The sequence below is a fragment of the Bubalus kerabau genome, chromosome 2 (genome assembly GCF_029407905.1).
Source record: "Bubalus kerabau isolate K-KA32 ecotype Philippines breed swamp buffalo chromosome 2, PCC_UOA_SB_1v2, whole genome shotgun sequence".
Taxonomy (NCBI): Eukaryota; Metazoa; Chordata; class Mammalia; order Artiodactyla; family Bovidae; genus Bubalus; species Bubalus kerabau.
In genome coordinates this window covers 45,488,203-45,631,033 of record NC_073625.1, presented here as the reverse complement: position 1 = coordinate 45,631,033, position 142,831 = coordinate 45,488,203, and the positions used below count along the sequence as shown (strand labels likewise).

The window sequence follows — 142,831 nt, the reverse complement described above, 5'->3', positions numbered from 1 at the left end:
GGTTCCAGTTTCATTCACCTCATTAGAACTGATTCAAATGCATTCTTTTTAATGGCTGAGTAATACTCCATTGTGTATATGTATCACAGCTTTCTTTTAATTAATTAATTTATTTATTTTAATTGGAAGCTAAGTACTTTACAATATTGTAGTGTTTTTTGCCATTCATTGACATGAATCAGTCATGGGTGTACCTGTTTTCCCCATCCTGAATCCCCCTCCCATCTCCCTCCCCATCCTATCCCTCAGGGTCATCCCACTGCACCAGCCCTGAGCACCCTGTCTCATACATCGAACCTGGACTGGTGATCTGTTTCACATATGGTAATATACATGTTTCAATGCTATTCTCTCAAATCATCCCACCCTTGCCTTCTCCCACAGAGTCCAAAAGTCTGTTCTTTACATCTGTGTCTCTTTTGTTGTCTCACATATAGGGTCATTGTTACCATCTTTCTAAATTCCATATATATGTGTTAGTACTCTGTATTGGTGTTTTTCTTTCTGACTTACTTCACTCTGTATAATAGGCTCCAGTTTCATCTACCTCATTAGAACTGATTCAAATGCATTCTTTTTAATAACTGAGTAATATTCCATTGTGTATATGTACCACAGCTGTCTTATCCATTCATCTGCCAATGGACATCTAGGTTGCTTCCATGTCCTGGCTGTTATAAACAGTGCTGCGATGAACATCGGGGCACACATGTCTCTTTCAAGTCTGGTTTCCTCGCTGTGTATGCCCAGCAGTGGGATTGCTGAGTAATATGGCAGTTCTATTTCCAGTTTTTTAAGGAATCTCCACACTGTTCTCCATAGTGGCTGTACTAGTTTCCATTCCCACCAACAGTGTAAGAAAGTTTCCTTTTCTCCACACCCTCTTCAGCATTTATTGTTTGTAGATTTTTGGATAGCAGCCATTCTGAGCGCTGTTAGAAGGTACCTCATTGTGGTTTTGATTTGCATTTGTCTGGTGTTGGAGAAGACTCTTGAGAGGCCCTTGGATGGCAATGAAATCCAACCAGTCCATTCTAAAGGAGATTGGTCCTGGGTGTTTTTATTATTTTTTTTTAACTTTACAATATTGTATTGGTTTTCCCATACATCAACATGCATCCGCCACAGGTGTACATGTGTTCCCCCTCCTGAACCCCCCTCCCACTTCCCTTCCCATACCATCCCTCTGGGTCATCCCAGTGCACCAGCCCCAAGCTTCCTGTATCCTGCATTGAACCTGGACTGGCGATTCATTTCTTATATGATATTATACATATTTTAATGCCATTCTCCCAAATCATCCCCCCTCTCCCTCTCCCTCTCCCTCTCCCTCTCCCACAGAGTCCAAAGACTTTTCTATACTGCCAGGGTCCTGCCCCGGCTGATCCAGGGTATTTGAAGGAGAGACGGCATAGGTGACCTATTTATTTAAATATTCATCAAAGATATAAAGAGTAATAGAATGAGGATAGCTCAGTGAAGAAATTCAGTGGAGAAAAGAGGCTGAATAATTCAGCCAGAAGGTGAGAGAAAGAACGACATGGGGAGACCAAGTTTTGGTGAACAAGGCTCACACTTTATTTTTCAAAGTAGTTTTTATACCTTAAGTTATGCATAGAGGATAATGGGGTAAGGGGTAGAGTCATGCAGTAAGCCAGGCTTTCTTCCTGCAAACTTATCATATGCAAAAGTTTAGGTGATTTGCATCATCTTCTGGCCTGGAAGCCTGTTAACATTTTAAGACCCTTTCTTCAGAAAACTTATTTTTCTCTAAAGGTGATTAGGCAGGCGTCACCCTCCAAAAGCATTAAAGTTGCATTCCTATAGGGCAAAGGTGTGGTGGGCTACAACAAAAAAGAATTAACTCAAGGGTCCAAGGTTACAAACATTAAAACTACTACTTACACCAATTATATTAATCAATACACTGCCAGGGACACAACAGGTAAGGGATATGGAGACTTAGCAGCAAACATTGGCCCAACAAGTGAAAAACCCTTCACCAATACAATTTCTAATCAATCTTTTAACTGCTCAAAGGAATCTGTATTTAGACAGTTTAGAACATCTCATGCCTCTCACAGTTGGGAGGCTCTGAACAATCACATGTGGCCGGAAAAACCTATTCAGGCAGGCTAGAGGATTTCCAAAGGAGTTTGTAGGTTGAAACACTGTCACACCCAGGAATTATTAACTGAAGCTGTAAGCTAACTCTTTTTTCAGAGATAGGTAGTGGGGGACAGCCCCCTGTAAAGTCAGAGGTGTAGGTGAAAGCACAAAGCAGAAAGTAGGCAGACTCTGGTTTTGGGGGTAGATGCTCGAGAATTTCCAGGGGGACTCCTGAGGCTCGATCCCGCGTTTGTGTATGCCGAGCCTCCTTCCTCATGACCTTTGCCACGGGTGGAGTTCCTCACGCTGCCTCCCGGCAGTGATAGAATTCCAGTTGAGCTATTCCAGATCCTGAAAGATTATGCTGTGGAAAGTGCTGCACTCAATATGCAATATGCACTCAATATGCAATATGCCGGCTCCCAGCACTATACATCTGTGTCTCTTTTACTGTCTCGCATACAGGGTTGTCGTTACCATCTTTCTAAATTCCATATATATGCGTTAGTATTTTTCTGGGCTCCAAAATCACTGCAGATGGTGACTGCAGCCATGAAATTAAAAGACGCTTACTCCTTGGAAGGAAAGTTATGAGCAAACTATATAGCATATTCAAAAGCAGAGACATTACTTTGCCAACAAAGGTTCGTCTAGTCAAGGCTATGGTTTTTCCTGTGGTCATGTATGGATGTGAGAGTTGAACTGTGAAGAAGGCTGAGAACTGAAGAATTGGTGCTTTTGAACGGTGGTGTTGGAGAAGACTCTTGAGAGTCCCTTGTACTGCAAGGAGATCCAACCAGTCCATTCTAAAGGAGATCAGCCCTGGGATTTCTTTGGAAGGAATGATGCTAAAGCTGAAACTCCAGTAGTTTGGCCACCGCATGCGAAGAGTTGACTCATTGGAGAAGACTCTGATTCTGGGAGGGATTGGGGGCAGGAGGAGAAGGGGACGACAGAGGATGAGATGGCTGGATGGCATCACTGACTCTATGGACGTGAGTGTGAGTGAACTCTGGGAGTTGGTGATGGACAGGGAGGCCTGGCGTGCTGCAATTCATGGGGTCGCAAAGAGTCAGACACAACTGAGCAACTGATCTGATCTGATCTGATACTGTATTGGTGTTTTTCTTTCTGGCTTACTTGACTCTGTATAATAGGCTCCAGTTTCACCCACCTCATTAGAACTGATTCAAATGTATTCTTTTTAATGGGTGAGTAATACTCCATTGTGTATATGTACCATAGCTTTCTTAACCATTCATCTGCCGATGGACATCTAGGTTGCTTTGCTGTGAAGCCATCTGGACCTGGGCTTTTATTTGCTGGAAGATTTCTGATTACACTTTCAATTTCCGTACTTGTGATGGGTCTGTTAAGATTTTCTATTTCTTCCTGGTTCAGTTTCGGAAAGTTGTACTTTTCTAAGAATTTGTCCATTTCTTCCATGTTGTCCATTTTATTGGCATATAATTGCTGATAGTAGTCTCTTATGATCCTTTGAATGTGTATGTTGTCTGTTGTGATTTCTCTGTTTTCATTTCTAATATTATTGATTTGATTTTTCTCCCTTTGTTTCTAGATGATTTTGGATAATGGTTTGTCAATTTTATTTATCCTTTCAAAGAACCAGCTTTTGGCTTTGTTGATTTTTGCTATGGTCTCCTTTGTTTCTTTTGCATTTATTTCTGCCATAATTTTTTAAGATTTCTTTCCTTCTACTAACCCTGGGGTTCTTCATTTCTTCCTTTTCTAGTTGCTTTAGGTGTAGGGTTCGGTTATTTATTTGACTTTTTTCTTGTTTCTTGAGGTATGCCTGTATTGCTATGAACTTTCCCCTTAGCACTGCTTTTACAGTGTCCCATAGGTTTTGGGTTGTTGTGTTTTCATTTTCATTCATTGCTATGCATATTTTGATTTCTTTTTTTAATTTCTTCTGTGATTTGTTGGTTATTCAGCAGCGTGTTGTTCAGCCTCCATAGGTTGGAATTTTTAATAGTTTTTCTCCTGTAATTAAGATCTAATATTACTCCATTGTGGTCAGAAAAGATGCTTGGAATGATTTCAATTTTTTCGACTTTACCAAGGCTAGGCTTATGGCCCAGGATGTGATCTATCCTGGAGAAGTTTCCATGTGAGCTTGAGAAACAGGTGAAATTCATTGTTTTGGGGTGAAATGTCCTATAGATATCAATTAGGTCTAACTGGTCTATTGTATCATTTAAAGTTTGTGTTTCTTTGTTAATTTTCTGTTTAGTTGATATATCCATAGGTGTGAGTGGGGTATTAAAGTCTCCCACTATTATTGTGTTATTGTTAATTTCCCCGTTCATACTTGTTAGCATTTGTCTTACATATTGCAGTGCTCCTATGTTGGGTGCATATATATTTATAATTGTTATATCCTCTTCTTGGATTGATCCTTTGATCATTATATAGTGTCCTTCTTTGTCTCTTTTCACAGACTTTATTTTAAAGTCTATTTTATCTTATATGAGTATTGCTACTCCTGCTTTCTTTTGACCTCTATCTGCATGGAATATCTTTTTCCAACCCTTCACTTTCAGTCTGTATGTGTCCCATGTTTTGAGGTGTAGGGGTCTTGTTTTTGTATCCATTCAGCCAGTCTTTGTCTTTTGGTTGGGGCATTCAACCGATTTACGTTTAAGGTAATTATTGATAAGTATGATCCCATTGCCATTTACTTTACTGTTTGGGTTCGAGTTTATACATCGTTTTTGTGTCTCCTGTCTAGAGAATATCCTTTAGCATTTGTTGAAGAGCTCATTTGGTGGTGTTGAATTCTCTCAGTTTTTGCTTGTCTGTAAAACTTTTGATTTCTCCTTCATATTTGAATGAGATCCTTGCTGGATACAGTAATCTGGGCTGTAGGTTATTTTCTTTCATCACTTTAAGTATGTCTTGCCATTCCCTCCTGGCTTGAAGAGTTTCTATTGAAAGATCAGCTGTTATCCTTAAGGGAATTTCCTTGTGTGTTATTTGTTGTTTTCCCCTTGCTGCTTTTAATATTTGTTCTTTGTGTTTGATCTTTGTTAATTTGATTAATATGTGTCTTGGGGTGTTTTGCCTTGGGTTTATCCTGTTTGGGACTCTCTGGGTTTCTTGGACTTGGGTGATTATTTCCCTCCCCATTTTAGGGAAGTTTTCAACTACTATCTCCTCAAGTATTTTCTCATGGTCTTTCTTTTTGTCTTCTTCTTCTGGGACTCCTATGATTCGAATGTTGTGGCTTTTAATATTGTCCTGGAGGTCTTTGAGATTATCCTCATTTCTTTTAATTCGTTTTTCTTTTTTCCTCTCTGATTCATTCATTTCTACCATTCTATCTTCTATTTCACTAATCCTATCTTCTGCCTCTGTTATTCTACTATTTGTTGCCTCCAGAGTGTTTTTTATCTCATTTATGGCATTATTCATTATTTATGGACACCTTTGTATTTCTTCTAGGTCCTTATTAAACCTTTCTTGCATTTTCTCAATCCTTGCCTCCAGGCTATTTATCTGTGATTCCATTTTTATTTCAAGATTTTGGATCATTTTCACTATCATTATTTGGAATTCTTTATTAGGTAGATCCCCTATCTCTTCCTCTTTTGTTTGGTTTGATGGGCATTTATCCTGTTCCTTTACCTGCTGGGTATTCCTCTGTCTCTTCATCTTGTTTATATTGCTGAGTTTGGGGTGTCCTTTCTGTATTCTGGCAGTTTGTGGAGTTCTCTTTATTATGGAGTTTCCTCACTGTGGGTGGGGTTGTATCCGTGGCTTGTCAAGGTTTCTTGGTTAGGGAAGCCTGTGTTGGTGTTCTGGTGGGTGGAGCTGGATTTCTTCTCTCTATAGTGCAGTGAAGTGTCTAGTAATGAGTTATGAGGTGTCAATGGATTTGGAGTAACTTTGGGCACCCTGTATATTGAAGCTCAGGGCTGTGTTCCTGTGTTGCTGGAGAATTTACGTGGTATATCTTGCTCTGGAACTTGTTGGCCCTTGGGTGGTGCTTGGTTTCAGTGTAGGTATGGAGGTGTTTGATGAGCTCCTATCACTTAATGTTCCTATCACTTAATGTTCCCAGGAGTCAGATGTTCTATAATGTTCTCAGGATTTGGACTTAAGCCTCCTGCTTCTGGTTTTCAGTCTTATTTTTACAGTAGTCTCAAGACTTCTCCTTCTATACAACACCATTGATAAAACATCTAGGTTTAAGATGAAAAGTTTCTCCACAGTGAGGGACTCCCAGAGAGGTTCACAGAGTTACATGGAGAAGAAAAGAGGGAAGAGGGAGTTAGAGGTGACCCGAATGAGATGAGGTGGAATCAAAAGAGGAGAGAGCAAGCTAGCCAGTAATCACTTCCTTATGTGAGCTCCATGAATCCCATGGACGGAGGAGCCTGGTGGGCTGCAGTCCATGGGGACGCGAAGGGTTGGCTACAACTGAGTGACTTCACTTTCACTTTTCACTTTCATGTATTGGAGAAGGAAATGGCAACCCACTCCAGTGTTCTTGCCTGGAGAATCCCAGGGACGGCGGAGCCTGGTGGGCTGCTGTCTATGGGGTAGCATAGAATCGAACACGACTGAAGCGACTTAGCAGCAGCAGTAGCATGTGTGCTCCACAGTCTGGACCGTTCAGAAATGCTCATGGAATTATACAGAGAAGAGAAGAGGGAGGAAGGAGACAGAGGTGGCCAGGAGGATAAAAGGGTGGAATGAAAAGGAGAGGGACAGATCCAGCCAGTAATCAGTTCCCTGAGTGTCCTCCACCATCTGGAATACTTAGAGATTCAGAGAGTTGGGTGGAGAAGAGAAGGGGAAGGGAGGAGACAGAGGGGACCTAGTGGAGAGAAAGGAGAGTCCAAAGCAGGAGAGAGCAGTCAAGCCAGTAATCTTGCTCCCAAATAAATATAGGTACTGAAGATTGGGTTCTTAAAGGTACAGAATTGATAACAAATACCAAAAAGAAAAAATTAGAATTCTAGAGTAGAGGTTGGATTTTCAAAAATGCAGTATTAAAGAAAAGAAGAAGAAGAAAAAAACAAAGTCACAAAAAACAGTCTTTTATGAGAAGTAATAGTAAGTTATAAAAATGAAAACTAAAGGAGTAATAGAGGACTTAAAATTTTTTAAAAAGTTAAAAAAAGGAAAAGGAAAAAAATAGAAAAAAGAAAGAGAAGAAAAGAAAAAAAAGAAGAAAAAAAAGAGAAAACAATGATCGTAAAAATAGCAAAAATATATCTAGGACTTTCTCTGGTGTTGTTGTGGGCAGTGTGGGGTCAGTTCATTTTCAGATAGTTTCTTGGTCCAGCTTATATTTCTCGAGATCTATAGGCCCCTTCCTATGTAGTAGGTACTAACTACAGGGTTTTAATCTATTGCACCTGTCACTTCCAAGGCCGTTCCCTCGGTTTTAGCTTCTGTTTGCTGGTCTCTTCAGTGTCTGATTTCCACCCTCACACAAGGGGGCGGTGGTGGATGCTTTTTTAGGCTCACTTGTTCAGTCCTACTGTGGGGAGGGAGGGACGCTGCAAACAAATAACACTGGCGTGTACTCGTAGTGTCTCAGCCACACTGGGCCTGCCCCCGCTCACGGCACGTGCACCCTCCCTGCCCACACAGCTCAGGCTCTAGGTTGCTCTTCCGGGAACTGTCTGAGGCTGGCCCTGGGCTGCATGCACCTCCCAGGTCTAAGCCGCTCAGGTTCAGGCACTCGGGTAGTCCTCAGAGGCTGGTAGATAATGTCTCTCTGGGGCTGCAATTTCCCCCTTCCGGCTCTGGCTGCCTGTCACCAGAGGGGGATGGTCTGCAGCCAGTTAGTTCTGTTCTGCCCTTTGCTCTGTGCACAGGCCTGGGGGTGTCTTAGGGCTTTTCGCGTGGTAGCTATCCCACAGTCTGGTTTGCTAGCTCTAATTAGTTTGCTCTGATTACCCTTGGGGGCATTCCAGCCTGATCCTTACTCTAAGCAATGCAGCCTGCACCTCCTTGCCCAGCCCCCGCTTGCTAGTGGTGGGTGCAGGCGTCTGCGCTGTTTCTCCACTTGGGGAGTTACCATTGGTCTCGTAATCCATGGGTTTTAATTATTTACTTATTTTTCCTCCCTATTATGTTGCCCTCTGTGCTTCCAAGGCTCAGCACAGACTCAGCAGTGAGAGTGTTTCCTGGTGTTTGGAAACTTCTCTCTTTTTAAGACTCCCTTACTGGGACGGAGCTCTGTCCCTACCTCTTTTGTCTCTTTTTTTTTGTCTTTTATATTTTTCCTATCTCCTTTCAAAGACAATGGGCTGCTTTTCTGGGTGCCTGATGTCCTCTGCTGGCATTCAGAAGTTGTTTTGTGGATTTTACTCAGCGTTTAAATGTTCTTTTGATGAATTTGTCTTCCACCATCTTAGGACCGCCTCCATATCATTTGCCGATGGACATCTAGGTGGCTTCCATGTCCTGGCTATTATAAACAGTGTGGCGATGAACATTGGTGTTCACATGTCTCTTTCAATTCTGGTTTCCTCGGTGTATATGCCTAGCAGTGGGATTGCTGTGTCCTAAGGCAGTTCTATTTCCAGTTTTTTAAGGAATCTCCACACTGTTCTTCATAGTGGCTGTACTAGTTTGCGTTCCCACCAACAGTGTAAGAGGGTTCCCTTTTCTTGACACCCTCTCCAGCATTTATTGCTTGTAGACTTTTAGATAGCAGCCATTCTGACTGGCTTGAAATGGTACCTCATTGTGGTTTTGATTTGCATTTCTCTGATAATGAGTGATGTTGAGCATCTTTTCATGTGTTTGTTAGCCATCTGTATGTCTTCTTTGGAGAAATGTCTATTTAGTTCTTTGGCCCATTTTTTGATTGAGTCGTTTATTTTCCTGGACTTGAGCTGCAGGAGTGCATGTATATTTTTGAGATTAATTGTTTGTCAGATGCTTCATTTGCTATTGTTTTCTCCCATGCTTATAAAATACATATAGCTCTGTCTATACTATATGTGTGTATTTATGTTCGAGCATGTGTTTATATTTTATTTTATTTATTTATTTATTATTAAAAAAATTTAAATTAATATCTCAGGTATACATGTGTTCCCCATCCTGAACCCTCCTCCCACCTCCCTCCCCATACCATCTGTCTGGGTCATCCTAGTGCATCAGCCCCAAGCATCCAGTATCATGCATCAAACCTGGACTGGTGACTCATTTCATATATGACGTTATACATATTTGAATGCCATTCTCCCAAATCAACCCATCCTCTCCCTCTCACAGAGTCCAAAAGACTGTTCTATACATCAGTGTCTCTTTTGCTGTCTCGTATACAGGGTTATTGTTACCATCTTTCTAAATTCCATATATATGCGTTAGTATACTGTATTGGTGTTTTTCTTTCTGGCTTACTTCACTCTGTGTAATAGGCTCCAGTTTCATCCACCTCATTAGTACTGATTCAAAGGTATTCTTTTTAATGGCTGAGTAATACTCCATTGTGTATATGTACCACAGCTTTCTTATCCATTCATCTGGTGATGGACATCGAGGTTGCTTCCATGTCCTAGCTATTATAAACAGTGCTGCGATGAACATTGGGGTACACATGTCTCTTTCCCTTCTGGTTTCCTCAGTGTGTATGGGCATAGCTTTTCATCCAAGGAGCAAGCATCTTTTAATTTCATGGCAGCAGTCACCATCTGCAGTGATTTTGAAGCCCCAAGAAAGAAGTCTGTCACTGTTTCCATTGTTTCCCCATCTATTTGCCATGAAGTGATGGGACCAGATGCCATGATCTTATTTTTCTGAATGTTTTGTTGTCAGTCAACTTTTTCACTCTCCTCTTTCACTTTCATCAAGAGGTTCTTTAGTTCTTCAATTTCTGCCATCATGATGGTGTCATCTGTGTATCTGAGGTTATTGATATTTCTTCTAGCTATCTTGATTCCAGCTAGTGCTTCATCCAGCCCGGCACTTTGCATGATGTATTCTGCATATAAGTAAAATAAGCAGGGTGACAATTTATATCCTTGATGTACTCCTTTCCTGATTTGGAACCAGTCTATTGTTCCATATCCAGTTCTAACTGTTGCTTCTTGTCCTGTATACAGATTTCTCCAGAGGCGGGTCAGATGGTCTGGTATTCCCATCTCTGGTTCCTCTGCCTTTTCTAAATCCAGCTTGAACATCTGAAGTTCATGGTTCACTCTTGAAGCCTGGCTTGGAAAATTTTGAGCATTACTTTGCTAGCATGTGAGATGTTTGCCATTATATGGTAGTTTGAACATTCTTTGGCATTGTCTTTCTTTGGGATTGGAAGGAAAACTGACCTTTTCCAGTCCTGTGGCCACTGATGAGTTTTCCAGATTTGCTGGCATATTGAGTGCAGCACTTTCACAACATCATCTTTGAGGATTTGAAATAGTTCAACTGCAATTCCATCACCTCCACTAGCTTTGGTCATAGTGATACTTCTTAAGGCCTACTTGACTTCACATTCCAGGATGTTTGGCTCTAGGTGAGTGATAACACCATCCTGGTTATCTAGATCATAAAGATCTTTTTTGTAGAGTTCTGTGTATTCTTGCCACCTCATCTTAATATCTTCTGCTTCTCTTAGGCCCATACCATTTCGTCCTTTACGGTGTCCATCTTTGCATGAAATGTTCCCATGGTATCTCTAATTTTCTTCAAGAGATCTCTAGCCTTTCCCATTCTATTCTTTCCTCTATTTCTTTGCATTCATCACTGAGAAAGGCTTTCTTATCTCTCTTTGCTATTCTTGGAGCTCTGCATTCAAATGGGTATATCTTTCCATTTCTCCTTTGCCTTTTGCTTCTCTACTTTCCTCAGGTATTTGGAAGCCTTCCTCAGACAACCATTTTGCCTTTTTGCTTTTCTTATTCTTGGGGATGGTCTTGATAACTGCCTCTTGTACAATGTCATGAATCTCCATCCATAGTTCTTCAGGCACTCTGTTTATCAGATCTAATACCTTTAATCTATTTGTCACTTCCACTGTCTAATCATAAGAGTAAATACTACATGAAACTAATTTCAGAGCCGGAAAACTAATTTCACAACAGAACACTTTACCTTGGTTTTAAACTCTAAGACTTCATTGTTTTATGTAGGCCCTAAATCAATGCCAGGTTTGTTGGGAAACCTTTAAAGCAAAAACATACAATAAAAATGAGTGATAAAATAGACTTTAAAACAAAGGCTGTGAAAAGAGACAAAGACGGTCACTACATAATGATCAAAGGATCAATCCAAGAAGAAGATATAACAATTATAAATATATATGCACCCAACATTGGAGCACGACAATATGTAAGACAAATGCTAACAAGTATGAAGGGGGAAATTAACAATAAAACAATAATAGTGGGAGACTTTAATACCCCACTCACACCTATGGATAGATCAACTAAACAGAAAATTAACAAGGAAACACAAAATTTAAATGATACAATAGACCAGTTAGACCTAATTAATATCTATAGGACATTTCACCCCAAAACAATGACTTTCACTTTTTTCTCAAGTGCACACAGAACCTTCTCCAGGACAGATCACATCCTGGGCCATAAATCTAGCCTTGGTAAATTCAAAAAAATTGAAATCACTCCAAGCATCTTTTCTGACCACAAAGCAGTAAGATTATATCTCAGTTACAGGAGAAAAACTATTAAAAATTCCAACATATGGAGGCTGAACAACACGCTGCTGAATAACCAACAAATCACAGAAGAAATCAAAAAAGAAATCAAAATTTGCATAGAAACAAATGAAAATGAAAACACAACAACCCAAAACCTGTGGGACACTGTAAAAGCAGTCCTAAGGGGAAAGTTCATAGCAATACAGGCATACCTCAAGAAACAAGAAAAAAGTCAAATAAATAACCTAACTCTACACCTAAAGCAACTAGAAAAGGAAGAAATTAAGAAACCCAGTGTTAGTAGAAGGAAAGAAATCTTAAAAATTAGGGCAGAAATAAATGCAAAAGAAACAAAAGAGACCGTAGCAAAAAATCAACAAAGCCAAAAGCTGGTTCTTTGAAAGGATAAATAAAATTGACAAACCATTAGCCAGACTTATCAAGAAACAAAGGGAGAAAAATCAAATCAATAAAATTAGAAATGAAATTGGAGAGATCACAACAGACAGCACAGAAATACAAAGGATCATAAGAGACTACTATCAGCAATTATATGCCAATAAAATGGACAACGTGGAAGAAATGGACAAATTCTTAGAAAAGTACAACTTTCCAAAACTGGACCAGGAAGAAATAGAAAATCTTAACAGACCCATCACAAGCACATAAATTGAAACTGTAATCAGAAATCTTCCAGCAAACAAAAGCCCAGGTCCAGACGGCTTCACAGCTGAATTCTACCAAAAATTTAGAGAAGAGCTAACACCTATCCTACTGAAACTCTTCCAGAAAATTGCAGAGGCAAGTAAACTTCCAAACTCATTCTATGAGGCCACCATCACCCTAACACCAAAACCTGACAAAGATCCCACAAAAAAAAGAAAACTACAGGCCAATAGCATGGATGAACATAGATGTGAGGATCCTTAACAAAGTTCTAGCAATCAGAATCCAACAACACATTAAAAAGATCATACACCATGACCAAGTGGGCTTTATCCCAGGGATGTAAGGATTCTTCAATATCCACAAATCAATCAATGTAATACACCACATTAACAAATTGAAAAATAAAAACCATATGATTATCTCAATAGATCCAGAGAAAGCCCTTGACAAGATTCAACATCCATTTATGATAAAAAACTCTCCAGAAAGCAGGAATAGAAGGAACATACCTCAACATAATAAAAGCTATATATGACAAACCTACAGCAAACATGATTCTCAATGATGAAAAATTGAAAGCATTTCCCCTAAAGTCAGGAACAAGACAAGGGTGCCCACTTTCACCATTACTATTCAACATAGTTTTGGAAGTTTTGGCCATAGTAACCATCAGAGCAGAAAAAGAAATAAAAAGAATCCAAATTGGAAAAGAAGAAGTAAAACTCTCACTGTTTGAAGATGATATGATCTTCTACATAGAAAACCCTAAAGACTCCACCAGAAAATTACTAGAACTAATCAATGAATATAGTAAAGTTGCAGGATATAAAATCAACACCCAGAAATCCCTTGCATTCCTATACACTAATAATGAGAAAACAGAAAGAGAAATTAAGGAAACAATTCCATTCACCATTGCAACGAAAAGAATAAAATACTTAGGAATATATCTACCTAAAGAAACTAAAGACCTATATATAGAAAACTATAAAACACTGGTGAAAGAAATCAAAGAGGACACTAATAGATGGATATACCATGTTCATGGATTGGAAGAATCAATATAGTAAAAATGAGTATATTACCCAAAACAATTTATAGATTCAATGCAATCCCTATCAAGCTACCAACGGTATTCTTCACAGAGCTAGAAAAATTACTTTCACAATTTGTATGGAAATACAAAAAACCTCGAATAGCCAAAGTAATCTTGAGAAAGAAGAATGGAACTGGAGGAATCAACCTGCCTGACTTCAGGCTCTACTACAAAGCCACAGTCATCAAGACACTATGGTACTGTCACAAAGACAGAAATATAGATCAGTGGAACAAAATAGAAAGCCCAGAGATAAAGCCATGCACCTATGCACACCTTATCTTTGACAAAGGAGGCAAGAATATACAATGGATTAAAGACAATCTCTTTAACAAGTGGTGCTGGGAAAACTGGTCAACCACTTGTAAAAGAATGAAACTAGAGCACTTTCTAACACCATACACAAAAATAAACTCAAAATGGATTAAAGATCTAAATGTAAGATCAGAAACTATAAAACTCCTAGAGGAGAACATAGACAAAACACTCTCTGACATACACCACAGCAGGATTGACCCACCTCCCAGAATATTGGAAACAAAGGCAAAAATTAAAAAATGGGACCTAATTAAACTTAAAAGCTTCTGCACAACAAAGGAAACTATTAGCAAGGTGAAAAGACAGCCTTCAGAATGGGAGAAAATAATAACAAATGAAGCAACTGACAAACAACTAATCTCAAAAATATACAAGCAACTCCTACAGCTCAATTCCAGAAAAATAAATGACCCAATCAAAAAATGGGCCAAAGAACTAAATAGACTTTACTCCAAAGAAAACATACAGATGGCTAACAAACACATGAAAAGATGCTCAACATCACTCATTATCAGAGAAATGCAAATCAAAACCACTATGAGGTACCATTTCACGCCAGTCAGAATGGCTGTGATCCAAAAGTCTACAAGCAATAAATGCTGGAGAGGGTGTTGAGAAAAGGGAACCCTCTTACACTTTTGGTGAGAATGCAAACTAGTACAGCCACTATGGAAAACAGTGTGGAGATTACTTTAAAAACTGGAAATAGAACTGCCTTATGACCCAGCAATCCCAATGCTGGGCATACACACTGAGGAAACCAGAATTGAAAGAGACACGTGTACCCCAATGTTCATCACAGCACTGTTTATAATAGCCAGGACATGGAAGCAACCTAGATGTCCATCACCAGATGGATGGATAAGAAAGCTGTGGTACATATACACAATGGAATATTACTCAGCCATTAAAAATAATACATTTGAATCAGTTCTAATGAGGTGGATGAAACTTGAGCCTATTATACAGCGTGAAATAAGCCAGAAAGAAAAACACCAATACAGTATACTAACGAATACATATGGAATTTAGAAAGATGGAAACAATAACACTGTATACGAGACAGCAAAAGAGACACTGATATATAGAACAGTCTTTTGGACTCTGTGAGAGAGGGAGAGGGTGGGATGATTTGGGAGAATGGCATTAAAACATGTATAATATCACATATGAAATGAGTCGCCAGCCCAGGTTTGATGCACGATACTGGATGCTTGGGGCTGGTGCACTGGGACGACCCAGAGGGATGGTACGGGGAGGGAGGAGGGTTCAGGATGGGAACACGTGTATACCTGTGGCGGATTCATGTTGATATATGGCAAAAACCAATACAATATTATAAAGTTAAAAAATAAAATTAAAAAAATGAGTGAGCTCATGTCCTTGAACAAAAGAAAAAAAAAGTGACAGTTTGTCTCTATATTAAATGAACTTTCTTGACATGAATAAAATTTGGCCTGTTTTAAAACAGCTTTTTTTTTTTATTTTTTAAAGATTTCTTGATGTGCACCACTTTTAAAGTCTTTACTGAATTAGTTCCAATGGTGCTTCTATTTTATGTTTTGGCTGTCTGACCCTGGGTCATGTGAGATCTTAGCTTCTCTGAACCAGTATTGAACCCACACTGCCTACATTGGAAGATGTCTTACTAACCATCTTAACCACTGCATCCCCAGGGAAGTCTCCAAAAAAGTTTTTTGTTACCTATTTCTGCATCCATCTCTCCCAATCTATGAAATATCTAGTTAACACTCATTCTTAGTTTCCATAACAGAGTGACAGCCAATGTATCGGCAGAGCCTAAAAATAATTTTTCACTAAAAGTTCTAATTGCTAAACTGAAAATCCAATTCATGGATTGAAATAATTCTTGTTTGCCCACACTGGAATAAACCTGATGACTTAGAGTGGAAGAATAGGCTTTTCCTTCTCCATTGTCTGTTCAAGGTTTGGAGACGAATCTGAGTCCATCCAAAATGAGAGTCTTGGTAGATCAGCAGGGATACCACTTACTGAGATGGCACCACTTCTCTCCTTTACTCTAAGGGAGTACAGGGAGTTTCCCCACAATGTCGAAACTTAAAATGTACACTTCAAAGAACTAATTTATATCTTTAACTTATATGCTACATGGGTACTTCTCAGTCTCTGCTGAGGGCCATGGGCGTGGACATGGGAGCCAGGAAGGCCAATTGTCAAATCACAGGTCAGCTCATTTTAACCAGGGTCAATTCATTAACCTCCTGAAACCACAGTTGTCTAATTAAGTAAAAGTAGGACACAGCTACTTTACAAAGCTGCTGTGATGACTCTATGAGGTCGCATATGTTAAGCACGTAATGTAGTGTCTAACCCAGAGTAGAACACTCAACAACCATTAGTTTCTCTTCTCCATGTTCCCTTAGTTAAACATATAATTTAAAACATCCATAAAAACCTACCTCCTTGAAGAGTCCTCTTCAGAGCTCTCATCCACTATTAAAGAAAAAAGCAAGATACATTTTAAATCAATGGAAGAAAAATACAGAATATTAAAACCTCAAGACTGAGGCTTTGTTTAAAAGTATTCCTTTCAAACCACACCTGGAGGCCACACTAGAGGAAGGGAACAGTGGTTGTACTATACTCTTAGGCCAATAATGCCTAAGAACCACTCCTCCCCTTTATAGTCATCAAATGAAAAACAAAACAACAAAAAAAGAACTGCTGTTTACAATGACCATAATTGTAACCAAATTTCAGGAGACTGACAGAAAATGATACTACACCATTCATACAATAAGTACTATAAGCTGACAATAGCACACTTAAACAGCACAATATTTCTGGATTTCTATTGCCTGGAGCACTGAACAGAGACTGTAGGTGTCTTGCTGGGACATGACTACCTCTCTGGCTCTTCAGCTCACAATGAAAATGCCCTATCACAGGGAAGCTTGGTCAAAGGCACTGAACCTCAGAGCAAGGTAAAACACTGGAAACAAAAGTCTTCTCTTCATGGTCCTCTTTCCAAAGGCAAGAGAAGTATGAAAGATGTAGTGATTCCAAGTTTAAAAAGGACAATCTCTTGAAAGGCAGGTGGGGGAGGGCAAACGGGTAAAGGAGCTCAATTCAGTGATGAGAATGGGGACTAGACTTGTAGTGGTGAGCATGAAGTAGGGTACACAGAAGCTGAACTTTTTTAAAAAGTTATATATATATATATATATATATATATATATATATATATATTTCCATATGGAACTTTTTTAAAAACTTCTTTAAAACTTTTTTTAAAAAGTTCAGGTTCTCTGTGTGTGTGTATATATATATATATATATATATATATATGGAACTTTTTAAAAAGTTCATCTTCTGTGTGTGTGTATGTGTGTATACTAACATTTTTAAAAAGAATCTCTTGAGATTATCTCCTTCCATTGCTTAGGAGTATCTGGACTACACAGATCGGGATGGTCCAAAGAGTGCTGTGTACTAGTGAGGGATATCATTATATCATTCCCACTATATGGCAAATGTTTATAGAAATCATGCTTTTTCACCTTGGAAGGCATACATCATCACATCCTAAGCTGATGAACAAGGGGAGGGAGGGAAGGATGGAGGGAACCACGGACTCTGGTGCTGTTCGACAACATTTCCCAGGGGTCATCATGATCTGATGCTGGAGGGATGACTCACATGCAGTGACTCCATGGGGAGAGGAGCACTGCAAGCTTGAGCAAGGAGAGCTGGGGTAGTGATTTTTAAATGTTTTCACCCTGTGACATCAGAACAGTGCTTAGTAAATAAAAGACACTTGAAATGTATCTGTTTAGTGAACAAATGAACAAATAAATAAGCATGTTTTCTTTGAAAATTTTCTTTAGAAAAATACAGAAATTAACCAGAGAAAAACTCTATTCTGAGTCTATTGAAGACCAAGACACTGTCATCTCTGTGTCTCCTCTGACTAGTGTAATAAACCATCCTACAGTTCTCTGATAGATGTTTTAGTTGTTCAGTCACCAAATCGTGTCTGACTCTTGTGATCCCATGGACTACAGCTCACCAGGCCCTTCTGTCCATGGGATTTCCCAGGCAAGAGTATGGGAGTGGGTTGCCATTTTCTTCTCCAGGGGATCTTCCCTACACAGGGATCAAGCCATATCTCCTGCATTGGAGGGTAGATTCTTTACTACTGAGCCACCTGGGAAGCCCCTTTGATTAGATAGAGGTCTACTCAGTTAAAGGTATCCTTGGATACCCTGTACAATGTGCTAGATGCCACATCCAGTGGACCTAATGCTGTTTTTGTTAATGCAAAGTATTTTTATGCTTTTATTAGAACCTGCAGAGTCCCAAGTTGTTCTATTTGAATATCTATTATGATAATCTTTTAACTGATGGCAAGAGAACATCTTGTTCTTACAAAACTATACTCTCATGACAATTGTCCAACACACAAAAGAAAATATCTGATCCTAATGAAGTCAACCTATCCCACTCTCTCTGGATCCATAAGGAATGAAGTTGGTAATCTAGACCTGCTTGGTACAATAGGCAAAATAACTGGTTCTCAACCATACATTGCTTTTCTGCCTTCTGTACAATTGGTAGGTATCTTTCAGAAATAATCTCTCACTACTATGCTGCACACTGCCTCAGGTTTGCAGTTATTGTTTATCATTTCTTATCCTACCAGGAAGGGATTATTCAAGTTCCCAGTTTTAATGATGGTAACTATTTTAGTGAGACTAATCACTACACAGTGAAACTTAAAGTGAAAGTGAAGTCGCTCAGTCGTGTCCGACTCTTTGCGACCCCATGGACTGTAGCCTACCAGGCTCCTCTGTCCATGGGATTTTCCAGGCAATAGTACTGGAGTGGATTGCCATTTCCTTCTCCAGGAGATCTTCCTGACCCAGGGATCGAACCCGGGTCTCTTGCATTGTAGACAGAAGCTTTACCATCTGAGCCATCATTCACTAAATGCAAACCATTTCTAAAAATGGAAGTTCAATTTCATAAGATGTCCAATCTGCTGTACTATGACTATAGATGAGATATACATCATACTCACTTAAAAAAATTTTTTTTCTGATTTACACAAAGATCTAATATAGGACTTAAGGGGCCATATTAAAGAGATGGATTTCCTTTCAGACAATACTGTCTTTGATATTAAATCACCTACAATTAACTTCTTAAAGAATTCTTAATACTAGAGTATAAAGAAATTATTAAAAAATAAAATACACATGAAATTTACACTATTTTTTTCATAGTTCTTTCGTTATTGAAACTTCCTCATTCTTATTTTATCTATGGTAGAATCACAGAGAGTGGTATCAGATGATGTACCTGGGTTGCCATTTTCAGGATAAGTTTTAGATCTCTTTTCTTTATATTCAGAAATCAGTTGGTGAAAGCTATGTATTCAAAATGCAATAAATAATATTTTAACACTGATACAAAAAACAACTACCAAATTCTTAGATCATTTCAGACAATGTCAGAGATAATATCAAAACTTCAATTCTCATATACATTTCAAGTTTCTAAGTTCTATAAATTTTTATTTAGCATGTAGTAAAGGAGAAAGTAAAGGTATATTTTAACCCTGCTTATTTAACTTATATGCAGAGTACATTATGAGAAATACTGGGCTGGATGAAGCACAAGGTGGAATCAAGATTGCCAGGAGAAATATCAATAACCTCAGATATGTAGATGACACCACCCTTATGGCAGAAAGTGAAGAAGAACTAAAAAGCCTCTTGATGAAAGTGAAAGAAGATAGTGAAAAAGTTGGCTTAAAGCTCAACATTCAGAAAACGAAGATCATGGCATCCGGTCCCATCACTTCATGGCAAATAGATGGGGAAACAGTGACTGACTTTGTTTTTTGGGGGCTCCAAAATCACTGCAGATGGTGACTGCAGCCAAGAAATTACAAGATGCTTACTCCTTGGAAAGAAAGTTAGACCAACTTAGCATATTAAAAAGCAGAGACATTACTATCTGAACATAGGTCCATCTAGTCAAGGTTATGGTTTTTCCAGTAGTCATGTATGGATGTGAGAGTTGGACTATAAAGAAAGCTGAGCGCAGAATTGATGCTTCTGAACTGCGGTCTTGGAAAAAACACTTGAGAGTCCTTGGACTGCAAGGAGATCCAACCAGTCCATCCTAAAGAAAATCAGTCCTGGGTGGTCATTGGAAGGACTGATGTTGAAGCTGAAACTCCAATATTTTGGCCACCTGATGTGAAGAGCAGACTCATTTGAAAAGACCCTGATGCTGGGAAAGATTGAAGGCAGGAGAAGGGGACAACAGAGGATGAGATGGTTGGATGGCATCACCGACTCAATGGACATGATTTTGGGTAAACTCTGGGAGTTGGTGATGGACAGGGAGGCTTGGCGTGCTGCGGTTCATGGGGTCCCAAAAAGTCGAACACGACTGAGCAACTGAACTGAACTGAAAGGAGAAAGAAAAGGAAGATGAAGTTGTCATGAACTCAGGGCAGTACAGCTCCAATAATTAACTAGATTTAGCTTGGCATCAGAGAAGGTGATGGCACCCCACTCCAGTACTCTTTCCTGGAAAATCCCATAGACAGAGGAGCCTGGTAGCTGCAGTCCATGGGGTCACAGAGTCGGACACGACTGAGCAATTTGACTTTCAGTTTTCATTTTCATGCACTGGAGAAGAAAATGGCAACCCACTCCAGTGTTCTTGCCTGGAGAATCCCAGGGATGGGGGAGCCTGGTGGGAGGCCGTCTATGGAGTCACACAGAGTCGGACACGACTGAAGCGACTTAGCAGCAGCAGCAGCAGGTTGGCATACGAAAAATCTCAAGTTTGCAAATCCTACCTCTATAACCAACTGCTCTTTGTTCCTGGAGGAGTTGTTTCTCTTCAGTTCAAAGTCCTTCCTCTACACAACTGGGATAGTTACTACCTTATTTCAAAAGAGGATTAATAGGATGTAATGAGATAATATACCCCCAAAATGCTTGCAGAAACAAAGAGTGGAATAATTTCATCTTCAACTTTATTGCTGTAACAACTTTGGAATTCCAAGTAAATTCCAATGTATGCTTTTTCATACGTTTAACATTCAAGTGTTGCATGAAAGTGTTATTAATTCTGGTGATTAACTGTACTTTGTGGTTTGTAATTTAGGGAATCTCAGCTTTTAGATAATGTGTACCTAAATTTATTTATAACATATGAATTCACTACATTACAGAACATAATGATCCCCCATTATTGCAGCTAATTACACCAAGAGCAGAAAACTAATCACAATCAAGACCTGGCCTGGACCCCTACTCTTCCTTCTCTACCTACTCAAACTCGGAACCAGCAGATCTTTCTGACAATGATGTTTAATCTCCATGTTCCTCTCCAATTCACTTGGAAGACATATCCCTACTCTTACAGCGGGTACTGGCAAGTTCTAGACAGGGCTTACATCTCTGAATTCCAACTATCTTACTTTAGATTTAAGGATTTCTGTTGAATGGGTTCCTTATGGGGCAGATTCTGAAAACATTTAAGGTGGAGGCAGACAGAAATCCATTGGAAGATTTTCATTATTATAGGAAACAGATCCCAAGAGGGGCCAAGCATAATTAGAGAATCTCAGGCAAGCTGGCACCCACTACTCTGGGAAGGATGACAGGGAACCTGTGACCTAAGAAAAGGTGCCTCCACAGGACAGAAAGCCACCTTGAGGTTCAAGTCTAGATACAAAGGAGAAAGGGAAGTCTGCTCAATCCCTGAAGGAGACTTAACCCTCTCTGACAGCCTAAAATGGTCCCCACTGACATTTGCTAGCAGAAAAGATAAATAAGAGCCTCAAGGGCACCTCATCGTGAAGATCTAGGTTTCCACGTGGGCTCCACATAAAGTCTCTGAGTGAGGGGGGAAGCTAGGCTGCCCAGCTGCCCAAACTGGGTGCTGGAGCTTTGTTTGCAGCAGTGACTGAGAAACAGCATACGTATGAGAACAAAGAAGCTCTTAATCTGAAGTCGACATGTGCATCACCTTAAAGGCTGGGGAACCTGGACCCAGAGGGGTGGCCTGGGAGCAAAGGTCAATCGTCAGCCCACTGCAGGATGAGTTTGTTTGTTTGTTTGTTTTTTCTTTTAAAATGATTTTATTAAAGGTCTTTATAGAGCCACATCCAGACTCCAGATCCAGCTGCCAAGCAGACCCTGTCAAGACCAGCTGTAGCAGCAGTGCTGCAGCAGTAGAATCAATGCAAGGGACAGAATGATGAGAAGGAACTATTTTCTCCCCTCCAAATGACTTGTGGAAGAGGACTGTTTTGCTGATCTTAGGGAATCCTCCAGGTTCTTGGAAAATTCAAGCGGAAGTGCATAGAGAGGCAAGCTAACAAGGGAAAACAGGATTTGCTGCTGAAATAAATATTTCAAGACCCAAAGAACTAGTTAGAAATATCACAACTGTGACACTGTTCATACGCTATACCAAGAGGTCACACTTGGAATGAAATAGCTAATGTCAAGCTTTCTAAGGATCAAGGTCTACATGTCCTAAGATAAAGCACCCTGAGCCCACAGCCAAGAGTCACTAATTGGCCTTTGCTTGGCTTTCAGCTCTTGATGGGGAACATCTCACCACCATTCTCCAAACTGCCTGCACCAAACTGGAACTCTCACTGGTCACGTAGCAAGTAACAGTTAAAATTATTTTTGACTGCAGTTTAGTGAGAACTGGCATTTTAATGTGAACACTTACATATTAAAACCACTAATAACAGCATATTCTTCTGCAGTCCATCCAAAAACATCTTGAGAAAAGATGTTAGCACCTTGCTGAAGAAGAAGTCTGACGACATTTGTTGATTCATACTTGACAGCAAGCATGAGGGCTGTTCTGAAACAACAGAGAGATGATTTCAGCCTCAGGAAATTGAGTTGACTTACTTAAACAGTTAATTTGAGATGCTTTACCAAGTGAATGCCTTGCTCTTTCATGAAGAACTGACCATTTACAGGCTCAAGTGTTCATCTTTGCAAATTGCCTACAAGGCTAAAATGAAGGGACAGAAAAGAAGCCTCCTGTCCCACTGGGATGCCAGGTAGCAGCATTTACTATTTCAAAAGTCCCTGATAGGGACTTCCCTGGTGGGCCAGTGGATAAGACTCCAGGCTCCCAGTGCAGGGGGCCTAGGTTCCATCCCTGGTCAGGGAACTTGATCCCATATGCTGCAACTAAGAGTTCCCACAACTAGGACCCCACATAGCCAAATAAATAAATGTTTTTTAAAAATAATAATAAAGTCCTTGATGGACAAGAAACGATGCTGAGGTCACTTATCTGAGGCAGATGACTATTTAAGGGTTAAATTCCCTATTTCCTCCTTAGTCTGATATATTCGGCTTCAAAGTCAGCTAGAGGTTGGGTTAAGGAAAGGCTACTTGCAGGTTTAAATCAAAAATATTGATAATAATGGGAATAAAAATAGTCATGGTGCCAGTTAATGATGTGGACAAGCATGTGCTATGAGCTATAAATGAAATACTATATATAAAATCTTTCTTACACACAGGCACCTTTGAAAGATGCATTACTATTTGCCTTTTGTATCAGGAAACTTATTTGCTGATGATAACCCTGATTGGTAGGAAACCTAGGAATTGAACCTAGCGTGAACCTAAAGCCCACCATTTTCATCTGTATCATTCACCTCTTACTTGTCTTTGTTAAAGGAACTGTTTATCCAATCAAAGCTATCTTTCTTGCTTCTACCTGCATTAAAAATGAAACTATCAAAATGTACTAAAATGAGAAAGGATAAAAACTGACGAGCCCACAGGATCTGGTGACTGTGAGTAATAATCACCTTTTTGTGGCTGTTCTTATTTAGTCACTATGTTTTATCTGACTCTTTTTTAACCTAGTAACATCAGCATTCTTCAAACAAAGTAATTTAAAACAAATAGTTATCCAAAAGACAAAATCAAGTCTTTTAGTTTTACTATGCATCTTATAAAAATATATACATACAAAGTAGATGTTAAAGAATTCTTTTAAAAGAATTAAGAAACTCGATACTGTCATGAGGTAAACTCAAAAGCAGAATCCATATTTCACAAAGCTAATAAACCTAATTTGAAATACCTCAGCTATTACAAGATCAACCAACCAAACAAAAAGAGGTTGCTTATGACATCAGTCAATATTATAAAGGAATATGAATCCTGCTATACATTCCTGCTTTATATTGTTCATGATTCCCAGTCAGAATAATTGATATCTTACCTAAGTAGATCACAAATGAATCCTCTTATTCATTTAATCTTGATATTACAATCCTAGAACAGCACTAAGGGTTTTAAAAAGAAAGAGAACAACAGTACCTTTTCATCTTATCAACCGCATGTATATTTGCTTCTTTCTTTACTAAAAACTCCACCATTTGCCCTCTCCTTTCACATATCACAAGTAACAGTGGTGTCAGGTCATCCTGTAAAACAGGGAAAACCATTTCTAATGTACACAGTTAACCTATTTTTAAACTGAAATTAAAATTGTGCAATAGATTCTCTGAACTTAAAAATAAAAGTCAGAAAGTAAATGACAGAGAGCCCCTTCCTCATTGCCCTGTGCATCTTCTTTCTCTTTAATATGCTCCTCCTCTGGGCCTTCCCTGGTGGTTCAGAGGCTAAGTGTTAAGCTCCCAATGCTGGGGGTGCGGGTATCATTTAGCTACTGTATCAACTGCATGTTTTAGGGACAATGCTGAGGCAGAAATATATAATACTATGTGTAGCATGCATAACCTATCCAAGGATGACCATGAATAAACTCAAAATGTTTACAGACATTCCAGTGAGAATATTATTCTCTACATGAACATGCAAAGAGAGAAACTTTTTTTTTTTCTTTTTCAAAAAGTCAACTATGGGAACCCTGTTTTACTGCTTTCTCAGAAATGTCTCCTGGAATTTCATCTTACTCATTTTCTCTCCCTTGCTTACTCTTTCCACCGCCCTTCCTTAAGTTAGACATTCTGGCTGAGAGGTCAGCAGTAGCTAGATGCTAACTGCATGCAGAATGAGCACCCTCCCCACCTTATCTTCAAAGACACTTCTTGATGACTCTCACATGATTACCTCCAGACCACCAGAAGGAAGCTTCCAAAATCCTAGAGTTCTGGTGTCTGTCTTGCTTTACTGCTTTTAGTTAAAGATTGCAACATGAAATTACCAATAAATACATGCTCAACATTTTCTCAGGGAGTTGCTCTTCCACCAGCTCTCCCTGTGTTCTCTCTTATAATCTTGTGTGTTTGTGAGAGTTATTCAGTGCAAAACCGTCACAATCAACTTAAAAATTCTAATTTGAAAAATTCAATCCCATTCTTAAGATATTTTTAAAAATATGAAATTAATTATAGATTAATTAGACTGTCTTTAAAAACATTCAAATATTTATCAAAATAAACTATCAATCAAAAATTGGAAACTCAAATGCTTATGGATGGAAAGCTGATGACCTGAGTAAGTGAAAAAGCCAGGTGAGACCAGTAACCCCGAAAACACATGTCCTACACAAAAGGGGTGGCCTCTGCACGCAGACCAAACAGTAGGATGGGCTCAAGGGGTCCAGATTTGGCTCCTGGAGAAGCCTGAACTTCTGCATGAGCCTCCTAAATTTGAAATGTTGACTCAATGTATGGAGGTAAACTAAATATATCCAAGAGCCATGCTTGGTTTACGGCCCATGTTTTGTTTTATGTTTGCTGTTCCCAAACAGGTGGGTATAAAGCAAATATTTGTATGTGAAACCTTTCCTTTCTTTAGTATCATATGTTTCACAAAAAAAGTGGGTCCCAATATGTAATAAATATGGCTATTAAGACTCATAATCAATTAAACATAAATTCTTTAAAAAAGACTCATAATTCACAGTCAAGAATGTTTCCACTGCCTGTTGAAACTACAAACTATCTCTAGAATTCTTCTAGATTGTTAATAAAATGGATCATGAGTTTCCAAGCCTGCTGAAAATAAATGCTTAAAACAATTCCCCTCTGTACTGATACTAACTTCATGGGTTTTAAAGCTGTCATCTGCTTATGCCAGGGATCAGCAATTCTAACAGACACCCTGCAAGAGTCTGTCCTGAAGCTGACACCAAAAAAGGCTCATGAGTTACTATTACTGCAGTCAGGAAAACCCTGTTGGTAACAAACATCTGTTGACCTAATGACCTGGATGATAAGTGAAAGTGAAAAATCCTTAAAGGGTCAGACTCTACAGACGAAGTGACTTCACCATGAGCAAATCGCTAAAGACTCTCGGAGTGTCACTGAATGATGAATGGTTGGAAGGAAAAGGAGTTATCATTCAAGCCCATAGATATTGCCAAAGATACTCCTTTTAATGTCTCAATCACAGGGGCAGAGAAAAAGTCAGGCTACTATTGTTGGAAAGAAGGGAGCTGATGGAAGTAGCTAGCACTGATCAAACTCCAACACTTCAGGAGACTACTTTCTTTTGTGAAGGGTGCATTTAGAAATTACATGTATTCACTCCATAGTTATTCATCAAGGATTTGATCAGAATCTCAAGGGAATAGTTCTAAATACACAAGTCCAAGCATTCCTCAAATTACTCAGTCAAAATCTACAGCAAACAGCCTAGGCTTATATATTTTTAAAATAAGTTTTCCCAAATAATTGTGGCTCACCAGCAGAATATAGTTGAGAATTAGTGCAGCAACCACTCCAGTCTCATCTCTTACTCACACAGCCAATTTCTTCTCTTACATGAAGGTTTGAATAAAAAAGAAAATTGTAAGAGGCAAGAGTCATCAAAACTGCAATTTTTTAAATTTTCCTGGGTAAACAGTGGTAGAACAGGGACTAGTAAACCCAAAAGGCAACCTGATCTCATTATTTATAAACCCCTTCCTTCCCATCAAGACATTCTAGATGGGAGAGCAGAGTCTAGACTCTTATCTAAGTGGATGGATCTGCCAGAATAGGATAATATCAGGTAGTTATTTGTTCTTCTCTCTTAATTCCCACTTAATCACCACTGTAAGTCTGTTTTGATCAGTCTTCTTAAAACTGACACCTAGGCAAGTTTACAATTAACTCACACTCTTTTTCAAAATTACAACTATTATCCCTGAAAACTGAAAAGCATATAAGAAATATATAAACTGAAGGGAATAAAAAGCACAAACCAAAATCTCGGGACTTCTGTGGTGGTCCCGTGGCTGGGTCTCAGTGCTCCCAGAAAAGAGGGCCTGGGTTTGACCCCTGGTCAGGAAACTAGATCCTACATGCTGAAACAAAGCCCAGCTCAGCCAAATAAATAAATATTAAAATAAATAAATGCTCTTCTTGGCATTTCCCAACTGCCAAAATTCCAGCTTGACTTGCACTTTTCACTTGCTTGCTCCTTTTCCTTTTACCCTCTTAAGACTTGGGCAATGAGAGAGTAACTGTGTTTATATAAACCATTTTTCATAAAATGGGAATTTGTGAATAGCAGCAAGATTTCTAATATGTTGTAAAATGCTTTCATTATGTTTGAATTTTAAGACAAAGTCTACTGAGGCAAATTTTGCTTTACTGTGTTATTTTAGAAAGATTAAAAAAAAAAAAAGCTTAAGTGGGGGAAAATATTTGGAAAATGCTTTACCTTTAACAAGTGCAGTGTTATCACGAATACCAGCCATAAAAGCATAAAGGAATGCTTTACTCTCTAATGCTTGAGAAATATCATGATTTAAAGCGAAATCTTAGACAATTTGGTTCCTTCAAAATACTTTCACTCAGGGAAGGCTAGAGCTTCCAAAGAAGGAAAACTGAGCCCACCTGTGAGAGTGGAGGGAGTTCCTGGTGGGGCTGCAGCTACAAGACATCACGTGTGTCCTGGAGAAAGCAGGAAGGGTGGCTTCGCCATCACCAGCTCCACACGCACAGCTGAAACCCCACCGAGCAGCTCCCCAGGACTGAGCGTGGGAGACCCCGAGGTGTACCTCACGAACCAAGCGGTCACCAGCACAAGTGAACACCCTAGCTGGGAGTCAAACATGACCTGACCCTCTTGGCCGGATCTCAGAACCGGGGTCCTGGAGGGCTCAGGCCTTCAGGCCTGCTGCCTCCCAGGCCCACTTGCACTCACCCAGCTCCCCCTTATGGGCACTGGGTCTCCTTCCTCCTCCCACCCACCCCCAGGGGCACCCATTCTTTGAGCCCCTGGAAGCAGCCACTTCTCACATCACTTCACTCCCCCCAGGTCTTCATCATTTGTGGGCTCTGAGTCTACCACCCACTCCTGGGCACGTTCTGACAGGAAATCTTCAGGCGGCTGGCTGGGAGACACAGCTTTGCCCTCTCTGTGGGCTCCAAAATTTTTCCCCTTTCAGTGGCTTTGGAGTTGTTTCCATGGTAACAGGGCTTGATGGACACTATTCATTTTATCTATTTACATAGTTAGAAATAAAACACTTCTACTCTTGCCTGGAAAATCCCATGGATGGAGGAGCCTGGTAGGCTGCAGTCCATGGGGTCGCAAAGAGTCGGACATGACTGAGTGACCTCACTTTCACTTTCCACTTTCATGCATTGGAGAAGGAAATGGCAACCCACTACAGTGTTCTTGCCTGGAGAATCCCAGGGACAGAGGAGCCTGGTGGGCTGCCATCTTTGGGGTGGCACAGAGTATGACAGGACTGAAGCGACTTAGCAGCAGCAGCAGCAGTTTAAAAAAATGCTTTGCAAATATTTTGTAAATAAAGTTAGTTGAGATATACCTTGTTCCTGGCTTCTATATTGGCGTCACAGGAAAGCAGCTTTGCTGCGAGTGATATATTCTGGCAAAAGACAGCGTAATGGACAGCGGTGTTCCCACAGATGTCCATAACATTTGGTTTGGCACCATGCTCCAGCAGAAGAGTCACACGCTCCTCTTCTTGGCATTCTATGGCCTGTCAGTGATGCGCCAAGAAACAGAGCATGAATTCTAGGAATTCAAAGTAAACAGTCCACAAGCTTCACCGGTTTGCTATATCTAAATGAGATGAATTCACTTTTAGTCTCAGTAGTTAAATCACATCCACCTCATGTGGACACGGTTCACTGCCCCATACCTTCATCAGTGCTGTCCTGTTTTCATTGTCACAGAGGTTAAGCAGGCATTTTCTCTCCAGGAGCAGAGTGACCACCACTGAATGGCCATTGGCACAGGCCAATGGAGGGCAGTCCTATGAAAGCAAGAGTTTTCAGGAAACTGTGGTGTTACTGTTTAAAAACAAATAATTGTTCCTGTGATTGAAAACATTCAATAGCAGGCTATTCCTATCTCTCTAAAACAAATATTTCATTTCCTTCTGATAATATATTAGCATTAGCTCTTCTTAACACAGTAATGAAAGAACAATTTACTTGAATAGAGTGACCATGACCTTGAGATTCAGCTCAACCTGGGTTTGAATTTGACTTTCACTCAGTCACTTAGCTGTCGCTCAGCCTCTCTGAGCCTCAATTTCCTCATCAACAAAATGGAGAGAGAGAAGTAGTTCTCTCACAGGACAGCACTGCAATGCTTAAATGAGATCCATGCAAAGAGTTTAGAACTGTTCCTGGCACAGGTAACAGCTGAGTAACTGTTAGGTATATAATCATACATATTATTGCTGCTGCTAAGTCACATCAGTCGTGTCCGACTCTGTGCGACCCCATAGACGGCAGCCCACCAGGCTCCCCCATCCCTGGGATTCTCCAGGTAAGAGTACTGGAGTGGGGTGCCATTGCCTTCTCCGATTTTACAAGGACAACATCTCAATAAAGTCAAAGGATACCATACCTCCTTTGCAGTTACATTTTGAGGATTAGAGACAACACTGTGCTTCAATGATTATAATACCTTCATTTTCTGACATTTTAAAGTCTCTGACATTGGAATGAAATTTATAATTCACAATGTCTGTAAGACTATAATTGGTAGCATTTTTGTTTGCTCATTTCTCATTTTTCCCATAGATCTAATTGCTATAAGGTCTTTTTGTCTAAGGTTGCTTCTTTTTAATTAAAATATAGATGATGCATATTACATATTATTATATATTACAGGTACACAACATAGTGATTCACAATTTTTATAGGTCATACTCCATTTAAAGTTACTATACGATATTTGCTATATTCCCAATGTTGTACAATGCATCCCAGCAGCTGGCAGGTTTTAGTTCCCCCACCAGGTATCGAACCCTGGGCCCACAGCAGTGAGTCTTAACCACTGGATGACCAAGGAACTCTGTAGACTCCCTTGACTTCTGAAAAGGCTGAAAGTTGTCAGAAAATATCAATCCTCAAAAAAAATTCTAAAAAAAATTGAAAGTGAGAAATCATTTTTTTCTGTGCCACATTCCTACTAGTGCCAAAAAGACAAGCCCTGTCTGCTAAGCCGACTTGCCTATAGACAGCTTGATCTACAGAGAGTTTTAAATTTTTTGTGTTGTTAAAATGTTAAATCCACATCCAGATTTCTTTTCTTTTCTGCGTGTGTGTGTGTGTGTGTGTGTGTGTGTGTGTGCACGCGCGCCAAAATCCAGGAAACTCCAGAATTCTTACTTTTGAAATAATTCTTAGGTCCTTGGGGTGGGAGGGAGGCTCACAAGGAAGGAGATATATGTATACTTACAACTGATTTATGATGTTATACAGCAGAAAACAACACAATATTGTAAGGCAATTATTCTCCAATTAAAAAAAATTAAGGTTAAGAAACAGTAGAAATAGAAAAAACAGAAGGTCTCTGTCAGCAGATAAAAAATGTATAAATAGGGATGTGAGTTTTATTCTGGTACTTTTCTCATTGTGCATATTTGAAATGTTTGATCCATACTCTATCTGAAACTTTTTGGTGAGATAAAAATTGAGTTACTTTTCTCTTTTACCAGGTTATTTCTCCACCATCTACACACAGTTTATCATTTATAACAGAAAAGGTCATCATTTTCAAGTTCTAAAGTTTTACATACATTTGGGTTTTTGGGCATTCTGTTCCATTCATTTATCTATCTTTTCAGTTGTTAGTAAGTGAACACTTTGTGGGCACTTATAGCACATTTTGATATCTAGAAGGGCAAATCTTCCTCTACTATACAAAACTTTTAATTTCATCACAACAATTAAAGACAGCATATGTAACCCAAAATCTTTAAAACCATGAAATGTTGATTTGCTTTAAATATAGAAAGACCATACATCTTAAGAAAATGTCTTCCTATTCAAGGACACAGCCAGCTTCCTACTTCAAAGCTGTCTTCTAAGGTCCTTCAGCAAAGAACACATATACCTAAGTGTACACTGATATAAAATGGATATTGAATTATATCTGAAGAATTTTTAATCCAGAAGTTGATTTGGCATGGGAATTATTTTGCTCATTATGCAGTTTTCTGTAATATATAACCTTATGGTACAAAAAATATATACATTAAAAATAAGATATTAACAACATCAGAAATCTGTCCACTGCCATGATCCACAATAGGCGATCCATGAGAAAGTGTTTTCATAAATTACATAAGAAAAAATGTGAGCCAGAAGGTTCAGAAGATTTCTTGAAGGCTATATAACTTGAGAGCTTTTACTCATGAATACATCATGCTAAACCATGCAAATAAAAAGTAGGAGGAAGAAAGGAAAAACAGATGCTATTCACGTTTCATTTCATTTCTGTGATTACCAACATTCAGTTAAATGACTTCAAAACTATCAGTAAAGCTCTATAAGGGGAATTATAAGTGGGCCCAAGACCAGCTAAGGCTTTTTGCTGCCTATAAAGCCTGTGGGGTGCTGGATCCCAGGAAGGTATCCAGGAGCCTTGGAGGGGAAACTCACAGGTGGGATCTCTGCCATGCCCTTCCACCCGGCTTACCTGTTCACCTTGTTCCTGTCGTTCAGGCCATTTTTTCCAAACAACAGGACATGCTGCATTTTGGCTACATTGCCCGCAATGGCAGGTTTGTGGATCTTTCTGAGGTCTTTGTCTCGGATGTAGTACCCATGCTGGAAGTTGATTCCATGACCGCTGTCTCTCACTGGGTTGAGGGAGGAGCCAAAGGGCGACACACCCTTCTTACTCCCGAAGCCAAAAACCTTCTTCATCGCAGAGCCTACAGACTCCAAACACACCTCACCTCTCCCTCGGCTCTTCACAGTCCCCTAAACCCAACATGAACACTACAGGTAAGCCAGAGCTGTCCCACCACAACCTCCCAGCTGGGAAGCTCAACGGTTTGGAATCTTTCATCCCAGAATGATCGTTGCTAAGCAACACCTCTAAACACATTGCCCATGCACACAGAGGCCTGGCGTGCCAGCCCAGTGCTCATATGCAAGAACTGTAAGTTCATTTCCTGAAAGAAACAAACAATATCAATAAACCTTTACCTAAACTAAGAAGGAAAGAGAGGAAACTGAAATATAGAAATGAAAGTGACATTATAACTGTATAACTGTCAAAATAACTATAGTATCCAAAGCAATCTACAGATTCAGTGCAATTTCTATCAAATTACCAATGGCATTTTTCACACAACTAGAACAAAAAAGTTTACAGTGTGTATGGAAACAAAAGACCCCAAAGAGACAAAGCAATCTTGAGAAAGAAAAGCAAGAGCTGCCAGAACCAGGTACCTTGACTGCAGACTACTTTGTAAGCTTCAGTAATCAAAACACAGTACTAGCACAAAAACAGAAATATATTGAATGATCAATGGAACAAGACAGAAAGTCCAGCGAGAAACCTACATACCTGTGGTCAATTAACCTAGGATAAAGGAGGCAAGACTATACAAAGGAGAAAAGATGCACTACACACACACAAACACACACACACAATGAAAATGGAATATTACTTGGCCATAAAAAGAAATAATAATGGCATTTGCAGCAACACAGATGGATCTCGAAATTACAATACTAAGTGAGGTAACTCAGACAGAGAAAAACAAGTATCACATCATTTACATGTGGAATTTAATAAAAATAAACTTATTTACATAACAGAAACCAACTCAAAAGATCTGAAAATCAAATTATGGTTATGAAAGGGGAAACATGAGGGGAAGGACAAATTAGGAGATTGGGGTTAACATATATACACTATTTTCTAGTAGTCATGTATGGATATGAGAGTTGTACAATAAAGAAGGCTGACTGCCAAAGAATTAATGCTTTTAAACTGTGGTGTTGGGAGTAGACTCTCAAGAGTCCTTGGACTGCAAGGAGATTAAACCAGTCAATCCTAAAGGAAATCAATCCTGAATATTCATTGGAAGGACTGATGTTGAGGCTGAAGCTCCAATACTTCAGCCACTTGATGTGAAGAGCTGACTCATCAGAAAAAGACCCTTATGCTGGGAAAGATGGAAGGCAGGAGGAGAAAGGGGACAATAGAAGATGAGAAGGTTGGATAGCATCACCAACTCAATGGGCATGATTTTGAGCTAATCCCAAAAGATAGTGGAGGACAGAGGAGGCTGGCGGGCTGCAGTCCATTGGTTGCAGAGTTGGACACGACTGAGTCACTAAAACTTTCACTTTGAATATGGAAAACTTAACAGTGCTGGTTTTTAAATCACTTAAGTTAGCTGCAGAGAAAATACTTAGTATCAAAAGGACTTAGATACTACTGTTTAAAAGTAGTATTAATACTACTTAAAAGTAGTATTTTTAAAAATACCATATAAATTTTCATCATACACACAAAAATATTTCCGTTTAATAAAGATTTTCTCATCATGCTTAATGAGAAACAACTAAAATGTCATGAAAACAGTCCAGAAGGGACATTTTTACTATTTGTCTTTCAGATCATATATTTTTTCTTCAAAATCTGTACATATTCTTGTGATGTTTTCAAAAGCAGGTCCTGAGACAGATTTGACCCATCTGTAGTTCCTAGAAGAGAAAATCCATCGGACTCAGATTAAAATTCAGCAGCAGCTAGAAAGAAAAAGGATTACATTCTTTATCTAAAATACTTGAGTTAACTCAGTATTAGTTAAAAAAAACTGAGATATTTCTAAGTGCTCTGAAAAATGAAACATATCTATAGATGACAGAAAACAAAATACAAGATTACAATTATATAATCATCCCATGGTCCCACATGTGGCTGAGTATCAGAGCTTCTGGCTTTCTCATTCTTCATCCATTTACTCAATAACTATCTGCTAAGGTGCTGTGACAAACACTGGAATTACAAGATGAAGGTGACCCAGTCACCCTGAGAAATTATAATGCCATAAATTGTAAAAATAGATGAACAGACAATTTCCATATGGAGTCTTAAATACTAAGACAGGTATACAAGTTGGCACAAGGAACACTCAGAAGGGACAGCCGGCTTTATGTCAATACTGCCAGCTTTTTGGTGGAGGTGCTATGGCAGTAGCTACCTGAAGGACAGGAAAAAGTACAAGAGTCAGAGGGGAGAAGCACGTACAAAGACCAGAGGTAAGGAAATGAATCTGTGAGATCCTACACAGTCTGGCTGGTTAGATGCACAGCTAAGCAGCAGAATAAGGTGGCAAAGAGATAAGGCCAACTACTTTGGAAGGACCCACATTGATACAGGTGTTTGGAGCTTTTCCTGAGGGCAAGAGATAAACTAGTGACAAAGTCAATGACACAGAAGTTATAAAGTCACCCACCAAGTGACAGCTATGCAAATATAACTGCTTGAGTCTGGGTGTTCTAGCCTTAACCACTACCAGACACTTGAGACGTTGATGAACTCCATGCTTTCTGAGAATGGTGTCAGGGTGCAGACGGACAGTTCCACAGTTATGGCAGGAGTAGAGAAAGGATACAGTCAGAAATAAATAGAAATACATAGACCTTTTGAGATTTTTTTTTAAACTATGGAACATGATGAATAAATGAGGAAGAAGAATATTTTTCACTATGACTGCTCATGCTTTCACATTTTTCATTAGCCATGTATAAGAAAAAAAATATTTAACATAGCATCTGTTATCCAAACAATGGAAAGAGATGCCACTTGTTGTTTACAGTGCATTTCAGAAATCAAAATCTAAATTTAATTCATACATTTTGGCAACATACCTTCTCTTAGTTCTCTAGTTATACTCCTGTCCAACTCCTGCTGCATCTGAAATAAGTCAAATATTATTTATCTTTAAGTTAAGTAAGAGATATTATCATAGGAATGTTATACAGCTTACTAAATGTGACATTTAAATAATAATTTTAGAGACTAGACCTAACTTGAAGATTACTTAAGTAGAAAAATAATCACATAAATAAAAGAAAATGCATTCCTACTTATTCTGCTTATATATAACAGAGAACATATATATAGAATGCTAATCTGATAAAAAGTACAATAAATATCAGTCTATCGAGTACACATAATTTCAAAGAATTAGAGAATGACCCATGATCTTATGAATGACCCACAAGATTACTATCTTCTCCCCCTAACAGCTCCTGCCCTAAATTCATACTTCTGAGACCTTTATTTTGATTTCTAGGTGAGGATCCTGTTCAAATGGAGGAAGTAATTTGAGTTGAATGTTATTAAGGAGAACACACCTACAATTTTCTTTAAACTTTTCCATTTAACAAAAACACAGAAAGGTGAGAAAATTATACACAAGAGAACAATGTACCAGCAAATTTTTATTCTAAAGGTGTTTAGTGAGAAGGATTAACACATAACTGTTAGTTTCCAAACTATGTCCCATAGAAGGGGAAAGTCCCACAGGGGTCACTGCAGGGTTGAGGAACTGAGAAGTCACAAGTGCAGGACCTCTGGCCACTTCTTTGGCTAAAATGCTTTATACTTATCTCTGTTTTATATAATATGGTTCCACACAATTTTTTTTAAAGAAAGTTTGTTTTCTTTGAAAAAAAAAAAAAACTTTTTTAAAGGTATGAGAGTCATGATTTAGGCAAAGTTCGTAATTCTACAAAAGGAGTAAGAAAGCCAAAGACTTTCTTACTGAGTCCAGAGTCCTATGCCAGCTACTTCCTCAGATTAAGAAAAAACACATAGATTTTTAACTATAATGCAGAGAAAATGAATATGTAAAGCCTTCTTACATAGTTCAATAATGCCTGTGGCATGACATGACATAGTAGCTTTCTAACTAAATCATGCTTTAAAGGCAAGAACAAGAATAAATTATTGTCAAACTCCTATATGTAGCAGTTATTTGATATAGTTAATTTATAAAGCATACATTTTCAAAAACACACACTACAGGGAACTTGAAAGAGAAAAGTTTCAAGGTGAGGACTTATATTCCTACCCTCCTTATGAGAGGTGAGATTAACCTAACTGGTGAGTTTGGGAGAAGGAACTTCTCCCAAAGTGCTTGCTTGGTTCCAAATCTCTACTTCGAAAAGATGTGTGTGCCCAGCGGGCCGTGAACTTGGGTGTGCAGTAGACAGCCTGTGTCTGGGACAGGGGTCAAGCATTTGCTTCTTCCTCTTAGGCCTGCGTGGGGAAGTGTGATTTGAGATGAAGTGTTCGGAGGCCCACTGTGACTGTACAGCTAAAGCACGTCCTCCAGTTTCACAGCTCTCAAGTACTAAGACCCAATGTAGATGCAGTGCTGTGAAAGAAACCTTAATTGCTCTCCTACGATGACAAGAAGCCAAATGAGAAAATAGGTTGAGACTACATTTAACAAGGGCTACTTTTCTGTGCATCACAAATATCAGGAAAACACCATTAAAACTATAAACCTGTGTGCACTGACTGAAATGGATATTTAATCACAATGATTGAACAGTGAAAACTGGTTGCAATTTAAAGACGCCCCATCTTTGCTAACTTAGATACCATGCATCCAGGTGATGTCAAGATAGAGATAAAGTGAGCTTCATTTATAATGTTTAAATGTTTAAATTAACTACAAATCTAGAAATATTCTACAAATGCTCACCAAGATTGTTTTTTTTTTTAATTTTAAATAAAAATGTTATAGGTAAAATAGCCGTTAAAGAAAATGACAAAAATGTCATTTTTTGTAAGAAACGACAAAATTTATGTAAGCAAATGACAAAAAAAAAATGTTAAGCTAAAACTGGTAATTAATGTTTTGGTTTAGTATTGTGAGTTTATTTAATTCATAAAAAGGATTTATCTAGGATTCCTTTAAACAAAAAGCATCCATATGTGGTTAGTGTTTAGATTCCAGTGATTCACTTATGCTTAGAGGCAGAAAAACTTCGTTGGGTACAGCAGAGCTTGGAAATGATTATGAACAATTGCCAACTGAAATCAATTAAAAAAGAAGTGAAACATCTGAAAGAATACTTTTGGATACTAGGCAATAAGATTTCATTCTAAAGTAGAATATAAATGCAGCTTTTCAAGAAATTTAATAATTTAGTAAGTATGTCTTAAAATCAAGAACTCTGGGACAAAAAAAATCATAAAATTTCTGTTTCCTGTATTAGCACAGCGAATTATGACTTTTACTTAGTGTGCATTAAGTCAAATAAACAACTCAGAAGTTAACCAAATTAAAAACAAGGATCATTCATATCAGGAATCTGAAACCCAGTGGAGAAGAGATAATAGAACTAACTTTGGTCAAGTAATTCTCGATGCTGTTATTTGAAGGGCATGGAATTAAAGTAGAAAAACCTACGTTCGCTCTTGGAGTAAGATTTCCATTGAGCACTAAAGGATTATTGAAATTTCCAACACAAGGGGGCTCCAGGACTGGCCTCGTGCTAAGAGTGCCAAGTAAAGATTTGTTCTGCTCTTTCTCCACCTCAAGTTTGATGCTGATCACTGCAAGCCTCTCATGAGTCTTAGGGAAGATGGGAAACATGAACATAGTGATTTGCATTTTTAAAGTTGCCATATAGTAAATGGAATTCCCAATAAACTGTTTGAACACTGAAAACACAGAGCAGATCTCCTGTAAACAATGATAGTTGTAGCCTTGTTCTAAAGAAGTACGCATGTGTCTAGGGCTCTTCAAGTAACAAGTCACAGTTGGGACAGGAGAGAAAGGGCATCAGAGAGAAAGGGAGGTGGCCCTACAGTGACACCTCCTGCCCTCTGGGACACACCTGCCCCCAGGAAACAGTTCAGTAATGAAGAAACACCCCACCCCACAAAGCCACTTTCAAGCATTTGCTTTCACCACCCTTGTATACACGTTTCACTCATGACCTCAGAGAAATTAAGCTTTTGCCTCTGAGGAATCATCTCGAGTCACAATCTAGAGGGGAGGACAAGAAAGTCAATTGGTGATTGAAAAGAGCTAAAACAGCCTCAGGAACAATTACAAGTATTCTCTGCTCTTCCAAGGTTCACTTTATGTTACTTCACTTCTAGGAAAGGCCTATGTCAGCATCTGCTTTTGATAATTAAAAAAAAAAAATTTTTTTTTGAAGAGACTTTTTGATTTCATATAAAAAGGTTCAGCGTACGTTTTACATTGAGAAGCATCGCACTCCCCAAGCAGGGAGACTGGCCCCACTGAGCTCCTTCCCTGGAAGCCAGACCCCACATCCCAGTGTCAAGTCACCACAACCCTGAACCCTATATGGGAGCACCTGTGCTTCACTTGTGCATATTCATTTTAGGCTTCATGTAGCAGAATGTGCCCTTGGGTACCTGCTTCTTTGTTGTATGCTGTTTTGGCTTATGAAAGGCTTCCTAGGAATGCTCTGCTTTCATACAGTGGGGAAACCTGGACTAGGCACTGGAGGTGCCATCTGTCCTTTCCATCCTCCACACCCCACCTCAGTCAGGTCACCATACTATTTCTAGCCACTCTGTGAATTATCCTGTCTTTCACTCCTGTGTTAATTGCCCCCAATTTCACAAGCATGTCTTTATGCAGTGTGCTGCTGCTGCTAAGTCACTTCAGTCATTTCTGACTCTGTGTGGTAAAACTTAAAAGGACACAGTATTAATAGTTTGTCTTAGGCCGCCCTCTAGCAGTGACCATCTAGTTAGCTTTCACTTCCTACTAATCTCATTAACTGCACTCTATAAAAAGTAGGCTTTAGAGACAAATAAATAAACTAAATTTACTTTCTGTGATCCTGTGTTTTGACTTACTTATCTAGTTTACCTTCCAATGACTTTCTAACTTCTAGTTCTACTAGGTAGAGTTGCTTATATTTTTCCAACTCTGCTTTATGAGAAACTTCTTGCAAATTTTTCACCTTGGAGAGTTCAGATTCCAAGTCTTTAATTTTGAGTTCCATCTGACTTCTTATGGAAACATTATTCTTCTCTTGTAACTGCTCTAAGTTCTCCCGAGAGCTGCTTGTATCAAAGGCAAATTTAAAAAGATAATATTTTAAAAATAATCATTAACCTGGAAAATGATATTTTCTCCCTTTACCTTTGAGTCAGTGATTCAGAAAGCAATTTTAAAGGTTAAAAAAAAAAGAGCAGAAGTTTAAAATAATAAGCAAGGTGAAAAGACAGCCTTCAGAATGGGAGAAAATAATAGCAAATGAAGCAACTGACAAACAACTAATCTCAAAAATATACAAGCAACTCCTACAGCTCAATTCCAGAAAAATAAATGACCCAATCAAAAAATGGGCCAAAGAACTAAATAGACATTTCTCCAAAGAAGACATACAGATGGCTAACAAACACATGAAAAGATGCTCAACATCACCCATGATAAGAGAACTGCAAATCAAAACCACTATGAGGTACCATTTCACGCCAGTCAGAATGGCTGCGATTCAAAAGTCTACAAGCAATAAATGCTGGAGAGGATGTCAAGAAAAGGGAACCCTCTTACACTGTTGGTGGGAATGCAAACTAGTACAGCCACTATGGAGAACAGTGTGGAGATTCCTTAAAAAATTGGAAATAGAACTGACTTATGATCCAGCAATCCCACTGCTGGGCATACACACTGAGGAGACCAGAATTGAAAGAGACACGTGTACCCCAATGTTCATCACAGCACTGTTTATAATAGCCAGGACATGGAAGCAACCTCGATGTCCATCACCAGATGAATGGATAAGCAAGCTGTGGTACATATACACAATGGAGTATTACTCAGCCATTAAAAAGAATACATTTGAATCAGTTCTAATGAGGTGGATGAAACTGGAGCCTATTATACAGAGTGAAGTAAGCCAGAAAGAAAAACACCAATACAGTATACTAATGCATATATATGTGCAATTTAGAAAGATGGAAACAATAACCCTGTATATGAGACAGCAAAAGAGATACTGATGTACAGAACAGTCTTTTGGACTCTGTGGGAGAGGGAGAGGGTGGGATGATTTGGGAGAATGGCATTGAAATATGTATAATATCGTATATGAAACGAGTTGCCAGTCCAGGTTTGATGCACGATACTGGATGCTTGGGGCTGGTGCACTGGGACGACCCAGAGGGATGGTATGGGGAGGAAGGAGGGAGGAGGGTTCAGGATGGGGAACACATGTATACCTGTGGCAGATTCATTTTGATATATGGCAAAACCAATATAATATTGTAAAATTAAATAAAATAAAATTTAAAAAAAATAAAATAAAATAATTATCATCAATGTGAAGTGAATTAAATGTGAATTATTAAATTAAAGTGGAATTATTGTTATAGTGGTGCTTATATAATCTGATAATTCAAAGAACAAGAGGATCAACTTAACATTTTAAAAATTGAACAAGACAACTTAAAAATAATTCGAGAGGATGGTACCAGTTCTAAACCACAATATTTTCTTTTCCTCCTAGTAGTCTTGTTTTATACCAATTGGTCTTATAAATGAAAGGATTCTCTAGTAAGAATCATTCTGATAGGTCAATTTGGTGATAACTGTGATGGAAATGGAATATTTAAAGGGAGAAACAAGTGTCCCCTTCCTTCCAAAAAACTACCAAACCAATTGCTCTAAGGGAAGTAGAGGTAACACATAAGCTGTATAGATCCAAAACATAATTTACAATGAGGTGAATTAAAGCACATGACAGATGAACAAATTAACCTGGAAAAATAGGTTGACTTCCTTTAATTTCTCTATGAGATCCTGTCTTGCCCTTTCTTCAATCTCCCGTTTATACTGCTCTACCTGACTGTGTTCTATCATATTCATTTCTATATGACTTCTGAGGTGCACTACTTCTTGCTCCAACTTCTTTTTGTTCTTCTCTAGTTTTTCCCATTTCTTTTGCATTCCTCACATAGATAATAACTCCTCTCAAAGAACTTGATTTTTTGCATCCAGATGCAGACATTTTGAAGATGCAGTTTCCAGCTCTGCTGTAAGATCATCAATCTGCAAGAAAGAACAATACTGTTTGGTAATGAGGCAAGTGGACTGAGCACAGCCTAACTCAAACCCAGGATCAAATAGGCATGATGGTATCTGTATTGTAGAATGTAGGACCAGGGATTACTCAGAGAATCAAGAAAGAAGTTCAAATCACCAAGAGTCATAAAATATATTCTTCACTGTCATCATCTTTGTCACACAACATTTGCACTTGATTTTACACTCTTTCCTATTTTTTCTCCATAAAATGACTACAAGTCACCTCTTAGTAGAATGTCTCTTACTCCTTCCCCCCATTTTAATGCCCCATGTTTTAAAGAAGTTTGAGGAATACTGTATTGAATTATCTAGGGCTGAGTTAATAAATGCTTCCCAAAAGAAGATTGTGAAAATAAGACTCTCATTAATAAATCTTATAAATATGGATTCTAATCCCATAAGTCTTTTTCTGAACTATGAATAGTTTTTGCTAATTTGAACTGCATTCTAAAGAAAAATAACTCAAAAGGTTAAAGAAATCCCATCTCCTAATAACTTAGTGAGATGATCCATACATTTTTCTGAACAACAGCAAAAAGTGCCTCATTTCTGTAACCATTTGTTACTTTTCACAGAACAGAACATACCAAACAAAAGAACAAGCAAAATTTGCAGGAATTTCAGTGACACCGAGTTGCAAATAACTTTCCTTTGGACAGAATGATTACTCGGTAAGTCGAGGTAAGTGGAGGTGGTGGTATTGAAACTGTTTACAAATTTTTTGACACTTTTCCCTGAAATTCCTTCCCCTTAAATATGTTCTGGCCTCAGTAACTGATTTCTACTAGACAGAGTCTGGGGAAACTGACTTTTGCTCTATGGGAAAGCCCACCCTTAGCATCAGTCACTATCCTGCGAAGAAGCCCAGACCACATACTGAGCACCTTGTCATTGCCCCCACTGACCGCCCCCAACTAATGTCCCATCCAGAAGCAGGCTGCAACTGCCAGACATGTACATGAACTAATCTTCAGATGACTCTGGTCCCCACCTTCACGATATCCCAGCTGATGCCAACTGGAAAAGAAACGTGCTGGCCTCACTCACTGAGCCTTACCCCAACACAAATTTTTGAACAAAGTAAATTCTGTTTTGAGCCACTAGGCTTTGACGTGCTTTATTATACAATTTGCTGGCAATAAATACCTGGCACAGATACTGATATTAAAAATGCCATTAAAAAGGAACTAAAAGATGTGAGAATGCCTTTCAACCTGGAGGTAGGTGAGATCTGAATGGATGCAGAGAAAGAAATGAACACCCAAAGGACTTCATGACATTGTAAACTGAATCCTGATGGCCCTTAAAGAGGCTGCTGGTGACAGCTTCTAGGCAAGAGAAGAAAACAACACTGAAACACAGGGGAAAGGAGACTCTTGCTATGAACCAGCTGAAAGTAACATCAATGAGAGGGATAAGCTATCAAAAAAAAAGGGGGGATATTAAATATAAAGGAACCAGGCTCAATTATATTTGGGTTCAATATCTGTTATCTCCTTTACAGCATCTCCACATGTCCAGTGGTCAGATCAGATCAGATCAGATCAGTCGCTCAGTTGTGTCAGCACACCAGGCCTCCCTGTCCATCACCAACTCCCGGAGTTCACTCAGACTCATGTCCATCAAGTCAGTGATGCCATCCAGCCATCTCATCCTCTGTCATCCCCTTCTCCTCCTGCCCCCAATCCCTCCAGCATCAGAGTCTTTTCCAATGAGTCAACTCTTCGCATGAGGTGGCCAAAGTACTGGAGTTTCAGCTTCAGCATCATTCCTTCCAAAGAAATCCCAGGGCTGATCTCCTTCAGAATGGACCAGTTGGATCTTCTTGCAGTCCAGTGGTCACATGATGCTAAAAGAGAGAAACAACTTCTGGGCTAAGATCAAACCTAGGGTGCTGCCAGGAAAACATGGTCTAAAGGTGAAGCCTGTAGACTGTAAAACCCTTCATTAAGACCCTGGAAAGACTTAAGGTGGTGCCTCACATTCCTTTAAAGATCTTAAGGGCATAAGAATTTTAAAGGCATCATCCTACAAAGCTTCACAAGAAGCCCAAGGTGCAGAGCTTCTCTCAAAAAAGATTTGTGAGTGTAGCCTCTCCAATGACATGAACCCCAATCCAATTCACAGGACACTGAAAGCTTTAAAGAGAACCTTCCAGAAAAAAAAAAAAAAAAACAAAAAAAAACAAAAAAAAAACAGTGCTTGGCCTAACAGAGACCAAGACATACAAATGAGAATAGACCTTTGGGATTTTCTTAAAAGTTCAATAAAGAGGAAGCTGGCTTAAGAAACACGACTCAGCTACAGACAGAGGTCATTTCTTATGAAAAGGACAGCACACAGAGCCCAGAGGGTATAGCAAAGGAGAAGCACTCCTATGGGCAGGACCAAGTCTTCTTTCAAAGGGCTGCAGCACCAAACTGGACCTCAGAGCTGCTATGGACTATGGTGCCTCCCGTTTCCCATTTCTGAATGGGAGACTCCAGTCATTCAGCAGAATGGTGGGGGTGTGGGTGGCAGATAACTTGTCCCTTTAGTTCTCAAGTCTTAGTACTGAGAAGGTTGTGCTCACAGGGTCACACTCTAAAAATCACACCCAGAAACCTCATCTGCATGTGCCACCTGTACCTGATGAAGACGGCAAGACCTCTGCTTGACCCTGGGCCTGACACTGCTAACAACTGAGACTTGTGAGGGAACAGGTAGGGAAAAGGGTATTTTTCATTGGAAGGAATATAAAAACTTGTGGCCAGTGAGTAACTGTGCTAGTTTTTAAATGTACCCATTAGTTTTAAAAACTTTATTCTGTAAAAAATGGTAGAATATAGGCCAAGTATAAGTGACTTGTTCCTATTGAACAGAAGATGATGAAAGTGATGCTGTGTTAACTGCAAAGCGAGGTTAGACAAGGAAGCAGAGCTTCTGCCTGGCTCTCAACCTGGGAACCAGGCTCCATGTTGTGAGTAAGCCCAGGCTGAAAAGAAAGCCTAGGTGTTCAGGGTAGGTGTTTCACTTGTCTGCCTTCACCAAAGTCCAGCCAACCACAGATGCCAACTATCAGACATGGGAATGAACACACCTTCACCGGATTCCAGCCCCCAGCCCTTGAGCTGCCCCACCTGAAGCTGAGGGGACGAGAAGCCAGCCATCCTGGCCACCTTTTCCTAAGGGTAGATTTTTAACAAAACCAATGTTGTTTATTGAAGCCACTAAACTTAAAGCTGATTAGGAAAAAAAACAGAAAAATGGATTTTTGAAAAAGAGAAAATAAAGAAACATAACTTAAATGCAGGTAGAAACTGGTCTTCTATAATCTGGAATGTAATAAAAGGTGAGATTTTTAATGACAGTGTTGATGAGAAGAAGCATATAACTAGAAGGAAGACTTAAGAACTATTCAGGAAAAAGTTTTTTCAGGGTTCCCCTCAATTACAATTTGTTACACATATGCAGGTGTGACTCCTTAGAATTGCTGCTCAAGTTTGAAAGCAATGAAGACTAGTAATCAATGAGACATATGATTTGAACTATAAGAAATAACTAGAAATAGTTTAATTACCAAAATCAGACTCTTGACCTCATCTCAATTTACTAAAATTCTAAAAGAGATGGGTAGTTTTGAGTAGTTACTAATCTAGAATTCAATCTTCATTGTCCTCTCCTCAAAGAGAGAAATAAAACACCACGAGATGCCACTTCATACTTGCTAGGATGGCTATACTCACAGATACAGGTAATGACTAGTGTTGACAGTAAAATATAGAAATGGGAACGTTTTACATACTTTGGGTAAAAATATAAAATGATGCAGCCATGCTGGAAAACAGCGTGGCAGGTCCTCAAAAGGTTAAACAGAGTTGTTGTGTAATACAGCAATTCTACTCAAAACTGTTTTCCCAAAAGAAATGAAAAAATATGCTCACACCAAAACTTAGACATAAATGTTCACAGCAACATTACTGACATTGGCCAAAAAGTAGAAACAACCCCAAAGGTCCATCAGATGATGAATGGACAAATAAAATGTAGTACGTCCATACAATAGAATATTATTGAACAATAAAAGCAAGGAAATACTGATACATGTTAGATGTACCTTGAAAATATTATGCTAAATGAAAGAAGGCAGTCACAAAGGATCCCATATTGTGTGATTCCACTGACACAAAATGTCCAGAAAAGGGACATCTACACAGTCAGGGAGTTGAGTCATGGTTCCCTCAGGCTGGGAAGATCATGAAAGGAAAACTGGCACAGTGATTTCTTTGGAGGGTGATGAAAATGTTCTAACATGGTAATGCCTGTATAACTCTTTAAACACAATAAAGTTACTGAAGTGTACAGTTTAAATGAATGAACTGCATAGTATGTTCATTAGATTTTAACAAACCTGTCACCAAAAACAACAGCTGCTTTGGGGTCATTAATGCTGTGCTGCTCAGCTTCAGATCACCAGCCAGGGTTCAAGACAGAGAGAATCAAGAGTGTGCCCTTTTTATCTCAAAATGATATAGGGAAAAGCTGTCTTTTTTACTGGTGTCCAATATTTATATTTCCCCAAATTAAGTGATTTTGCGGTTCTAAAACTGTAAAAATTATCTTGTGTTTTAGCATATTAAGTTGAATATCCATTTCAGTTTGACTGGTTTTTAAATCTCCATGGAAACTAAGCTCTCCATTTTCATATTCATTTAACTTCCTTCTTGTCATTTTTAAGAGTTTCTTAATTCTGTAGAAATGTATAGAATGAGTAAGTTCTTTAAGAGCAGATATTTAATAATTAAAAATATATGTTCTATTAGATAAAACAAGCAAATCTATAAATTATAATCCTTTCTCATTGTTCAAATTTAGTATTCCTTGAAAGCATAATAACTAAATTCTAATCTTAGATAAATATGAAGAAAAATTTTATCACATTTAAATATACTGTGTGTGATATATGTAATATATGAGTTCTTATAAATAAGTTAATGTCAACTTTTAGCATGCTAGTGTGAAATATTAATTTATTATTGAATATTAATTATAAACCAGAGATCAGTATTCAAGCTAAAGATGAAGAGATATTATATATGAATGTTTTTTTAAAAGACACAAGACACATTTGCTCCTACTGACCACAGCCTGTACAAAAAGAAAAGGAAGTAGATACAAAAAACCAACAAGATTCTGACTCAAAATTGAAAAAAAAAAAAAATCTTTTGAGCCTGAGTTAAGCGGGAAATAACCCAGGCTGAGAGTTTTAGAAGAAAGGAAATCAGAAGAGAGAGAGAGGGTACCAGTCTCTTCAAGACTGTTTTAAGAGATGTAGAAATCTTGCCCAGCACATTGTTAACAAAATGCAAAGCAATGTAGAGAAAATTAAAAGAGAAAAAATATTAATGAGAATCAGAGAAGAACCCTTTGTATAATCATCCCTTGGCATCCACAGAGGACTGGTTCAAAAATCCCCCAACACTCCGTGGATACAAAATCCACGAATGCCCAAGTTTCCCTAAGCACATCTTCCCTATACTTTCAGTCATCCTTAGATCACTTACATTATCTAATACAATGTAAACGCTTTGTAAATAGTTATAAATACAGTGTAAACACTATGGAAATAGTTGCCAGCTTGAGACCAATACAAGTTTTGCTTTTTGGAACTTTCTCAAATTTTTTTCCCTGAATACTTTTGATCTTGGGTTGGCTGAATCTGTAGATGATGAGGGTTAACTGCACTCGGCAAAAAAAAAAAAAAAAGAAGCAGTTTTTTATCTTACTGATCAAAACATGGTCACTAATTTTATTATTCTTTAAGTTACACGTAGATTTTTGTATGTACATTTTATAACTAAAATTTGGGGGCAAAAAGAAAATATAAGTTGAATCAAGATACTTTTTAATGTTGTTCAACAGTAACACAGGTAGGTTTTTAGATAATAAATTACTTGAATGATGAAGGGAAGGAACACAATTAAAAGAAGGCAGGATTACCAAAAAGAACAAAGATACTTTGCAGAAGTAAAAATTCAGCATAGATGATGAGGAAGAGAGTGGCATTACTATATGCAGAGGCACGGTTGTTACTGTTTTAGAAATCATTAGAGATAAGTATAACACTGCTGCACTCAAAAACATTTCAGATTGTGCTGACTTTCCACAGTAAACTTTGAAATAGGATAATGTGTTTAATTATGAAAATACATTTTAAAAATGAATTTGTGTCTAAGGTTTTAAATAAAATAAAATTATACTTTTATTAATAGTTGATATTATCAGAAATATTAAAATCTTACCCAGTAATCTCTTTTTCTAACTCACTGTTTTTCTTCTTTTCTTGGTCCAAGCTATTTTCCAGAGATTGTTTTAATTCAATGTATTTCTTTAATTATTCCTTTTCATCCTCAGACTTAGAAAAAAACAATTTAAGAAAATTATTTTTAAACACCTAGAGAGACTTATTTTTTCTTAAAAATATTATTTCTCATGAGTTCACAAGTTAATATGACTTTATAGTAAACACAGTTTTTAAACCTGATTGATGCCAATAACAGATTTCAAAATTGATGACTTTTCCTAAAACAACTTAAAATGATTTTTCATTTCATCATTTTTCTGGAATTTAAATTGCCAACATTTATTTGTTAAAAATAGAGACTTTTACACATAAAATACTAAATGTTAATGAAAGTTTTTTTAAACACTGCCTATATTTACATTTTACTTTCTAGAGATGCTCTAAAATCATTTTCATTAATGGTTCAAGATATTCCAGTTTTTGTTAAGTCCCACCTTACTAAAATAATCTTTGAAAAATTCCCATGCAACCCCCATCTCTTAAAAAAAATCCAATAAATGAAAAATACACTCGTTCATAAAAATGGTTCAATACAGACATAGTGTTCATTCTTAATGAAGAGAACAAACTACAATATTTAAAATGATTCATTCTCAGAAATCTCACAGAAAGGTCTGTATTACAAAAGAAATTCAAAATTATCAATCAAATCATTACTCAAATTTCTGGACTCAAATAGATGTTTGTGTACCAATGTTCAAAGCAGCATTATTAACAATAGTCAGAAGGTGGAATTTCATTGACAGATGAATGAATAAACAAAATGTGGTCTATATAAAATATTGCGTTTGGACTGTCACAACTTTTTAAATTAAAATCTTACTACAAAAATCATTAATTTTATGAATTCAGTTGATTTCTTCTATAGAGGAATCAGAGTACTAGTAGCAAGCAGTATCAATAAAAATACAATAAGCTAATCAATGAGACTTTTCATATTGTCCAAAATATTCTTATATATTACTAGTAAAAAAATTAAAATCCTTTCTCAGTATGACAGAAATTAAGAGGTTCACTTACCGATCTTGTACTTAACAGGTTTTTCTGAAGCTGTTCAATTTTGCCCACTTGCTTTTTGACTGTAGTTTGTAACTTGACATTTTCAATTTCAAGCCTAAAATACAGATTTTAAAATAATTATTCTAACACATGTTTGTTTTTTTTTTTTAAGATTTTTTTTTGGACATAGACCATTTTAAAGTCTTTATTGAATTGACTGCAATATTGCTTCTGTTTTATGTTTTTGTTTTTTGGCTGTGGGGCACGTGGGGCCCCAGCTCCCCAACCAGGGATCAAATCCACACCTTCTGCCTTGGAAGTCATAGTTTTAACCCTTGGACTGTCACGGCATTCCTTCAGACAAAGATTTTTAAAATATCACACTGTTTTTGAACAAACATCTGCAGGTTCAACTACATAGGTTCTTAGAATTTTGAAAAGTAGATGATTTGATCACTGTACTGTTTTTCTATTTGTGACTAATAACCTTCCCTGGTGGCTCAGATGGTAAAGAATCTTCTGACAATGCAGGAGACACAGGTTCGATCCCTGAGTCAGGAAGATCCCCTGGAGAAGGGAATGGCAACCCACTCCAGGTTTCTTGCCTGGAGCACTCCATGGACAAAGGAGCCTGGATGGCTAGAGTCCATGGGGTTGCGAAGAGTCAGACATGACTGAGCAATTAAAACTTTCAATTTTCACTTGTGGATAATGTGCAAAATATGGAAATAATGGGGGAAAATTATGCATCTCAAAACAGCTCAAAGCTGAAATGTTACACAGCTTCACGATAATGTGCTTATTATCACTATTGATCTATTCTCATATTATACTGTTTATCTGCTTTATATTTATTTTCTATGCTGCTTTAAATCGTACTTTTGGACGTGATACTGTGTTTTCTCAGCACATCTCACAGCCTCTGTAAGTTGATCCTGTGCTTCTTGCAACTAAAAAAAAAAAGAAAAAAACAACTGTTTTAACTACTAATAACATAGTAAATCCACCATCATTGGTTTTTGTCTCTTTTGTCTGCATATTGTTAACAGCTGCTTTCCTGCCATACAGCAGAGATGAGTTGTTGCAACAGACACCTTACAGTCCACAAAGTGAAAATATTTCCTGTCTGCCCTCTGCAGGTTACTGACTTCTCCACTAGCACTCAAACACAACAGCATCCATGCTTTAAATCAGATTTTCTCAAATAAACACACAAATTTATAAACTATTCAAATGGGGAAAGACAGAAAACTACCTTATGGTAAACAATTTTTTTTTTTTTATCCAGGCTCCACATTGGCCATCACTTTATCCACATATGTAAATGACCACAGATCTTCCAATGGTTACGAGAGCTAACACTGCTGTTGGTGACAACGGGATGCTTCAGAGACTAGTGTGAGGGGCAGTAGCTACACAGGAGCCAGAATGTGTGGGCCTGTGTCAAAGTTCCATCAGTTCTTAGCTGTGTGTCCTGGAGCAAATCACTTAACCTTTCTGTATTTCAGTTTCCCCATCCATAAAATGGAGACAATGGAAGCATCAACCTCAGTGGGATGTTTGGAAGATTATATAGCGGACTTTACATAATGTACTTTAGACAAGGAAATGGCTCCAGTATTGCCAGAAGGAAACCCGCTCCAGTATTCTTGCCTGGAGAATCCCATGGACAGAGGAGCCTGGTGTGCTACTGTTCATGAGGTCACAAAGAATTGGACACAACTGATTAACCACATACATAAATTATTTAGAAGAGGAAGTGATCTAAAGTGAGGCCTGATCCCCCTGCCATAACTCCAGAGCACTCCTACACTCGCTCTCACAACTCGAATGGAGACTTGACTTTGCTGATACAACACGAGAGGCTCTCTGAGTTCCCCGTAGTACCTGGAGAGGAATCACAAGCCTCCCGCTGCAACTAGAGACAAACCACGAGATTCCCCCATCAACGCAAGATGAGGCCCCTTTCTCCTTCAGTGCCATGAGAGCAATCCCGAGTTCCCTCTCAAAACTTGAAAGGAGGCTTGACTCCCTTCATGCAACTCAAGGGGTCCCAGAGATCCACGTCACAACTCAAGATGAAAGACGAGTTTCCCACCACAAGTCGAGAAGAGACCCATGTTTCCCACCTAATCTGAAGATGAGGGCCCATTCCCTGCTTCAACTCAAGAGGAATCCCAACTTCCCTTTGCACCACAAGAGGAGGCCTGTGTCACCGATTAAATCTCGAGTGGAAACCCGAGGATCCTGCTGCAAGGAAAAAGGATGCCGAGTTCCCCCTCCACTCCAGATAAGTCCTGATTCCCCTGCACCGGCTCCAATGGAACACTGAGTATCCCCTCACAAAAGGATGGGAGGCCTGTCTCCCGTGATGATCCTCTTGAAAAAGCCCAAATTCAACGCCTAAACTCGACCGGAGGCCTGACACCCCTTTGACAACTTGAGAGGGATACAGAGTTCCATGCCTCAACCAGACAAGGCCTGACTCCCTAGTTGAAAACTGATGGGAAGCCCAAGATCCCTGTCACCGCCGGAGAGGAACACTGAGTTTCCCGAGTGAACTCTAGACACGGCCCTATTCACTGGCAGCGACTCAAGAGGAATCCCGATGTGCCCCTGGCAACTCAAAAAGAGACCTGATTTCTCTAAGGCAACACGAGCAGGTCCCAGAGGTCCCCGTCGCAACTGGAGAGTAACCCCAAGCTTCCTGCCGCAACTCGAGAAAAACCACGAGATTCTCCACTCAACGCGAGATGAGGCCCTTTTCCAGAGCAGTGTCTCTAGAGAAATGCCACGTTCCCTCTGGAAACACGAAAGGGTACTTGACACCCTTGATGCAACTCAGGAAGTTCCCCAACATACCCATCCCCACTCGAGTGGAACACCGAGTTTCCTGGCAGACCTCAATCTGAAACCCTTTGCCCCTCCTCATCTCGAGATGAGGGTCGATTCCCCTGCTTTCTCTGGAAAGGAATCCCGATGTTCCCGTCACCCCTCAAGAGGAGGCAGGTCTCACAGTGAAACTCGAGTGGAGCCCTCGTGGGTCATGCCATAACCCCCAAGACACCTATTTCCCCATCCACTCGAGATAAGGCCTGATGTCCCTGCACCAATTCAAATGGAACCCCGAGTATAAAGTCAGAACACGAAGGGCCACTGACACCCCGCTTGCATCCTCCAGAAAAAGACTCAGGTTCCAAATCCAACTCGACAGGAGGCCTGACACCTCATTCACAACTCAAGAGGCAAGCCGAGTTCAATGCCTCAACACAAGACGAGGTCTGCATCCCCTGTCCAAACTCCACAGAAACCTTGAGATAGATGTCGGAAATGGAGAGGAACCCTGAGGTTCCTGCCACAAATCGAGATGAGGCCCTATTCATCCCTGCAGTGAAGGGAGAGGAATCCCAAGGTGCCCCTCACAACTCGAAAGCAGATCTGACTTCCTTGAGGAAACACGAGCAGGTCCCCCAGGTCCCCATGCAACTCGAGATGAACCCTAATATTCCCACCACAACTCCACGAAAACGACAAAATTCTCCCCTCCATGTGAGATGAGGCCCTTTTACGCTGCAGTGTTTCCCAAGAAACCCCAAGTTCCCTCTTGGAACTCGAAAGGGAACTTGACACCCTTTAGGAAACCCCAGAAGCTTCCCGAGATACCTGCCCCCACTCGAGAGGAACGCTGAGTATCCCGTCACAACTCAAGAAGAGACCCGTTTTCCCCTCCTCAACTCTAGATGAGTGGCGATTCCTCTGTTTTATTGGTAAAGGAATCCCGATGTTGCCATCGCCCCTCAAGAGCAGGCCGTCTCACCTTGAAACTCCAGCGTATCCCCGGGAGTTGTGCATCAATTCCAAAAGACCCCCATTTCCCCATCCACTCCAGATAAGCCTGATTCCCCTGCACTGACTCGACTGGAACGGCATGTATCAACTCAAAACACAAAGGGAGCTGTGACAGCCCCTGGCACCTCGAGAAAAAGCCCCAGATCCCTATGCCAACTCGACAGGAAGCCTGACAACCCTTTTCCACCTCTAGAGGGAAGTGGGGTTCCATGTCTCCACACGAGACGAGGCCTGAGTCCCCTATTGAAACTCCCTAGGAACCCAGAGATCCATGTCAGAACTGGAGAGGAACACTGAGGTTCCAGCCTCAACTCGAGATGAGGCCATATGCCCTTGCACTGAATGGAGAGGAATCCCAAGAAGCCCCTCGCAACTCGAATGGAAACTTGACTTTCCTGAGGTAACACGAGCGAGTCCCTGAGGTCCCCATCACAACTCTAGAGGAAAACCAAGTTTCCTGCCACAACTAGAGAACCCCAAGGAGATTCTCCCCTCTACGCGAGATGAGGCCCCTTTCCGCTGCAGCATCTCCAGAGAAATACGACCTTCCCTCTTGAGCCTTGAAAGGGGACTTGACACCCTTTATGCAACTCAAGAAGTTCCCCAACATACCCTTCTCCACTCGAGAGGAACACCGAGTTTCCCGCCACAACTCAATAAGAGCACCGTTTCCCATTCTCATCTCGCGATGAGGGTCCATTCCCCTGCTTCGTCTGCAAAGGAATGCTGACGTTCCTGTCACACAACAGGAGGAGGCCGGTCTCACCTTGAAATTCGAAAGGAACTCCAGGAGTCAGGCCACTTTTCGAAAAGACACTGATGTCCCCATCCACTCGAGATGAGGCCTCATTCCCCTGCAAAGACTCAAATGTCACCCTAAGCAGCAACTCATAACACGAAAGGAGGACTGAGAGCCCCATGGTCCCTCAGGAAATAGCACCAGATCGCTACCTCAACTCGACAGGAGGCCTGACACCCCTTTCCACCTTGAGAGGCAAGCGGAGTTCCATGCGCCAACACGAGACGATGTCTGACTCTCCAGTGGAATATCCATAGGAGCCCTGAGATCCCTGTCAGAGCTGGAGAGGAACCCTGAGTTTCCTGCCTCAACTCGACATGATGCCGTCGTCCCCTGCACCAACTCGAGAGGAATCCCAACGTGCCACTCGCAACTCAAAAAGATACCTGACTTTTCTGAGGCAATACCAGCAGGTCCCTGAGGTCCCCATAGCAACTCGAGAGGAACACCAAGCTTCCTGCTGCAACTCGTGAAAAACCACGAGATTCTCCACTCAACGTGAGATGAGGCCCTGTTCCAGAGCAGTATCTTGAGACAAATCCCACATTCCCTCTTGAAACGTGAAGGGTACTTGACACACTTGATGCAACTCAGGAAGTTCCCCAACATACCCGTCCCCACTCGAGAGGAACACCGAGTTGCCTGGAACACTTCAATCTGAGACCCTTTGCCCCTCCTCATCTCGAGATGAGGGTCGATTCCCCTGCTTTCTCTGGAAAGGAATTCCGACGTTCCCGTCACCCCTCAAGAGGAGGCTGGTCTCACAGTGAAACTCGAGTGGAACCCTCGTGGGTCGTGCCACAACCCCCAAGACACCTATTTCCCCATCCACTCGAGATAAGGCCTGATGCCCCTCACCGATTCAAATGGAACCCCAATATAAAGTCAGAACACAAAGGGCCACTGACACCCCACTTGTATTCTCCAGAAAAAGACTCAGGTTCCAAATCCAACTCAACAAGAGGCCTGACAACTCATCCACAACTCAAGAGGCAAGCCGAGTCCCATGCCTCAACATAAGACAAGGCCTGCCTCCCCTGTTCAAACTCCCCAGAAACCTCGAGATCAATGTCAGAAATGGAGAGGAACACTGATGTTCCCGCCAAACTCGAGATGAGGCCTTATTCATGCCTGCAGCGACACAAGAGGAATCCCGAGGTGCCCCTCGCAACTTAAAAGCAGATCTGACTTCCCTGAGGAAACACGAGAGGGTACCCCCAGGTCCCCATGCAACTCGAGAGGAACCCTAAGCTTCCAACCACAACACCACAAAAACCATGAAATTCTCCCCTCCACGTGAGATGAGGCCCTTTGACGTTAGAGCGTTTTCCAAAAAATCCCACGTTCTTTCTTGGAACTCGAAAGGGAACTTGACACCCTTTATGAAATCCAAGAACCTTTCCAAGATACACATCCCCACTCGAGAGGAATGCAGACTTTCCCACCACAACTCAAGAAGAGACCCGTTTTCCCCTCCTCAACTCCAGATGAGTGGCGATTCCTTTGCTTCGTAGGTAAAGGAATCCTGATGTTGCCCTCGCTCCTCAAGAGGAGGCTGGTCTCACCTTGAAACTCGAGCGCATCCCCAGGGAGTCATGCCTAAATTCGAAAAGACCCCGATTTCCCCATCGATTCCAGATGAGCCTGATTCCCCTGCACTGACTCGACTGGAACCACATGTATCGACTCAAAACACGAAGGGAGGTGTGACAGCCCCTGGCACCTCGAGAAAAAGCCCCAGATCCCTATGCCAACTCAACAGGAAGCCTGACAACCCTTTTCCACCTCGAGAGGGAAGTGGAGTTCCATATCTCCACACGAGACGAGGCCTGATTCCCCTATTGAAACTCCATAGGAACCCAGAGATCCATGTCAGAACTGGAGAGGAACATTGAGGTTCCAGCCTCAACTTGAGATGAGGCCATTTGCCCTTGCACCAACTGGAGAGGAATCTCGAGAGGCCCCTCGCAACTCGAATGGAAACTTGCCTTTCCTGAGGCAACACACGCGGGTTTGAGGTCCCCATCGCAACTCGAGAGGAACCCCAAGTTTCCTAACCGAACTGGAGAAAGCCCAGGAGATTCTCCCCTCAATACGGGATGAGGACCCTTTCCACTGCAGCGTTTCGAGAGATATCCCACCTCCCCTCCTGAGCCTCGAAGGGGTACTTGACACCCTTTAGGCAACTCAAGAAGTTCCCCGACATAACCGTCTCCACTCCAGAGGAACCCTGAGTTTCCCGCCACAACTCAAGAAGAGACCCGGGTTCACCTCCTCATCTCGAGATGAGGGTCCAATCACCTGCATCGTCTGCAAAGGAATCCCAACTTTGCCGTTGCACATCAGGCGGAGGCCGGTCTCACCTTGACACTCGAGAGGAACTCCATGGGACGTGCCATTTGAAAAGACCCTGATGTCCCCGTCCACTTGAAATAAGGCCTCATTCGCCTGCAACGACTCGAATGTCACCCCGAGGATCCACTCACGACACGAAGGGAGGTCTGAGAGCCCCGTGGCACCTCTAGAAATAGTCCCTGTTCCATACCTCAACTCGACAGGAGCCCTGACACACCTTTTATACCTTGAGAGGGAAGTGGAGTTCTATGCCCCAACATGAGACGATGTCTGACTCCCCAGTGGAATCTCCATAGGGACAACAAGATCCCTGTCAGAGCTGGAGAGGAACCTTGAGTTTCTCACCTCAACTCGAGATGAGGCCCTAGTTGCCCGCACCAACTCGAGAGCAATCCCGATAGGCCTCTCACAACATGAAAGGATTCCTAAATTCCCAGAGACAACATGAGAGGCTCCCTCAGGTCCCCGTGGCAACTCAGGGGAAACCGCACTTCCTGCCACAACTCGAGAAACACCTTGAGAGTCCCTCTTCCATGCGAATTGAGGCCTGATTCCCCTGCCATGAAACCAGGCCACTCCCGCACTCGCCCTCGCAACTCGAATAGAGATTTGACTTCCCTGAGGCAACACGAGAGGCTCCCTGATCTCCCGGTGGTACCTGCAGAGGAATCCCAAGCCTCCCGCCGCAACTTGAGACAAACCACAAGATTCCCAAATCAGCGCGAGATGAGGCCCTTTTCTCTTGCAACGCCTCGAATGCAATCCCGAGTTCCCACTCAAAACCTGAGAGGAGGCTTGACTCCATTCATGCAACTCAAGGAGGCCCAGAGATTCCCATAAAAATTCGAGATGAAAGCTGTTTACCGCCACAACTCAAGAAGAGCACAGTGTGTCCCACCTCATCTGGAGATGAGGTCCCATTCCCTGCTTCAACTCAAGAGGAATCCCAACCTCCCCTCGAACCACAAAAGGAGGCCTGTGTCACCAATTGAATCTCGAGAGGAACCCCGCAGATCCTGCTGCAAGGAAAAAGGAAGCCGAGTTCCCCTTCAGCTCCAGATAAGTCCTGATTCCCCTGCACTGGCTCCAATGGAACACCGAGTATCCCCTCACAACAGGATGGGAGGCCTGTCTGCCCTGCCTATTGTCTTGAGAAAGCCCAAATTCCCTACCTGAACTCGAATGGAAGCCTGACACCCCTTTGACAACACGAGGGGATTACAGAGTTCAATTCCTCAACACCAGACGAGGCCTGACTCCCTAGGAAGTCCGAGACTTGATAGGAAGCCCGAGACCCCAGTCACCGCTGGAGAGGAACACTGAGTTTCCCGACAGAACTCTAGACACTGCCCTATTCATGGCAGTGACTCGAGAGGAATGCCGAAGTTCCCCTTGCAACTTGAAGAGACCTGACTTTTCTGAGGCAACACGAGCGGGTCCCTGAGGTCCCCGTAGCAACTCATGATGAACCCCAAGCTTCCCGCCACAACTCGAGAAAAACCACAAGATTCTCCCCTCAATGCAAGATGAGGCCCTTTTCCAAAGCAGTATCTCGAGAAAAACCCCACGTTCCCTCTTGAAACGCAAAAGGGTACTTGACACCCTTGGTGCAACTCAGGAAGGTCCCCAAGATACCCATCCCCACTCAAGAGGAACACCGAGTTTCACTCCACAACTCAAGAACAGCCCCGTTTTCCCCCTCCTCAACTCGAGATGAGGGTCGATTACCCTGCTTCGTTGGGAAAGGAATCCGGACATTGCTGTCACCCCTCAAGAGGAGGCCGGTCTCACCTTGAAACTCGAGCACATCCCAGGGAGTTGTGCCTCAATTCGAAAAGACCCCGATTTCCCCATCCACTTCAGATAAGCGTGATTCCCCTGCACTGACTCGACTGGAACCCCGAGGATCCACTCAAAACACGAACGGAGGTGTGACAGCCGGGTGACACCTCGAGAAAAAGCCCAGACCCCTATGTCCACTCGACAGGAAGCCTAACACCTCTTTGAAACCTCTAGAGGGAAGTGGATTTCCATGTGGGACGAGGCTTGAATCCCCTGTTTAAACTCCATAGGAACCCTGAGATCTATGTCAGAACTGAAGAGGAACCCTGAGGTTCAGGCCTCAAATCGAAATGATGCTGTATGCACCTGCACCGACTGGAGAGGAATCCCAAGAGGCCCCACGCAACTCGAAAGGAGACTTGACTTTCCTGAGGCTACATGAGTGGGTCCCTGAGGTCACCGTAACAACTCTAGAGGAAACCCAAGTTTCCTTCCACAACTCGAGAAACCCCAGGAGATTCTCCCCTCAATGAGAGACGAGGCCCCTTTCCACTGCAGGGTCTCAAGAGAAATCTCGCCTTCCCTCTTGAGCTTCAAAAGGGTACTTGACACCCTTTAGGCAACTCAAGAAGTTCCCCGACATACCCGGCTCAGCTCGAGAGGAACATCGAGTTTCCCACCACAACTCAAGAAGAGCCCCAGTTTCCCCTCCTCATCTCGAGATGAGGGTCCAATCCCCTGCTTCATTTGCAAAGGAATCCCTATGTTCCTGTCACACCTCAGGAGGAGGCTGGACTCACCTTGAAATTCGAGACGAACTCCAAGAATCGTGCCACCATTTGAAAAGACACCGATGTCCCCGTCCACTCGAGATAAGGCCTCATTCCCCTTCAACAACTGGAATTTCACCCCGGGTATCAACTCAAGACATGAAAGGAGGACTGAGAGCACCGTGGCGCCTCTAGAAATAACCCCTGATCAACAGGAGGCCTGACACCCCTTTGCCACCTGCAGAGGGAAGCGGAGTTCCATGCCCCAACACGAGACGATGTCTGACTCCCCAGGGGAATCTCTATAGGGACCCCAGGATCCCTGTCAGAACTGATGAAGAACACTGAGTTTCCCGCCTCAACTTGAGATGAGGCCCTAGTCGCCCACACCAACTCGAGAGGAATCTCGAGAGGCCCCTCACAACTCGAAAGGATTCCTGACTTCCCAGAGACAACATGAGGGGCTCCCTCAGGTCCCTGTGGCAACTGGAGGAAACCCACACTTCCTGCCGCAACTCAAGGAACACCTTGAGATTCCCCCTTCCATGCGAATTGAGGCCTGATTCCCCTGCCATGACTCCAGAGCACTCCCACACTCGCCCTCACAACTCGAATGGATACTTGACTTCCCTGAGGCAACACGAGAGGCTCCCTGAGGGCCCCGTGGTACCTGAAGAGGAATCTCAAGCCTCCAGCCGCAGCTCGAGGCAAACCACAAGATGCCCCCATCAAGGCAAGATGAGGCCCTTTTCTCCTGAAGCACCTCGAAAGCAATCCCAGGTTCCCTCTCAAAACTCGAGAGAAACTTGACTCCCTTTAGGCAACTCAAGGGGGCCCAGAGATCCCCGTCACAACTCAAGATGAAAACCGAGTTTCCTGCCACAACTCGACTAGAACCCCGTGTAACCCACCTCATCTGGAGATGAGGGCCCATTCCCTGCTTCAACTCAAGAGGAATCGCAACTTCCCCTCACACCACAAGAGGAGGCCTGTTGTTCAAGGCCTCACCACTTGAATCTCGAGTGGAACCCCGCGGATCCTCCTGCAAGCCAAAAGGACGCTGAGTTCCCCCTCCGCTCCAGATAAGTCCTGATTCCCCTGCACCGGCTCTAATGGAACACCGAGTATCCCCTCACAAAAGGATGGGAGGCCTGTCTCCCCTGCCTATCCTCTTGAAAAAGCCCAAACTCCCCACCTGAATTCGACCAGAGGTCTGACAGCCCTTTGACAACTGGAAAGAAATGAAGAGTTCCACACCTCAACACTAGATGAGGCCTGACTCCCTAGTTGAAACTTGATAGGAAGCCCAAGAACCCAGATTCTCCCTTCTTATGTACAAAAAACAGGTTCATCCTACTCCATCCTACTCCACAGGGGTGGGAAGATGAATGGGAGGGTGGATTGGAAGGCAGTAGGAGGGTGGTGGGAGGGCGGTGGGAGGGCAGTGGGAGGAGGGTGGGAGGCTGGTGGGAGGGTGGTGGTCGGGTGGAGGGCGGGTGCTGGAAGGGTGGTGGGCGGGTGGTGGGCAGGTGCTGGAAGGTGGTGGGCGGGTGCTGGAAGGTGGTGGGCGGATGGTGGGTGGGTTGTAGGAGGGTGGTGGGAGGGTGGTGGGTGGGTGGTGGGAGGGTGATGGGTGGGTGTTGTGAGGGTGTTGGGCCGGTGGTGGGAGGGTGGTATGCAGTTGGTGGATTTGGTGGTGGGCATGTGGTGGGAGGGTGGTGGGCGGGTCCTGGGAGGGTGGTGAGCGGGTGGTGGGCTGTTGGTGGGCGGGTGCTGGGCGGGTGCTGGGAGGGTGGTGGGAGGGTGATGGGCGGGTGTTGGGAGGGCGGTGGGCAGGTTGTGGGAGGGTGGTGGGCAGGTGATGGTCGTGTGGTTGGAGGGTGGTTGGCGGGTGCTGGGAGGGTGGTGGTCGGGTGGTTGCAGGGTCATGGGAGGGTGGTGGGCGGGTGGTGAGCGGGTGGTGAGTGAGTGATGGGAAGCTAGTTGGAGGATTGTGGGAGGGTGATGGGAAGGTGGATAGGAGGATGGGTGGGAGGGTAGTGGGAGGATTGTGGGAGGAGGGTGGGAACATAGTGGGAAGACGAATGGGAGGGTGGAATGCAGGGTGGTGGGTGGATTGTGGGAGGGTGGTGGGAGGCTTATGGGAAGGTGGATGGAGGATGGATGTAGAGTGTATGCAGGTATATCTTTAGTGAGCTCCTGGTCTGGAACAAGGAGTACCCCAGAACTGCACAGTACACAACGAATTGGCCCAGGCAGCACAGCTCTGTTGTATTAGCATCTGGCTGACCACCACTGGGATTCCCACCTGGCCGGGTGAAGGTGGGGTTTTTGGAAGAGGGAGGAGGGGATTTGAACCTTGGGGCCCATAAACACATCTCTTCGTGGCCTGTGTCTGTTTCCCCATTCCTAGCAGCCCCTTCTCTGGAGCCGAGTTCATGGCTTGAGGGCTGAGGATGGTGGACCCACCAAGAGCCGTGCCTCCTCCTCCTTCCACCGATTCTCCTTCTCAGCCTTGATCGCCTCCTGCCTCTTCATCTCCTGTCCCTGCTCAAACATGCTGGTCAGGTCCCTGGGCGGTTTGATGGCCTACTTCTTAGGGGGTGCCTTTTCCTCCTCCTTGACACTCTGTCATGAAACAAGATGAAAAGGATTGGCAGTCACCCACACTCTTGTTCCTGGAGTCTGCAGGCTCTCTGACACCAAACACAGAAAGAGCCTCAGCTCCAGACCTGTGACTTTGGGCATGTCCTCCCATTTCCCTAACCACAGCATCTTCTGAAAAATTCAGTGAGAACCTTTTCCCCAGGCTTGATCTGCCAAATGCAGACAGGCCAATGCCCGTATGAGTTGCCCATCCAGGCCGGAGCTCAGGAGGTGTGACTTCTGTTCTTCTATGGCCTAGACTAGCTACGATCTGGGTCTGATTTAGAAAATGGGGCAAATTGTCGGGAATCAGATTTTCCAGGTTTTTACCACTGCAGGGCTTCACATGTTGACTTGAAGTGAGAATTTCCTGGGCTCGGAAAAAGAACAAAGCCTGTGTGTGTGTGTGTGTGTGTGTGTGCACGTGCGCGTGCACACGTCCATGTGTGCATGAGCGTGTGTACACAAATGTGTGCTAGGTGGCCAGAAAAATGTTCAGGAAAAGATACCACAGTAGCTGCAGAATGGGGATAATCTCCTGGGTTTGTTTCTCCTGGGTTTGAATGTCCTGGGTTGAGTCCAGCCGCAACCCATGAACAACCACGTGATTCTGCCCTCAATGCAAGATGAGGCCCTATTCCGGAGTAGTATCTTGAGAGAAACCCCACGTTCCCTCTTGAAATGTGAAAGGGTACTTGACACCCTTGATGCAACTTAGTAAGGTCTCCGAGATAACTGTCCCCACTAGAGAGGAACCCCAAGTTCCACTCCACAACTCAAGAAGAGCCCTGATTTCCCCTTCTTCTAATCGAGATGTACGTCGATTCCTCTCTTTCATTGGGAAAGGAATCCCGACATTGCCGTTGGCCCTCAGGAGGCCGGTCTCCCCTTGAAACTGGAGTGCTTCCGCAGGAGTCGTGACTCAATTTGAAAAGACCCTGATTTCCCCATCCACTCCAGATAAGCCTGATTCCCCTGCATAGACTCGACAGGGACCGCGAGGATTGACTCAAAACACAAATGGAGGGGTGACAGCCCTGTGGCACCTCGAGAAAAAGCCCCAGAACCCTGTGTCCACTCGACGGGAAGCCTGACACCTCTTTGAAACCTCAAGAGGGAAGCGGAGTTCAATGTCTGCACACAAGACAAGGCCTGACTCCCCTGTTGAAACTCCATAGGAACCCCGAGATCCATGTCAGAACTGAAGAGGAAACCTGAGGTTCCGGCCTCAACTCGAGATGAGGCCCTATGCCCCTGTACCGACTGCAGAGGAATCCCGACAGGCCTCTTGCAACTCAAATGGAGACGACTTTCCTGAGGTCCCCGTTGCAACTCAAGAGGAATTCAAACTGTCCTGCCACAACTCGAGAAACCCAGGAGATTGTCCCCTCAATGTGAGATGAGGCCCCTTTCCCCTGCAGACTCTCGAGAGAAATCCCACCTTCCCTCTTGAGCCTCAGAAGGGTACTGGACACCATTTAGGGAACTCAAGAAGTTCCCCGACATACCTACCTCCATTCAAGAGGAACCCCGACTTTCCCGCCACAACTCAGGAAGAGCCCCGGTTTCCCCTCCTCATCTCGAGATGAGGGTCCAATCCCCTGCTTCATCTGCAAAGGAATTCCGACATTCCAGTCACACATCAGGAGGAGGCTGGTCTCACTTTGAAACTCGAGACAAACTCCAGGGGAACGTGCCACCATTCGAAAAGACCCCGATGTCCCCTCCACTCAAGATAAGGCCTAATTCCCCTGCAACGACTGAAATGTCATCCTGAGGATCAACTCACGACAAGAAGGGACACCTGAGAGCCCCGTGGCACCTCTAGAAATAGCCCCTGATTCCTACCTCAATTCGACAGGAGGCATGACACCCCTTTTCCACCTCAAGAGGGAAGCGGAGTTCCATGGCCCAACACCAGATGATGTCTGACTCCCCAGTGGAATCTCTATAGGGAACCCGAGATCCCTGTCAGAGCCTGGAGAGGAACCCTGAGTTTCCCACCTCAACTCAAGATGAAGCCCTAGTCACCTGCACCAACTCGAGAGAAATTCTGAGAGGCCCCTCACAACTCGAAGGATTCCTGACTTCCCAGAGACAACATGAGAGGCTCCCTCAGGTCCCCGTGACAACTCGAGGGAAACTACACTGCCTGCCACAACTCAAGAAACACCTTGAGATTCCCCTTTCCATGCAAATTGAGTCCTGATTCCACTGCCGTGACTCCAGAGCACTAGAGCGCTTGCACTCACAACTCGAATGGAGACTTGACTTCCCTGAGGAAACATGAGAGGCTCCCTGAGTTCCCCATGATACAGGGAGAGGAACCCCAAGCCTCCCACCGCAACTCGAGACAAACCACAAGATTCTCCTGTCAACGCGAGATAAAGTCCTTTTCTCCTGCAGCGCCTCAAGAGCAATCCTGAGTTCCCTCTCAGAACTCGAGAGGAGGCTTGACTCCCTTTAGGCAACTCAAGGGGGCCCAGAGATCCCCGTCACAACTCGTGATGAAAGCCGAGTTCCCCGCCACAATTCAAGAAGAGCCCCATGTATCCAACCTCATCTGGAGATGAGGGCCCATTCCCTGCTTCAACGCAAGAGGAATCCCAACTTCCCCTCACAAGAAGAGGCCTGTGTCACTGCTTGAATCTCCAGTGGAACCCCACAGATCCTGCTGCAAGGAAAAAGGACTCTGAGTTCCCCCTCAGCTCCAGATAAGTCCTGATTCCCCTGCACCGGCTCCGACAGAACACCGAGTATACCCTAACAACAGGATGGGAGGCCTGTTGGCCCTGCCTATCCTCTTGAAAAAGCACAAATTCCCCATCTGAACTCGACCAGAGACCTGACATCCCTTTAACAACTCGAGAGGAACGCAGAGTTCCATGCCTCAACACCAGGCATGGCCTGACTGCCTTGTTGAACCTTGATAGGAAGCCCAAGATGCCTGTCGCCGCCAGAGAGGAACACTGAGTTCCCGACTGAACTCTAGACACAGCACTATTCGGGGGCAGTGACTCGAGAGGAATCCTGACGAGCCCCTCGCAACTTAAAAAGAGACCTGACTTCTCTGAGGCAACACGAGACGGTCGCTGAGATCCCCGTCACAACTCGTGATGAACCCTAAGCTTCTGCTGCAACTCCAGAAAAACCACGAGATTCTCATTCAATGCGAGATGAGGCCCTTTTCCAGAGCAGTGTCTCGAGAGAAACCCAACGTTCCCTCCTGAAACGCGAAAGGGTACTTGACACCCTTGATGCAACTCAGGAAGGACCCTGAGATACACGTCCACTCGACAGGAACACCGAATTTCATGCCACAACTCAAGAAGAGCCCCGATTTTCTCCTCCTCAACTCGAGATGAGGGTCGATTCCCCTGCTTTGTCAGGAAAGGAATCACGACGTTGCCATTGCCCCTCAAGAGGAGGCCAATCTAACCTTGAAACTCGAGCGCATCCCCGGGAGTTGTGCCTCAATTCGAAAAGACCCCAATTTCCCCATCCATTCCAGAAAGTGGCTTCCCCTGCACTGACTCGACTGGAACCCGGACGATTGTCTCAAAACACAAAGGGAGGTGTGACAGCCTCGTGGCACCTCAAGAAAAAGCACCAGAACCCTATGTACACTCGACAAGAAGCCTGACATCTCTTTGAAACCTCAAGAGGAAAGCGGAGTTCCATGTCTCCACACGAGACGAGGCCTGACTCCCCTGTTGAAACTTCATAGGAACTCCGAGATCCATGTCAGAACTGAAGAGGAAACCTGAGGTTCCAGCCTCAACTAGACATGAGGCCCTATGCCCCTGCACCGACTGGAGAGGAATCCCGAGAGGCCCATCACAAATTGAATGGAGACTTGACTTTCCTGAGGCAACATGAGCAGGTTTGAGGTCCCCGTCACAACTCGAGAGGAACCCCAAGTTTCCTGGCGCGACTCAAGAAATTCCAAGAGATTCTCCCCTCAATGACAGATGAGGCCCCTCTCCGCTGCAGGGTCTCGAGAGAAATCCCGCCTTCCCTCTTGAGCCTGGAAAGGGTACTTGACACCCTTTAGGCAACTGAAGAAGTTCCCCGACATACCCATCTGCACTTGAGAGGAATACCGAGTTTCCCACCACAATCAAGAAGAGCCCCAGTTTCCCCTCCTCATCTCGAGATGAGGGTCCAATCTCCTGTTTCGTCTGCAAAAGAATCCCGATGTTCCTGTCGCAACTCAGGAGGCCAGTCTCACCTTGAAAGTCGAAACGAACTCCAGGGGTCGTGCAACCGTTCAAAAAGACCCCAATGTCCCCGTTCCCTCGAGAAAAGGCCTCATTCCCCTGCAACGACTGTGATGTCAACTGGGTTTCAACTCACGACACGAAGGGAGGACTGAGAGCCCCGTGGCGACTCTAGAAATAGCCCCTGATACCTACCTCAACTCGACAGGAGGCCTGACACCCCTTTTCCACCTCGAGAGGGAAGTGGAGTTCCATGCCCCAACATGAGATGCCGTCTGACTCTCCAGGGGAATCTCCATAAGGACCCCAAGATCCCTGTCAGAGCTGGAGAGGAACCCTGAGTTTCTCACCACAACTCAAGAAGAGCCCCAGGTTCCCCTTCTCATCTCTAGGTGAGGGTTCAATCACCTGCTTCATCTGCAAAGGAATCCTGATGTTCCCGTCGCACATCAGGAGGAGGCCAGTCTCACCTTGAAACTCGAGAGGAACTCCAGGGGTAGTGCCACCATTCGAAAAGACCCCGATGTCCCCATCCACTCAAGATAAGGCCTCATTCCCCTGCAACGACTCAAATGTCACCCCAAGGATCAACTCATGACACAAAGGGATGCCTGAGAGCCCCGTGGCACCTCTAGAAATAGCTCCTGATTCCTACCTCAACTCGACAGGAGGCCTGACACCCCTTTTCGACCTCAAGAGGGAAGCAGAGTTCCATGGGCCAACACAAGACGACGTCTGACTCCCCAGTGGAATCTCCATAGGGACACCAAGATCACTCTCAGAGCTGGAGAGGAACCCCGAGTTTCCCGCCTCAACTCAACATGAGGCCCTAGTCACCTGCACCAACTCGAGAGGAATCCCTAGAGGCCCCTCAAAACTCGAAAGGATTCCTGACTTCCCAGAGACAACATGAGAGGCTCCCTCAGGTCCCCGTGGCAACTCAAGGGAATCCACACTTCCTGCCGCAACTCAAGGAACACCTTGAGAGTCCCCCTTCCATGCTAATTGAGGACAGATTCCCCTGCCGTGACTCCAGAGCATTCCCGCGCTAGCCCTCACAATTCGGCTGGAGACTTGACTTCTCTGAGGCAACACAAGAGACTCCCTGAGTTCCCCGTGGTACCTGGAGAGGAATCTCAAGCCTCCAGCTGCAACTCAAGACGAACCACGAGATGCCCCAGTCAACGCAAGGTGAGGCCCTTTTCTCCAGCAGCACCTCGAGAGGAATCCCAGGTTCCCTCTCAAAACTCGAGAGAAACTTGACTCCCTTTAGGCAACTCAAGGGGGCCCAGAGATCCCCATCACAATTGTAGATGAAAGCTGAGTTTCCTGCCACAACTCGACTAGAACCCCATGTGTCCCACCTCATCTGGAGATGAGGGCCCATTCCCTACTTCAACTAAAGAGGAATCGCAACTTCCCCTCACACCACAAGAGGAGGCCTGTGTCACCAATTGAATCTCGAATGGAACCCTGCAGATTCTCCTGAAAGGAAAAAGGATGACCAGAGGCCTGAAAGCCCTTTGACAACTAGAGAGAAATGCAGAGTTCCATGCCTCAACACCAGACGAGGCATGATTCCCTAGTTGAACCTTGATAGGAAGCCCGAGATCCCAGTTGCCACTGGAGAGCAACACTGAGTTTCCCGACTGAACTCTAGACACAGCCCTATTCACCAGCAGCAACTCAAGAGGGGTCCCGATGGGCCCCTCGCAACTCGAAAAGAGACCTGACATCTCTGAGGCAACACGAGCTGGCCCCTGAGATCCCCATTGAAACTCGAGAGGAACCCCACACTTTCCACCGCAACCCGTGAACAACCACAGGATTCTTCCCTGAACGCGAGATGAAGCCCTTTTACAGAGCAGGGTCTCGAGAGAAACCTCACATTCCTTCTTGAAATGGGAAAGGGTACTTGACACCCTTGATGCAACTCAGGAAGGTGCCCGAGATACCCATCCACACTAGAGAGGAACCCAGAGTTTCACAGCACAACTCAAGAAGAGCCCCGTTTTCACCCTCCTCTAATCGAGATGAGGGTCAATTCCCCTGCTTCATCGGGAAAGGAATCCCGACGTTGCTGTCGGCCCTCAGGAGGAGGACGGTCTGCCCTTGAAACACGAGCGCATCCCCAGGAGTCGTGCCACAATTCAAAAAACCCAATTTCCCCATCCACTCGAGATAATCCTGTTTCCCCTGCACGGACTTGACTGGAACCCTGATGATCGACTCAAACACGAAGGGAGGGGTGACAGCCCCGTGGTACCTGGAGAAAAAGCCCCGAAACCCTCTGTCCACTCGACAGGAAGCCTGGCACTTCTTTTACACCTTGAGAAAGAAGCTGAGTTCCATGTCTCCACACAAGACGAGGCCTGACTCCCCTGTTGAAACTCCAAAGGCACCCCGAGATTCATGTCAGAACTGAAAAGGAACCCTGAGGTTCCAAATTCAACTCGAGATAAGGCCTTATGCCCTGCACTGACTAGAGAGGAATCCCGAGAGGCCCCTCCCAACTCAAACGGTGACTTGACTTTCCTGAGACAACACGAGCGGGTCCCTGAGGTCCCCGTCGCAACTCGAGAGGAATTCCAAGTGTCCTGAGGCAACTCGTAAAAGCCACGAGATTCTCTCCTCAACCTGAGATGAGACCCTTTTCCAGAGCAATGTCTCAAGAGAAACCCAACATTCCCTCTTGAAACGTGAAAGGGTACTTGACACCCTTGATGCAATTCAGGAAGGTCCCCGAGATACCCATCCCCACTAGAGAGGAACACCGAGTTTCATACCACAACTCAAGAAGAGCCCTGTTTTCCCCCTCCTCAACTAGAGATGAGAGTCGATTCCCCTGCTTCATCAGGAAAGGAATCCCAACGTTGCCATTGCCCCTCAAGAGGAGGCCGGTCTCTCCTTGAAACTCGAGTGTATCCCCGGGATTCGTGCCTCAATTCAAAAAGACCCCGATTTCCCCAACCACTACACTACAGATAAGCCTGTTTCGCCTGCACTGACTCAACTGGAACACCAAGGATTGACTCAAAACACGAAAGGAAGTGTGACAGCCGAGTGGCAATTCGAGAAAAAGTCCCAGACGACTATGTCCACCCGACAGGAAGCCTGACACCTCTTTTAAACCTCGAGAGGGAAGCGGAGTTCCATGTCTCCACACGAGACGAGGCCTGACTCCCCTGTTGAAACTCCATAGGAAACCCGAGATCCTATGATTCAAGGTTCAGAACTGGAGAGGAATCCTGAGGTTCTGGCCTCAACTAGAGATGAGGCCATAAGCCCCTGCACAGACGGCAGATGATCCCGAGGGGCCCCTCGCAACTTGAATGGAGACTTAACTTTCCTTAGGCAACATGAGCAGGTTTGAGGTCCCCGTCTCAACTTGAGAGGAACCCCAAGTTTCCTACCGCGATTCAAGAAAGCCCAGGAGATTCTCCCCTCAACACGAGATGAGGCCCCTCTCTGTTGCAGCATCTCGAGAGAAATCCCACCTTCCCTCTTGAGCCTCAAAAGGTACTTGATACCCTTTAGGCAACTCAAGAAGTTCGCCGACATACTCGTCTCCACTCGAGAGGAACACCGAGTTTCCCACCACAACTCAAGAAGAGCCCCGGTTTCCTCTCCTCATCTCGAGATGAGGGTCCAATCCCCTGCTTCATCTGCAAATGAATCCCGATATTCCTGTCACACCTCAAGCGGAGGCAGGTCTCACCTTGAAACTCAAGAGGAACTCCAGGAGTCGTGCCACCATTCAAAAAGACCCCGATGTCCCCATCCACTCGAGATAAGGCCTCATTCCCCTGCCAAGACTAGAGTGTCACCCTGAGTATCAACTCATGACACGAATGGAGGACTGAGAACCCTGGGGCGCCTCTAGAAATAGCCCCTGATACCTGCCTAAACTCGACAGGAGACCTGACACCCCTTTACCACCTCGAGAGGAAAGCAGCGTTCCATGGCTTAACACGAGACGATGTCTGACTCCCCAGGGGAATCTCCATAGGGATGCCGAGATCCCTGTCAGAGCTCGAGAGGAACCCTGAGTTTTCTGCCTCAACTCTACATGAGGCCCTAGTCACCTGCACCAACTCAAGAGGAATCCCGAGAGGCCCCTCACAACTCGAAAGGACTCCTGACTTCCCAGAGACAACATGAGAGGCTCCCTCAGGTCCAGGTGGCAACTCGAAGGAACCCACACTTCCTGCCGCAACTCGAGAAACACCTTGAGATTCTCCTTTCCATGCCAATTGAGGCCTGATTCCCCTGCCATAAATCCAGAGTGCTCCCGCCCTCGCCCTCGCAACTCGAATGCAGACTTGACTTCCCTGAGGCAACACGAGAGGCTCCCTGAGCTCCTGGTGGTACCTGCAGAGGAACCCCAAGCCTCCCACTCCAACTCGAGACAAACAAAGAGATTCCCTGGTCAATGCGAGATGAGGCCCTTTTCTCCTGCAGCTCCTCGAGTGCAATCCTGAGTTCCCTCTCTAAACTCAAGAGGAGGCTTGACTCCCTTCATGTAACTCAAGGGGGCCCAGAAATCCCCGTCAAAACTCTAGATGAAAGCTGAGTTTCCCACCACAACTCGAGAAGATCACCATGTGTTCCACCTCATATGGAGATGAGGCCCCATTCCCTGCTTCAACTCAAGAGGAATCCCAACTTCCCTCGAACCACATAAGAAGGCAAGTGTCACCAATTGAATCTCGAGTGGAACCCCGCAGATCCTGCTGCAAGGAAAAAGGACTCTGAGTTCCCCCTCAGCTCCAGATAAGTCCTGATTCCCCTGCACTGGTTCCAATGGAACACCAAGTATCCCCTCACAACAGGATGGGAGGCCTGCCCGCCCTGCCTATCATCTTGAGAAAGCCCAAATTCTCCACCTGAACTCGACCGGAAGCCTGACACCTCTTTGACAACTCGAGAGGAAAGCAGAGTTCCATGCCTCAACAGCAGGCAAGGCCTGACTGATGTGTTGAACCTTGATAGGAAGCCCAAGATGCCTGTCGCCGCCGGAGAGGAACACTGAGTTCCCGACTGAACTCTAGACACGGCACTATTCGCGGGCAGTGACTCGAGAGGAATCCCGACGATCCCCACACAACTCAAAAAGAGACCTGACTTCTCTGATGCAACACGAGCCAGTCCCTGAGATCCCCGTTGCAATTCGAGAGGAACCCCACGCTTCCTGCCGCAACCCATAAACAACCACGAGATTTTCCCCTCAACACGAGATGAGGCCCTTTTTCAGAGCAGTGTCTCGAGAGATCCCCATGTTCCCTCTTGAAATGTGAAAGGGTATTTGACATCCTTGATGCAACTCAGGAAAGTCCCCAAGATACCCGTCCCTACTAGAGAGGAAACCCGAGTTTAACCCCACAACTAAAGAAGAGCCCTGTTTTCCCCCTCCTCAACTCGAGATGAGGGTCGATTCCCCTGCTTCATTGGGAAAGGAATCCCGAAGTTGCTGTTGCTCCTCAAGAGGAGGCCGGTCTCACCTTGAAACTTGAGCACATCCCCGGAAGTCGTGCCTCAATTCAAAAAGACCCCAATTTCCCCATTCACTCCAGATAAGCGTGATTCCCCTGCACTGACTCGACTGGAACCCTGAGGATCGACTCAAAACATGAAGGGAGGTGTGACAGCTGGGTGACACCTCGAGAAAAAGCCCCAGACTCCCATGTCCACTTGACAGGAAGCCTGACACCTCTTTTAAACCTCGAGAGGGAAGCGGAGTTCCATGTCTCCACACGAGACAAGGCTTGACTCTCCTGTTCAAACTCCATAGGAACCCTGATTTCCATGTCAGAACTGGAGAGGAACACTGAGGTTCTGGCCTCAAATCGAGATGAGGTCATACTCACCTGCACCAACTGGAGAGGAATCCCAAGAGGCCCCTCACAACTCAAAAGGAGACTTGACTTTCCTGAGGCAACACAAGCGGGTTTGAGGTCCCATCACAACTCGAGAGGAACCCCAAGTATCCTGCTGTGACTCGAGAAAGCCCAGGAGATTCTCCCCTCAATGCTAGATGAGACCCCTCTCCATTGCAGCATCTTGAGAGAAATCCCACCTTCCCTCTTGAGCCTCAAAAGGGTACTTGACACCATTTAGGCAACTCAAGAAGTTCCCCGACATACCCATCTCCACTCAAGAGGAACACCGAGTTTCCCACCACAACTCAAGAAGAGTCCCGGTTTCCCCTCCTCATCTCGAGATGAGGGTCCAATCCCCCGCTTCTCTGCAAAAGAATTCCGATGTTCCTGTTGGAACTCAGGAGGAGGCCAGTCTCACCTTGAAACTCGAGAGGAACTCCAGGGGTAGTTCCACCATTTGAAAAGACCCCGATGTCCCCGTCCACTCGAGATAAGGCCTCATTTCCCTGCAACGACTTAATGTCACCCCGAGGATCAACTCACGACACAAAGGGAAGCCTGAGAGCCCCGTGGCACCTCTAGAAATAGCCTCTGATTCCTACCTCAACTCAACAGGAGGCCTGACACCTCTTTTCCACCTCTAGAGGGAAGCGGAGTTCCATAGCCCAATACGAGACGACATTCGACTCCCCAGTGGAATCTCCATAGGGACACCAAGATCACTGTCAGAGCTGGAGAGTACCCTGAGTTTCCCGCCTCAACTCAACATGAGGCCCTAGTTGCCTGCACCAACTCGAGAGGAATCCCTAGAGGCCCCTCAAAACTCGAAAGGATTCCTGACTTCCCAGAGACAACATGAGAGGCTCCCTCAGGTCCCCGTGGCAACTCGAGAGAACCCACACTTCCTGCCACAACTCGAGAAACACCTTGAGATTCCCCCTTCCATGCAAATTGAGGCCTGATTAACCTGCCGTGACTCCAGAGCATTCTCTCGCTCGCCTTTGCAACTCGAATGGAGACTTGACTTCCCTGAGGCAACACGAGAGGATCCCTGAGTTCCCCGTGGTACCTGGAGAGGAATCTCAAGCCTCCAGCCACAACTCGAGACAAACCACGGGATGTCCCTGTCCACGCATGGTGTGGCCCTTTTCTCCTGCCGCACCTCAAAAGCAATCCCAAGTTCCCTCTCAAAACAAGAGAGAAATTTGATTACCTTTTGGCCACTCAAGGGGGCCCAGAGATCCCCATCACAACTCGAGATGAAAGCCGAGTTTCCCGCCACAACTCGACTAGAACCCCATGTGTCCCACCTCATCCGGAGATGAGGGCCCATTCCCTACTTCAACTAAAGAGGAATCCCAACTTCCCCTCGCACCACAAGAGGAGGCCTGTGTCCTCAATTGAATCTTGAGTGGAACCCCGCGGATCCTGCTGTAAGGAAAAAGGAGGCCGAGTTTCCCCTCCACTCCAGATAAGTCCTGATACCACTGCACTGCGTCCAATGGATCATCGAGTATCCCCTCACAACAGGATGGGAGGACTGTCAACCCTGCCTATCCTCTTGAAAAACGCAAATTCCCCACCTGAACTCGACCGGAGACCTGACAGCCCTTTGACAACTCAAGAGAAATGCAGAGTCCATGACTCAACACCAGACGAGACATGATTCCCCAGTTGAACCTTGATAGGAAGCCCAAGCCCCTGGTCGCCGCCGGAGAGGAAAACTGAGTTTCCCAACTGAACTCTAGACATGGCCCTATTCACCGGCAGCAACTCGAGAGGAGTCCTGACAGGCCTCTCGCAACCCGAAAAGAGACATGGCTTCTCTGAGGCAACACGAGCCGGTCCCTGAGATCCCCAATGAAACTCGAGAGGAACCCCATGCTTCCCGCCTCAACCCATGAACAACCACGAGATTCTTCCCTCAACGCGAGATGAGGCCCTTTTCCAGAGCAGTGTCTTGAGAGAAACCCCACGTTCCCTCTTGAAACGTGAAAGGGTGCTTGACACCCTTGATGAAACTCAGGAGGGTCCCCAAGATACCCGTCCCCACTAGAGGGGAACCCCGAGTTTCACACACCACTCAGGAAGAGCCCCGTTTTCCCCCTCCTCAACTGGAGATGAGAGTCAATTCCCCTGCTTCATCGGAAAAGGAATCCCGACATTGCTGTTGCCCCTCAAGACGAGGCCGGTCTCATCTTGAAACTCGAGCGCATCCCTGGGAGTTGTGCCTCAATTCGAAAAGACCCCGATTTCCCCATCCACTCCTGATAAGCCTGTTTCGCCTGCACTGACTTGACTGGAACACCGAGGATTGACTCAGAACACAAAAGGAAGTGTGACAGCCCAGTGGCAACTCGAGAAAAAGTCCAAGACCCCTATGTCCACTCGACAGGAAGCCTGACACCTCTTTGAAACCTCGAGAGGGAAGCGGAGTTCCATGTCTCCGCATGAGACGAGGCCTGACTTCCCTGTTGAACCTTGATAGGAGGCCCGAGATCCCGGTCGTCGCCGGAGAGGAACACTGAGTTTCCCGACTGAAATCTAGACACAGCCCTATTCACGGCAGTGACTCGAGAGGAATCCCGACATTCCCCTCACAACTGGAAAAGAGACTTGACTTTTCTGAGGCAACACGAGAGGTTCCCTGAAGTCCCTGTCACAACTCGTGCTGAACCCCAAGCTTCCCGCCATACTCGAGAAAAACCATAATATTCTCACCTCAACGCGAGATGAGGCCCTTTTCCAGAGCAGAGTCTTGAGAAAAACCCCACGTTCCATCTTGAAACGTGAAAGGGTACTTGACACCCTTGATACAACTCAGGAAGGTCCCCGAGATACCCATCCCGACTCAAGAGGAACACCGACTTTCATGCCACAACTCAAGAAGAGCCCCGTTTTCCCTCTCCTCAACTCGAGATGAGGGTTGATTACCCTGCTTCGTTGGGAAAGGACTCCCGACATTGCCGTTGCCCCTCAAGAGGAGGCTGGTCTCACCTTGAAACTCGAGCATATCCCCGGGAGTTGTGCCTCAATTCAAAAAGACCCCGATTTCCCCATCCACTCCAGGTAAGCATGATTCCCCTGCAAAGACTCGACTGGAACCCCGAGGATTGACTTATAACATGAAGGGAGGTGTGACAGCTGGGTGACACCTCGAGAGAAAGCCCCAGACCCCTATGTCCACTCGACAGGAAGACTGACACTTCTTTGAAACCTCAAGAGGAAAGCGGAGTTCCATGCCTCAAAACAAGATGACGTATGACTCCCCAGGGGAATCTCCATAGGGACCCCGAGATCCCTGTCATAGCTGGAGAGGAACCCTGAGGTTCCACCTCAACTCGAGATGAGGCCGTAAGCCCCTGCACCAACTGCAGAGGATTCCCAAGAGGCCCCTTGCAACTCGAAAGGAGACTTGACTTCCCTGAGGCAACACGAGCGGGTTTGAGGTCCCTGTTGCTACTCGAGAGGAACCCCAAGTTTCCTGCTGCAACTCGAGAAAGCCCAGGAGATTCTCCCCTCAACGCTAGATGAGGCACCTCTCTGTTGCTGAATCCCGAGAGAAATCCCACCTTCCCTCTTGAGCCTCAAAAGGGTACTTGACACCATTTAGGCAACTCAAGAAGTTCTCTGACATACCCGTCTCTGCCCGAAAGAAACTGCGGGTATCCCATCACAAATCAAGAAGAGTCCCGGTTTCCCCTCCTCATCACGAGATGAGGGCCCAATCCCCTGCTTCGTCTGCAAAAGAATCCCGATATCCCTGTCGCACCTCAGGCGGAGGCCAGTCTCACATTGAAAATCGAGAGGAACTCCAGGGGTCATGCCACCATTTGAAAAGACCCTGATGTCCCCGTTCACTCGAGATAAGGCCACATTCCCCTGCCAAGACTGGAATGTCACCCCAGGTATCAACTCACGACATGAATGGAGGACTGAGAGCCCCGTGGCACCTCTAGAGATAGCCCCTGATACCTTCCTCAACTCGACAGGAGCCTTAAACCCCTTTTCCACCTCGAGATGGAAGCGGAGTTCCATGCCCCAACACAAGATGACGTCTGACTCCCCAGAGGAATCTCCATAGAGACCCTGAGATCCCTGTCAGAGCTGGAGAGGAAGCCTGAGTTGCCTGTCTCAACTCAACATGAGGTCTAGTCACCTGCACCAACTAGAGAGGAATTCCGAGAGGCCCCTCACAACACGAAAGGATTACTGACTTCCCAGAGACAACATGAGAGGCTCCCTCAGGTCCCCGTGGCAACTGGAGGGAAACCACACTTCCTGCCACAACTCGAGAAACACCTTGAGATTTCCCCTTCCATGCGAATTGAGGCCTGATTCCCCTGCCGTGACTCCAGAGCACTTCGGCTCTCGCCCTTGCAACTCAAATGGATACTTGACTTCCCTGAGGCAACACGAGAGGCTCCCTGATCTCCCTGTGGTACCTGTAGTGGAACCCCAAGCCTCAAGCCGCAACTTGAGACAAACCACGAGATTTCCCCGTCAACGCGAGATGAGGCCCTTTTCTCCTGCAGTGCCTCAAATGCAATCCCGAGTTCCCACTCAAAACTCGAGAGGAGGCTTGACTCCATTCATGCAACTCAAGGGGGCCCAGAGATCCCCGTCAAAACTCAAGATGAAAGCCGAGTTTCCCACCACAACTTGAGAAGAGCACCGTGTGTCCCACCTCATCTGAAGATGAGGTCCCATTCCCTGCTTCAACTCAAGAGGAATCCCAACTTCCCCTCGCACCACAAGAGGAGTCATGTGTCACCAACTGAATCTCAAGTGGAACCCCACGGATCCTGCTGCAAGGAAAAAGGACGCCAAGTTCCCCTTCAGCTACAGAGAAGTCCTGATTCCCCTGCACTGGTTCCAATGGAACACTGAGTATCCCCTCTTAATGGATGGGAGGCCTGTCCGCCCTGCCTATCATCTTGAGAAAGCCCAAATTCCCCACCTAAACTCGACCGGAAGCCTGACACCCCTTTGACAACTTGAGAGTAATGCAGAGTTCAATGCCTCAACACCAGACGAGGCCTGACTCACTAGTGGGACCTTGATAGGCAGCCTGAGATCCCTGTCGCCACCGTGGAGGAACACTGAGTTTCCCGACTGAACTCAAGACACGGCCCTATTCACGGCAGCGACTCGAGAGGAATAACGACTTTCCCCTAGCAACTGGAAAAGAGACCTGACTTTCCTGAGGTAACATGAGCAGGTCCCTGAGGACCACATCTCAACTCGTGATGAACCCCAAGCTTCCCACCGCAACTCCAGAAAAACCACAAGATTCTCCCCTCAAAGCAAGATGAGGCCCTTTTCCAGAGCAGAGTCTCGAGAAAAACCCCACGTTCCATCTTGAAACGTGAAAGGGTACTTGACACCCTTGATGCAACTCAGGAAGCTCCCCGAGATACCCGTCCTGACTCAAGAGGAACACAGAGTTTCACACCACAACCCAAGAAGAGCCCTGTTTACCCACTCCTCAACTCAAGATGAGAGTAGATTGCCCTGCTTCATTGGGAAAGGAATCCAGACGTTGCCGTTGCCCCTCAAGAGGAGGCTGGTCTCACCTTGAAACTCGAGTGCATCCCCAGGAGTCGTGCCTCAATTCGAAAAGACCATGATTTCCCCAGCCACACCAGATAAACGTGATTCTCCTTCACTGACTCGACTGGAACCCCGAGGATCAACTGAAAACACGAAGGGAGTTGTGACAGCTGGGTGACACCTCGAGAAAAAGCCCCAGACCCCTATGTCCACTCGACAGGAATCCTGACACCTCTTTGAAACATCGAAAGGGAAATGGAGTTCCATGTCTCCACACGAGACGAGGCTTGACTCCCCTGTTCAAACTCCATAGGAACCCCGAGATCTATGTCAGAACTGGAGAGGAATCCTGATGTTCCAGCCTCAAAACGAGATGAGGTCCTATGCCCCTGCACCGACTGGAGAGGAATCCCGAGAGGCCCATCACAAATTGAATGGAGACTTGACTTTCCTGAGGCAACACGAGCGGGTGTGAGGTCCCCGTCGCAACTCGAGAGGAATTCCAAGTTTCCTTCTGTGACTCGAGAAACCCCAGGAGATTCTCCCCTCAATGCGATGAGGGCCCTTTCTACTACAGTGTCTCAAGAGAAATCCTACCTTCCCTCTTGAGCCTCAAAAGGGTACTTGACACCTTTAAGGCAACTCAAGAAGTTCCCCGACATACCCGTCTGCATTCGAGAGTAACAGCGATTTTCCCACCACAACTCAAGAAGAGCCCCAGTTTCCCCTCCTCATCTCGAGATGAGGGTCCAATTCCCTGCTTCATCTGTAAAGGAATCCCGATGTTCCCATCACACTTCAGGAGGAGGCCAGTCTCACCTTGAAACTCAAGACGAAATCCAGGGGTCCTGCCACTGTTCAAAAAGACCCTGATGTCCCTGTTCCCTCGAGATAAGGCCTCCTTCCCCTGCAACGACTCGAATGTCACCCAGAGTATCAACACATGACACGAAGGGAGGACTGAAAGCCCTGTGGCGCCTCTAGTAATAGCCCCTGATCCCTACCTCAACTTGACAGGAGGCTTGACAACCCTTTTTCACCTCAAGAGGGAAGGGAATTCCATGCCCCAACACAAGACAATGTCTGACTCCCCAGTGGAATCGCCATAGGGACCCCGAGATCCCTGTCAGAGCTGAGTTTCCGGTCTCAACTCGAGATGAAGCCTTCCATGCGAATTGAGGCCTGATTCCCCTGCCGTGACTCTAGAGCACTCCTGCGATGGCCCTCGCAACTCAAATGGAGACTTGACTTCCCTGAGGCAACACGAGAGGCTCCTTGAGCTCCCGGTGGTACCTGCAGAGGAACCCCAAGCCTCCTGCCACAACTTAGACAAACCACAAGATTCCTCCGTCAGTGCGAGATGAGGCCCTTTTCTCCTGCAGCGCCTCGAGAGCAATCCCGAGTTCCCTCTCAAAACTCAAGAGGAGGCTTGACACCCTTCATGCAATTCAAGTGGGCCCAAAGATCCCCGTCACAACTCGTGATGAAAGCCGATGTTCCCGCCACAACACAAGAAGAGCCCCGTATGTCCCACCTCCTCTGGAGATGAGGTCCCATTCCCTGCTTCAACTCAAGAGGAATCCCAACTTCCCCTAGCACCACAAAAGGAGGCCTGTGTCACCAATTGAATCTCTAGTGGAACCCCACAGATCCTGCTGCAAGGAAAAAGGATGCCAAGTCCCCTTCAGCTCCAGAAAAGTCCTGATTCCCCTACACTGGTTCCAACAGAACACCAAGTATCCCCTCACAGCAGGATGGGAGGCCTGTCGGCCCTACCTATTCTCTTGAAAAAGCTCAAATTCCCCGCCTAAACTCAACCAGAGGCCTGACACCCCTTTGACAACTCGAGAGGAATGCAGAGTTCCATGCCTCAATACCAGATGAGTCCTGACTCCCTAGTTGAACCTTGATAGGAAGCCCGAGATCCCTGATGCCGCGCGAGAGGAACATTGAGTTTCCCAACTGAATTCTAGACATGGCCCTATTCGTGGGCAGCGACTCGAGAGGAATCCCCACGTGCCCCTCGCAACTCGAACAGAGACCTGACTTCTCTGAGGCAACACAAGCGGGTCCCTGAGGTCCCCGTCACAATTCGAGAGGAACCCTAAGCATCCCGCCACAACTTGAGAAAAACCACAAGATTCTCTCCTCAACACGAGATGAGGCCCTTTTCCAGAGCAGTGACACGAGAGAAACCCCTGTTTCCTCTTGAAATGTGAAAGGGTACCTGACACCCTTGCAACTCAGGCTGATTGCTGAGATTCCTGTCCCCACTCGAGAATACACCGAGTTTCACACCAGAGCTCAAGAAGAGCCTCATTAGACCCCTCCTCAACTCGAGATGAGGGTCGATTCTTCTGCTTCGTTGTGAAAGGAATCCCGATGTTGCCGTTGCCCTCAAGAGGAGGCCGTCTCCCCTTGAAACTCGAGCGCATCCCCAGGAGTCGTGCCTCAATTCATAAAGACCCCGATTTCCCCCGCCATTCCAGATAAGCGTCATTCCCTGCGCTGACTCGACTGGAACCCCAAGGAAAGACTCAAAATACGAAGGGAGGTGTGACAGCTGGGTGACACCCCAAGAAATAGCCCCAGACCCCTATGTCCACTCGACAGGAAGCCTGACACCTCTTTTACACCTCGAGAGAGAAGCGGAGTTCCATGTCTCCACATGAGACGAGGCCTGACTTCCCTGTTGAAACTCCATAGGAACCCCAAGATCCATGTCAGAACTGGAGAGGAACCCTGAGGTTGTGACCTCAACTCGAGATGAGGTCGTATGCCCCTACACCGACTGGAGAGGAATCCTGAGAGGCCCCTCGCAACTCGAATGGAGACTTGCCTTTCCTAAGGCAACACACGCAGGTTTGAGGTCCCCATCACAACTCGAGAGGAACCCCAAGTTTCCTAACCGAACTGGAGAAAGCCCAGGATATTCTCCCCTCAACACGAGATGAGGACCCTTTCCACTGCAGGGTCTCGAGAGATATCCCACCTTTCCTCTTTAGTCGCGAAAGGGTACTTGACACCCTTTAGGTAACTCAAGAAGTTCCCCGACATACCCATCACCACCAGAGAGGAACACTGAGTTTCCCGCAACAACTCAAGAAGATCCCCGGTTTCCCGTCCTCATCTCGAGATGAGGTTCCATTGCCCTGCTTCATCTGCAAAGGAATACCAACATTCCCGTTGCATCTCAGGAGGAAGCCTGTCTCACCTTGAAACCCGAGACGAACTCCAGGGGTTGTACCACTGTTCGAAAAGACCCCGATGTCCCCGTCCACTCAAGATAAGGCCTCATTTCCCTGCAATGACTCGAATATCACCCTGAGGATCAACTCACGACATGAAGGGTTGACTGAGAGCCCTGGGGCGCCTCTAGAAATAAATCCTGATCCCTACCTCAACTTGACAGGAGCCCTGACATCCCTTTTCCACCTCAAGAGGGAAGTGGAGTTCCATGGTCTAACACGAGACGATGTCTGACTCCCCAGGGGAGTCTCTGTAGGAACCCCGAGATCCCTGTCAGAGCTGGAGAGGAACCCTGAGTTTCCCACCTCAACTCGAGATGAGGCCCTAGTCCCCTGCACCAACTCAAGAGGAATCCTGAAAGGCCCCTCACACCTCGAAAGGATTCCTGACTTCCCAGAGACAACATGAGAGGCTCCCTCAGGTCCCCGTGGCAACTCAAAGGAACCCACACTTCCTGCCGCAACTCGAGAAACACCTTGAGATTTCCCCTTCCATGCGAATTGAGGCCTACTTTACCTGCCTTGACTCCAGAGCACTCCCGCGCTCACCCTCGCAACTCGAATGGAGACTTGACTTCCCTCAGGCAACACGAGAGGCTTCCTGATCTCCCAGTGGTACCTGCAGAGGAACCCCAAGCCTCCCGCTGCAACTCGAGACAAACCACGAGATTCCCCAGTCAATGCGAGATGAGGCCCTTTTCTCCTGCAACACCTCGAGTGAAATCCTGAGTTCCCTCTCAAAATTCGAGAGGAGGCTTGACTCCATTTAGCCCACTCAAAGGGCCCCAGGAGATACCTATCACAACTGGAGAGCAGAGCAGAATGCTTTGCTTCAACTCCAGACGAGTCCTGACTCACCAGGTGAACCTTGAATGCAACTCTGAGATCCCTGTCACCATTGGAGAGGAACACAGAGTTTCTGGACACAAGTCTAGATCAGGCCTATTTCCCCTGCAGTGATTTGCAATGAATCCCGAGGTGCCCATCACAACTCGAAATGAGTTCCCTGAGGTAATACGAGCGGGACCCTGAGGTCCATGTCACAACTTGAGAGGAATCCCAAACTTCCCGCCAAGCCTCGAGGAAAACCACAGGATTCTCCCCTCAATGCGAGATGAAGCCCTTTCCCACAGCAGCGTCTCATGAGAAATCCCACGTTCCCTCTTGAAACGCGAAATGGTACTCGACATCCTTTATGCAACTCCAGAAGTTCCCCGACATACCCGTCCCCGCGCGAGCGGAACACCCAGTTTCCCGGCACACCTCAATCTGAGCCCCTTTGCCCCTCCTCATCTCGAGATGAGGGTCAATTCCCCTGCTTTGTCTGGAAAGGAATCCCGATGTTCCTGTCGCACCTCAAGAGGAGGTCGGTCTCACATTGAAACTCGACAGGAACCCTCATGGGTCGTGCCACAATGCCAAAGACACCAATTTCCCTATCCACTCGAGATATGGCCTGATGCCCCTGCACCGATTTGAATGGAACCACGAGTATCGATTCACAACACGAAAGGGCACTGACATTGCCTCCTCCAGAAAAAGCTGCAGGCTCTAAATCCAACTCGACAAGAGGCCTGACACCCCATTTACAACTTGAGAGGCAAGCCGAGTTCCATGCCTCTACACAAGACGAGACCTGCCTCTCCTGTTCAAACTCCACAGAAACCCTGAGATCGATGTCAGAAATGGAGAGGAACCCTGAGGTTTCCGCCTCAACTCGAGATGAAGCCCTACTCATCCCTGCAGAGACTCAAGAGGAATCCCGAGGTCCCCCTAGCAACTCGAAAGCAGATCTGATTTCCCTGAGGAAACACGAGCGGGTTCCCCAGGTCCCCATACAACTCGAGAGGAACCCTTAGCTTCCCGCCACACCTCCACAAAAATCACGAAATTTTCCCCTCCATGTGAGATGAGGCCCTTTTACGCTGCAGCGTTTCCCATGAAATCCCACGTTCCCTCTTGGAACTCAAAAGGGAACTTGACACCCTTTATGAAACCCCAGAAGCTTCCCTAGATACCCGTCCCCACTCGAAAGGAATGCTAAGTCCTGCCACAACTCAAGAAGAGCCCGGTTTTCCCCTCCTCAACTCGAGATGAGGGTCGATTCCCCTGCTTCGTCTGGAAAGGAATGCCAATGTCCCCGTCGCCCCTCAAGAGGAGGCCGGTCTCAACTTGAAACTGGAGAGGAACCCGGGGGTCTTGCCACAATTCGAGAGACATGGATTTCCCCATCCACTCGAGATAAGGCCTGATTCCATTGCACTGATTCAAATGGAACCCCAAGAATCAACTCACAACATGAAGGGAGGACTGATACCCTGGTTTCAAATTCGAGAAAAGCCCCAGGTCCCTAATTCAACTCAACTGGAGGCCTGAAACATCTTTTACAGCTAGAGAGGAAAGCAGAGTTTCATGCCTCAACACAAGTCGAGACCTGACTCCCTGTTTGAAACTGCAGACACAACCCAAGATCCACGTCAAAACAGGCGAGGAACCCTGAGGTTCCCGCCTCAACTGGAGATGAGGCCCTCTTCCATTGCACCGACCCCAGAGGAATCCCGAGAGGCCCCTCACAACTCAAAAGGATTCCTGACTTCTCATAGGCACCATGAGAAGCTTCCTGAGGTCACCGTCACAACTCGAGGGAACCCAAAGTTTCCTGCCACAAATCGGGAAACACCTTGAGATTCCCCCTTCAACGTGAATTGAGGCCCAATTCTCCTGCCATGACTGAAGAGCAATCCCACGCTTCCCCCGCAACTGGAATGGGGACTGGAATTCCCTGGGGCAACACGAGAGGCTTCCTGATCTCCTCATCATAACTCAAGAGAAACCCCAAACTTCCACCACAAATCAAGAAAATCCACGAGATTCCCGCGTCACTGCCAAATGAGGCTCTTCTTTTCCTCCAGGGCCTAATGAGCAATCCCGAGTTCCCTCTCAAAACTCCATAGTAAGCTTGACTCCCTTTAGGCCACTCAAAGGGCTCCAGGAGATACCTGTCACAACTGGAGAGCAGAGCAGAGTGCTTTGCTTCAACTCGAGATGAGGCCTGACTCACCAGGTGAACCCAAGATCCCTGTCGCCACTGGAGAGGAACACGGAGTTTCTGGACACAAGTCTAGATGAGGCCTATTTCCCCTGCAGTGACTTACGAGGAATCCCGTGGTGCCCGTCACAACTCGAAATGAGACCTGACTTCCCTGAGGTAATACGAGCGGGACCCTGAGGTCCATGTCACAACTTGATAGAAACCCAAAACTTCCCGCCAAGCCTCGAGGGAAACCACGGGATTCTCCCCTCAATGCGAGATGAGGCCCTTTCCCACTGCATCATCTTGAGAGAAATCCCATGTTCCCTCTTGAAACGCGAAACGGTACTCGACACCCTTTATGCAACTCCAGAAGTTCCCCGACATACCCGTCCTCACTGGAGAGGAACACCCAGTTTCCTGGCACACCTCAATCTCTGCCCCTTTGCCTCTCCTCGTCTTAAGATAAGGGTCGATTCCCCTGCTTTGTCTGAAAAGGAATCCCGACATTCCCGTCACACCTCAAGAGGAGGCTGGTCTCACATTGAAACTCGACAGGAACCCTCGTGGGTCATTCCACAATGCCAAAGACACCGGTTTCCATATCCACTCGAGATAAGGCCTAATGCCCCTGCACCGATTCAAATGGAACCCTGAGTATCATGAATAAACATGAATAAGCATTAAAACCATCTTCAGTGAAAAATATCCATATAGAAAAGGCCACACAGATCCCATATTCACCATGTCTGCTTTAAATCCATCAGGTTTGTCCAAATCACTGAAAATCTCAGTAACACTCTTTAAAAAAAAAAAAAAAGGATGGGAAGAAAAGATATATTCATACAATTTAACAATTGCTGAAATGGAAGTGGGACTGTGGGTTACATTATACTGTAGAAACCATATGATTTCCCTGATTTTGGAGATTATGTGCAGGTTTTGCAGGAGAATGCACCCATTTTGGATAAAACACATAGAGTATTTTAGATGATGTGGCAAATGAGAGCACTTTTTCCCATTGCTAGGTGTTTTCTGTACATTTTAAATTCCCAGAAAGTAAATTATGTCTCAAAACAAACAAGTCAATACCATAAAAGAAAATCAGATTAGACAGGCATGAAACTTTCCTATAGAGGTCAAGACTTACCCAGACGAAGTTCAAGGGAAGCTGTGATGCTCACTGCCTTTGAAGGAGTCTACATGGAATGAAGAAGTACTGTGGGAAGTCTATTAGTAACCACCATGCCTTGGGTCCTCTGGATGACCTATTGCAGGAGAAACAGATTTTACAAATAAAATTTTCCCCCTAACTTCACAAAGCTGTTAGACTACATTCAGTAAAGTTGAATGATTTCCGATCAAAATCATATAAAATACTACAACTTACAATCCCAATCAATATACAAAAATTACTTGCGTTTCTATACACTAATAACAATCAGAAACAAAAATTAAGAAAATCCCACTTATAATTGCATCCAAAAGAATAAAACATCTAGCAACAAACTTAATCAAGGACATAAAAGACCAGTAGTTAGAAAGCTAGAAAGCACTGATAAAGAAACCAAAGTCAAATAAACAGAAAACTATTCCACGCTCACACACTGGAACAACGAGGAATTAAAATGTCCATTCCAATCAAAGCCATCAACAAATACATTGACTGCAATCACAAAATAATATTAAATGGCCTTTTTCACAGAAAAAGAAATATTCCTAATATTAGGCTGCTACTATTGAACAGGACCTTAAACGGCCAAGAAGACTCTGAGAAAGAAGAACGCAGCTGGAGACATCTTCCTCTCCGACTTCAAACTACATCAGGGACCTGTAGTAACCACCACTGCAAGGAACTGGCAGGAACACAGACACATGGACTACAGAAAAGAATAGAGAGCCCAGGAATGAACCCACATGTACGTGGTCACTTCATGAAAATCAAACCAGGAACAAGTGAAGAGGAAAGGACAGTCTTCTTAAGAAACAGTGGCAGGAAAACTGGCCACCTACTTGGAAGAACATCAGTGAAGGTCATCCTCTAGATCATCTAACAGAAATTGAACTGAAAACCCGCCATTTTGCACATGGAGATCTTTTCCCACCCCCCTCAGTCTTGAGACAGACCTCCTGTCAGCACTCAGCTAGACATAGGAAACGTCTACTTCGTCCTCATTTGTCCCTCTTGCAGCACCTCCCTGCTGGTGGGCACTGAGGCAACCCCGCTCCTCTCAGCCAGGAGGCAGCCCCATTACCCAGGAGCCCGAGCCCTGACAGCCCTGAAGAGACAAAGCTCCCGCCAGCTGGTCACCGAGCCCAGTCTGAAGGCAAAGCATCCGGCGCCTGCGGGTCAGAGGGGGTTGTGGGCTGCCAGAGAAGAGCGGGCAGCCCTGCGCTCACAGACTTCAGAGGGCTCACCCAGAAGCAGCTCTGCTGTGAGCACTCAGACTGGAAGCCCAAACTGAAATGGAGCAAAATAGCTCCATGACCCTCCTCAAAACATGGCTAAGGAACAATCAGAGCCTGTATGGAATACAGCCATATAAAGGAACACATTTGAGTCAGTTCGAATGAAGGGGATGAACCTAGAGCATATTAAACAGGGAAGTCAGTCAGAAAGAGAAAAACATGGAATCGAGAAGGATGGGTCTGACGACTCTGTTCACATAGCAGCAACGGAGATGCAGACATAGAGAACAGACTTAGGACAAGGGTGGGGAACAAGAAGGAGAGGGTGAGATGAAAGGAGAGAGCAGCATGGATGCATGTACACCAACATTTGTAAATAGACAACCAGTGGGGATTTGCTGTATGATTCAGGAAACTCAAACTGGGGCTCTGTAATAACCTAGAGAGGTGGGGATGGATGGGATGTGGGAGGGAGATTCAAGAGTGAGGGAACACATGTACACCTATGGTTAATTCATGTGAAATGAACAGAAGCACAAACTTTGCAACTAACACCATAATTCAATTTAAAAAACTATACAATTTGAGAAAACAACAAAAGATCTACATGACCTTGGGTCTGGTGATGAGTTCTATCTAACACACAACAAAAAAGCCAACTTACCAAATTAGGAATATAAATTATTTAAAACATTGACTTTTACAATTTTATAAATTTACTCTGTGAAGGACCTTATTCGAGAGAACCAAAAGACAAACTGTTAAATGAACCACTGACCACCCACCCTTGCCAGGCAACAGAGAAGAGAAAACACTTGCAGGAGTCATCTTACAACAGGGGGTCCTGGTAAGGAACAAGGAACTAACAAACTACCACCAACCAGGATTCTGAAGAGGTCAAAAAGAGATGGGAGACTGCAGTCCAGAGGTCCTAGCAACTTCCCAGGATCCTCCTCGCTGGAATCCATCTCAGCTGAGTGATGCGTGTGCCCCCAGGAAGGATCCCGATTCAGAATGACTGGCAAGAGACAAACCAGAAACTAACACAATGACCATAAACCCTGAGACGGTGAGCCACGTGGCAGAGCAGTTCTCTCTGTTTCCCTCACCCTCTGCCCCGGCAGCCCTTCCCAATGAAGTCTCTTGCTTGGATGGTACTCCTCTCCTCAGCCAATTCATTTCAAAGTGTCAGATAAGAATCCACTCTCAAGCCTTGGAAGGGATCCCCCTTCCTTCATCAAAACCACAATCCAGGAGAAAATATCTTCCAAATGCTACCTTGTAGAGAAGGCAATGGCACCCCCTCCAGTATTCTGGCTTCAGAAATCCCAGAGACAGAGGAGCTTGGTGGGCTACAGTCCAACATCAGGGCATTTCTGAGGGGAGGAAACAGTCCCAGGGAAGCTCAGGCGCTCACCAAAGGCCCCAGAGCTTTGGATGGCACAGCCAGACCTGTGGCTGAGAACTCCCAGTGGCTAGGCCTCTTTATCCTGGCCTCTCTCACCGGGTACATGTGTGGAAAACTAGAATCAAAAATAAGCCTGAGGGCTTCCCTGGTGGCTCCGTGGTAAAGAATCCACTTGCCAGTGCTGGAGAGGTAGGTGTGATCCCTGCTATGGGAAGATCCCACATGCTATGGCGCCCATGTGCCACAACTGCCGAGCCTGTGCTCTAGATCCTGGAAGACACAATGCTGAGCTCACATACTGCAACCACTGAAGCCCGTGAGCCTGTGCCCCACAACAAGTGGAGCCACTGCAGTGAGAAGCCCGCACACCACTAGCTATGGCCCACGCTCACCCGAACTAGGGAAAAGCCCACACACGAAGACCCAACACAGCCAAAAATAAATACAATTGTTTTCCTTAAAAAATGCATATCTGACAAAGAATCTGTACTCAAATTGTCCAAAAACATTAGAGCAAACAAGCCCATTCATAATTGGTAAAGAATGAAATGGACACCTGGCCACGGAGGGTATACTGATAGTAAACTATCCTACAGAAACATACTCAGGATACTGGTGGGATGCATGCACAGCCCCCTTTGGAAGACAGTCTGACAGTTTTTTTCAGTAACCACATGGGACAAGCACTGAATTCTATACGTGACAAGTGGTGGAAGCCAGGTATCTTACCATTGTAATGGGAAGTTACGGAGAAACAAAAGGAAAGTTTACAAGATCCGTGGATACATCATCACAAATTACCTTTAACTGAATAAAGGTAAGCTGGAATATATGTATATATTTCCGAGTATTGTCAGCTGGGCATATTTAGCTCCTACATGTATGTTTTGCATATCATTCTCTAATGAAATGGAACAGGAAATGTCCCTGGTGGTCCAGTGGTAAAGGATCTGCCTACCAATGCAGGGAACATGGGTTCACTCCCTGGTGCTAGAATATTCCACATGCCCAGGGGCAACGAAGCCCCTGTAAAACTATTGAAGTACTTGCATGCTCCAGAGCCCAAGTTCTGCAACCAGGGAAACTGCTGCAATGAGAAGCCATGGCACGGCAACTACAGGGCAGCCTCTGCTCACTACAACTAGACATCTAGCAACAAAGACACAGAATAGTCAAAAATAATTCAATGTTGAAAAAAAAAATAAAAGGACAGAAGTTCTCTGAATAAATGACTGAGATTAGGGGTGAGGCAGTACATATATGAACCAGGATAATTTTAAAGTATGAGAAAGTAAAGAAAGTAAAGACAACTATCAAGCTGTCCAAACTGATAAAAATGAATGATTACACAGTTTTATCTCCACAAGCTAGCAAACAATAATCTGAAAAGGAATTAAAAAAAAAAAAACAATTCCCTTTCAATAATGTCAACATTAATAAAATATTTGCCATGTATATAACGAGGATGACAAGACTGGCACACTGGAAATTATACACAATTGCTGAAAAAATATTCTGAATACATATACAGATATCCCATAGTGATGGAAAGACTTAAGACGGCAATACCATGGTATTTCATCTTCAATCTGAAATGCAGATCCAATATGACTTGATCACTCAGAGCTTTTGTGTAATAAAGTTTTATTAAAGTATAAAAGAGATAGAGAAAGCTGCTGACATAGACTTCAGACGGGGACAGTAAGAGTACCCCCTGCTGGTCTTTAGCCAGATATTATACAGCCACTAGCAGTCTGCTAAGGAAAGAAAGGCAATGTCTCAGAGAATGGCACCACGCCCCTCACCTGCAACATGCATTGAGATAACATTGGCAGCAGGTGAGTCATCCTGGGCCATAAAATGATTGACATGAATCTTGAAGAAAGGCAGATTTCCAGGCAAATATATCGTTTCATTAACATAGATTAGGAGAACCAGGTATGAGTAAGACATACTGGTTTGTCAAATCAGTTCTGAGCCTTTAGGGGGAACCGACCCAAAGACAGAGTCTAGCAGAAATACATAGTATATTAACTTAGCTTAAGACAAACATTTCCTTATGAAAAAAATGCATTGCTTAGCTCAAGGTTTGAGAAAAGTTAAGTTCAAGTGGAGCCAGGTGTCGTCGGGGCAACACAGATTTTTCAGAGAAACCTCCTTTAAATTTGTATGGAGAAGGGGAAAAAATGTAACACTAGTTTGTTTCCTCCAGCTGCTCAAGAGAGAGAAAAAAACGTCCGACACTTGCAGCCTATTCCCTCTGTCTGAAGACCCCCAGCCTTCCTGCCTGTTACCTTCTCGGGGCCTTCAGGAAGTAATACACAAGCTGACCCTAACATATACGTGGAATGACAAGGGACTCCAAAGAGCCAGAACCATCACTTGAGTCTGCAGTTCTAAGGTCCTCTAGTATGCTGTGCTAAGTCGCTTCAGTCACGTCTGACTGTCAGAGCCTGCCAGGCTCCTCTGTCTATGGGAATTTTCCAGGCAAGAATACTGGAGTGGGATGCCATGCCCTCCTCCAGGGGATCTTCCCAATCCAGGGATCGGATTCCTGCATTTGCAGGGAGGTTCTTTACCACTAGCACTACCTGGGGCAAAAGTGCCTAAATGGAGATCAGGGAAACCCAGTTAGGAGAAGGGACTCAGAGGAAAGGAAGTGAGGGAAGGAGACTCTTAGTCACACTCAGAGAAGCCCGATAGGTAGTTCTGCAGGTGGAAGGGGGGAGGAAGCAGGCTGGAGCTGTATAGAAGATGAAAGAGGGAACTAAAGCAGGGGCCCCCAACCTCTAGGATCTAATGCCTGCTGATCTGAGGTGGAGCTGATGAAATCATACTAGAAATAAGTGTTTGGTCACTCAGCCATGTCCAAACCTTTGTAGCCCACAAGGCTCCTCAGTCCATTGAATCCTTCAGGCAAGAATACTGGAGTGAGCTGTCGTTTCCTTCTCCAGGAGATCTTCCCGTCCCAGGGACTGAACACCAGTCTCCTGCACTGCGGGCAGACTCTTTACCAATGGAGCCATCAGGGAACAAAAATAGAAATAGAGTGCACAATAAATGAACTGCACTTGAAACATCCCAAAACCTTCCCCCAGCCCTGTCTGTCAAAAAATTGTCTTCCAAAAAGACTCCCGAGGTCAAGGAAAGAACTTCAAGTGTACTTGACTGTCCCAGGTTGCTGGTTTAGGGAGATGCTGAAGCAGGGGTGTCCCAAGAGGTAGAACCTCCCTTGCATGGGGTCCTCAACAGACCTCTGATAGCCTTGGTGATAAAGGGAGAGATTTGTTTCATTTTTTTTTTAAATATCCTTGTGGGATAAACTTAAAACTTAGCAATTCTCTTACAGTCTTCCTAATAAAATGTTTTATTTCTTTACTGATCTGTGAAGTACCAACTGTGATAATCACTGTTCTAATATACCTCATAGTGTTGCTGACACTATGGATATAATTATGTGAAATTGAACTTATTCAATAAAAATGATGAAGCATCTGCCCTGTGCCCAGCACTTTCCAAGGGCTGGGGAGTACAATGAAAATACTCCATTAGATACACAGCTGGTATGCACATTCTTTAAAAAAAAAGCCTTTTACATTCCCACCAATAGTTTATTCTCAATGTCAACACTTGCTGATTAATGACCATGCTGGGTAGGAAGCTCATTAAAAACCCAGGAGCCAGTGTTCCTGGAAGGATATCCCATTCTCCCTTGGACAGTCCTCCACCCGCTCTGGCTCTCAGTTTCCTCATCTGCAAAATCATGGACAACTGACTATAATTCATCCCTGGAACCCAAGTCTATTGAGGGGGAGGGGAAATATTACTCCAAGGCCTGGATGAGAGACCAGATTGAAAGAAAAGTATGTCATTGCTGGTTTTCAGTCAAACAGACAGATACAATGAAGGAAGGAGCCCCTGGCCCTGTGGGATTTGCCTAGGGGTCTAGTCTGGGAAATTCTTAAACATCAGGAGATGGCACTGAGATGGATTTCCACCAACAAGAACATCCATGCAAAGGACAAGCCTGCAGAGCTCTGTGCCCATCAGCCACAGGAAGAGACTGCCTCCTAACAGGCAGCAGCATTTACAAGTGACCTCCTAAGGCCTTCGCCAAACTACAGGGGCACCTCTGGGTTTTCTGTTTCCCTCACTTTTCTGACTCTTTTCTTTTAAAAAAAAAATGCACATTTCTTCATAGAATGCCACAGTGGAAGGAAAATAGGCCTTCAATTTTTAGACCTCAATTTGCAAAAAACTTGGAGCTTGTTTTTTTGTTTTTGTTTTTTAATTAAAACACCACATAATTTAAAATTTTTACACGTTCTAATTATTCCATTCCAAAACACCAAACTTATTGCACAGGGTCCCCATGCAAAGGCCCCCTCTCAGCAGGACAGCCACAGATTCCACCATGAAAGGGCAGCAACGTGCCCTTCTCCCTTCTTTTCTGCCTGGGTGACCACATGTTTAAATCCATGCACCCTACTAAATTTCTAGGGTGCAACTGGTGGACCCTTCCCTTTCCCATCCCAGCAGGTGGTCAAGGGCCCGCTGGGCTGCAAAGTGGCAGAAGCAGGGCTGGGCCAGCCGGCCAGAGTAAGGGTTATGAAGTCCCTGCAGGTGAAATCACCAGGCAGGATAAATCCCTTGGACTTCCAGCAGGCACTAGGCTGCTTGGGAAAACCTGCACAGGTCTGAGCTTTATGCGAAGGGGTAAAGCCGTAAAGGCCTTGACCTCAAAGGCGAGGCCTTTCCACGACCGCCAGGTTGGGGGCTCCGAAACTGTGCCAACAGAGAGGGCGGGATATGTAGTTCCCTGCTCCACCGAGTCCCAGTTCCTTTACCTGTTGTCTGCACCTCTCCGCTCCGCTCACTGGATGCCGATCCCTGGGGACCCAGGAGCGCATGAAATGGGTGTTCCCAACCACAATGGCGACCCCTGAGAGCACAACTGGGACCCCCTGCCCTGGACACGCTCCCAGTGCACCACCCCACCCCCCACCCCAGCACATACTCCTGGTGCACCCCGCCCCCACACCAACTTCCAGGAGAGGCCCGCAGGCCTCGCTACTGCCCCAGGTGAAACACAAGGACAAGCAAATCCACCCCACAGAGACAATCCAAGCTTTTTATCAGCTGATCTATGATTCAGGGATAAAACTATGACTACAGAAAGGAAAGATGACCCGACCTAGGAGGGTCATGATATTCTATAGAACCAGACAAAATTGGTAAAAAGGAAACTTCTTTTTTTCTTGGAAACTGTAAAGCTGGTTCTTTTGCATATGCAATTAAAAACAATTAGCTTGTTACAAAGGCCTGCCTAGGGCAACGCTTGAAGTTAATCCTTGCCACAGAATTCAACAACTTCCCTGGCGGCTCAGACCGTAAAGTGTCTGCCTAAAATGCGGGAGACCTGGGTGCAATCCCTGGGTCAGAAAGATATCCTGGAGAAGGGAATGGCTACCCACTCCAGTATTCTTGCCACCACCCGCCTCCCCCCACCCCCAAAAAAAGCGGCTCTAGAAATATTTTAAATATCAGGCGGAAAACTAGAAGATCCCTTGTCTGTCTGCCTGGATTTATGTATGTCTCAGTGTGAGTCTTCTGTTTTTTAATAATATTGCTCAAGTTCTGAGTTCTTATTTAAATGGTCTCAAGAAAAGGAAGCCCTTACAAATCAAACACTTGGAAATACAAGAAAACATTGACCTAAATGAATTTCAGATTCATGTGAACTGGGAAATAGTCAATATTAAATATCTAGTACTTTTTTTTCTCTACTCTACTATAGACATGTCTAAGAGTCATTAACATTAAGCACAAAATTTTCATGGTCCTTAGGTTTATTATAAGCTAAAATTGCTATATTGTTGTCACAAGCTTGTCAACAAGAAAATACCTCTAAACAACAAAAAAAACTAAAAAATGTAATATGATATGAGCTTTTAGATAAAATATTAACAATAATTATACTCTAAAATTTATATTTTTATAAATATATTAATATTATATTCTAAAAGTTTTTCTCAACATTGAAACTCTGGTATCTAACACAGCAGCTGCCTCATGGCAGTCACTCAACAGTCACTTGCTAAAGACTGGACTCAACAATTCCATAAAATGAGGTGTGTACTGATATAATGTCATACATGTCCACACTCCATGTAATATCCATGGACTGCAAACAGTGTAACTACCTATTGTTGGGGATTTTCTCCCTGGGACTTGGAAGCGACAAACCTGAAAGAATGACACTTGTACAGTCCCTTGCAAGGACTGACAAGTTTATTTCTGCAGTCAAGCCTTTTTGTATAGAAGTAGGAACAAAAAGCTTAGAGTACATAGCCAGCAGAGTGTGTACAGGGTTAACACCTAATGGGTAAAAATATTTCAAGGACAGCGTGCTCTAAGTGACCCATGTGCTTATCACATAACCCGTTTTCTCAAGCAACATCCTTAATATTTATTATTAAATCTTGGTTCTGGGCATAACCAAAGGCAGGAGATGATTTTCTGCCCGAGCACACCAAGCCGGGGTATTTCTGGCCCTTAGCCATTTTCCCAAGGACTTCCTCCAACCGGCTATTTTGTACTGGGCTTCCGAACATATCCTCCTTTTGTTTTTAATTTAAGCACAGCAGCTGCTAGTTGGACTCCATTGTGGGAGGCACGGAGTCTTGAGTAAAGACATCTGAATCCTGTAAGCAATGACAGAAAAAGCAGGGTGATTAATACATATATAAAAATGTTGCTTCCTGAAAACCAAGCTCTAGGGTCTAGAGACGATAGGGTTTTGGTTAAAGTATCATAAAATTGAGTGCTGTACAATTCCTAAGGTACCTTAACTTGAAAATTAGCAACTTGTTGTTTCAACAAATTGATGTCTAAACTTGAGTTATTTGTGAGATCCTGCAAATGCGCTTTAACTTTATCCCAAGGATATTCAGTGCTATTATAGGGCATGTTAGTCAGACAAAAAGAAGTAAAATTCCAGTGACAATGTATACGTGTTTGGAAAGTCAGTTGCTGCACTTGATCTCCTAAGTGGATAACCATAGTTTGTAACTCATTAATTCGTGTTTGTAATTGCTGATCTATTTGAGCTTGTCGAGTCCAAAGATCATGAGAGTCTTTGTGCCAAGCAGTGATAAAATCATGATTTTGAGTGGAATTATGTAAAGCCATACCAGACAAAGTTCCTATAGTCACAATAGAGATAAGGCTTAAGATGTCTGCAATAATCCACCCAATGATGCGCTTAGATCACCTAAGTCCAGTTTTCAATAATACAGAAAGAAATACAGAATCAGTCCAAGGCTCAGTTAAGTTTACGGGAAGCCATAACTTAGATCTTTGTTTAACTAGCACAATGCTAGCATTGTGATATGAAATGGTGTGATTAAGGCAGGTATACAATGCACATGCAGTGCAATTGACAATCTTGGTTGATAAGTGAATATCAAAATGCCCTACAATAAACAAATACGGAAGGTGAACACACAATTGAATATAGCCAGTACTATTGTATAGGAAGGTATAATTAGAAGGATGAAACATACCCATAGTCCCATAAACACTAGAGAAGTGCTCTAAGGCTGCTGGAATTTTCCAAATGTGCTATTGCTTTGGCCCCACAATGGGGACGACAATTCTGGGTCGTGGGGGTGATAAGCCCCTGTTATACCAATTCAGCAATATGTCCTTATCAGTCCAGAAACTTGTCTTAGTTTTATGAAAGCCTCCAATACTTGATCTATTAAACCAGGAGCAATTATGATGTTCCTCCTGCTCTTCAGAACAGTTTGAAAACAAACCATGAGGTCCCCAGTCAACAAATTTAAATGTATGATTAGTATGATTTTGCTGAATTATAGAAACTTTCCCAAATTGGCCTCGACAGGCAGACCAATGTAATGGTTGTATCTCCTGTTTTCTTCTCCAAGATACAGTATGACATGAAGGTTCCTCTGGTTGAAAAAGCGAGTTTGAATAGTTGGATATCTGGCCTGGATAATGTCACTTGGAGCCATTAAGTACGAAAGATGCCATAGCAAACATTCCCAGATGCAAAGCAGTCCCATTGTTGGCAGAGTATGCCCACCACTGTGGGAAGATAGTCATGCAAAGGGGATGAGATCCGAAGCAGATAGGCAAGGTTTTGAATCCCACGGAAATGTTGATTGGCTTTCCCTCATCTTCTTCATGAATTGGTCACTTTATGGACCAGGGACTTGGAAAATGCATGCTATCACTAGTAAAGATCATAAGGGCTTTATCTACCCAATCCACTATGGAGAGAAGTGGTGGGTTGGGTGTGTATGCCAATAAAAGTATTCTGCACTTACCCCAGAGGAACAGGAAAGAACAGCTAACATTGCCAGAAACAGCTTATCTGGAGTCATAGGAGTTCCAGTACTTTTCAGTGTCTGCTCAGCCTGATGAGTCATGTTTTCACTTGAGCCCAATTTGGGTAAGGATTAAGACCACAGCGTTTCCCCATTGGCTCCTCCAGGGTCATTGACGAGACCCTTCACGTCAACTTCGTCACTTCCCGAGGGAGTCTGGTCTTGGGGTCCCTCTTGGTAACGGACATGTCGAAGACAAACCCAGATTTCCTCTCCATCTGCAATGACAAGACCATAACCCTTGCCTAGGAGTTGTAAGATTCCTGGCAGCCACTGATTTAATTGCTTATACCATATTGGTGTATTGATTTCTAATTTGCTGTTTTTGTCTTCTGCAAAATGTCTATCTGCACGAGTGTCAGAATTATTTTTTGTTAAGTTTAAAAAATTCAGGGAATAAAGAGTTAAAGATAATAGTAATTGAGGGTTCATGGGATAAGAAGTGTATCTCCTCTTCTATATTCCCCCTTTCTGTTTTAATAAATGAGTTTTTAGGGTGCGGTGGGCTCTTTCAATAATGGTTTGACCCCGAGGATTATAGGGTATTCCTGTAATGTGTGTTATGTTCCATTCTGATAAAAATGAATGAAATGAGTGCAAGGTAAATGCAGGTCTACTGTCTGTTTTCAGGACTGAAGGAATCCCCATAATGGAGAAGGTGAGTAAGAGTGTGGAAATGGCGTGTTTTTTGGATTCTGAAGAGATAGGTATTGTCCAGATAAAGTCGGAAAATGTATCTATTGAGACAAAAAGCAAAGAAAACTTTCTTAAGGAGCAGTGAGTGAAGTCAGATTGCCAAAGGGAATTAGGTTGTTGTTTCTGGGGATTAACTCCTGAAATCGTAGTCTGTAAATGCAGAGGGGCGCAGACATCACAGGTTTTAATAATATGCCGTGTTTCAGTGAGAGGAATATGGTATTTAGAGTGCAATCTGTTAGCATTGGTATGAAGATTAGCATGTTCGTCATTGGCAGACGAAAAAATGGGAGCTATGAGCTTGTCAATAGCATCATTTCCTGCAACCAGAGGGCCAGGTAAACCTGAATGAGCATGTATATGTGCAATAAAGAAAGGTTCCATACGTGAGCAAATTAAAGCTTGAGTCTGTGAAAATAGAGTATATAATTCTTCATCTAGGTTGTATAAAAAGGCAATAACAAAATCAGGAAAAAGGGAAGCAAGGTATTTGGAATCAGTATATACGTTGAAGGATAATGGTTGAAGCGACAAAAGAGTATATAAAGCATACAATTCAATTCTTTGTATTGAAGAATAGGTAGTGGGTAATTTCTCTTTGATATCAGGGCGGACAATCTCTGCTATGCCTTTCTTGTTGCCATCAATGTAATAGGTGGGTGCATTGGAAATAGGTTGGGATGCAATGATATTAGTTACAATGAATTTAGTACATTGTAGAAAGTCCCATAATTTTCCTTTCAGCAAATGAAATGAGATAACATTTTGAAAATCATTTAATGCCATTTGCATGGTCAAGTTATATTGTAAGGCAATTTGCAATTCCTTTTTTGTCAAGGGAACGTGTATTGCATATGGATAAAATCCAGTCAAAGTTTGTATATGGTTTCTTCCTGACATAATTAAGTGCCCTATTTTCTCAGTATATGATACAATTTTTTTAGAATGTTTAGTGTGTAAATATACCTATTCTATTGGGCTATGCTGAGCTATAATTGCAGTGGGTGAATGTTCAGTGGGGAATATATATAAAGAAACTGGTTGATCATAATCTAGCCGAGTTGGAAAAGATTGTTGAACGTGTTTCTCCATTAAAGCCAGTTCTTCTTTGGCCTCTTTTGTTAGTTGTCTAGGGCTATTAGGGTCAGGGGATCACTCTAAAATTTTAAATAGATTTTGTAAGGCATAGGTGGGGATGCCAACAGATGGCTGCAGCCAATTAATATCTCCTAGCAATTTTTGAAAATTATTCAGCGTGTGTAGAGACTGCATAGAAATTTGAGTTTTTTGAGGTTTGATTTTAGATTCTTCCACAATATGTCCTAAATAATTAAAGGGTGCTTTCTATTGAATTTTATCTGGCACAACAAGCAGGCCATGATTTTGAAGAGTGGTAGTAACTTCATTATATAACTGTTGTAAACAGAGTTCAGATTCCATACAGAGAAGTATATCATCCATGTAATGAATTATAAATGCAGTAGGAAATTTATCTCTAATAGGTTTTAATAAAACAGATATGAGATATTGGCAAATGGTAGGAGAGTTAATCATTCCCTGGGGTAGTACCTTCCATTGAAATCTTTTAACAGGAGCCATGTGATTTATAGAAGGAATTGAAAAGGCAAAACGTTTTCTATCTTTAGAGTGCAGAGGTAAAGTAAAAAAGCAGTCTTGTAAGTTAATTATAACTATAGACCATCCTTTTGGTACCATAGAAGGGGAGGGTAATCCGGGTTGTAAGGGCCCCATAGGTAACATGGTATTATTAACATTTCTTAAATCTATCAACATTCGCCATTTTCCTGATTTCTTTTTTATTACAAAAATAGGGGAATTCCATGGGGAAAATGAAGGTTCTATATGAGCTTTTTGTAATTGTTCATTTATTAATTGCATAAGAGCTGCAAAGTTTTCTTAATTAGGGGCCATTGAGGTGTCCATATTGGGGTATCAGATTCCCAATCGAGAGGCAGTGGTGTTAACTCAGTGGCCCCCATTAAAAAGTTTCATTTAAAGAAATTGTGGCTTTCCTTTGTTCAAGAAAATCCTGTCCCCATAAATTGATAGGGATATTAGTAACATATGGTGTAAGATAAGCTACAATTTGATTAGGGCCATACACTTGTAAATAGGATGCATTGACAAAACTTTGTGTGGCATCAGCCTTATCTATTCCTAATAGTCTAGAAGGAGCCATAACCTTACCCCAATCAAGGGGCCATTCTGTAGCTCTAATGATTGAAATGTTAGCTCTGGTATCTAACATGCCTGTGAAATGTTTTCCCCATATGCGTAAAGTAAGCATGGGTTTCTGATGTTCCTTTAATAAGGTGGATAGTGCAGCAGTAAGGATGGTATTGCTAAAGCCTCCCTGCCGAACTTTATCAGATGCCTTCATTGGTTTGACATATGGCAAAAGTAATAATTGTGCAAAACGTTCCCTTTTTTGTAAGTATACATTTCCCATTTTCACAACATTTACCATAGCATGTATTTCCCCTTCATAATCTTCATCCATAACATCAGTCAATACCATTAAACCTCTCATTGTGCAGCTACTATGTCCCAAAATCAGTCCCACTGTCCCGGGTGGAATTGGGCCATAATATCCAGTGGGAATTTTGTGGAGGTTGTATAATTCTATTAGTTCCATATCATAAGGATTAGGTATATCAATACAAGCATTCTTAGGTGTAGCTGCTTGTAGCATCATAACGCTAGGTCCTCCTTTTGTAGTGGGGCTAGAGGATGTCCCCTTTATTAGTTTCCCTGTTGTTTTTGTTGTGCACCAGGGTTCAAAGTGTTTCCATCCTTATCAAATTTAGAATGATATTCATCCAGCCAATGGAACCCCTTTTTACATCTTGGACATATTCCTGGGGGTCTATTCTTATTAGAAGTAGTATTATTTTTTCTGGCCTGTGTTGACATGTGACATTGTTTTTTCATATGGCTGGGCTTCCCACAGTTAAAATATTTGGCATTAGCAGCTTTCTGTACATTAAAGGTTTCCAATGCTGCCAATTTTGCTCTATGGGACATAGATCCGATATCTCTACATGCTTTCAAATATTTCATAAGAGAGCCAGTCTCTCGAATTGGTCTGAGCATGGATCGACATTCCTCATTAGCATTTTCAAAAGCAAGTTGTTTTAAAATAATATTTTGTAAAGTCACATCCTTAATAGATTTTTCGATTGCAACCTTTAATTTCCCTATAAATTAAGAATATTCTTCCTCATGTCCTTGAATAATCTTAATAAATGAACCATCAGAGTTAGTGCTATCAACCTTTGCTTATGCCCTGCAGGCAGTTTCTTTAATGAAATGTAACATCTGAGGGGTAATATTAGCTAACTGCACACAACCATATCGGCCATGGCTCTTGTTCCAGTGAGTATATCATAGGTTAAATTGGCAGGGTTACCATGAGATTGCTGGTCAATCATTAGCTGTCGGGCCTCATCATTAACCCACAATTGCCACTGCAGTAATTGTTGAGGATTTAAAACCATATTTGCTACTTGAAAAAAATCATATGGCATCCAATGGTCAGCCTATCCTCTGAGAAATTCTATACAGTAAGGAGAAGTAGGTCCATACAGAGTTCATGCTTTCTTAAAGCTAGACAACATGCCAAAATCTAGATTAGCCCAAGTATTTTGGTCTTGGGCAGGTTGATTAAATTGCATTGGGAAAGCAAAAGCGCAAGCAGGCATCTCCCGAGGAGGAGTCAAATGATTAGTACGAGCAAAGTTAGCAATTGCTGTTACAGGCAGAGCAGAAGGAAAAACCTCAGATTTGGGCTGTCCATTGAATGAAATGACCTCTGTTCTAAGTGGCTTCACTTTTGACATATCCTGTATATATACGTCTCTAAGTTGTTTTTCTAAGGATTGTGTCTGATTGAGCGTAACATTCTTATATTTCAAAGCACCTTGCATATCTTGTTCCTTAAGCTCATATTCATGTAAAGATCGAATAGTTTTTACTTCCAAATCAACGTTATGCCCTTCAATTTGTTCTATGATAGCCCATATGAGTGACCATGTAACCCTTGCCGATATGTTCGCAAAACATTATTTTCAACCCTTTTCTATATGTCTGGATTGAGTGTCCCCTCTTCTGGGAACTATGAATTGTTCCAGTAAAATATGATAGCAGTCGTTCAACTGATCTCTTGAAACATTAACACCGTTTTGTTTCAAAAAATGATGCATTATAGAAATGAAAGGAATTTTACTGCTATGTTGTCCCATCCTGCTTACCTCTTTCTGCAGGGGCTCGTCGCTTTGTTCAACCTTCCTTTCAAGTCCCTGTTCTTGGCACCACTTGTTCAGGATTTTCTCCCCAGGACTTGGAAGTGATGAACCTGAAAGAATGACACTCGGACAGTCTCTTGCAAAGACTGACAAGTTTATTTCTGCAGTCAAGCCTTTTTTTATAGAAGCAAGAACAAAGAGCTTAGAGTATACAGCCAGCAGAGTGCATACGGGGTTAACATCTAATCAGTAAAAATATTTCAAGGACAGCGCACTCTAAGTAACCCATGTGCTTATCCCATAACCCGTTTTCTCAAGCAACATCCTTAATATTTATTATTAAATCTTGGCGCTGGGCACAACCTAAGGCAGGAGATGTTTTTCTGCCTGCAGCACACCAAGCCGGGGTATTTCTGGCCCTTCGCCATTTTCTCAAGGACTTCCTCCAACGGGCTATTTTGTACTGTGCTTCCCAACACCTATCAACAGGGAATTTGATTAAATACACAGTAGGGCATTAATACAATAGACTACGACGCAGCTGTTTAAACCAACGTACATGTCTAGATATAGCAACTTACATGTTTACTTCCACGTACCCACTTGTGAACAAAGCAGGGCACAACCACGTGTGCACATTGCAGTGCCACTGGTACCAAAAGTGTGTGTTAGTCACACAGTCGTGTCTGACTCTTTGTGACCCCATGGACTGAAGCCCATCAGGCTCCTCTGTCCATGGGATTCTCCAGGCAGGAATATAGGAATGGGCTGCCATGCCCTTAAAGAAGACAGTGAATCTTGACTGAACTGTTTGTTGGGGGAGAACACTCATTGGAAGCTTACAAGAAACTATTAACAGTGGTTATTCATTTGGAGGGTAGGTGGGAACTGGGTGGATGGGTGTCAGAGGTGGGAGAAAAAACTGTACTGACTACCATTTTATACTTTCAGATTTGGGAATCCACATGAACATGGTTTATAATTCAGTACCTGAATTTTTAAGTGCTCTGTGACCAGAACCCAGTAAATTCTGTTGAATGAATTACAACACACATGAGAGCTTCCCCATCATCTGTTTCCCTCTCCACCACCTACCCTGTCACCATTGCTCCCACTGCCACTGCCCTGGGAAGACACAGGAAGCTTTTTAAAAGTTGCATCATCTTTAAGTTTTAAAGTCATACTTTCTAACTATCCATTTATAGTCATAAATCCCTCGATCACTCTTTAAAACTGACAAAGTGCTCTCAAACCTATGATCTAATTGGGTCCTTAGGACAACCTGAGACAGTTTATGTTTTGAAAGTGAAAGTCACTCAGTGGTGTTCGACTCTTTGTGGCACCGTGGACTATAGAGTTCATGGAATTCTCCAGGTCAGGATACTGGAGAGGATATCCTTTCCCTTCTCCAGAGGATTTGCCAATCCAAGGATCGAACCCAGGTCTCTTGCACTGCAGGGGGATTCTTTACTAGTTGAGCCACAAGGGAAGCCCAAGAATACTGGAGTGGGTAGCCTCTCCCTTCTCCAGCAGATCTTCCTGACCCAGGAATCAAACTGGGGTCTCCTGCATTGCAGGCAGATTTTTTTACCAACTGAGCTATTAGGGAAGGAGAAAACTGAAGTTTTGGGAAATGAAGGGTTCTGCCTGAGGTCATGCCTTTGAAAATGGCACAGCCAATCCTGATTGCCTGATGAGGATGGCACCTCCCTCATCATCCTTCCAAACTCTAAAAAGGGAAAAAATAAAGATGACAGGAGGTCTTCCACAGATTTTATGTCAGTTCCATGACACTCTAGGTCGGATTGATGTATGTGTGGGTCAGTCTGGGTCACAGTTCCGGGGGACAGGACTTTCTGAGAAAGGAAAACAGCCAACTTTTGTTTTGATTGTTACACTCACCCAGCAGGGAAGGAAAAAGGAAAGGAAAATGTTCTTGGCTGGCATGGAGAGAACCCTGCCAGAAAATGGGATGGATGCTCTAATTTGCCGAAGACATCCCCCGAGGCCCCACTAACACCATGATACTGAACCAGAGAGATGCTGAACACTTAGGAGTGCTGCTGATTCCCTGGCAACTTTTGAAAGCAAGCTTATGTTTCCACTGACTGAAGCAAGGGGCGGGGGCGTTGGGGGAGGGGGTAGTGGTGTGATGTCTAAGGATGGAATTAGAGAATGGGAGGATTTGGCTGCTGAGGATGGAGTTGCAGGTTGTCCTGGGCATGTATCACAAAAAGTTTCCCTACATCAGATTTTCCTCTGGTTCCTTTTATTAACCTCCAGACTGGCCCTAGAGTCCCAGATTCATGTGATGCTGCAAGAGAATGAGAAGGAGGAAATGCACATTTCATGACCACAATCTAAACACCCTGTTCAAGCTGACTGGGGACTTAGAGAAGAGCAGCAGCAACAGTGGAAAGGATGAGAATTCATCAGTGTGCCCCCTGAATTCATCATCATCTAAGACACAGCATGTGATATTGGGAAACTGTGTAATGTGCACCATCCAGGGCCATTCATAATGGTCTCAGAACAAATGAAGGATTCACATGTTCCCATTAGCAAGAGTCTAACTGGAATAAAAAGTTGACCCAAACAAGCTTCCCTGATCCCATATAAGATGGAAGACCCATCACCTTAGGAAAAACAGACTTTTTGTGTCATAACATGATTTATTACCTTGCATAGGAGAGAAAGCAGGATACTCATCTTCACACAGAAAAAGCAGAGAGGACTTCCCTGGTGGCACAGTGGATAGGAATCCATCTGCCAGAGCAGGGACATTGGTTCAATCCCTGGTCCAGGAAGATTCCACAAGCTGCAGATCAACTAGGCCTGTGTGCCAAAACTAGTGAGCCCACAACCCACAACTACTGAAGCCCATGCTCTCACAGCCTGTGCTCTGCGATGAGGGAAGCTATTGCAATAAGAAGCCTGTGCACTGCAACAAAGAGTAGCCCTTGCTTGCCATAACTAGAGAAAAGCCCTCATGGCAACAAAGATCCAGCACAACTGAACATAAGTTTTTGTTTTGTTTTGTTTTGTTTATTGTTGTTTTGTTGTTTTTAAGGCAGATAATTTTTAGTTTTAGTTTAGTTTTGTTTTGTTTTTTCAAGAAAGGAACAAGTAACTGTCCATAACTCTTCATCTAATTCTGACACCTTCAATTCACAACTATTTTAATCACTGCAGAGAAAGTAAAAATTTCTCAAGGAATATCATAAAATATAAATGCTAGCACCTTAGTTTTATTTTAAACCTAAATTCTCAAATGAACTAGCTAATTTAACTCAGCTCTGATGTGGTACCTTTCAAAGTGGGCAGAAGGAGCCAAGATGTGATACATACAAAGTCCATCAACACCTCAATTTGGCTCTGCAGCGGCTCAGCAACATGGAACAATTAATTCTCTTCCCCAAAAGCTTCTGACTCAGTGCAAACACACATACCCACCTCTGTTATCTAAGAGACCAGGATGATGAAAGGGAAAAGGAATTCTCCCCAAGATCAACATCTGACCATCCAAAATAGGACTGCCTTCACATTAAAACAATTTTCCACAGTCCCATTGTTCTATTTGTTTTGAATGATGGATAATCTAATTGCAGTAAAATGCTAATAGCTTCATTGTGTAACAACAGGGCTAATCAGTTATATATCTAAAGAGTTTGGGGCTCAGCCCTGAGGTATTTTTGGATCAATATCTGATCTCTTGACATCAATGTACTATTACCAAAGATTTAGTACATGAAGCAAAAATTCAACAAAATGGAGAACCACAGGGCCAAGACTAAAAAGATTTAACTTGAACATGCTATGGTCTGACCCAGGCTGGGGATACTCAGGCTTATACTTGGTGGGTCCAGTTCAATGTGGAGTGGGCGCTGGCACAGATTAAGAGTCAGGTAGGGAAAAAAAAAAAAAAAAAAGAGTGGGGCAGGGGAAAAGAAAGGTGCTTAGATCCATGTGGGGAGTGAAATAAATGACAAGCACTCAGAAAGTTTTGGAAAATCTTGAAGAGGGGTCAGGGAGTTGATAACTGTCAGTAGGGCAGGCCTAAGGAAGGAACCCCGGATAATGTATGGAAAGGAAGAATCAACACTTTTCCGCAGTCAGATGTACTTGCCCACGATGAGAACAGTTTCTGTGCAAAGAACATGAAGAAAGCCTCCAGGTGCCATGGAGCCCTGGGCAGGAGGTTTGGAAGAACAAGGCCACTCCCCTAGGCCAACCCACCAGACAAGAGAAAGACAGCGCCCCCACCCAGGGCACCACAGATGGGGGAAAGAAGGAAACCACCTAATACGTGCTCGTTGGTTCATTAACCCACATCAGAACTGTCTCCTGTGGTCTGTCACGTGGTCCTATAAAGATCTTGGTTGGATACTGGGAGCGATGGGCCACGGCCTCCCTGCTCCCCTGGCTCAGTCGCAACAATGCCACTGCTCAGAGAAAGCGATAGTCCTCGAAATAGCCCCACAACTCAGGCACCTGCCTCAGACTGAAAGATGCCTTTTCTATCTTCATGCGCAGAGTGATCTGGATCCTTCTGTTCCATGGGAACTAGATCCTGCCACTAAGGGTTTGCATGCTGCAACTGAAGATCCTGCATGCCGCAAGGAAGACTGAAGATCCCACATGCCACAACTAAGACCCAGCAAGGCCAAGTAAAAACATACATAAGTATTTGAAATCAACAACATAAGTAGTCATAACAGCTCAGTGTATTGAGTGCTTACTCTCAAACACCTCACTAAAGGCTTTACCTATTGACATTCCCTACATAGTTAAATCATGTTGCATCCACCCTAAGATACAGATGTTACGATGGCTTCCAATTTACAGAAGAGGAAACTGAGGCACAGCATGCCAACCTTCATTCCATCTTGTCCCCTCACTCTATGAGGAACCTCATGCCACACAGTACAGCCTGAGGACTCCAGAGTTTATGCGCAGTGCTTGTCAACTTCTGGGAGGGCTGTGGAGAGGGTGAAAATTACTTCTTGATCTGGATTTTGGAAGAGGATTCTTGACTCCCTTGCTCACAACATTCATATGAGTCATAGCTATCTTATTATTTTGCTGTAGCACAGGGTATAGCCAATTCTTACCCTAGTGTCTTCTTGGACCTCCCAGTCACTGGAGAAAGTTGCCAGCTGCTGCCCTTGTGAACAGTTTGAAAACTGGAAAAGGCTATAAAACATCCTTCTGTTCTCTTGAATGTCTGGAAGATGGCATCTTTCCATGGCATCTTGCCATGAGGCAAGAGGTTATAGTTCTCATCCATCCTAATTGGAAAAAAAGGAGGCAAGAGCTGTAGACTGGACACCCATGGGGTATACCATCTTGAATCAAGAGTCAACAGAAGACTGTAACAGTGTTGTCAGTTATACAACGTCTTTTTTATTATTTCAGTAGAGTTTAATTACAATGTTGTGCTAATTTCTGCTGTAAAGTGACTCAGTTATACATATACATACATTTTTTTAATATCTTTTCCATTATGGTTTATCCCAGGAGATTGGATATGGTTCCCTGTGCTAAAGTAGGACCTTGTTGTTTATTGCAAATGTAACAGTTTGCATCTGCTAACCCCAAACACCCAGTCCATCCGTCTCCCTCCCTCCATTCCTCTTGACAACCACAAGTTTATTCTCTGTATCCATGAGTCTGTTTCTATTTTGTATTTAGGTTCATTTGTGCCATATTTTACATTCCACATATAAGTGATATAATATGGTATTTATTCTTCTCTTTGTGACTCCACTTAGTATAATTATCTCTAGTTCCATCCATGTTGCTGCAAATGGCATTATTTCTTTCTTGTTATGGCTGAGTAGTGTTCATATACACATACCACATTTTCTTTAATCATTCAACTATCAAGGGACATTTAGGCTGTTTCCATATCTTGACTGTTGGGAATCATGCTGCTATGAACATGGGGGTGCATGTATATTCCTTAATTACAGTTTTATCCAGGAACATGCCCATGAGGGGGACTGCTGGGTCATATGGTGGTCCTATGAATTTTCTGATGATCCCCCATACTGTTTTCCATAGTGGCTACCCCAACTTACATTCCCACCAACAGTGTAGGAGGGTTCCCTTTTCGCCACTCTCTCTCCAACATTTGCTATTTGTTCTGTTTTTGATGATAGCCATTCTGCCTAATAGGAGATGGTAGCTGGCTGCAACTTTGATTTGCATTTCTCTCCATTCTGAAGTAGATCAGCCCTGGGATTACTTTGGAAGGAATGATGCTAAAGCTGAAACTCCAGTACTTTGGCCACCTCATGCGAAGAGTTGACTCATTGGAAAAGACTCTGATGCTAGGAGGGATTGGGGGCAGGAGGAGAAGGGGACGATAGAGGATGAGATTGCTGGATGGCATCACTGACTTGATGGACATGAGTCTGAGTGAACTCTGGGAGTTAGTGATGGACAGGGAGGCCTGGTGTGCTGTGATTCATGGGGTCACAAAGAGTTGGACACGACTGAGCAACTGAACTGAACTGAAGAATTAGTGACGCTGAGTAAATTTTTATGTGTCTCCTGGCCATCTGCATGTCTTCTTTGGAGAAATGTCTATTAAGGTTTTCTGCCCATTATTTTTTATTTATTTTGTTGTTGTTGTTGTTGTTGTTGAATTGTATGGTCTGTATATTTGAAACCCCAGTCTATTGCATCATTTGCAAATATTTTCTCCCATTCTTTAGATTGTCTTTTTTTTTTTTTTATGGTTTTCTTTGCTGTGCAGAAGCTTGTAAGTTTGATCAGGTCCCCTTTGTTCATATTTGGTTTTATTTCTATTACCTTGGGAGAATGACCTAAGAAAACAAAGGTCCAACTTATGTCAGAGAACATTTTGCCCATGCTCTCTTATAGGAGTTTTATGGCATCATGTCTTATGTTTAAGTCTTTAAACCATTGTGAGATATTTTTGTGCAGTGTGAGGGCATATTCTAACTTCCCTGATTTACATGCAGCTTCCAATTACACATCTACATGGCTCACATTAGAGGAGTCACCGTCTCTGATTGTTTCTCTACCTCACACTGCACGTGTCTATCCTTAAGTTTTTCAAAACACATGAATTGGGGGATGGGTGTGGGTGAACATTTGTGTATCTCCCAAGCTGCCTTCCTTCTAGTGGAGTGCTTCTTGTTTCCTGGGCAAAGGAAAGCCAATTGCAATGACCCAAGATTCAAGTCCTATCACTGCTACTTATCTCCTGTTTGACACACAAAGGATTTCTTAAATTCTCTAAGCTCAAATATACAATCTATAAAACGAGGATGACAACAGCATCCTTATTTGTTTAATGGTGGTGTAAGGAGTGCATTTTTTTAAAAGTAAGTAAAGTATTTGGCACAAAGTAAGCACAGTATAAAACTTAACATTTTTACAAAACCCTGCATAAAGTACCTGTTGGCAAGATAGAGAAGTCAAGAGAAGGAAAAGGAGAGATGAAAGTGGCACTCCAGCCCAAAGTAGACATTTGGGGGCTCACAAGGGAATCTCCACTGCCACTTTCTCCTGTGACACTGACCAGAATCTGTTCTCCTCTCCAAGGGGGCCACAATAACAGAGGAATGATTTGTATGTGGTTGTTAAAACACATCAGGGCAACACAGCCCGGTGAAATAGAAATCTTGTCAGACTACCATTTGACTCTGTACCTCTGCCCTAACGTTTTTTAAATATGTCAGAGAAAAAGAGGAAAGAGCTGGCTGACCACCAGAGAGCCAGTGGACAAAACTGTATTTCATTATAAAATCAGAAAAGAAAATAATGTCTTCTTAAGTACTGTGGCTCTTTTTACTTTGGAAAATAAAGTTTTATTGTTGAATAGTTTTAGAGCTGGTTTCCCTAAATAAAGACATGTAAAAATCTAAGTTTCTGCATATCAAGAGGTACTACATCATTCCTTGCCAGTTTTATTTAGAAACTGTACTTCTCCAGTATTTTGTTTTAATTCCACTTAATCTGGCTAAACCACCCAAGCAAACACAGAGCACACCATGTATTCTAAACTTGGATATTCTGGCTTTAATATGGAAAACAGGTGTTACCGTGAGCTTACGGACGCCCCTCTGTGGAACCTTCTGTCTTCTTTCTCAGTGATGTGAAATCTCAAGAGCTAAAAGTTAGTCTGCAGACCAAGGTCATGGCCATTCCAAATATCCTTAATGCTATGCCATGTACTGGGAAGATGTGACTTATTGTCCAATCACTATATGTTAGATTCAATTTTGAGGTTCCTCCCAGTTCCTCTGTATCAGCCTCCTCCTCCAACTGGAGAGAACCAATGCATTAGGGTTCCACCTGCTGTTTTGTATTGCAAACTTCAGTTGAGCCCATAACCTGAACCCTTATCTACATGCATTTCATCGTGACCACATGACAAACATTATAGAACTTCACAAGATTCCAGGAGTCTCCCAACAGACAAGGCCTGGTCTAATTCACCTCTCTGTTCTTCAAAGCCCTGTGAGCACCTTCCCAATCCCTTCATGCCCCCGCCCCCAGGCCCTTCCTCTATAAACTTTTGCTATTTGGAAGAGCCTGACATTGAGGTCTGCTGGCAGCTGATATGAGCGAATCCGAGTCAAACAAGAGGACAGCTGGGCTGCATTCCACACCAGTCCCATCTTGGCTTTCAAGCAGGTGTGCAGGACTGAGTAATTATACATTCTTCATCTAACCTGCATCAGATGTTCTGCATCAGTTACTAGGATTTAATCTCAACCAACCTTGTTTGGCACATTATGCAGGTGAGGCTCTTGAGGTTCTTGCTGCTACTGCTGCTAAGTCACTTCAGTCGTGTCCGACTCTGTGACCCCATAGACTTGAGGTTCTTGACAAGGTCAGTAACTTGCTCAAAATGACAGGAAGAATGGAGCCAGAATTCCAACAACCATCTGATTTCCAAAGGTGTTTGGATTGGTTTTGACCACTGTCCATCCCAAACAACTCCCACGGCATCCACTTTAAAATATAGTTTTCCTCCTCTATAAGGATTCCACCTCAATTAGGGTTCCACTTTCTTATTTCAAACTCCAGCAGACGCCATTGCCTGAACTCTTTTCCACAGGCATCTCATCTGCACCACAGACCAACTTGCATGGAACTCAACCTGAGAGGGCTCCTGTCCGATTGCCCTTCATGCTCCTCAGAGTGCTGTGACCAGGGCCTTCTTCCCCCATTAACCCCCAAATAAACCTCTGCTATTGGGGATAGGCTGTTTGTTGCTGGAAACCACCTTGAGCTTTGGCCTGAAACACTCTTCCCTGGTCAAGCACAGGAGCCATCCCTGTTTTTCCAATAGTGTTAGCCAGAGGCACCCAAGATCTCTGTAGACTCAACATGAGGAGCACCAAAGAGCACAAAATGGGAAGGAGACCAAGGCATCACTTAACATCGCCCAGACAGGATTCTGGAGGAGTTCCTGAGACTGCTGGGGATAAAGGTACCTCTGCTGGCCATGCCAAGTGGCTGAGGGATGGTATGGGCAAGAGATGGTAGGCTCACCTGAGGAAGAAGAAATAGGCGTAATCCTGGACCATGGTGTGGGAGTGACAGGAGAAGTAGCCCAGGCCGGTGAGGTTGAGCCTGGAGCCCCTGGGCACCTCGAGCATGCTGCCACGCCTGGTTGCACAGCATCTCGATCTCAGCGGAGTAGAAGAGCCCCGCGTGGCTGGCCTCTTACTGCCAGGGCAGGTTGTTGTACAGGCCGTGCACCTCCTCGTGCAGCGCCAGCACCTTGGCGTGCACGATGATCTTGGCCAGCTCCGCTGGGCAGCCCTCGCTCAGGGGTCTCCACTCAGAGGGCAGCTGGCAGCCGCCGGCGGCCTCCAGCCCGCGGGCCAGGCAGAGCGCGGCGAGCAGCAGCGGGCGCAGCATTCCGGCGGCAAGGGCGGGCGGCGGGAGCCGCCGGGTGGGTGCCGCGCCCCAGGCGCACTACCGGGGCGCATGGCCGGGGGAGGAGGGGAGCCCCGAGGCGGCAGCGAGAGCGTCGGGGAACCCGAAGTGCCGCGCCCCACCAGCAGGAGGCGCAGCCCGGGGCGCTTGGCTCCGCGCACCGCTGCGAAAGCTCAGCTTGCTGCTCCCTCCTCCGCCGGGATACCCCTGCGGGGCCTCGCTTGGGAGGCTTTTAAAAGGGCACGTGGAGGGCAGGCCACCGCCGCCTCCTGCCCGCCCGTGGCTGGGGCGTGGGCGGCAGAGGGAGGGGCGGAGGCGGGAAGCCGTCCAGGGGCGAGGGGTGCTGGGGAGACTGTGCAGTCGGCGCTGGACCGGGAGCCCCAGGGCCGATCTCGGTGTTTGCGCCAGCGCGGAGTCCGCGGCGGAAAAGTCAGTGTGGGGAGAGGCGGCCCAGCCCTCTTCGGGCGCCCTGCACACCGACCAGGTGGAAGCTTTGCAGGCACAAAGCCGCTCCAGACATGGCCTTCTTAGAATGATTGCTGTTAATTGCCATGAGTACTCAGCGTACGTTTTTGCATTTTCTGAGTAGTTCATTTACACTCAAATGGCACAGAAATCTAACTTAACCGTCGCAGAGTTTACCTTGGAAATTCTGTGTGATCTAATTAACTTTTCGGAATCTCTCTCTCCCTTTCCATCTCTTATGTTTTAACGATGCTCCTAGGAAAGCCTTCGACATCTGAAAAGCCAAAGCCACATTGCTTGGATTTTCCTACAGCTACATGGTCTCATGATTAACCTCATTCCTACCTTCAGATTCTGAACATCCTACACCTGAGAAACAGATTCAGAAGTCCCAAAGAGCTTTTCACAAGTCAATGAGTGACTCTGAAGAGACCTAAACTCCACACTTAAATCTTTATTTCTAAATTAGGCAGTTCCTTTTATCTCTCAATTGCCTTAATTATTCTTCATGTAGTAAGAAAAAAAAAAGATTATTTATAAGTATAAATATTTTGTATAGTCAAAACATATATATGTAATAGCATGGATATAATATACGTATCATCGTGCATATGTCATACATATTACATTAACAATAAGTTGATAAGCAAAACTGCTGTAAAATGGAAGGCTCTTTGTTCTGTAAGCATCTTATTAACCAGGTTTTCTGAAAGTTTAAGTCTTAGAACTCAGCTAAAGTCTTCTCTGACTGAAAGGAAGAGTTCTTAGGGAATTTGGAAAGGAAAGGTAAGGAGAAAAGTGGGGAAGGGGGAAGAAAGAAAATTCCAAGGCCTCACATCCCGTGAAAACCAAATCTTCCTGTGATCCCCAAGTCTTCAGTTAGGACAATTAAATTCATGCATGCTTCTTGTGACAGGGCAGAAATCCAGCTGGCGTGAAGCAGGGACTCAGGAGGAAGAGACCATGAGCAGCATGGTCTCAGGGAACCAGAAGACCCTGGGAAGGCTTTGGGCATGCCTTGAAGTGAAATGGCCAGGACTCCAGCCAGTGTGGCCCAGCTTCTGAGGGAATGAAGGCTAGAGATCCATAAGGTCACACCAATCCAGAATCCAACCGGTGACTCAATGGACAGATGTGTGCTTATTTGCTCAGTCATGTCCTACTCTTTGTGATCCCAGGGACTGTAGCCTCCCAGGCAACTCTGTTCATGGGATTCTCCAGACAAGAGTACTGGAGTGGGTTGCCATGCCCTCCTCCAGGGGATCTTCCCAACCCAGAGATCGAACCCAGATCTACCACATTTCAGGCAGATTCTTTACCGTCTGAGCCACCAGGGAAGAGTGACTCAGTGGACCAGATTCTTATTCCTACAAGATCATCTGTGCTGGAAGAGGAAAGAAGTAAGAGTAAGAGCTCCTCACGGACAATAACTAACCTCTACATAGCTGGAAGTCAGCCTGGAGCCTCGATTAATTCTGTAGAAAACAGTTATATGGAGGGAAGCAAGTGGACAGTAGCCCAGATGGTATATGACTCCTCCTGACAACCCCACCACCACCATGGGAGATGGTGGAGTTAAGCTTTTCCCACAAGGAGAAATGGCATTTGAGGGTGGCATCAGACATCCTATGTTAGGACTGCCTGTTTGTCTCTGCTTCAATATATGAGTTAAAACGTTTCATAACATCTTAGTCTGTTCAGGGTGCCATGGCAAAATACCACAGCCTGAGGGGCTTAAACAATGGACATTTATTTCCCACAGTGCTGGAGCCTGGAAGTCCAAGATCAGGGTGTCAATGGGATTGGTTCCAGGCTAGTAAACGGCCACCTTTCCTCTGTGTCCCCAAAGGGCCTGTCTTCTTTGTACATGTAGAAAGACAGAAATGTCTGGCCCTTCTAAGGACACCAGGCCTATCAGATTAGACTGCAGTCTTGTGGCCTCATTTAACCTTAATCACTTCCATAAAGGTGCTATCTCCAAATACAGTCTCACTGGGGGTTAAAACTTGAAAAGAAGAATTCAGGGCAGAGAGGAGGGGATGTGAACAAGGGACAGAATTCAATCCATAACAGTTATTTAGCAGGTGTTCTGCAGGTTTGTAGAGAAAGAAGGGATATAAAATGGTTTATATTTCTGGCACGCTAACTTAGAGCAAGCATTGCCAAATTATAATATTAACAATAACAACTGCTAACATTTATTCACCGCTTACTATGTGCCAAGCACTATTGTAACATATTGCCTATGTTATCATAATGAATGTTCCAAACACTCAAAATGGGCACTGCTATCATCCTCAGTTTAGAGACAGGGGACTTAGGTATGGAGAGGTTAATTGACTTACCCAGGACCACATAGGCAGAAAGGAACTGAGCCAGGATTCAAACACTAGCATCAGATTTCAGAGTTCACGTTCTTAACTACAGCATCAAAATATGGACAAAACAAGCAATGTTTTAAAGGCACACATGGGCCTTTTATTAAGAAACAAGTAAAGGGGACTTCCCTGGTAGTCTGTGATTAAGATGCCATGCTCCAAATTCAGGGAAACCAGGTTCAATCCCTGATCCAGGAACTAGATCCCACATGTTACAACTAAAACCTGGTGCAGCCATAAATGAGTATTTAAAAAGAAGCTGAGTTTATAAATAGTAATAACCTTCACAGAATAACCAGTGATGGCTAAATGAGGGATTAACCAGATTAACATTAATTTTGTTTTCACCAGCAGCCCTGCTCTATTTTAAGTTGTTAAGTTTATTTTAAGTTACTACAGTAACTTATGCAGACAAGAGAATAAGGAAGTTTTGCTTGTTTGTTTGTTTTTTAACTGTAGCTAGTGCTTCAGACCACTCCAGTACTCTTGCCTGGAAAATCCCATGGACGGAGGAGCCTGGTAGGCTGCAGTCCCTGGGGTTGCTAAGAGTCGGGCATGACTGAGCGACTTCATGACTTCACTTTCACTTTTCACTTTCATGCATTGGAGAAGGAAATTGCAACCCACTCCAGTGTTCTTGCCTGGAGAATCCCAGGAACGATGGAGCCTGGTGGGCTGCCGTCTATGGGGTCGCACAGAGTCGGACACGACTGAAGTGACATAGCAACAGCAGGAGTGCTTCAGAGGGCTGGAAAAAGTTTTTTTCTGTTTCTACAGACCTGAAGACCCTGATTATTCTTTCCATTTAGATGAACAAATAAGTAAAAATCAGTATGCACAGCTGATGTCTCTCTTGTTGTATAAACTGGACAGAATCAAAACTCTTCCAGTATTACCCAGAATACATTTTCCAGATGCAGGGGCCTGTGAGGGTTGTCCTTCTCCTGGATTCTTCACAGACACATCAGTCATGTTTTTGCTTCTCTAGAAGGTCTGGCAAAGTGCCTCCCTGATTGGGGTTGTTCACCTGGAGCCCTGGACAAATGTGAGCATCCCCTGGTGAGCAGCTCCCCTTTGGGGACCAAGATCTCCAAGGAAGCAGAGCTCAAGGAAGCCAGGATGGGAAGCAAAAATTCTACAATTGGGTTGTGGGGTCAGTAGTGGAACAAGCCACTTCCACACCTTGATTACAAGACCCATATGTTCTGGCTGTGGGGGGAAGATAGCACCATTATGCTTCAAATGTACACTATATCCTTCACAGCATGTAAAATACCCTTTAAGACTGCACCCCACCCTTTCAGGATTTTGACTCCCATCCGACACACTTGAGTCTTCATTAGCTGTCACACTGTCTCAGTAAGCTTTCAAAATTTGCCCAGTTATTTCTAGGTGATGGCGTCCTTGGTAAAACCAGTTAATTCCACGGCCAAGGACACATTGCTATATTCCCTTTGCCATCAAAGAAGAGATGCTATGAAAATCACTGATCAGAAGCAATGCTACAGGAAGTACCACGATGCTGGAAGATGGGTTCTGTGGACAGAGTTCCTGGAAGAAGCACTGTGGGGCAGGAAAGGCAGATCTACACTTAGAATGTATTTACTCCATTGAGGACAAGTCTCTGCTCACTCCAAGATGGAAGAGGTTTAGTGTAGTCACTTCAGTCATTTCAGTCACTCAGTTGTGACTGGCTCATTGCAACCTCACGGACTGCAGCACGCCAGGCTTCCCTGTTCATCACCAACTCCCAAAGCTTGCTCAAACTCATGTCCATTGAGTCAGTGATGCCATCCAAACATCTCATCCTCTGTCATCCCCTTTTCCTCCTGCCTTCAATCCTTCCCAGCATCAGGGTCTTTTCAAATGAGTCAGTTCTTCACATCAGGTGGCCAAAGTATTGGAGCTTCAGGATCATTTCTTCCAATGAATATTCAGGACTGATTTCCTTTAGGATTGACTGGTTGATCTCTTTGCAATCCAAGGGACTCTCAAGGGTCTTCTGCAACACCACAGTTCAAAAGCATCAATTCTTTGGTTCTTAGCCTTCTTTATGGTCCAACTCTCACATCCATACATGACTACTGGAAAAACCAAAGATTTGACTAGACGGCCCTTTGTCAGCCAAGTAATGTATCTGCTTTTTAATATGCTGTCTAGGTTGGTCATAGCTTTTCTTCCAAGGAGCAAGCATCTTTTAATTTCATGGCTGCAGTCACCATCTGCAGTGATTTTGGAGCCCCCCAAAATAAAGTCTCTCACTGTTTCTATTGTTTCCCAATCTATTTGCCATGAAATGATGGGATTGAATGCCATGATCTTTGTTTTTTGAATGTTGAGTTTTAAGCCTTTTCAGATTTTTTCACTCTCCTCTTTCACTTTCATCAAGAGGCTATTTAGTTCCTCTTCACCTTCTGCCATAAGGGTGGTGTCACCTGCATGTCTGAGGTTATTGATATTTCCCCTGAAAATCTTGATTCCAGCTTGTGCTTCATCCAGCCCATCATTTCGCATGGTGTGCTCTGCCTATAAGCTCAATAAGCAGGGTGACAGTATATAGCCTTGACGTACTCCTTTCCCAATTGGGATCCAGTCCGTTGAACCATGTCCGGTTCCAACTATTGCATCTTGTCCACATACAGATTTCTCAGGAGACAGGTTCAGATCAGTTCAGTTCAGTCGCTCAGTCATGTCTGACTCTTTGCGACCCCATGAATCACAGCTTGCCAGGCCTCCCTGTCCATCACCAACTCCCGGAGTTCACTCAGACTCACATCCATCGAGTCAGTGATGCCATCCAGCCATCTCATCCTCTGTCGTCCCCTTCTCCTCCTGCCCCCAATCCCTCCCAGCATCAGAGTCTTTTCTAGTGAGTCAACTCTTCGCATGAGGTGGCCAAAGTACTGGACTTTCAGCTTTAGAATCATTACTTCCAAAGAAATCCCAGGGCTGATCTCCTTCAGAATGGACTGGTTGAATCTCCTTGCAGTCCAAGGGACTCTCAAGAGTCTTCTCCAACATCACAGTTCAAAAGCATCAATTATTCAGTGCTCAGCCTTCTTCACAGTCCAACTCTCACTGTGGTCACTCTCACAGTTCAACTCTCCTGTGGTCATCCATACATAACCACAGGAAAAACCATAGCCTTGACTAGATGGAACTTTGTTGGCAAAGTAATCTCTCTGCTTTTGAATATGCTATCTAGGTTGGTCATAACTTTCCTTCCAAGGAGTAAGCGTCTTTTAATTTCATGGCTACTGTCACCATCTGCAGTGATTTTGGAGCCCAAAAAAATAAAGTCTGACACTGTTTCCACTGTTTCCCCATCTATTTCCCATGAAGTGATGGGACCGGATGCCATGATCTTCGTTTTCTGAATGTTGAGCTTTAAGCCAACTTTTTCACTCTTCTCTTTTACTTTCATCAAGAGGCTTTTTAGTTCCTCTTCACTTTCTGCCATAAGGGTGGTATCATCTGCATATCTGAGGTAATTGATATTTCCCCTGGAAATCTTGATTCCAGCTTGTGTTTCTTCCAGTCCAGCATTTCTCATGATGTATTCTGCATAGAAGTTAAATAAGCAGGGTGGCAATATACAGCCTTGATGTACTCTTTTTCTTATTTGTAACCAGTCTGTTGTTCCATGTCCAGTTCTAACTGTTGCTTCCTGACCTGCATATAGGTTTCTCAAGAGGCAGGTCAGGTGGTCTGGTATTCCCATCTCTTTCAGAATTTTCCACAGTTTATTGTGAACCACACAGTCAAAGGCTTTGGCATAGTCAATAAAGCAGAAATAGATGTTTTTCTGGAACTCTCTTGCTTTTTCCATGATCCAGCACATGTTGGCCATTTGATCTCTGGTTCCTCTGCCTTTTCTAAAACCATCTTGAACATCAGGAAGTTCATGGTTCACATATTGCTGAAGCCTGGCTTGGAGAATTTTGAGCATTACTTTACTAGTGTGTGAGATGAGTGCAATTGTGCAGTAGTCTGAGCATTCTTTGGCATTGCCTTTCTTTGGCATTGGAATAAAAACAGACTTTTTCCAGTCCTGTGGCCACTGCTGAGTTTTCCAAATTTGCTGGCACATTGAGTGCAGCACTTTCATAGCATCATCTTTTAGGATTTGAAGTAGCTCAACAGGAATTCCATCACCTCCACAAGAGCTTCATAGTGGATGCTTCCTAAGGCCCACTTGACTTCACATTCCAGGATGTCTGGCTCTAGTTGAGTGATTACACCATCATGGTTATCTGGATCATGAAGATCTTTTGTATAGTTCTTCTGTGTAGTCTTGCCCCCTCTTCTTAATATCTTCTACTTCTCTTAGATTAATGCCATTTCTGCCCTTTGTTATGCCCATCTTTGCATGAAATGTTCTCTTGATAGCTCTACTTTTCTTGAAGAGATCTCTAGGCTTTCCTTTTCTATTGTTTTCCTCTATTTCTTTGCATTGATCACTTAGGAAGGCTTTCTTATTTCTACTTGCTGTTCTTTGGAACTCTGCATTCAGATGAATATATCTTTCCTTTTCTCTTTTTCCTTTTGCTTCTCCTCTTTTCTTGGCTATTTGTAAGGCCTCCTCAGACAACCATTTTTCCTTTTTGCATTTCTTTTTCTTGGTGATGGTTTTGAATGCTGCCTCCTGTTCAGTGTTATGAACCTCCATCCATAGTTCTTCAGGCACTCTGTCTATCAGATCTAATCCCTTGAATCTGTTTGTCACTTCTACTGTATAATCACAAGGGATTTGAATTAGGTCATACTTGAATGGTCTAGTGGTTTCCCTACTTTCTTCAATTTAAGTCTGAAGTTTGCAATAAAGAGTTCATGATCTGAGCCACAGGCAGCTCCTGGGACCATCATAAGGCATTGGTATAGGTCCCAACTACTGACAGAGTAAGCCCTCAACCTTGGGGTTAGTGAGGCTGACCTTAGTAAGATAAATTAATAAACACAAAGTGAGCAAATACTGGTGGGAAAATGGTACCAACCGACTTGCTCAACACCAGGCAAACACAAGGCAAACACCAAGTTTAACCACAAAACTTCAGTTTGTAAATAACATATCTGTAAAGTGCAATTAAGTGAAGCATAATGAAAAAATATATACCTATATCCTAAGTATATATAAATATAGGTATGTCCTGATATATATTATATATAATATATACATATCATATTGGTGATATTATATATCTATATATCTTCATCTGTTTTTCTGACAATGCCTGACTAGAACACTATCCAATCAAACCCCTTCACCTCTCATTTTAATATTGTACATGTGGAACAGGGCTGACCAGAGACATGTGGAAAGGCTGAGCAGAGACCAACAACTTAAAAGACATTCTTCCCATTATATATTTCCCAGTTGTATGGTGCCTTTCTTGGAGGTTCTCAATGTGCTATGTAAATATTAAATCAGTCTTCCTTCTGTCCCCTTGGGAGGCAGGAAGCCAGTATTATTTCACAGACAAAGAAGCTGAGTCCCAAGGGTTAAATGCCTTGCCCCAGTCACATAACTACAGGCAGTTAGGTGTGCTGGGAATGGGGCTTGGAGTTAGGAATCCATGCCTGGGGTCCCTTGGCTCCCAAATAGAGCCTTCCTTAAAGATAATTCTGTGTTCAAACTCTGTGGGAATCTTGTTCTATAACAAAGAAGTTATGGGACTGCTGACATGGCACATACATTGTCCTTCCCTTGCCTGTTCATAAAGAGTACATTTTCAGAAGGCAGGTTTAGGACATGTAGGCATTGCCTAAAATAGCTTCAATCCATCCAATCTGGGGACAAATATTTAGCCTAAACAACCATTCTGGTGCTGAATTCTATCAGGAGAAGATAGAAACAAGAGGGATGGACTCTTGATAGACATTTCACACTATAGTTTTCCATATCTGCATTTCAGAAAAAGAAGGAGCTAAGAGTGGAGTTGACAAGCACCTCGCAGGAATGCATCACTCTGTTAGGTGTTAAACACTGCACTCACATTTTTTTCCTCTTTCTGTACAGTGAAGACGTGGCCAGACCCCTTTTCACAGTTAGCAAAACAGAAACAGGGGGACTAGTTGATTTTTCCAGAAGCTGAGCTGAGGGTCTAAGAGTTCCTGTTGCAATTTTAAGTCTATCAAACTAAATCCCCACCATCCTCTCGTGTAAGTTTCTAGATGCCAAATGGAAGTGTTTAGGCATAGATTGAGCATCTTGACATTGTTGTCAATCATATGTACGTTTCAACAAATAACTTGCAATATTTCCCTTTCAACTGCCATGTGTCAGGCACTATTCTAGGCTCTGGGGATACAGAAGTGAATAAAACAGAGCACCCTCCTTTTGGGGGGGGGATATCCACCAAAAGTCAAATTAGTGCCATCAACAGGTTGGGGAGAGAAAGGCTTGCCTTGGAAGACAGCCTTTACCTGGGGAAGAATGGCTTGAGAACCTTGTTCAACGCCCTCACAAACACCTTCACTTAAATAAAGTCCATGGAATTGAGCACGGTTAAAATTTAGCATGGTGGGGCTCAGATGAGTCTCTAAGGAACCAAGTTCCCCTTTATATTTCAGAGCATACCCAACCCTCAGACTGAGAGCAAGGTGGGTTTCATTGACATCAATATCACACTGTTCCCTTTCACATCAGTGTCCTTGAAAGCAAATGGAAATAAGCCACAGTTGAGAAGTGGAGAGAGGGCATGTGTGATTATTCTAATGCTGCTCTGACTTTCCCTGAGATATTATCAATGAGTGGTTCTTTCCCACAGGAAATGAAGTCTCCCGGGGAGGTAGTAGAAGCCATGGCAGACTGAATGGGACACAGTTCTTAAAAGGGAAGAGCCCTCCTACTAAAGAGAAGACCCACAGCTGGGTCCACTCTCTAGACTGTGAATTCACACACTGTGTATCCTGGACCAATTCTCACCTCCGAGCACTTGCCTGAGTCCTCAGCTCTTCAGTACCTGTCCTGAGAATGTATGAAGCTGACTGAATAGCACACATGGGAAATTTCATTAAGACCCAAGCATACATACCACTGTGTGTTTTCAATTTGCTGGTTCAATGTTTTGGCCAGATGCATAGAAGAGTTAAATTCCTGTTGGAAATCTTGCTGAGAAACAGGCTCTTATTCCAGAAGAAGGATCTCACAGGATTTTTGGCTTGATGGAACACTGTGATGACTGTTGAGAAATGAATAGAAAAGTTGGAAGCAGTTCAGGGATTCTTATGTTTACTGTGAAAGCATTGGAATAACAGGGTTAATAAATATAACTGAAACATAAATAATACTAGTTTGCAGCCCCTTTTCTGGCATCAAGAAAAAGTCCAACAGGTTCATTTATAACAAAACCCCAAAAGCATCACAGTTAGAATGTTTTTGCCCCCTGATCTTTTTTCAGTTGCCTTTGGCACGTATTAACCTTTCTATCTGTGCTCTCATTGCAAGGCATAATGTGGTCAGTATTTCAGCAACTTCTACATCTAAGATGAAGTACATTGCAGAAGAATATCTGTTTTTTCCCAAATTTTCCATTACTGACATTTTTTGCATTTAAAAATTCTATGACTTACTGCCAGTGACACTTCTTTACACATTACAGCCTTTAAAAATAAGCTTTCTAAATTTGCATTAATAATATGAACACTACATGTAATGACAAGCAGTGAGTAGGCACTGAATAATAGTTAAATGAATGGACAAATATATATGTTCTGTATCTATAAATGTACAACCTCAGCTGAAAGTTTATCCAACACTGAAACAATTTATTCAGTTTAAATGTCATCTTTTCATGTATTAAATTTGTGTGTTCAAACTAAAAAAAAAAAATGTGGGCTTTGGGAGTAGATTATAACTATAATATAATATAGCTATACATTTTCTATTCTTTATTTACAAAAAGGAGTGCTTTGTGGAAATATCTAAGCTTAACACTCAGCAATAGAAGCTGGTAAGTCTTCTGAAATAACTCTTTTAAAGAAATCCACTTGGCGTACAATACGTTCCTTTGGATCTCTCTCCTCTTCTCAATCTCAGCTTAATCTGACACGAATCTCTAGATCTTCACTCCAGAGCTTCTCATTCCACTTCAATCCTTTCCTGGAGTCTATTCCCTCCGATTTCTAGCAACAGACTTTGGGGAAAATGGGCTTTTAAAAACTCTTACAGCTTTTTCTAGCGATAACTTCTGAACTTCAACTTGGAGGAGAGCTCATTCCTGTAACCAGCTTCTATCACAGTTGTTAGAGCAACCCAGAAGTGTGGCTTCCTTTGCTCAGTTCTCTTATCTCCTCTCCAAAGGGGAAACGTGAGAGGGAAATATAGAGGGATCTGCCCTCTGAGTACAATACCTACCTCCTTTCACTACTTTCTGACCAACCAGCCTCCCATCACCTAATGAATGGATTCTCTCCAGTATGACGGACACTGTAGAGACAGGAGATTCTTTACTCCTTTTTTCCTGCTTTACTACTTCTTTACCCACTCCTTCTTCTATCTTCCCACAAGAGATGAAGATGTACTGATTTTATTGCCCAGCACCCAGGACATGCCTCAGGTCACACTTGCCAGGAGCAGGCTCATGGTGCCTTGGAGGATTCCACGGATGGGAGAGCTTTCTTGTCAGCGCCCTTCTGCACACTGTGCAGAAGCTCTCTTCCCAGAGCATTCATTTCTTTTCTCCATCTCTTCCACACTTTACAATGGCATACTAAGTGAGCCAGACTTCTCTCTAGTTCTCTCGCACTCCAAAGTTACATCTGAGTGGGTTGCTCCAATATTTAGATTCAGGGTGAAAAACATAAGCTCCTCTTAGACAGTGAGCCTGAATCACATACTTCAACTCAGCTTCTACCAGAACGTTAAGCCCTGTCTGGTCCTAGGGCCCGTTCAGTTATAAATTGAGTGGTACCGGAGTGCCTCTCATTATATGAGAACCCAATGTCTGGGTTTTTTGTTTTTGTTTTTGTTTTGTTTTGTTTTGTTTTTTTTTTTTGGGGGGGGGGTTGTTTAAAAGAAGCAAAACTTCTTAAAGAAAAAATTTTTCATAAATAAACTGACTATTTATAAAATTAATGTCTAACTGAAGACCCGTTCTTTCAAGACATTAGTATCCATCCTACCAACATTATAGCAGATAATAAATTCAAGGACAGTAAAAGTGAAAAGAAATTGTAAATATTGCAAAAGGTGCAGGATTTCATGAAGTTGATGAAAGCAATATCATAGAACTGCTTGAAATATGTCAAGCCAATAATAAATGAGAATATACACAGCTTGTGAAGGTGGTGGTTTAATCACTAAGTCGTGTCCGACTCTTGCAAGCCCATGAACTGTCTGCCAGGCTCCTCTGTCCATGAGATTCTCCAAGCAAGAATACTGGAGTGGGTGGCCATTTCCTTCTCCAGGATATCTTCCCAACCCAGGGATCGAACCCAGATCTCCTGCACTGTAGGCAGATTCTTTATCAACTGAGCTTACAAGGGAAGCCCTTATATACAACTGACCAGTTAACAATTTAAGAAGAGAAAATAAAGATGTTGACAAAAATACAGAGCACGTGGGTAAAAGTTAACATTTTGAATAGTTTTGCAAAAGTAGCCCTTTTCTGACTATAAGGCAAAAGTCAAACGTGAAGTCAAAAATATTTTATCCTACCATTATACTGCTGCTAAGTCACTTCAGTCGTGTCCGTCTCTGTGCGACCCCATAGATGGCAGCCCACCAGGCTCCCCTGTCCCTGGGATTCTCCAGGCAAGAACGCTGGAGTGGGTTGCCATTTCCTTCTCCAATGCATAAAAGTGAAAAGTGAAAGTGAAGTCACTCAGTCGTGTCCAACTCTTTGCAACCCCATGGATTGCAGCCCACCAGGCTCCTCCGCCCATGGGATTTTCCAGGCAAGAGTACTGGAGTGGGGTGCCATTGCCTTCTCCTACCATTATACAAGTGCATCTAAAAACCATTAGTGACCCGTTTGGATGATCTATTGCTGCATAAGAAACCACCCATATATTTAAAGACTTAATAACAATGTAACATTTCTCCCCATTTCTCTGGATGATCTGGTAGTTCTGCTTTACATGGTACCTTTAAGATTCTTAGAAGTTTTCTTGTTTAGCTGAGAGGAAAATTGAGATACTCTTTAAATCTTGCTCATGTTTTAACAGAGATGTTGACCCTGAGGTCATGTTTTACTAACAGCACTCTGGATTTCATCTTCAAACCAAGGCCATTTTCACTTTGAGAAATTTTCCTTGGAGAGATGAAAGCAATTTTATTATCAAACCTACAAGGTCTAGTGCCTTTTCATTTCTTCTAAATTTGCTTGAAATCTAAACATTCCCTTCTTTAGCTCAAGTAGCTCCTCCTGGACTTTACCACAGGTGTCTAAAAGGAGGCAGATGACACTTTCAACATCCTGTCCAGGAAAATCCTTAGCCAGAACCCAAGTTCATGAGGTGCCTCTTCTAGTTCCCATATTTCCACCAGCATAGTTCTGGTAACTGTTCTGTGGCTATAGAACTAAAGTTCTCTTTCCTGCAGCTTCCAGTAGGATAGCCTCCACTGCATTTCAGCAAGCACCAAACAGTCTCTTCGTCATTCCTCCAAACTTCTCCACTCTTCCACCAGACACAAAATCAATGCCACCTGTGGTGGCAGGACTCCACATGGTTCTGTTTTAGCTATCGAGTGCTACATAACACATCACCCCAAATCTAATGGCTTCTCACAATTTCTTATACTTTCTTACAGATCTGGGGGTTGACCACAAGGTTACTAGGCTTCAAGAATGTTGCTGGCTTGGTTTGGATGTCTAGAAGATCTAAAATGGACTCATACAGATGGATGGAAATCAGTACTGGCTGCAGGCTGGGAGCCCAGTTGGGAGTTGGCTTAAGGCCTCCATTCTCCTCCAAGTGGGCTTCTCCACATGGCTGCTTATGCTTCTTCACAGCATGGCAGATGGATTCCAAGAAAATAGAGCCCAATGTGCAAGGACTTAACAGGCTCTCACTTGCATCTCTCTTGCTAACGCTCCACTGGTCAAGGCTCATCACATGGCCAAGTCCAGAATCAGCATGTGAGGGGACGTCCGGGGTACAAGTTTAAAGCAAGCCAGAATACTGAAGTGGGTAGCCTTTCCCTTCTCCAGGGGATCTTCCCAACCCAGGGATTGAACCCAGGTCTCCCGCATTGCAGGCCAATTATTTACCAGCTAAGCCACAAGGGAAGCCCACAGTGTATATGAACCCTCTACCATGGATTATATCATTTAACCGTTGCAGCACTACAAGGTAAATATTATTAGCCTCATTTATTGATAATGAACTAAAGCAATAGTTTAGAGAGGTTATATGTTGCTTAAGTTCTCAGGGTCGTACTGCTAGTAAATGCTGGAGCCAGCATTTAAACCTTCTTTTTTATCTTCTCAATGAGTGATGGAAACCAAGGTTAATATTCCTCTTAGGGAGATACCATGATTCTGCAGTGGAATGCTGACCACATTTTTGACCAGGACCCCCCTGCTTCACAAAGGGACTTCCCTGGTGGCTCAGACGGTAAAGCGTCTGTCTACAATGTGGGAGACCCGGGTTCAATCCCTGGGTTGGGAAGATCCCCTGGAGAAGGAAATGGCAATCCTCTCCAGTACTATTGCCTGGAAAATCCCATGGACAGAGGACCCTGGTAGGCTACAGTAGTCCATGGGGTCGCAAAGAGTCGGATATGACTGAGCAACTTCACTTTCACTTTCCCCTGCTTTACAAAGGCCAGGTCGACATAAGACATGGTCTCTCAGCATCAATAGTCAATGAAATATCTCAGAACAGAATTGGGAACACATGTGACCCAGACATCTGAACAACCTCACTGGGATTTCTAATTTATTTGTCAACTTTTCTCTAATTCACAGTTCCTAGAGCACTCCCAGATGACAGAGCAGTACCAAAACTTGAGGGATTTAGTGGGTTATGCTACTTCACTCACCAAAAAAAAAAAAAAAAAAAAAAAAAAAAAAAAAAAAAGGGCATTGGAGCCAACTTGTGGACTTCTTCTGGTTTATTAGAGTACTACATAACTGGTCTGAGTTGGAGTCCTAGGAGGACAAATTGATGCAAAAACACAAATACAGAAAATACAAGGTCAGTAAAGTGTAAAGGGTACTATTTCTTTTTCTGACAATCAAATCTACCAAAACAAGGTTTCTGCCTCTTTATAAATGAGGTTACTTCAGACGTTGCTCAACTATAAATGCCACAATGACAGGAAGCATGGTGTCTCAGTCCCTGCTACATCACTGTACCCTGAAAAGTGGTGGCCACACTGTCAGCGCTCAACAGACAGTGAATGGGTCACTGTGTGATCTAACCATGCATGGAATTTCCTGATGATTTAGAGTAACCTGTTGTAAACAAGGTGTGTTGCCGAGGTCCAGCCCCAACTGATCCAGGGTATTCGAAGGGAAGACGGCTTCGGCGAGGATGAGGATACAATAGCTTCAATTAGATATTAATTAGAGATATAAAGAGTAATAGAATAAGGATAGCTCAGTAGGAAAATTCAGTGGAGAAAAGAGGCTGAGTAGCTTGGTTTACATGGGAAACTGATAAAACTTCAAGACAAGAAGTTTGCACCACTTACGTAGGCCGCAGGCGTCCTTCCGTTCTCCCGAAAGAGAGGAGACACTGAGGCCTCCCCGGTCGGATCTTAGAAGCCCAGGCATAATTAGTAAGCATGGCAGGTTCCGTGTTCCAGATGGAGACTCAGCCAGAGTTTGAGAGAGAGAGAGCGACATGGGGAGACCAGTATTTTGAGAAACTGATCCCAATTCTTTATTTTCCAAGGTCTGTTTTTATACACTGAGATGTTATACAAAAGTCACGCGGGGTCAGCAGTCCTGACTTTTATTAAAGTCAGGTGCTTCATACAAATGTATACAGAGGTCTTAGGGGTGTTACATCATCTTCTGGCCAGGGGGCCTGCTGACAATTTATGACCCTCTCCTTGTGACAGCGGTCAGTCAACCAGAACACTTATTTCTCCAAGGGTGATTATTCTTAAAACAGATGCCACCTTCCGAAGGTACCAGATAAAGTTACATTCCTATAGGGTGAGGGTGTAGTGGGTTTTAATTAAGGAAAGAATTTTGCTTAGCCTAAGGTCTAACGTGATTAATATCTAAGGTTAATACTTATTTCTTCTATATATTCATTAATGTGTATAAGGGCAGGGGATGTGGAGACTTAGCAGTAAACATTGGCTCAACAAATGAAAAACCCTCCATCAATACAATTTCTAATCAGCCCACTATACTTATACTAATAATTTTCTAACTTCTCTAAAGAACCTGTTTTTAGAAGGTTTAAAGCATCTCGTGCCTCTCACGGTTGGGAGGCTGTGAGCAATCACATGTGGCCGGACAAGCCTGTCAGGCAGGCTAGAGAACCTTCAGAGGAGTTTGTAGGTTGAAACACTCCTGTCACGCCCAGGAATTATTATTAACTGGAGCTCTAAGTTAACTCCTTCTCCGAAAGAGGTGGTGGGGGACAGCCCCCCCGTAAAGTCAGAGGTGTAGGTGAGAGCACAAAGTAGTAAAGTAGGCAGGCTCTGGTTATAGGGGTAGATTTTCGAGGATTTCCAGGGAGACTCCTGAGGCTCGATCCCACCTTTGCGTATGTCGAGCCTCCTTCCTCATGACCTTTGCCATGGGCGGGGTGCCGCACGCCGGCCCCCAACAGTGTGTGGTGTGTGAGCAAGGATGAGAGTGGAGGCTTGTAAGCTTCTATCCCGGGCTCCTACTGTGAGCTCTGACACAACTGCCCCCACTGGGGATCCACTTTTAAATCTCAAACTTCTGGAAATTTTTGTGACATGAGGAAAGCTGCTTTGATACTGCCTGAGGAACTAGTTTCATTCTGTACATTTGAGTTACAAACAGAAAAGACTGAAGGAAATCTCTGTAACATGCAGCTCTGGGATTCTTTCAGGATGCCCAATTAGAGTGCACCATGGCTCTCTCTATTTCTGGGTGGCAATCTTACATGTGGGGACTTTACTAGGTGGAAGTGGCCTCTGCAAGCTTCAGTGCTTTTTGCTCCTGTTTTGCTCCAGCATGTCTTACATTAATTTTCTACTAGCTTCCTGAAAGTCAGATAAAGAAACTTGCACCTTTTGGCATGACCCCATGATGGGTTTTATAGCACAGCAGCTAAACAATAGATATTAGGCACCAAAAAAAAAAAAAAAAAAAGAGAGAGAGAGAAAGAAAACGAATACCACCAAAACTTAATGGATGGAGCAAAAGAAGTTCTCAGAGGAAAGTTTATAACAATAAATGTGTACATTAAGAAAAAATAATGCTCTCAGATAAGCAACCTAATAAGGAACCAGAAAAATAAGAACATACCAAGCCCAAAATTAATATAAGGAAAAGAACAGAATGGAAATAAATGAAATAGAAACTAAAAAAATAACATAAAATCAATGAAACTAATAAGCTCTGTTTTTTTAAAATATAAACAAATCTTTAGCTATACTCATCAAGAAAAAGAAAGGACTGAAATAAAATTCTAAATGAAGGAGAGGACATTACAAATGATAAGATACAAGAAAAAGGATTGTTAGAGACTTCGATGAGCAATTATATACCAAAAAATCAGATAACCTAGCAGATACAAATTCCTCTTTGTTCTCATATATCCAAAAGTTCCTCAAATACCTACAACACTCTTTCTTACTGTAGGCTTCTTTGAGACACTATGAAAGGTTATTATTATGTGACTTAAATCTCTTTTACATTTCTTTCACATTTCCCCCTCCTTTCCCATATCATTGAGTAGCTAGAAAATACTGAGCTCAGAATCCTGAAGGACTTGCCACACTTTTAACATGTTGCAAAGCCATTTCTTAAACTGAATTCCATGGCCAGCTATGATTTCCAGAGGCGTAACATTTGATATTGGAGACACTCTTCACTGTCTCATTTGGTGAAACTGGTGCATGTATCATCTGTACCCACACCACCCTACTCCTCTCCTGGATCCACTTAGAACCCCAAGCAATAGCTTTCTTCTCTAGGAGGTCCCTAATGGATTTCCAAGGAGAGCTAAAAGGAGAGTAGTGTTTCCACAATCCAGAGAAACAGAAGCCTAGGGCCGTGTAGGTGCTCTGCTGGCAAAGAACACAAGTTGATTGTCTCAGGAAAACAAACAGCCAACGGTATCTGGAAGAGGAAGCGCCTATCACAAACACAGGTAGAGGACTTGTTGAGGCTCAGCAGCAGAGCTGCCACATCTCTTCTTGGAAGGCAGCAGCAGGCTGGGGGGCTCAGGTGGATTTCTATGTGAACCCAAGTCGCTCCTTTCCTTTTACTTACAAGCAGCCTGCATCAGCAGGTTAGAAACAATAATATGGATGGAGCTCCCACAACTAGGAGCACCTGGGAGCCAGCACCTTGCTCTGGATGCTAGAGCTCCTGGGCATGAGGATTGATGAGCTGGCCAGAGGGCTCTTCTACACACCAGCTGAGCAGCACTGGCAGCTCGTCGTGGCCACATCTTGCATGGCTGCTTCAAGGTTCTGAACTTCAAGGCAAGAACTCATGCCTTCTGAGTTCCCACTCACCTGGGATACTTTCAGGGTCCAGTTTCCTCCCAATAATCCAGGGGAGCCTGATTGGAACCCCTGGAGGAACCAGAAATGAAAAACTCTAAGATACTCCTTTCAATGAACTAAGAGAGCAGCTCAAATGCAAACATGCATGTGGTTCAGTCTGGATGAACACACGCTGGCTGGCTGTCAGCTTTGAGCCAGGCTTGGTGCTCGGCACTGGGGCACATGGAGAATATTCCAGACTACTCCAGACTGGGATATCCTACTCTTCCCAAAGCTGTCAGTCTGGGCACAGTTGTGTTCTACCCATCCCTGATCTTTTTTTCTTTTTTCTTTTTTTCAAGTATTTTCAGAATGGATTCCAACTTAAATTTTTCTTCTATAGCTTATATTCTGTTGCTACTGCCTTACACTATAAATAGATATCAAATCATACTAATAAAATACCATTAGCATCTTTGAAGGCTTTCCAGGTGGCAGAATGGTAAAGAATCTGCCTGCCAATGCAGGAGATGTAGGAGAGCTCAGGAAGATGCCCTGGAGGAGGGAATGGGCACTGACTCCAGGATATTTGCCTGGTAAATCCCATGGACAGAGGAACCTGGCAGGCCACAGTCCATGGGGTCGCAGAGAGTTGGACAAAACTTAGTGACTGAGCATGCATACAAGTATCTTTGGCACAGGACATTACAACACTTCACAAACACTGGCCACGAATAGTAACATAATCTGTGAATTGATTCCAAATTCACATATGGATAGTAATAGGTGGGTGTTTAGAATCAAGAGATATTAGAAAAAATTCTGACTTACCAGTAATAATTTGCATTATTATCTCAGGCAAGCCCCTCCACCTCCCTGGAGCCCTGTGTCCTCTCTGTATGCAGCACTGGCAGCTAAAAATAAAACGATCCTCAGTATTTGAAACTCTGGGAGAGGTGACTTTTATTCATCCTAATAGAAGCAGAAGCATTATTGATATGTAGACACCAAGGGTCTGGATGCTGTTTCTCCTGTACAGCAAAGTTTCACAGAAATAGATTTTCCTGCCCCAAATGCCAGGGGAGGTCATTTACACTGGTCTCTTCACCCTTACCTGTTGGACAATCTACTCATGTTGGTCACTGACAGTGAGCCTGACTACTCAGCAAGTTGAATTGTGCTCAGAAGGAAACAGCTGGAGCCAATCCACAAGGACAGGCAGAATAAGTCCAGGTTGCTGAACTCCTGGCCATCTGCACACTTGAACTTCCAGGTGGTCTTGGAGAGCAACCTTCGACTATATATAAAGCCATAGTCCTTTCTTTAGTAAATTATGCCCTGTGTGTGCTAAGTGAACTAAAAATATTCACTGTGTATCTGACCTACAGATCGACTCCTTTAACTTCTAGGGAATCAATTACTCTGTCGTTCAGTTGCTGTTTAGTTGCTAAAGTCATGTGTGAATTTTTTGTGACCCTGAATCCCAACTAACTTTAAAATGTTTTAAGGGCTCAGCTTCAAATGAAATACGTCACAATGAAGAATAAAAATATCAAGCTCCATAGTAGGAGTAATTATTTTTTTTAACTGTATGTCTGAATGCACTTTAAAAAAATATCCTCAAAAGTTTTCCAAAAAATGACACAAAAGCATAGGTGAAGTCAACTTAGCCATCAGTCAGTTCAGTTCAGTCGCTCAGTCGTGTCTGAGTCTTTGCGACCACATGAATCGCAGCACACCAGGCCTCCCTGTCCATCAACAACTCCCGGAGTTCACCTAGACTCACGTCCATCGAGTCGGTGATGCCATCCAGCCATCTCATCCTCTGTCGTCCCCTTCTCCTCCTGCCCCCAATCCCTCCCAGCAACAGAGTCTTTTCCAATGAGTCAACTCTTCGCATGAGGTGGCCAAAGTACTGGAGTTTCAGCTTTAGCATCATTCCTTCCAAAGAAATCCCAGGGCTGATCTCCTTCAGAATGAACTGGTTGGATCTCCTTGCAGTCCAAGGGACTCTCAAGAGTCTTCTCCAACACATCTGTTCAAAAGCATCAATTCTTCGGTGCTCAGCCTTCTTCACAGTCCAACTCTCACATCCATACATGACCACAGGAAAAACCATAGCCTTGACTAGATGGAACTTTGTTGGCAAAGTAATGTCTCTGCTTTTGAATATGCTATCTAGGTTGGTCATAACTTTCCTTCCAAGGAGTAAGCATTTTTTAATTTCATGGCTGCTGTCACCATCTGCAGTGATTTTGGAGCCCAAAAAAATAAAGTCTGACACTGTTTCCCCATCTATTTCCCATGAAGTGATGGGACCGGATGCCATGATCTTCGTTTTCTGAATGTTGAGCTTTAAGCCAACTTTTTAAATAACTATTAATTTGGGCACTTTGAGGTAAATTGAAACAGGTTTAGTATTCTCCTAGTTTCTAAAAGTCTGTGTCTTTAATTAAAAATAAAGCTAAAGTTAGATGACTGGTGTTTTGACATCTACCCAAGTTTTATTTCCAGTATAACTATCCAGACTAAAACACCACTCGCGGCAAAACTTGCCCATTTTTATGTGAATGTTTGTTTATACTCAGCTCTCTTAGCTCCACACCATCATGTCCTGTTCTAAGTAATCTTGTCCCATGGTACGTGGAGGTATACATGTGTTCATTTCCCCAGCTGTAAGTCCTTTCCAAATGTCTGGCAGAGAACCTGGATGAAGTGTGAAGGCCCCAGACAGTGGCCATTGGACAAGGACCACACGCTAACACCCACCACTATCTCCAGGGTTACATGATCAGTAAGGTTTGAGTGGGCCATCCCAGGCTCGAAAGTGCCAATTGGTTTTCTTTGACCTTGGACTTAGGTTCAGTGATGTCATGCATAAGGCGAAGAGTCTGAAGACAGGTGACCTGCTTCCAAATACTAACTCCACCATTTCTTGCTGTGTCATCACAGGAAAACCATTTAAATCCTCTGAGCCCCAATTTCTTCATTCTACCTACCTACCTATTCATCCATCCACCCATCCATCTTCTACCTTCATCTATCACAGCAGGTTGTGGTAAAGAAGAAAAGAGGAATTACAAAGAGGGAAGCACTTTGAAAACTTCAAATGCATAAGTTAATAATAATCTTTCAGATGATAGATGGACAAGGGCTTAGGGCCTAGGCCTAAACTTAGGCTTTCTATTGTCTGAGGGTTTTTGGGATTTGAGGCAAGTGTAAGGGAGGGAGCGTGAGCCAAGAGACGATGACTGCCCGGATAGTTCCATGAGGTGGTCCCAGGGCCAAGTCAACATGATTGTCATTAAGTGTGAAAGAAATGAGTGCCACGCATGGGAGGAAGAGAGTAGTGGTAACATGGGACATTAAGTTGGAACTGAGGACATGTTAGACCTGGATCCTACACTAGAAGGACAGCAGTGGGAGGGAGTGTGGAAAGGGCCTGAACCAGACCAAATGGTGCCATTTCTGGACCCCTGTTTTTTCATTCTCCTTATGTGCTGTTGGATATAGAGACCTTCAATTTCCTGCTTGGTTACCCCTTAAAGTAATTCTTTAAACTATATGTCTTTTCAAATGATTCACTTGTGCATATTTCAAAATGCATATTAACACTATCTTAACAACAACACTATATGACATTTCACACCTGTTTAAGTTAACATCTAAAACATTTCTTCATCAATCTAAACAGTTGCAAAGGATACAATTTCTGGTGAAACAGAAGTAGGAAACATTTAAAAGTAAAATCCTAATATGACTTCTTCACTGTTTCCAGAACAATCTAATACCACAGCAATTTGAGATGCACCTCAATTCGTTTTAATATACACCTACAAGCTCATCTTTCGTAGGCAAGTTATTTCATTTACTCCTTAAAGTTGTATTTCCACTGTATTTTTTACATAATTTTATGTTAATGTAATACATTTTATGCCTAAAGTCCTTTCATTGATGACTCATTTATCTGCAGCAAAAGTATGTATATAACTTGAATTAAATTTTGTACATTCTATTTTGAAGGTAATGTTTAAATCCTGTAGCCAAGTAGCTCTAGATATTAAAGAAATAATTCCAGACTGAACTATCATTATAGGTACTATTAGTATGATTTATCAAAACAGGATTTCATAAACAATTACTACATATAAAAAGTACAATGTTATTGGAAAAACCAGTTTTCATCAGACTTGCTAAATTAAGATGCATCTATTTCCTAAAATAGATGGCAATCCTCACCAACATTTTACAATTATTGTTTTTACAGTTATTGTACACACTATGAAACATTTTTCATGAAAACAAAAGGAACTTTATCATAGTAATGTCTGTTACTGAGATCCCTCTGAAAGGGTGATCTATCATCAAAATGATTTTTAATGATCTAACTTTTGACAGAGCTCAACTCGGTCTTCCCTCAAATTTCATAAAAGCAAAGTATTAGAAATCATCTGAGTTGGAAAAATATTTAATACTAAATCAACAGACTTTCACTTTCTCAAAAAAACACTATTTTGTCTGGCACTCAAAAGATTTGTGGGCCCTGGAGAAACTCATCATAGTAAGTAGAGGGAGAGAGGGCAGGTCTCATATTTATGGAGACATCTTTGTAGAAAGCAAGACCATCCGGCCAACTGGGACTGCTCACTGCTGCTCAGCACTCAGCAGAGCAACCTTTGGAAAGGGTGCACAGGCAGGCTGTAGATCTTCATTTTTTTTTTTTTTAATCCACTTATTGATGTAACCTTAGCAAGCCTTCACATACCACCAAGCATGTGGGGGTCCAATTGTGAAGGCTACCTCTTTGGACTGTCTGGGAGCTGACTCCCACTGACCTCGGAGGTGAGTCTCAGCAGAGCTGGCAACCCTGGACAGCGGGAGATTCCCTGACTTCTCCAGCTGGCATTCTCCAAACAGGGTTGGGGTGGGGGCACAGGGGGCATTGGTGCACATTGAAATCTGAGTGATTCCCAGTGAAGACAGAATCCCAGTTGAAAAACATTTGGGGAAAGCTCCCTTTTATTTCCCCCTCTTAGAGATTTGCAATCAAACCAGAATACTAAAGGCTAAAGAAAGCTGTTCAACTTTCTTTAGTGTAGGTTTTTTGAAATCTATTTGCTTCCCCACCCCAATCTTTTCTCTGAAAGAACACATTGTTATATAGAAAGAGATTTTAAATCATCTGCTCTGATCCCCAGAGTGCCACACTGAGTCTCCTATGAGATCTATGTGGTCTAACTTGTTTTTGACAGGCATCAGATGCGAGAAAAACACACTGGCACAGACCGTGACGCTCCTCAGAGGGAGGCCGCGTGGAAGCAGCAGCTTCCCCAAGGGAGGGGGCGTCAGCCTTGGGCCAGGCCCCGGCTGGACGGCTGGACGTGGTGCCCTGGGGCTGGCTGTCACTCGTGGCGACCCCAAGACTTCCTCACAGCCGAGGTCTCAAAGGTCCCCTTCCACTCGGCTAAAGTGGGACACAGTCCTCGGCCCTAGGCCAGAGGGTGAGTGTGTGAGAGTGTGTGTGTGAGTGTGTCGGTGGGCGAGGGTAGGGTCTGGTTGACTTGGGGCCTGGTACATACCAAGAGTGGAGGGGGGAGGGTGTGGAGGCCATGGGTTGGGAAGCTTGCGTGGTCCTCTTGCTGTCTCTCTCTCCCTCTTTCTCTGTCTCCCTTAACTGTGGTTTCCAGCTCTTGACCTGTCTCGGCGGCGGGGTGTGTGTGTGTGTGTGTGTGTGTGTGTGCGTGTGTACGTCCAAACACAAGGCAACTTTCTATGGAGACGTAGTGAAGGGTAAATGCACTCTTACTCATCTGATATACCCTAAAATACTGGACATATCTGGACTCAGACTTTGAGGGCAGCCTTCCTGCCAACTCTTGCAGTCATTGATGGTGCTACAACTGTAATCCTCTAAAGGACCAAAAGTCCCGTACAAGTCCAGACGTCTGCTCTGTACAGTCTTTTCCTACAGTACAGAAAAGTACAGAACATAATGACACATTCTTTTTTAATTGTACAGATGACTCAGCTGCCACCTGCTGCCTAGTCAACATCGTTAACCTGAGGGAGTCAAGCAAGAGTTCCAAATCCCTTGTTGTGGTCCTTGGAAAGACTTCTGTTCTGAGTTGCTCAGTTGTGCCCAACTTTGATGCGACCCATGGCCTGCAGCCCATCAGGCTCCTCTGTCCGTGGCTTTGCCCAGGCAAGAATACCGGAGCGGGTTGCCATTTCCTTCTCCAGGGGATCTTCCCGACCCAGGGATCAAACCCAAGTCTCCTTCAGGTGGACGCCTTCCCATCTGAGCCACGATACTGTTAAATGCCTAGTCAAAATACAAACAAAAGAGCTAGTGTTCTACCGGAGAATGCACTGGCACCCCACTCCAGTACTCTTGCCTGGAAAATCCCATGGATGGAGGAGCCTGGTGGGCTGCAGTCAATGGGGTTGCTAAGAGTCGGACACGACTGAGCGAGTTCACTTTCACTTTTCACTTTCATGCACTGGAGAAGGAAATGGCAACCCACTCCAGTGTTCTTGCCTGGAGAATCCCAGGGACAGGGGAACCTGGTGGGCTGCCGTCTATGGGGTCACAAAGAGTCGGACACGAGTGAAGTGACTTAGAAGTAGCAGCAGTGTTCTACTAAGTGCGAAGACGATGGAAGAGACGGAAGGTTTCCTTTGTTGGTAGAGTTGAATCTTTCCTTCGTTTTAGTTTATTTTTACTATTAAGGCTACTTGAACAAGGCAATGGAGAAACTCCAGTATTGAAAAGCAATCGACTTTTTTAAAGAAACATGTGGCAGGTTAAACTTTCTTCGTTTTTTAGAGTTGGTTAAATGCAAAACCTTTATTCAACCAATATGACTATTGTGAATGGTATTTCAAGTCTCCATGATGGATGACTAAGGCATCAAGGAAGAAAGGAGTAGAGGTGGAGACAAAAAGAGCAACCTTTCCCCTTGGCCCCCTCTCAACCAGTTGCTTAGTTCCTTCATCTCATGGACTTCGATGTGGGATTATCTTGTTTGTCTGATTTTTGTTTGGGGACCATTTCTAGTCAGGAGGCTATAAACAGTGGTGGGGAAGCCCTTCTCTCCATTCCACGTGAGACCCAGTGGACAGTCCAGGCCCTGCCCACTGCATTGAGTCTGTAGCAACAGAACCACCAGGGATGCTGGTTGAAAATGCGTATTCCTGCAATCCACGCCACTTCGCTACTGACTGTTTGAGGTGGTGGTCTGGAACCTATAACTGGAAGCTTTCTTGATGATTCCAAATCACACAAAAGTCTGAGGACTACGGAAGAGCTTCATATTTCTGGAAGAGTCACACACCTACAGAAGGAACCACAAGACTTGCCTGAAATGGTAAAGCTATCAGTATTGGACTACAAGTTGGAAGGTCTCCACCTTTGCTATGCAAGTAAAATGATCTTTCTTTGAAGTGCAAATGGATCATACTAAAAGTTTACATTGTTCTACAGCATTTTAAAAACACTAAATTATAGAAATCGGATGTACGAGTTCCTTGAAAGCAAGAACCTATGTGTATGGATATGTCTTCATGCCTTAGATTCTGCCTTGAACATAGTGTGCACATCAACAGAAGAAAGAGAAGAGTTGAACCGACAAAGATACAAAGAGATCAAAAGTGCTGAGCCAAGTGAAAAGTTGAGGCTTCCAAGAACTTCTCTTTCACACACTGAATACATATTGAGCACCGACTATGAGCGTGTAGGCATGTAATAAGTTTCTGCACATAGAATGCTGAGAGAAGAAGACACACAGTTGCTGCTTTCACTGAGACTAATCTAATGATAAATAACAGGCAGATCCTGTGAGAACTTATAGAGGTGACTCTTCCCTCACTAAAAACTGGGTGTCAGAGAAGGCTTTTCAGAGTCATAATTGAGTTGAGGTCCATAGGTTGAACCAACGTACACCAGGGTTGAGGTGCAGGAGGACTTTCAGGCAGGTCAAATAGCATCTTGGAAGGCTATGTGACAAGGGGACCTTCGTACATTCCAGACATGGAAAATGCCCTATGGGAGGGAACCCAAAGAGTGCAGAGGGCACTCCAGTGGAAAGAAATGAGAGAAGAAAGTGGCGCCCAAGCAATGAAGGGATTTGGTCGTATATGAAATATGATGGGAAAATACAAGAGCAATTTTAGCAGGGAAGTGGTAGAATTGGATCTGTGTTTTTAAAAGGTCATCTTGCTCAACATCACTAATGATTGGAGAGACTTAACTCCAAACTACAAGGAGGTACCACTTCACATTAGTTAGAATGGTCCTCATGGCAAAGTCTGTCAGTAGCAAAGGCTGTGCAGAAAAGGGAACTCTCCTCCACTGTTGGTAGGACTGTGAGTTGGTAGAGCTACTATTGAAAAGAGTATGAAGGTTCCTCAAGAAACTAAAACTAGAAGTACCATATTCTTCAGCAATCCCACTCCCAGGCATATAGCCACCAAAAGTATAACTCAACAAGATACATGCACCGTCTGTGCAGATATATGTGTGTGTGTGCCCGCGCGGGGGCGCGCGCGAGCACACGCAATCGCCTGCGAGGCCGGGGCGGGGCTGGGGCCGGGGCTGGGGCTGGTGCAGCCCCCAGGATTGCCTGAGGCACCCCAAGGGAGCCCCAGACGGAGATCCGGGGGACGGTCGTCTGGTTTCCTGGAAGCCGAATGCGGAGGGGCTCGCGGGCCGCGCGGAGGCAACCCCGGTCTGCAGCGCGAGGCGCAGCCCCGGCCACCGACCCCCACGCCCCACCCACGGAGGGGATGGGGCTGCGGGGGCCCAAGAGTTGCGACGGGGACCGGGGGCTAAAGGAGAAGGGAGGCAAAAAGCCTATAGTACCCGGTATTCCCAGGCGGTCTCCGATCCAAGTACTAACCAGGCCCGACCCTGCTTAGCTTCCGAGATCAGACGAGATCGGGCATGTTCAGGGTGGTATGGCCGTAGACGGAGGAAGCTGTCACCAGGCTCCCTAAGAACCCTGCTCTGCGCCTCCCTTTCGCTCTGTCCTGCCGGTCGCACCTCTCCACGGGGGCGCATGCTGTACTGGAGCCACACCACCCGCGACCGGACTGCAGCCTGGCGACGACACCACACCCCCGAACATCGCCAACCCCCGGCAGCAATGGCCTGGCCGGGCCCGGGGGCCGAACGGCTTCCAGGACCCTCCAGCAGCGGGCCGGGCGTGCGTGTAGGGCCTGCCGCGCCGTCCCACCCTGGGCGTCTCCTGGCCCAGCTGCGCTCCGGGAGCGGAGCCTCCCGCCATCCCCTTCGCTGCTCAGGGCCACGCGGCCCCCGGAGTTGTCTGGCTTCCCGCCCCCCGTGGCCCGCGGGCCTCTGAGCCTCCTGCAGGCCTAGGCGCAGCCCAGCCAGGGCCCTGAGCGCCCATCCTGCCCGGTGCCCAAACCCACTGGGAGCCAAAGAGGCACGGTCGACCGGAGCGCCTCAGCCCCGCCCCTTCACCCTACTGAGGGCCCCCTTGCCCCGACGCCGCCCGCCAAGCACACTACCTTCCTGAGAGAGCAGACGAGCCACAGGCAGGCACACGGACAGACACACAGACACTCGCAGGCACCCACGCGAAGGGAAACAGCCGGCTGGCGCAAGCTCCTCAGTCAGAGCCATAGCACCTGTGAGAGGCCAGGGCCAGAGGAACGGATGGGCGGCCAACTGTCGGGAGAGACAGAGGCAGAAAGAGAGGAAGGTTCCAAGACAGACTCCAAGATGGCAAGAGGGAGATACAGACAGACATGAGACACACACACACACACACACACACACTTGAGTGTGGTCCTTGGAAATACTTCTGTTCTTAGTTGCTCAGTTGTGCCCAACTTTTTTGCAACCAATGGACTGCAGCCTACCAGGCTCCTCTGTCCATGGGACTTTCCAGGCAAGAGTCCTGGAGTGGGTTGCCATTGCCTTCTCCTATAACTGCATAGTGATACACCAATTCAACTTACTACTATGGGGGAAAAACACCATTTAATGAGACATGAAGACAAAGCACAAACCCGACTAAGGAGACACACGCTGTGGACCACAGCAGTGCTATGACCAGATCAAGTGGGGGGACGGGGGAGGGGAGATGGATGGGTAAACTACAGCCTTGGGGGCTGGGGCGCAGGGGGGGGAGGGGGGGCCGGGGGTGGGTCTGGATTGATGACGACTAAGCAGACAACAGGATGAGACAGGAAACCAAAACCAATGATGAAACCAGAAACACTGTCAGAGAACTCCAACAGCAAGGAAAACATACAGAACTGTTCTTTTACAAATATTCGGAAAGAAATCAAGCATGAAACCACAGAGAAATCGTCAAATAATTTTAAATATCAACTAATTAGCCAATGATGCAAATTATAAAAAGTGTGTCAAAAGACCACAAAATGGACTAGTTACCAATTCACAGGCCGCTAAAATGATTCACAGTTAATTTAATTATAAGGTGACTAACAATGCAACTAACATGAAATGGGTGGTAACAGAAAAAAGAGATAATACAAGTCCAGTTACAAAGCAGAGTGTTGTACACGTGATTTCATGGGGTAAATAGCAATGCACTCACAAAACCTAAGCTCAACACGCAAGAAAGCTGGAACATGTGCTGTAGAGCCACACACTCTGTCACCAAAAGCCCTAGGTCATCATCCCAGTTTTAGACTTGGAAAAGTGAGGCAGCCTGACGTCTTCCCTGGGGCTCTGGGGCACTGGGCTTTTAACCTGGTTTTACATGCAGAGCTGGTCTGAGCGTGCGGCCAGGTCCATCAGCAAGCAGACCAGTGTAGATTCTTGGTTTTGTTCCCACCGCATACCCTGCACCCTGCAGCCAGGCATCTCCAATGGAAAATGTGCTGCACGGCTTTCACACGCCATGAAAGCTGCCTATGCTTACTTTCACGAAGCTGTCTGCTCCCTGAGAACGGAAACTTCCCTGCAGCTGTTGTGCCCAACATAGGCCAGGCCCAGCGTTACAGAGGCAGGCTCTGGCTGAGTTCATGATGACGTGCTAAGCTGGTGGTTCAAATATCAAGACTAATTTGTCACTGTGCCACTGTGGAATGATTAAAGACTAGGCAGTTTAAAAAATTTTAGACCTCTGAGCATAGCAAATGTACCTGATTTTCTTCTGGGTAAAAAGAGAAAAAACAAACAAAAAAGAAAACCAGTGTGCTCGGGGAGGGATGCAGCAGGGAGGAGGCAGACACATACCAGAGGCATGAGGCCCAGCGGGTCTCCCGCCCACGCAGGGCTGTGCTGTCTCCTTCAGGGATTGGAGCGCCCACTGCTGAGTGGGCAGGAGCCGGCACACGAGGAGGCAGGATGCAGGTTGAGGGAACTCACTGATTTAAAAGGATGGAGGTACGCGAGACAGCAAAAGAGACACAGATGTACAGAACAGTCTTTTGGACTCTGTGGGAGAGGGAGAGGGTGGGATGATTTGGGAGAATGGCATTGAAACATGTATAATATCATATAAGAAACGAATCACCAGTCCAGGTTCGATGTGGGATACAGGATGCCTGGGGCTGGTGCACTGGGATGACCCAGAGGGATGGTACGGGGAGGGAGATGAGAGGGGGGTTCAGGATGGGGAGCACTTGTACACCCATGGCGGATTCATGTTGATGTATGGCAAAACCAATACAATATTGTAAAGGAATTAGTCTCCAATTAAAATAAATTTTAATTAAAAATTAATAAAATACAATGAAAAACTAAAAAATAAAAAAATAAAACGACGGAGGTTGCCTAAGCTCCCCCTGCCCTCCATGCTCTCAGTCTCCTCAGCCCGCTGCTCCGTGTTCTCCTTCTCTTCTTTGATCAACCTAAAATAGAATAAAACCCGTCACCTGCCTCTGTCAGCAGAGGAACGTGTCTGGACAACAAATTTGGGCTGGCATTCTGTGTCACGATTAACAAGTTCCAGAAACAGTTGCTCAATTAACATCTCAGCAAAATGGTTCAACTTTTCCTATTTTGAATATTCTCAAACTTAGAATCTTAGCATTGAGTCTTACAACCTGGCCCCTGATCATTCATGCTTGATTTCACTTATTTACTCTAACATTCTGAAGGGGCCCTGGTGGCGACTCTCTCCCTGTGAGGAGATACCTGAAGTTGACAACCTTTACCTTCCCTGCTCTCAGGGCAGAGATGCACGTCAGTGCCTCAAGTCTTTTACACTGGGAATCAGGAACGCTGTGCAATCAAAACAGCAATTCACGAACAAGCTGGAGTTTCTAAACACAAGTCTCCAGACCAGATGAAGTGCTGAGTTGATCTAGTATTTTTTTTTTTTTTTTTTTTTTTTAAGGTTGTGTATGTACAAACGCATCACTTGATAAAGTTCTTTACCAGCTTTGTGGGAGTTTCTGGATTCATGTCAATGTGTTGCATTAACCTAGAATTCACGGTTTCTGCTCTTCTCCCCTAATGTGTTATGGATGATTTTATATAGCAGTTTAAACACACAATTATGCAAATAAAATGATTTTCAAATTAAAATACAAGATTCTTACAGGAAGTAAACTCTCCAGTTTCACTTCTACTTATACATCTTGAAAGTTTTTCACTGTTGATAACAAGTTGATGGACAGAATTTACCATTTACACCTAGTCAACTTGTTGCATAAGGAAAAATCACTTTTACCTGACAATATGCTATGAAAATAAAAATATTAATATATAACCATTCCATATTTCCTGCAGGGATGGGGAAAGACAATCTTTCTGAGCTCATCTGTGCTCAAATACTGCCCACAAAGCCGTCTGTCTCGGCGTCAAATGGGCAGGCGGCACCACCTGCGTTTGCTGGTTGTCCTGTTCACCTCCTTCCTTTCCCCCAGGCCCCCCTCACTCGGCCAACAGGAACGGGCACCTCAGCCTGGGCTGACGTGATGAGAACAGTCTGAGCAGCAGCTCTGCCAGGTCCTGTGCAGGGTCACTGGCCTGCGGCCACTCTGAACGTGGACTCGGGACACGGGCATAGCTGTGCCGGTGGGCACCAGGCAGGCCTTGGGGCCCCCAGCCACCCGGCTGCACCCAGACCCAAGGCCCCCTGCTCACCACGAGGCAGGCCTTTGGATTCTATCCCGTTTTGTAAATTGTTATAACTGCCAAGACAGTGTCTAAAGAAAACATCTTAAATATACTGATGATATGAGAAAAACTCAAACACATGTCCTTGGACCACTGTCTTACAACAAGCCCATCTTCACACTGTATTAAGTTAAAAAGGAAAATGCAGATCTGAGTGGGAATTTGCCAACCCCATAACCCCAGCTTTTCTGTTCCAGGTGACTTTTCACCAGAACATGGGAGGCTCCGAGGGACACAGGAGGGTGCACAGGATGCAGGGGACGCCTTGGCACCTCACCCACCTTGGGGCTCAGAGCTCGGGGGGGGACACCCCACAACGCCCCCCTCCCCACAGAGTGCAGACACCACACCATGGACAGAACACCCTGGCTGAGCTCTATAATCAAGGTCAATCTCAAAATTGAAAATACTTGAAGCTGACCTGAGGTCAGGTTTCTTACTCTGGAACACTCAGACTTCCCTAGGACAAGACAGCTCCTCAGAGAAACCGAGTTCCCAGGGAGCTGGGATCAGGCGCACCCACCGGATCTCTTTGTTGATGGCGTCCAGCTGCTCCTTGTTTGGAAGCCCAGTACAAAATAGCCGGTTGGAGGAAGTCCTTGGGAAAATGGCTAAGGGCCAGAAATACCCTGGCTTGGTGTGCTCGGGCAGAAAAACATCTCCTGCCTTTGGTTATGCCCAGCACCAAGACTTAATAATAAATATTAAGGATGTTGCTTAAGAAAACAGGTTATGGGATAAGTACATGGGTCACTTAGAGCGCTCTGTCCTTGAAATATTTTTACTCATTAGGTGTTACCCCCATACGCGCTCTGCTGGCTGTATACTCTAAGCTCTTTGTTCCTACTTTTATAAAAAGGCTTGACTGCAGAAATAAACTTGTCAGTCCTTGCAAGAGACTGTCCTAGTGTCCTTCTTTCAGGTTCGTGGCTTCTAAGTCCCGGGGAGAAAATCCCCAACAAGTGGCGCCATGAACAGGGACTTGAAAGGAAAGCTGAACAAAGGGACAAGTCCCTGCAGAAAGAGGTAAGCAGGGTGGGACAACATAGCAGTAAAATTCCTTTCATTTCTATAATGTATCATTTTTTGAAACAAAACGGTGTTAATGTTTCAAGAGATCAGTTGAACGACTGCTATCATATGTTACTGGAACAATTCATGGTTCCCAGAAGAGGGGACATTCAATCTAGGCATATAGAAAAGGGTTAAAAATAATGTTTTGGAAGCATATCGGCAAGGGTTACATGGTCACTCATACGGGCTATCACAGAACAAATTGAAGGGCATAACGTTAATTTTGGAGAAGGCAATGGCACCCCACTCCAGTACTCTTGCCTGGAAAATCCCATGGATGGAGGAGCCTGGTGGGCTGCAGTCCATGGGGTCGCTAAGAGTCGGACACGACTGAGCGACTTCACGACTTCACTTTCACTTTTCACTTTCATGCATTGGAGAAGGAAATGGCAACCCACTCCAGTGTTCTTGCCTGGAGAATCCCAGGGACGG

The 142,831-nt window shown here is 44.0% G+C and overlaps 1 protein-coding gene, 2 long non-coding RNA genes, 1 other non-coding gene and 1 pseudogene across 8 annotated transcripts in view; 1 reads left to right on the top strand and 4 right to left on the bottom strand.

Annotated features, from left to right (window-relative positions):
* Positions 1 to 40,887: 40,887 nt before the first annotated feature.
* LOC129643291 (uncharacterized) lies at positions 40,888 to 91,418 on the bottom strand. Of its 2 annotated transcripts, XR_008710221.1 has the most exons (7): positions 89,349 to 91,418; positions 83,808 to 83,925; positions 60,550 to 60,708; positions 49,405 to 49,475; positions 48,547 to 48,640; positions 47,465 to 47,577; positions 40,888 to 41,147 (listed from the first exon to the last, which is right to left on the bottom strand). It is a non-coding gene; the product is annotated as an uncharacterized LOC129643291 (long non-coding RNA). The 2 variants fall into 2 exon arrangements; XR_008710222.1 differs by lacking the exon at positions 60,550 to 60,708.
* Positions 91,419 to 99,971: 8,553 nt separating this feature from the next.
* Positions 99,972 to 109,972, bottom strand: LOC129643288 (coiled-coil domain-containing protein 3-like; annotated as a pseudogene).
* LOC129643290 (uncharacterized) lies at positions 108,609 to 110,632 on the top strand. Its single transcript, XR_008710220.1, has 3 exons — positions 108,609 to 108,715; positions 109,178 to 109,318; positions 110,495 to 110,632. It is a non-coding gene; the product is annotated as an uncharacterized LOC129643290 (long non-coding RNA).
* A 26,421-nt stretch (positions 110,633 to 137,053) lies between these two features.
* LOC129645170 (5S ribosomal RNA) lies at positions 137,054 to 137,172 on the bottom strand. Its single transcript, XR_008711258.1, has one exon. It is a non-coding gene; the product is annotated as a 5S ribosomal RNA (ribosomal RNA).
* A 2,720-nt stretch (positions 137,173 to 139,892) lies between these two features.
* The window catches only part of LOC129643287 (elongation factor-like GTPase 1), a 55,411-nt gene continuing 52,472 nt past the window's right edge, over positions 139,893 to 142,831 (bottom strand). For 2 of the 4 annotated variants that reach the window (XR_008710219.1, XM_055567607.1), the window contains one exon: positions 139,893 to 140,052. Coding sequence is in view for 1 of the 4 variants with exons in the window: in XM_055567607.1 (XP_055423582.1) it covers positions 140,011 to 140,052 (42 nt within the window). In the remaining 3 variants the exon portion in view is untranslated. Of the gene's footprint in view, positions 140,053 to 140,545 lie in introns of those variants that run through there. The other 2 variants (XM_055567606.1, XM_055567605.1) reach the window with 1 other exon arrangement.